Genomic DNA, 144,179 nt, shown 5'->3' with positions numbered 1-144,179 from the left:
GGAATCGTTCGATTTTATCGATACTCGAAAAAGGAAAACAAAACAGGCCATAACAAACAGATAGGTCATAACACATGAAAAAGGCCACAAGACAATATGATTAATTACAACACAAAAACTTCCAGCCACAGCACGAATGCAAAAGCCAAAAGACAAACAAAACAAAGAAAGACGACACAACACAATAACTAAGCCGCAACTCAACTTTAAGCCACAAGCGACGTGACAGCGGCGATAGTTATGGTGACGCACCGACTTCCAGAACGGAACAGCACAACATGAAGCGAACAACTGTCAGCCAAGGAAAAGTTGTTTCATCAGAAGCAAATAAAATACAACAGATAGATGAAGGAGGCTATGGAAATTAGGAAGCGAGGGGCAAACACCATCAACAGGGGCATACATGTTTCCGCACACATGGGATACCGTCCATCATCTGCGACACGAGGGCAGAGAACCGATACTGTATAACCGAGTCAGCAGGTAAATCTACTGTTAAAATGTTGGTTAGTGTACTTTTATTAAAAGTTACTTGAATATTGAAAATGTGAGCAGAAAAGGTATCCTCTTGTTAATCCAACCTATAGTATTTGTTGCACTTTAATCAAATAAGATGTGAATGCATTGGCCATTAATTGTTGTTTACTTGCTTATTTGTATCCATAATTAATTTGTACATAATTTCCTTAAAGGAATAACAGGAATATAGGAAACTTCACCTGCAGCGTCCAGTAGCCACTGTCTATTTCACATTCACACAGGTCGAATGTTGTTTGCTAAAACGTTAGTTAATCGATTTTAACTCACTGATACGTTTATGATCGTGACATTATACGGTCCCTGAATCGTATCGCCAACCACTAAATATAAATCGAATCGATACGAATTGTTACACCCCGACCAACCACTGCTGCTGACGACAAAAAATGGGATAGAGTTCCATGTACCGTATTTTTCGGACTATAAGGCGCACGTAAAATCCTTTCATTTTCTAAAAACTCGACAGTGCGCCTTATAACCCTAATGTACGGAATAATTCTGGTTGTGCTTACCAACCTCGAATCTATTTTATTTGGTACACGGTGAAATGATAAATGTGACCAGCAGATGGCAGTCACACATAAGAGATACGTGCAGACTGCAATATAAAGGCAGTCACGCATAAGAGATACATGTAGACTGCATTATGATGGCAATATGACTCAAGTAAACAACACCAACATTTTATATCCTCCATTGAAAATATTGAACATTACACACGGCGCTCAAAAATCTATCAACATTTTTTAGTACGACTTTGGTAAGCTATGAAGCCGCACCACTTGATGGATTGTACTGTGCTTCAACATACGAGTATTATTATGGTGTGTGTGTATAAAATAAGACATATTATCTGGCGTTTTGATTCGTATTATTATGCAAAAGCAACTTTTCTTACCTTCTGGTACCTGCTGATCTGTATTTTGGATCTGCATAAGTCCTGAAAATGTGTGCGAGTGCGCCCTTGTAGTCTGTGCCGACACCGTAGTCTATAGGCTTCTTCTTTTTCTTTATCTTCTTGTTATGGGACATTCATCCTCCGCTGTTGCCATTTCTAATATAAAGTAGTGGAAAGTTCTTACTTATATCTGTCAGTAAACTCGCCATGAAAGCGCTAAAACATACCGGTGTAGTGAGTTTACATTATTCACCCAAGGAACTTTAGTTATTAGAGAGTTCCGGTCGGACGGTTTTTCACGGGACACATTTCCGGCGTTGTTGTTGTTGCACTAGTGAGCCACGGATGAGGAGATGCTGCTCCGTTATTGATTGAAGTAAAGTCTGAATGTCATTAAAACAGTTAGCGCCATCTTTTGACACTTCTTCCACGCTACACCGCTACAACAAAGATGACGGGGGAGAAGACGCTGCCGAAGGTGAGCCACGTATATAAGACCGCCCACAAAATGTCGCATCCTAAAGCGACTGACGATCTGTATAACATAATCTATGCAACATTTTGACCAAAGAACCACCATCACAGGTTATGTAGACCACAAGGAAGTGTTTTCCATTTAGAACAAAAATAAAATATGACCCCTTTAATGCGCCTTTTGTATGAAAATAGACCTGACTAGACCCGCTCATCAGCACTGCGCCTTATGGTCCGGAAAATACGGTAATTTAATAAGACATATTTTGTCCGTGTTTTTAGAGAGACTTATAATGAAGGTCACAGTAGACATGTATAATAGATACAATTGTGCGTATTTCAGAAGAAATAATAGACAAGTTATGACTCAAAGCAAACGACCCGCATGCTTCAGATACTTTCCATGGAAGTGTTAAGTGTTCGTGGAAGTCGCATTTTGCTGGTTCAGCATGCTAATACTTGTTTGTGCAAGGAAAGCCTGCAAGCTAATGGGAGGATCAGTACAGGGAGACTAACCACTAACCAGGCTGGAACACACAGTAACAACTAGAACTCTAGGTTGACACAATGTAGAATTACCGTCATGCTCCAGGGCCTGTCAGAAACTTTGGAGAAGCGTCAAAACAAGAGACGTTAGGCAGCTTTTAAGCGGGTATATATTACTACTATGTAAAATATAGATCGTTGATAGCCTATACACATGTATTTATATAGCATGGTTTCAGAGTTTAATCAGTCAGCCACAAACAAAAATATCATTTGGTCACACGGCACAGGCGTAGGGTTCCACAATTTGTTTTGTTTAATCTAAAGCAGGGTGTATCAAACCTAAGGCCCGCGGGCCGGATCAGGCCCGCGAACAGGTTTTATCCGAACCGCGGGATGAGTTTGCTAAGTATAAAAATGAGCCGGAATTTCTAAATGAAACTGCTATTGTAAATGTGTCCAGTAGATGTCGCAATAGCAATTTTTTGTATCTATGTAGATTTTGCTACATATGTAAAAAAAAATGATAATAATAAACCACATGATCTTAGTACATCAGTCGAGGAAAATGAGCAAACTACATAAATAACATCCTGTAATTTGATTTTGATATCATTTTTTTATCTTGATAGATTGAAAATGAACACCAATGAGTTGACTGATGAACATTATCACATAATTTATTCAGAAAGTATAAATAAGGACAAATAAAGAGAGAATACTATTAACCGCAACACGTAAGTGTAAAAATAAAATAACATTATGATTTGTACATTTTCAGAATGTGCCTGTTCTATTTTTAAACAAAAAAAAAAATCTGAAGTTGTCTTTATTTTTAAGTTATTGTGCCGGGATTTTACCAGTCCGGCCCACTTGGGAGTAGATTTTTCTCCATGTGGCCCCCCATCTAAAATGAGTTTGACACCCCTGCTCTACAGTGTCAAATTGTATACAATTTTGGAAGTTGATTAACTGCATCTCATGTGCACTGAACATTTTGGAAGTCGATTAACTGCATCTCATGTGCACTGAACATTTTGGAAGTCGATTAACTGCATCTCATGTGCACTGAAAATTTTGGAAATCGATTAACTGCATCTCATGTGCACTGAAAATGTTAAAAGTTGATGAACTGCATCTCATGTGCACTGATAATGTTGAAAGTCGATTCACTGCATCTCATGTGCACTGAGAATTTTGGAAGTTGATTAACTGTATCTGATGTCCACTGAAAATTTTGGAAGTTGAATGAAAATTTTGAAAGTCGATTAACTGCATCTCATGTGCACTGAAAATGTTGAAAGTTGATTAACTGCATCGCATGTGCACTGAAAATGTTGAAAGTCGATTAACTGCATCTCATGTGCACTGAACATTTTGGAAGTCGATTAATTGCATCTCATGTGCACTGAACATTTTGGAAGTCGATTAACTGCATCTCATGTGCACTGAACATTTTGGAAGTTGATTAACTGCATCTCATGTGCACTGAACATTTTGGAAGTCGATTAACTGCATCTCATGTGCACTGAAAATTTTGGAAGTCGATTAACTGCATCTCATGTGCACTGAACATTTTGGAAGTTGATTAACTGCATCTCATGTGTACTGAAAATTTTGGAAACCGATTAACTGCATCTCATGTGCACTGAAAATTTTGGAAGTTGATTAACTGCATCTCATGTACACTGAAAATGTTGGAAGTTGATGAACTGCATCTCATGTGCACTGAAAATGTTGACAGTTGATTAACTGCATCTGATGTCCACTGAAAATTTTGGAAGTTGAATTACAATTTTGGAAGTCGATTAACTGCATCTCATGTGCACTGAAAATTTTGGAAGTTGATGAACTGCATCTCATGTGCACTGAGAATTTTGGAAGTTGATTAACTGCATCTCATGTGCACTGAACATTTTCGAAGTCGATTAACTGCATCTCATGTGCACTGAAAATGTTGAAAGTTGATTAACTGCATCTTATGTGCACTGAACATTTTGGAAGTCGATTAACTGCATCTCATGTGCACTGAAAATTTTGGAAGTTGATGAACTGCATCTCATGTGCACTGAGAATTTTGGAAGTTGATTAACTGCAACTCACGTGCACTGAACATTTTGGAAGTCGATTAACTGCATCTGATGTCCCCTGAAAATTTGGGAAGTTGAATTAAAATTTTGGAAGTCGATTAAATGCATCTGATGTCCACTGAAAATGTTGAAAGTTGATTAACTGCATCTCATGTGCACTGAAAATGTTGGAAGTTGATGAACTGCATCTCATGTGCACTGAAAATGTTGAAAGTTGATTATGTGCATCTGATGTCCACTGAAAATTTGGGAAGTTGAGTAAAAATTTTGGAAGTCGATTAACTGCATCTCATGTGCACTGAACAAAATATTTTGGAAGTCGATTAACTGCATCTCATGTGCACTGAAAATGTTGAAAGTTGATTAACTGCATCTCATGTGCACTGAAAATTTTGGAAGTCGATTAACTGCATCTCATGTGCATTTAAAATGTTGAAAGTCGATTCACTGCATCTCATGTGCACTGACAATGTTGAAAGTCGATTCACTGCATCTCATGTGCACTGAACATTTTGGAAGTCGATTCACTGCATCTCATGTGCACTGAAAAATTTGGAAGTTGATTAACTGCATCTCATGTTCACTGAACATTTTGGAAGTCGATTAACTGCATCTCATGTGCACTGAAAATGTTGAAAGATGATTAACTGCATGTCATGTGCACTGACAATTTTGGAAGTCGATTAACTGCATCTCATGTGCACGGAAAATGTTGAAAGTTGATTAACTGCATCTCAGGTGCACTGAAAATTTTGGAAGTTGATGTACTGCATCTCATGTGCACTGAGAATTTTGGAAGTTGATTAACTGCTTCTCATGTGCACTGAACATTTTGGAATTTGATTAACTGCATCATGTGCACTGAAAATGTTGAAAGTTGATTAACTGCATCTCATGTGCACTGAAAATTTTGGAAGTTGATGAACTGCATCTCATGTGCACTGAGAATTTTGGAAGTTGATTAACTGCATCTCATGTGCACTGGACATTTTGGAAGTTGATTAACTGCATCTCATGTGCACTGGACATTTTGGAAGTTGATGAACTGCATCTCATGTGCACTGGACATTTTGGAAGTTGATGAACTACATCGCATGTGCACTGAACATTTTGGAAGTTGATTAACTGCATCTCATGTGCACTGAACATTTTGGAAGTTGATGAACTGCATCTCATGTGCACCGAAGGTCGGCTGACGAGCCAAGTGTTACATAACTGTGCTGCTAGCACACCGCAAGCTAGCAACTTTCAACATCGCTGTTAAGTTGTCAACAGTAGACAGGACGTATCTCACCAGTTGCGTACGCGGGTATTCTTTGGAGACGGGGGCCGTCGGGATGTTGGTCGTCGCTGCTGGAAAAGGTTATCCGAGTGAAGTCGCCATTCTTGTCCGAAGTCCGGGAGATGAGCTCTAGCCTCGCTGTGCTAGCCAGCCATGTCGCCGCTTAGATGATCTAGCAGCTAACCATAGGTGTAATATTATTCCGATGGGAGCGGGCAGGGTGTAAATTACACGCGGAGTGTCTGACTGCGGTCACTTAAACGCCGCTTTGACGGTGGAAAGTGAAGATGAGAGGAGGACCAATGTCGGTTTTCCAGTTCCAGTCTCCTCCTCCTTTCTCAGCCCTGTATGTGACGTCATTTCTCCGCCCATTGACGTAAGCAGATATGCCCCAAATACGTTGCTTCCCGATGCTTTTGCGCATGCGCCAAAAGTCAGCGACTTCCGTTTCCTTCTTGAATGCAGTTTTTTTTCTACAAAATATAGGCGCTTGACTATTTGTTTTTGGAATGTGGAATGGGAGAGGAAGAGATCACATTTGGTATTATTATAAACGACTGCAACATAGAAATGTTTGTCAACATTATTATGCTCCAGGCAAAATATTTTCTACATAAATGTCGATTTATGAGAGTAAGGCCTACATTTTCTAATTGGCTTAATGGTTTACAATTATCAATCAAATCTTGGAGGATGATTAAGAGTACAAAAGCCCTTAAATTGATATATTTGTTAAAAACATTTCAAGTGATTTAGGTAGCCCTTTTTGTCTTTTTTTTCTTTTAAATATGTTTTAGTATTATTTATTAATATTTAATACTCGGTCTGAATTTGCTTTTGTTTTATTTCCTTGTTGTGGAAAGTGCCTTGACTGTTGTGTGAATTATAAATGTATGTTTGTTGTTCAATAAAAAAAATTAAAATAAATAAATAAATAAAAAGACAAAAAAAACGTTGGTTCCGATGCGTTTGCGCCAAAAGTCAGCGACTTCTGTTTCGTTCTTGAATGTAGTTTTTTTTCCAAAATATAGGCACTTGACTATTTGTTTTTGAAAAAAACGTATCAACTAATAATCTTAAATAATTGACAAAATACACTCTAAATATCTAAAAAAAAAACATTTTTATCCATCCACATCGTTCATTATTCAAAATTTTTGCTGCCATTTTCATCTTAGCTCACCCCAATGATTTCCAATGCAGGAAGTTTATTTGTTATTGTTTTTATTTTTATTGAACAAAAAACATACATTTATAATTCACACAATAGTCAAGGCACTTTCCACAACAAGGAAAGAAAACAAAATAAAATACAGATAGAGTATTAAATATTAATAAATAATAATACAAATTTAAAAAAAAAAATTAAAAGACAAAAAGGGCTACCTAAATCACTTGAAATGTTTTTAACAAAGATATCAATTTAAGGGCTTTTGTACTCTTAATCATTCTCCAAGATTTGATTGCTAATTGTAACCCATTAAGCCAATTAGAAAATGTAGGCCTTACTTTCATAAATCGACATTTATGTAGAAAAATGTTGCCTGGAGCATAATAATGTTGACAAACATTTCTACGTTACGGTCAATTACAAAAATACCAAATGTGATCTCTTCTATAGAGAATGGGGACATCTCCACACCCTTGTCTCTCAGCCAATCTCTGATCTCCTCCCAAAACACATGTGCACTCTCACATTCCACAAACAGATGATTGACATCCTCGACACCAGTGGTCCCCAACCACCGGTCCGTGAAGCATTTGCTACCGGGTCGCAGAAAAACATTAAATAATTTATAAAGGACTGCATTTTCTCCGACTTAACGTTGGCCTGTCTCACTAGACCAGGTGTGTCAAACTTGTTTTCATTGAGGGCCACACCGCAGTCGTGGCTGCCAATAGAGGGCCGCTTGTAACAGTAAATAATTAATGAATTTGCCTATGAATTTAAATATTTAACTTTTTTTTAACGTAAAGAGTACAAACAAATCTGTGGATTTGACCACTGTGTTTTACAGAAAAAATCTGGCAGCTTAGTTGCCAGAATTTTACTGTAAAATATATGGTGTTATTTTATTATTATTATTTTTACAACATATTACTGTAAATAAAATGGTCATGTGGTGACATCAACTATGGTATTTTAAGCCACCTGCTGCTGTTTTGCACGCACCAATACTCCAAAATTATCTTTTTAGTAAAGATTTTAGTTAATGCACCTTTTAACTCATTATATATTCTTTTTATGATGTTGCCCCTGTTGTTTTACTTCACCTAAGTTTTGTACAGCATTTTGTGATTTTATCTGTGAAAAACGCTTTATAAATAAAATGTACTTACTTACTTATACAAAATATGGCGCTATTATGGAATACAGCCTTTCAGGATATCAATCATATTTTGTTCATGAGCACTTTGTGTTTACAGTCTTAAAAACAATGAACCAATGACCCACCTCACCTCATCACCCGACACATGCGCAAATACATATATTGCTACACCATCTCAATTATTTGTTTCTCTTAGTTAGAAGATGGACACACCCGGACAGCAAATGAACAAAATTGTCCTGACAAAGTGTACACACGTGAGTTACACGACGGAGGAAACTAATTTTGTCCGCTGGTACCTGTGATCGTGTCCTTTCGGTCATAACCCAAAGCTCACGACCATAGGTGAGGATGTAGGGACGTAGATCGACTGGTAAATTGAGAGTTTCTTAGTACATTCTTTAGTGTTCTCATAAGACGTGTAGAAACACCGACTCAACACCAAGCCAAACCGGAGTCAATGAAGAGAACGTTGTTGTAAGCTTAACCATTTACCGTAATTTCCGGACTATAAGCCGCTACTTTTTCCCCTCGTTCTGGTCCCTGCGGCTTATACAAGGGTGCGGCTTATTTACGGCCTGTTCTTCTCAGACACCGACGAAGAGGATTTCTGTGGTTTTAGTACGCAGGAGGAAGACGATGACACAATGATTAAAGACTGACTTTTCATATACCGGTAGGCTGGTTATTTTGATAACGTACAGGCGAGCACTTTGTATTACTTTGCACCGTTGTATTATTTGTACTCTGCACGAATGCTGTTCGCCATGTCAAAGATGTGAAAGTTTGATTGAATGATTGAAACATTTATTGTTAATAAATGGGACGCTTTGCGTTCCCAAACAGTCATCTCTGTCCCGACAATCCCCTCTGTGGTAGCAGGAACCCCTATATACTACGGTAATTACACATCAAAACCCTGCGGCTTATAGTCGGGTGCGGCTTATATATGGAGCAATCCGTATTTTCCCCTAAATTTAGCTGGTGCGGCTTATAGTCAGGTGCGGCTTATAGTCCGGAAATTACGGTACTTGTGACATTTCGTCATAGACATGACAGTGAAAAACTGAAAAAATAAAGAGATAAAAAAAATACTTATTGCCTCTGTACATACACTATATTGCCAAAAGTATTTGGCCACCTGCCTTGACTCACATATGAACTTGAAGTGCCATCCCATTCCTAACCCATAGGGTTCAATATGATGTCGGTCCACCTTTTGCAGCTATTACAGCTTCCACTCTTCTGGGAAGGCTGTCCACAAGGTTGCGGAGTGTGTTTACAGGAATTTTCTACCATTCTTCCAAAAGCGCATTGGTGAGGTCACACACTGATGTTGGTCGAGAAGGCCTGGCTCTCAGTCTCCGTTCTAATTCATCCCAAAGGTGATCTATCGGTTTAAGGTCAGGACTCTGTGCAGGCCAGTCAAGTTCATCCACACCAGACTCTGTCATTCAATCCTTAATGGACCTTGCTTTGTGCACTGGTGCACAGTCATGTTGGAAGAGGAAGGGGCCCGCTCCAAACTGTTCCCACAAGGTTGGGAACATGGAATTGTCCAAAATGTTTTGGTATCCTGGAGCATTCAAAGTTCCTTTCACTGGAACTAAGAGGCCAACTCCTGAAAAACAACCCCACACCATAATTCCTCCTCCACCAAATTTCACACTCGGCACAATGCAGTCCGAAATGTACCATTTTCCCGGCAACCTCCAAAACCAGACTCGTCCATCAGATTACCAGATAGAAAAGCGTGATTCGACACTCCAGAAAAGGCGTCTCCACTGCTCTAGAGTCCAGTGGCGACATGATTTACACCACTGTATCCCACGCTTTGCATTGGACTTGGTGATGTATGGCTTAGATGCAGCTGCTCGGCCATGGAACCCCATTCCAGTAAGCTCTCTGCATACTGTACATGGGCTAATTGGAAGGTCACATGAAGTTTGGAGCTCTGTAGCAACTGACGGTGCAGAAAGTTGGCGATCTTTTTGTAGTATGCGCTTCAGCATCCGCTGACCCCTCTCTGTCAGTTTACAGCCTACCACTTGGTGGCTGAGTTGCTGTTGTTCCCAAACTCTTCCATTTTCTTATAACAAAGCCGACAGTTGATGGAATATTTAGGAGGGAGGGAATTTCACGATTGGATTTCTTGCACAGGTGGCATCCTATGACAGTTCCACGCTGGAAATCACTGAGAGCGGCCCATTCTTTCACAAATGTTTGTAGAAACAGTCTCCATGCCTAAGTGCTTGATTTTATACACCTGTGGCCGGACCAAGTGATTAGGACACCTGATTCTGATCATTTAGATGGGTGGCCAAATACTTTTGGCAATATAGTGTATTTGTCTACAATGACATAGAAAATGTAACTGTAATGTCCCAAAATGTCCAGCAGAGGGAGGCCCCCGTCTGCCTGAATGGCTTGAACACGTTGTAATTAATTCGACATATCGGCACTATTACACTTTCTTTTAACATGTCTTACATGTTCTTAACTTGTGAAAGACAACTTACAGCATTGCTTCTACGCTGCTTTGTGTAGGATGGCAACATTCAGACGAATACCGGAAGTCAACCAACAGGAAGTAACTGAGCGGACGTGACATCACCCAACTGCTGTTTACCGTTTATGGTGTACTATGATTAAATACAACTTTGGCTCCAAATTAAAGCATTGCAGTCACTATATATGTCTTTGCACTTTGTATAAACAAAACAAAAGTATTATCAAGTAATTATGTAAAGAATATTAACAAGTGACTTCAGGGCAACACACCTTCTTCACCACGACGAATCTGTGCTTCTTCCTTGGCCTTGAAGCTAGTGATTAAAATGTCAATTAATTGATTTTGTCATACTTTACTTTCTTCATTGTATGTAATGTAAGAAACTATTTTAAAGGAATGCATGGTACACACATTTCATTTTAGACAGCTACATTATTTATGACACTACAGTGAATATCTATAGATATTAGATGTTCAGAGTGTCCCTAAAGTTTGTAAATATTGGCAAAAATGCGTACGTTACACAGTTATAAAAAACTAACATTAACATTTTTTTCATGTGTCATATATAACCATGGTCCCCAACCTTTTTGTAGCTGCGGACCGGTCAACGCTTGAAGACCGGGGGGGAGAGGGAATTTTATTTAAATTTTTTTTGTCATAAAGAAATACAATTATGTGTGCTTACGGACTGTATCCCTGCAGACTGTATTGATCTATATTGATATATAATGTATGTATTGTGTTTTTTATGTTGATTTAATAAAAAAATAATATATATATATATATATATATATATATATATATATATATATATATATATATATATATATATATATATATATATATATATATATATATATATATATATATATATATATATATATATATATATATTTATATATATATATATATATATATTTATTTCTTGTGCGGCCCGGTACCAATCGGTCCACGGACCGGTACCGGGCCGCAGCTCGGTGGTTGGGGACCACTGATATATAATGATATCTGAAACAATAAATACATGGTATACATAAACATCTTATTTTAAATTACATGTATAATGTAATATTTTTTTATATATTATTGTACGTTTTTTTGTTTTTTATTTTGGTAAAATAATTTCATCCCACAATATTTTTTAATAATTAATTAATTAATTATTTATTGCATTGTATGTGTATCAATTATGAATTAAAATAAACTCTATGTATATACACGTCTAGGCTTTAGTGACTCCCTGTAAAATGAAAGGTTTTGAGTGTCATTCGTAACAACAGATGTGAAATATAGTTTTGAACACAGGAAGTGGTTGCCAGAGTCTAACTAATGAATGCACAGGATGTGCCTCGCTTTGACAGGAAACTACACTCACCTGTCAATAGAGCCTATCTATAGTCCTGTCAAACTTCAGTGCTTTACAATTTGTGCGGCCTGATTTAGCGCCCATCAAAAGACAATGAAAAAGAAGTACTAACCCAATAATATATGATAACTTGGGAGATGAGAAAGTTTGTTAATTTTCTAAAATGTTTTTAGTGATTGTTTGTCGTAAAGATGTTTAAGGACCGGTAGAGTGGAAAAACAAGTTGCCTCTTTATTGAAGCTATTATCATATATATATATATATATATATATATATATATATATATATATATATATATATATATATATATATATATATATATATATATATATATATATATATATATATATATATATATATGATTTATGACACTTAAAGACTTCCAAAGCTTGCAAATAAATACAAACCCCAAAACCAGTGAAGTTGGCACGTTGTGTAAATGGTAAATAAAAAGAGAATACAATGATTTGCAAATCCTTTTCAACTTACCGGTATATTCAATTGAATAGACTGCAAAGACAAGATATTTAACGTTCAAACTGGAAAACTTTGTTATTTTTTGCAAATATTAGCTCATTTGGAATTTGATGCCTGCAACATGTTTCAAAAAAGCTGGCACAGGTGGCAAAAAAGACTGGGAAAGTTGAGGAATGCTCATCAAACACTTATTTGGAACATCCCACAGGTGAACAGGCTAATTGGGAACAGGTGGGTGCCATGATGGGGTATAAAAGCAGCTTCCATGAAATGCTCAGTCATTCACCAACAAGGATGGGGCGAGGGTCACCACTTTGTCAACAAATGCATGAGCAAATTGTCGAACAGTTTAAGAACAACATTTCTCAACCAGCTATTGCAAGGAATTTGGGGATTTCACCATCTACGGTCCGTAATATCATCAAAAGGTTCAGAGAATCTGGAGAAATCACTGCACATAAGCGAGCATATTATGGACCTTCGATCCATCAGGCATCAAAAAGCGACATCAGTGTGTAGAGGATATCACCACATGGACTCAAGAACACTTCAGAAAACCACTGTGGGTAACTACAGTTGGTCGCTACATCTGTAAGTGCTAGTTAAAACTCTACTGTGCAAAGCGAAATCCATTTATCAACAACACCCAGAAACACCGCCGGCTTTGTGTCAGTGAGGGACAGGAGGACACTGGACAAACTGCTGGCCATCATGGACAATCCTGCCCACCCACTCCACCAGACAATTGAGGGACAGCGGAGCTCACAGTGTTCGACTCAAGAACTCCTTCATTCCGCACTCAGTATATATCAGTATATATTATACGCTGTATATATAATATGTAAATATTACATATATGTTATATTTCCCATTGCTACTATCATACATTTTTAGTTTACTTTATTCCAGCATTATCCTTTCCATCCTTACCCATGCCATCCTTTGTAACTGCACTACCGTGTGGAACAATTTCCCTTGTGGATCATTAAAGTTTGTCCAAGTCTAAGTCTAGGACAAAAGTTAGAACTCTAAACTACTTATTATAAACCAGTGGTTCTTAACCTGGGTTCGATCGAACCCTAGTGGTTCGGTGAGTCGGGCTCAGGGGTTCGGCGGAGGTCAAAACACACCCGACTCATCGTGTAAATAAAAACTTCTCCCTATCGGCGTATTACGGTTACGGCAACAGCAGAAGTCAGACTGATTTGCAGGTGTGTAATTTGTTGTGAGTTTATGCACTGTGTTGGTTTTGTTCTTTGAACAAGGTGATGTTCATGCACGGTTCTTTTTATGCACCAGTAATAAAACATGGTGACACTTTAGTACGGGGAACATATTCACCATTAATTAGTTGCTTATTAACATGCAAATTAGTAACATATTGGCTCTTAACTAGTCATTATTAAGTACTTATTAATGCCTTATTCGGCATGGCCTTATTATAACCCTAACCCTCTAACCCTGACCCTAACCCTCTAGCCCTAACCCTAACCAAATAACTCTAAATTAAGTCTTTGTTACTTAGAATATGTTCCCCATACTAAAGTGTTACCAAAAACATATAACTTTGTCTTGAATTTGAAAAAAATTTTTTTTTTTTTTTTTCACTAAAGAAGGGTTCGGTGAATGCGCATGAAACTGGTGGGGTTCGGTACCTCCAACAAGGTTAAGAACCACTGTTACAAACGGTAACAAAGGAGGATTTTAACATCCATGTGCATGTACAAGACAGTCTGCCCCACAACAAAGAAGGAACTTTTTGACTACCGTACGTAGGGATGATACTCGAAACCGGTTTTCCCCGGTTGTTTGATAAGAAATGAACCGAGTCCTCGGACTCGAATCCCTTTTTGAGAACCGGTACCCGTTATCGAGACCACTATAGTAAAGAAAAAGAGTTGGTTCTTTATTCGAATCCCTCGGAACGAATCCCGTCCCGACCAGAAATGCTCCGCGGGACATCACAAGAAATGGCGTCACGTAGCTCAGTCATTAGGCGCGGATAGCGAAAGCAGGAAAACAATGGACGGGAAAAAGCGCTCCAAGGTGTAATAAAGTTCAAAACAAAAAGGTATAATCCAATGAATAACTTTACTGAGAGATTTGAGCAGGGTAAAAACACATGAACACTCACAACCTGAAACATAGCAACCAGGCTAGCAACGCACGTCCTTTACGGCAGCTGTCGCAACGTTCTTAAAGCAACCGCAGCACATACATATATACAACATATCTCCCTTTTTTAACTTTTGTTTTTCTTTACTTGCAAACAAAACAAAATCACACTGTATATGTGTTGTCTGTCTAATTATAAATAATGCAGACGAGGCGTGTTGGCTGAGTTCTTGACGTTTACATTCACAGCGTGCTCATAACCTCATTCTTAGCTGCCGGGTGACGACATGCAACAACACTTTTCGGGGCTACCGCGCATGCTCGTCACTCCCGTTGCATGATGGGTAGTGTAGTTGTTATATTCCTAGCTCATAACATCTTCCCCCCTATGAAGAAATAATGTTAACTCAATAAAGTGTATTTATTTTTTTAACTTTAACTTTTCATTTTTTAGCACTGTAACCACATTTGCAAAGAACCTTTCTCTTCATAGAATTTTCTTTCAATAAAGAAATAAAGTGCAAAAATGTCAAAGCATCATAACAAACAGTTATGTCAAATAGCAGCAGAATTGCACTTTTTGGAGAGCTGTATTATTTTCAGTTTTGTGCCCAAGGGACTGATTTTATTTAACACTATATTATTATTTATACATCTATAGTGATCACAGAGACAGGTTGTTTTTGTGTTACTGTATATATTAGTTTTTTTTTGAAAAATCCCACTTAATATACTTTGGGTAACAACAGTCAATATTTATTTTTTTTATTTTATTTTTTTAGAGGGGTAACAGTCAATATTTATTTATTTATTAGATTAAATTGTTTTCTTACATAATAAAAGTGAGCTTTTGTTAAACCAAATATTGTGTGTTTTTTTCCATATACAACAACCTATCTGGACTCGATAAGAGAATCGATAAGGAATCGGTTCGATAAGAGGATTCGATAATAGGCTCAAACTCGATAATTTATTATCAAACATCATCCCTAACCGTACGACAGTGGACGACAACTTACGGACTCTCGCAAAACTCTTCTTTGTTGTGATATTACAGAGCCCTATGTTTACGGTGAAATGGAGGTAATTGCTGTGAAATATAAGAATATCCTAATGTTTACAGTAATTTGTTGTAATGTTACTGTAAATGTTGATTGTAATATTTTACTGTAAAAAATGTTCATTTTTTTTAGCCTGCTGACAAAATGTAAAATCTCAAAAATGGCCAGCAGCTCACACTAAAAAAATGTTAGGTTAAAAAAAAAAAAAAAATTTTAACCCATAAACACCCATTAAAAAAGTAACCAATTTGTAACCCAACTGCTGGCTCAGAAAAGGACAAACCCCTTATTTGAGTTATTTTAACTCAACATTTTGGGTTAATTTTTTTCAACCCAACTTTTGCGGTGAATTATTTAACCAAAACGTTGAGTTATGATAACTTAATGTTGGGTTATTCCCAACCAAATTATTGGGTTGAATTATTCAACCCAAAAGTTGAGTTATGATAACTTAATGTTGGGTTATTCCAAACCAAATGATTGGGTTGAATTATTTAACCCAAAAGTTGAGTTATGATAACTCAAGGTTGGTTGATTCATAACCCAACTATTGGGTTGAATTTATTTCACACAATAGCTGAGTTATGCTCACTACAATGTTCGGTTATTCCAAACCCAACTATTGGGTTGCGCAATTTAGCGCTCCTTGACCCAATAGTTGATTAAAAATTATAAATGTTACTGCTGGTTTGTCAAAATGATTTTTAATCCATTAAAACATACTCAAAAGCAAGATATGAGTGACGGTTTTTTTCATAGTAGTCCTATACAGCATGCTCAAATATTTTCATGTACATACACTATATTGCCAAAAGTATTTGGCCACCCATCCAAATGATCAGAATCAGGTGTCCTAATCACTTGGCCCGGCCACAGGTGTATAAAATCAAGCACTTAGGCATGGGGACTGTTTCTACAAACATTTGTGAAAGAATGGGCCGCTCTCAGTGATTTCCAGCGTGGAACTGTCATAGGATGCCACCTGTGCAACAAACCCAGTCGTGAAACAAAGCAAGATCCATAAAGACATAGATGACAGAGTCTGGTGTGGATTAACTTGACTGGCCCGCACAGAGTCCTGACCTGAATCCGATAGAACACCTTTGGGATGAATTAGAACGGAGACTGAGAGCCAACATTAGTGTGTGACCTCAACAATGCGCTTTTGGAAGAATGGTGGAAAATTCCTGTAAACACACTCCGCAACCTTGTGGACAGCCTTCCCAGAAGAGTTGAAGCTGTAATAGCTGCAAAAGGTGGACAGACATCATATTGAACCCTATGGGTTAGGAATGGGATGGCACTTCAAGTTCACATGTGAGTCAAGGCAGGTGGCCAAATACTTGGCAGTATAGTGTAAGACAGGGGTGTCCAAAGTGCGGCCCGGGGGTCATTTGCGGCCCGCAGCTAATTGTTTACCGGCTCGCCCCACATTCTGGAAATGCTATTAAAAAAATTAAAAACACATTAAAAAAGTGGAATGAGGTGAAATCTAACTAGAAAAAGTTGCAATGTTGACACAAAGCTGCCATGCAGGCTGTCTATCTTTATTTTCCTTTTTTTGCCAATGCTCAAAGGAAAAAAAAAAGGAAAAAAATCAATGTTATAATGAATTTTTGACCTATTCAAGGCTCCAATTACTTCAAATATTTCACATTAAAATGTTTTATGTGGAAAAAAATATTGCATATATTGTGTGGTTGCCATATAAAAACATCAACGTTTTCTTTGACAAAAGAGCATAAAACTAACAAAATAAGAGTTCAAACGTAAAATCGACAGAAATATCTGAAGTTGATCTCGTAACTTAAGTCTTGAAAGTAAGACAAATAATAATAAATATGTATCACTTTATGAGCGGGGGACCTTTTGGATCCCAAAATATTTAGTGGGGATTTTATTTATCTTTTCACTATGATTAATCAAAAACAATAATGACAATAAAATCAATGGTGTCCTGCATTATTGATATTTTCAGGGCTCCAATTACTTCACAATTTTCCAAATACTGCATATTTCAGTTTTACTATAAAAAAACAAAGTTGTGTTTGACAGAAAAGGCATAAGGCATTTTTTTTAATTACTTTATATCAAGTTGATATACAGATTTATTGTAAGCGTTAAATAAAAAATTAAAAAAATAATAATTTCACTTGTTTTTAACATTTTAATGTTATGTTATGTTATTTTAATTTATTATGCGCCCCCCAACCAACTGTTACATCCGCGACTGAGACCCTTTATGGGCCCCAGGAGCCCTAAAGGTAAAAAAAAAAAAAATCTATATATTTTGTTATGGTTTGAAAATAAAAAATATCAAAATGGCCACGGCATGCTTTAATTTTTCAGTGGAAAAAGTTTGGACACCCCTGGTGTAAGATGTGTGATTGTAAATAATGTTAATGAGATTAACCCATAATAAAGTTCCCGACAAGAAAAATTTACCTTTTTAATAAAAAAAATAATTTTACCCAAAAATGCGTTACTCATTGAAAAACAACCCAAAAATGGTTCATAGTATTGAAAACACAGAAATTGGGTTCAAATTAGAGATGTCCGATAATTATCGGTATCGGTTTTTTTATTATCGGTATCGTTTTTTTATTTTTTATTTTATTAAATCAACATAAAAAATACAAGAGACACTTACAATTAGTGCACCAACCCAAAAAACCTCCCTCCCCCATTTACACTCATTCACACAAAAGGGTTGTTTCTTTCTGTTATTAATATTCTGGTTCCTACATTATATATCAATATATATCAATACAGTCTGCAAGGGATACAGTCCGTAAGCACACATGATTGTGCGTGCTGCTGCTCCACTAATACTAACCTTTAACAGTTAATGTTACTCATTTTCATTAATTACTAGTTTCTATGTAACTGTATTTATATTGTTGTACTTTCTTTTTTATTCAAGAAAATGTTTTTAATTTATTTATCTTATTTTACTAATTTTTTTAAAAAGTACCTTATGTTCACCATACCTGGTTGTCCAAATTAGGCATAATAATGTGTTAATTCCACGACTGCATATTTCGGTTGATATCGGTATCGGTAATTAAAGAGTTGGACAATATCGGAATATCGGATATCGGCAAAAAGCCATTATCGGACATTCCTAGTTCAAATAATACCCATATAACCCCAAAAAAATGGATTGCTCTTCATAAAAATAACTCCAAAATTTAACCCAACACTCGCAACTCATAAATTGGGTTATCAAAATAACCCAGCCTTTTTTAGCGTGCATCATCTGATTTTTGGAATATTCAGAATGAGCTTTATTGGCCAGTTAAAGTTTAAACAAAAGGACGCCAGACAAAAAAAAAGTCTTTGACTTATTGAGGAAGTTTGTTTGAGACAATGTGGGTGCTGCAGCTGCAATGCCACCACAGACAGACCTCTAAAGGGTTTCAGGTTGTGCCGACCAACGTTTTTACGCAAGACAGGAAATGCTGAAAGTCATCAGCAGAGTAGACTTCAGCTAACTCGTCCTTGATACACTTACCTTCTCTGAAGGTATTCAGTGTGCAAGGATTTGATTTTTGATTTTGTTTCATGCACTTTTGCAAAGACAGAAGAACATTTCTTACACTCTGCAAGATCAAAAAATGGGTTCGGAGGAAAAATCAGTGGAGCCTGCAGATCGTCCATCTCAAAAAGAAGAGGGATCACCAGAGAAGGAAAGAACCGAGCACCTTGAGGAGGAAGCACCCCGGTCCACGGACCTGCTAAGCACATATAAATGGCAAACTGGCTCCAAGGGGTCCCTACATGAGTTGTTGGAAGATGGAACATGTTCACCTGAGAAGTCTCCGAGAGGCAACAAGTGGAGCAAGAAGCAAACATGGCGCAAGGCCTTGAGTGAGGACCCCGAAGACAAAGAAACCAAGATGAACTCCGCGCGAAAGAACCCTTTCAGAAGGGCCTTCTCAATGCCCACCGCCTCCTTTTTTGCCACCTTGACGCAATCCACCTGCAGCCCTGCCGGTTCATCAGAGGCGGACTGCGACTCATCTGCTGACCCTCAGCAAGAAGGCGGAGGGGCCCGCTTCAAAAAGTACTGGAGGTCCGTGTCTCAGAAGCTGAAAAGGCCCAGACTGCACAGCCGGAACAGCACCCCCGCATTGTTACCAGGTGAGTTGTCTGGGTTTTAAAATCCGCTACACCTCCCTGATACCGAAGTACATGTCAAACTACTTCCTTAACGTAAATGACCGCCATAACCACAACACCAGGGGGAGCTCCACTAACCACGTTAAACCCAGATTCCTATCTAACAAAGGTCTTAACTCATTCTCCTTCTATGCCACGTCAATGTGGAATGCACTCCCAACAGGTGTAAAAGAAAGGGCATCTCTATCCTCCTTCAAAACCGCAATAAAAGTACACCTCCAGGCAACTTCAACCCTAAACTAACACCCTCCCCGGATTGTTAATAATCAAATGTAGATACCTTTTCTTATGCTTTCTGATATCTCTCTCTCTCTATGTCCACTTGTAAATAATGTAAATAATGTAAATAATTCAATGTATATACTCTGATGATTATCTTGTGTGATGACTGTATTATGATGATAGTATACACTACCGTTCAAAAGTTTGGGGTCACATTGAAATGTCCTTATTTTTGAAGTAAAAGCACTGTACTTTTCAATGAAGATAACTTTAAACTAGTCTTAACTTTAAAGAAATACACTCTATACATTGCTAATGTGGTAAATGACTATTCTAGCTGCAAATGTCTGGTTTTTGGTGCAATATCTACATAGGTGTATAGAGGCCCATTTCCAGCAACTATCACTCCAGTGTTCTAATGGTACAATGTGTTTGCTCATTGGCTCAGAAGGCTAACTGATGATTAGAAAACCCTTGTGCAATCATGTTCACACATCTGAAAACAGTTTAGCTCGTTACAGAAGCTACAAAACTGACCTTCCTTTGAGCAGATTGAGTTTCTGGAGCATCACATTTGTGGGGTCAATTAAACGCTCAAAATGGCCAGAAAAAGAGAACTTTCATCTGAAACTCGACAGTCTATTCTTGTTCTTAGAAATGAAGGCTATTCCACTAAATTGTTTGGGTGACCCCAAACTTTTGAACGGTAGCGTATACTCCGAAAAATACGGTACTAAAGAACACACTTTCCTTTCAGAATGTACTCCTGACCATATGTCCTTATTTTTCAATGAAGATAACTTTAAACTAGTCTTAACTTTAAAGAAGTACACTCTATACATTGCTAATGTGGTAAATGACTATTCTAGCTGCAAATGTCTGGTTTTTGGTGCAATATCTACATAGGTGTATAGAGGCCCATTTCCAGCAACTATCACTCCAGTGTTCTAATGGTACAATGTGTTTGCTCATTGGCTCAGAAGGCTAACTGATGATTAGAAAACCCTTGTGCAATCATGTCCACACATCTGAAAACAGTTTAGCTCGTTACAGAAGCTACAAAACTGACCTTCCTTTGAGCAGATTGAGTTTCTGGAGCATCACATTTGTGGGGTCAATTAAACGCTCAAAATGGCCAGAAAAAGAGAACTTTCATCTGAAACTCAACAGTCTATTCTTGTTCTTAGAAATGAAGGCTATTCCACAAAATTGTTTGGATGACCCCAAACTTTTGAACGGTAGTGTATATTTGATAGTATATACACAATATGTTAAATATGTAAAAATAAAATAAAAATATAACATATGCAGACATTTCTTATTCAGCATGGGTCTGAAATTGACACTAGGCAAATTACAGTGATTCGACAAAAAAATGTATTCTAAAAACAAAATGTGTCAAGTTCTTATTAAACTTTTTGAAAGTTCAGAAAGCCACAAAGCAGAGTAGGACAAGACAGACAATGTGATAAAAATGAGCCACCAAACATGTTCATGTAGTGGACGTCACTTTAAAAAAAACAACCATACGAGTTGGGGTAAACACTGTCTGGATTGAAGGCCTCGTGCACACTAAATTGCCACTCCCGTTTGCAAAGTTGCAAGTGATGCTATCTCTCTTTCCGTACCGCTGCTCACATCCTGTGAGCTTTCCTTCCACTTCTAGTACCTCACGGGCAATGTTCACTCTAGTTTTTTATGTGTCTGAGCAAACGCACAAAATCCCTGAGCGTTTAGTGAGCAACATCAGACGTGCACACTGTGGCCATACCAGCAGCACACCTGTCCCAAATAATAATAATATAAATATTACATATATGTTATATTTAATAATGCGACTATGGTACATTTTTTGTCTACTTTATACCTTTTGTTTTTGCCCTCTTTTTGTGCTATTGTGTGCATTATCCTTTCCATCCCTATCCTTTCCATCCTTTGTAACTGAGCTACTGTGTGGAACAATTTCCTTTGTGGATCATTAAAGTTTGTCTAAGTCTAAGTCTAAGTCTAACCTGACATCATAACAAGTTAAATGTCTTATTATAACCATGATAGCAGTCATTTCCATTAGAATATTTTCTAGAAAATTATTTTCGAGATAATTTTTTTTCATGAGCTATGTACCGGTGTTGTATGTCCGGGTGGGTCTCCTGCTTTGGAAATAATTTGTACCACTGTCAGAGATCACATTTAAATCCCCTTTAAAACCTTCACACGTTGCACAATGCTGTAGCACAGGGGTGTCCAAACTTTTTCCACTGAGGGCCGCACACAGAAAAATTAAAGCATGTGGGGGCCATTTTGATATTTTTCATTTTCAAACCATAACAAAATATATGCATTTTTTATTTATTTTACCTTTAGGGGTCCCGGGGGACCATAAAGGGTCTCAGTCATTAAAATGTTAAAAATAAGTCAGATTATCATTTTTTTTAAATTATTTAACGCTTAAAGTAAATCTCTATATCAACTTCAAGTTGATATAAAGTAATGCAAATTAAAAAACATATTTTATGGCTTTTCTGTCAAAAACAACTTAGTTTTTTTAATAGTAAAACTGAAATATGCAGTATTTAGTAATTTGAGCCCTAAAAGATCAATAATGCAGGACACCATTGATTTTAATTCTTTCATATTTTTGAGTAATGACAGTGAAAAAATAAATTAAAAAATCACTAAATATATTTGGGATCCAAAAGGTGCCCGACTCATAAAGTGATACATTTTTATTAGGTTTTTCTTTTACTTTCAACACTTAAGTTACGAGATCAACTTCAGATATATCTGTCGATTTTATGCTGGAACTAGGGATGTCCAATAATGGCTTTTTGCCGATATCCGATATTCCGATATTGTCCAACTCTTTAATTACCGATACCGATATCAACCGATACCGATACTGATATATACAGTTGTGGAATTAACACATTATTATGCCTAATTTGGACAACCAGGTATGGTGAAGATAAGGTCCTTTTTTTTTTTTAAATTAATAAAATAAAATAAGATAAATAAATTAAAAACATTTTCTTGAATAAAAAAGAAAGTAAAACAATATAAAATCAGTTACATAGAAACTAGTAATTAATGAAAATTAGTAAAATTAACTGTTAAAGGTTAGTACTATTAGTGGACCAGCAGCACGCACAATCATGTGTGCTTACGGACTGTATCCCTTGCAGACTGTATTGATATATATTGATATATAATGTAGGAACCACAATATTAATAACAGAAGGAAACAACCCTTTTGTGTGAATGAGTGTAAATGGGGGGGGGAGATTTTTTGGGTTGGTGCACTAATTGTAAGTGTATCTTGTGTTTTTTATGTTGATTTAATAAAAAATTTTTAAAAAACCCAAAAAAACCCCGATACCGATAATAAAAAAACCGATACCGATAATTTCCGATATTAAATTTTAAAGCATTTATCGGCCGATAATATCGGCCGGCCGATGTTATCGGACATCTCTAGCTGGAACTATTATTTTGTTTGTTCTATGCTCTTTTGTCAAAGAAAACGTTGATGTTTTTATATGGCTACTACACAATATATGCAATATTTACCACATAAAACATTTTAAAGTGAACTATTTGAAGTAATTGGAGCCCTGAAAATAATTCATTATAACATGAATTTTTTGTCATTATTTTTTTTTTTTGAGCAATGGCAAAAAAAGAGAAATGAAGAAAGACAAAAGAAAAAAAAACAGCCTGCATGGCAGCTTTTGTGTCAACATTGCAACTTTTTCTCGTTAGATTTCACCTCATTCCACTTTTTTTTAATGTTCTTTTTTATTTTTACAATAGTATTTCCAGAATGTGTGGCGGGCCGGTAAACAATTAGCTGCGGGACGCAAATGGCCCCCGGGACGCACTTTGGACACCCCTGATTTATAGCAATGGCCCTTAAGCATAAAGTTAGTGTGATAATATATACATAATTATTCTAACAGTATCTTGCCTTAGTGACGTCAGCGCATATCTTCACATATGGTAGAGGTTTATCTGGAGAGCTTGGCACGAGCCAGCCAATTGTACTCAGCTGTAGCCCAAAGTTGTCGTCAACAAGATCCTTATTGTTCTTTATCCTCTTGTTGTGGGGCAGACTGGCTCGTACAGGCACACGCATGCTAAAAACCTCCGCTGTTGCCATTTCAAATAAAAAGTAGCATGTAGTTCTAACTTATATCTGTCAGTAGACTCGATATGGAAGCGCTAAAAACTACAACATGGCTGACGGGGTGGACATGCAGTCGAAGGTGGCTTGGCCAAGAGGAGAACTTCGACACATAAATACAAAACCCAAAACCAGTGAAGTTGGCACGTTGTGTAATTTGTATATAAAAATAGAATACAATGATTTGCAAATCCTTTTCAAATTATATTCAATTGAATAGACTGCAAAGACAAGATATTTAATGTTTAAACTGAGAAAACTTATTTTTTTTGTGAAAACAATCCTTAAGTTAGAATTTAATGGCAGCAACACATTGCAAAAAAGTTGGCAAAGAGGCATTTTTACCACTGTGCTACATGGCCTTTCCTTTTAACAACACTCAGTAAACGTTTGGGAACTGAGGAAACCAATTTTTGAAGCTTTTCAGGTGGAATTCTATCCCATTCTTGCTTGATGTACAGCTTAAGTTGTTCAACAGTCCGGGGTCTCCGTTGTGGTATTTTAAGCTTCATATTGTGCCACACATTTTCAATGGGAGCCAGGACTGGACTACAGGCAGGCCAGTCTAGTACCCGCACTCTTTTACTCTTTGTTGCAGAGGACACAATGTCCACAGTTTACAAAAACAATTTGAAATGTGGACTCGTCAGACCACAGAACACTTTTCTACTTTGCATCAGTCCATCTTAGATGAGCTCGGGCCCAAAGAAGCCCGCAGCGTTTCTGGGTGTTGTTGATAAATGGCTTTGGCTTTGCATAGTAGAGTTTTAACTTGCACTTACAGATGTAGCGACCAACTGTAGTTTCTGACAGTGGTTTTCTGAAGTGTTCCTGAGCCCATGTGGTGATATCCTTTACACACTGATGTCGCTTTTTGATGCACTCCCGCCTGAGGGATCGAAGGTCACAGGCATTCAATGTTGGATTTCAGCCTTGCTGTTTACGTGCAATGATTTCTCCAGATTCTCTGAATCTTTTGATGATATTACAAACCGTAGATGGTGAAATCACTAAACTCTTTGCTGGTTGAGAAATGTTGTTCTTAAACAATCTGCTCACGCATTTCTTCACAAAGTGGTGACCCTGACCCCACCCTTGTTTGTGCAATACTGAGCGTTTCATGGAAAATAACCGATCATGGGACCCACCTGTTCCCAATTAGCCTGTTCACCGTGGGATGTTTCAAATGAGTCATTTTTTGCCACTTGTGCCAGCTTTTTCGAAACATGTTGCAGGCATCAAATTCCAAATGAGCTAATATTTGCAAAAAATAACAAAGTTTTCCAGTTCGAACATTAAATATCTTGTCTTTGCAGTCTATTCAATTGAATATAAGTTGAAAAGGATTTGCAAATCATTGTATTCTGTTTTTATTTACCATTTACACAACATGCCAACTTCACTGGTTTTGGGTTTTGTACATCCACACCATTTATTCTCAGCACAAATGGCTCCTTACTTCTTATGGGTTAAAGTACAGTGTTTGTCGGTAGAAAAAAAAAGTTGTTCTACCTTTCCCAGTCCTAAATACTACACAATTGTAACTTCTAGTTCTAAAGATGCCCGCCTTTTTGTTTGTGACAGGTTTGGATGAAGGTGAGAATGAAGATCACCACAAACATCAAGAGGTTGTCCTGTGGAACATCAGCAACTGTGTTCTTGAGGAGGGAAAGATTCTCATCTCCCCAGAGGAAGAAGTAACAACACACTCATATAGTCAAAAACCCAAGTAGCAATATCACTGGAGGACGAGGAAAAGCTAAAGCTACTCATTGTAGGAAGATATGCCTACTGATTGAGTTCTCAAATGTAAACAAAGGTCGACAGGTCGATACAAATATTGACTTAACGATTCCAAGTATTATAGTATCAGGTCCACATCCCACAGGGGTTAGATCGATATTATTTTACGATCATGAAATCTTTTGTCAATTTTGTTACAGTTCACAAATTCAGGAAACAAGTCCCTAGACAAAGGAAGACTTAAAGGCCTACTGAAAGCCACTACTACCGACCACGCAGTCTGATAGTTTATATATCAATGATGAAATCTTAACATTGCAACACATGCCAATACGGCCGGGTTAACTTATAAAGTGCAATTTAAAATTTCCCGCTAAACTTCTGGTTGAAAACGTCTATGTATGATGACGTATGCGCGTGACGTCAGTCGTTGAAACGGAAGTATTCGGACACCATTGTATCCTATACAAAAAGCTCTGTTTTCATCACAAAATTCCACAGTATTCTGGACATCTGTGTTGGTGAATCTTTTGCAATTTGTTTAATGAACAATGAAGACTGCAAAGAAGAAAGTTGTAGGTGGGATCGGTGTATTAGCGGCTGGCTGCAGCAACACAACCAGGAGGACTTTGACTTGGATAGCAGACGCGCTATCCGACGCTAGCCGCCGACCACATCGATGATCGGGTGAAGTCCTTCGTCGCTCCGTCGATCGCTGGAACGCAGGTGAGCACGGGTGTTGATGAGCAGATTAGGGCTGGCTGGCATAGGTGGAGAGCTAATGTTTTTAGCATAGCTCTGTGAGGTCCCGTAGCTAAGTTAGCTTCAATGGCGTCGTTAGCAACAGCATTGTTAACTTCGCCAGGCTGGAAAGCATTAACCGTGTATTTACATGTCCATGGTTTAATAGTATTGTTGATTTTCTGTCTATCCTTCCAGTCAGGGGTTTATTTCTTTTGTTTCTATCTGCAGTTAAGCCCGATGCTATCACGTTAGCTACATAGCTAAAGTGCTTCGCCGATGTATTGTCGTGGAGATAAAAGTCACTTTGAATGTCCATTTCGCGTTCTCGATTTCATTTTCAAGAGGATATAGTATCCGAGGTGGTTTAAAATACAAATCCGTGATCCACAATAGAAAAAGGAGAAAGTGTGGAATCCAATGAGCCAGCTTGTACCTAAGTTACGGTCAGAGCGAAAAAAAGATACGTCCTGCACTGCACTCTAATCCTTCACTCTCACGTTCCTCATCCACAAATCTTTCATCCTCGCTCAAGTTAATGGGGTAATCGTCGCTTTCTCGGTCCGAATTGCTCTCGCTGCTGGTGTAAACAATGGGGAAATGTGAGGAGCCTTTCAACCTGCGACGTCACGCTACTTCCGGTACAGGCAAGGCTTTTTTTATCAGCGACCAAAAGTTGCGAACTTTATCGTCGATGTTCTCTACTAAATCCTTTCAGCAATAATATGGCAATATCGCGAAATGATCAAGTATGACACATAGAATGGATCTGCTATCCCCGTTTAAATAAAAAAAAAATCATTTCAGTAGGCCTTTAAGGGCCAAAACCAATCTTAGGATATTATTTAGATATTTAATTAATATTGTTGCATCGCCATTTTTGGTTGTTGTCTGATTATAATTGCAATCATAAAATGAATCATTCAATGATCTTGAAGGGAACTACATTTTTTTCCTCTAATTTTCTTTCACAATCCCTATATAGGACAAGAACACATATTTTTCTTGCTTGTTTGCAGTCTAATTGGTTTTATTATGTTCGTAGCTTGTATTTCTGGTTTAGCACTTAGCAATAGTGCGACTTGCTGGATCTGCTTATCACTCAGCTTCTAAAACTTGTAGCCCATCCTTCGTATATTCAGGCTCAGAAATAAATATAAGGTTCTGGATCGTCATTTGTCCCAAAGTAGTCGTTGTTGTCTCTCACAACGTCTGCTATGAATAGTAGTTGTTGTTGCTTGTCATGATGCATCTGTGAAATTAATACGCTGCCGTATGCTTAAAATGACCAAAATACTTCAATGTTACATGTTATTGTGAATGTGTTGTTACAGCATTGCATATACTTACAATGTGTATATAAAACATTAATGGAAGTTTTTGGATGTTGTAGAATTGCTTTATACTGTAGGCAGAATGGACGTAAATGACGTAATGGCTCTCCATTGTTGTGTGTTTGTCTAACATAAGGATTGTGAATGATAGACAAAATTCCAAACAAAATACAGTTCCCCTTTAAGTATCACCATTGGTAGGATAAATACTGCCCCTGTAAATATTTGGTATTGGATTTTATACCCAAATTTGTAGTACCACCCAAAGCTAATGTAAAGCATCCAAACAATACAAGAATAAGTGCTTATTACATTTCAACAAAAGTGTAGATAGAACATGTTGCAACATAAAGTAACCAAGTATTAACCGTGAATGAGCAATTATGGTATATTAATAATAGTTTTGACAAAATAATACAACTGGAAATGACGCAATATGTTGCTGCATATGTCAGCAGACAAATTAGGGCACTTGGTAACCTGTTTTGAAATGGTTTTATTATTATTTATATGCCAAATATAGACCAGATGAGGCATTTCCTGAAGGAATTGCGTGTGAATGCTCCAATGCGGAAGTTGAACTGAAATCCTGACAGAATGTAGTATGAATGTAAGAATAGTTTGTTGAATAGTAAGAATTTCCAGGAAAACCAGAGTTTGGTTTGGAACTTGGGAAACTGTTACTTTGAATGTCCAGAATGTGTTGATGTTGGAATGGTTTGAATAGGTTGAAAAATTGGGGAATTGTGGAAGTTTGAAAAATGGATAATTCATTTTCAATTGGGAAAATGTCCCTAAGAACTGGGAATTCTAGGAAATTCGGGATTTTTTTTTATAGATGTTGAAAGGGAGCACACAATTCCTGAACAGGTTGAATATTTTGAAGTTGGAACAGTTTGAATCGGATAAAAAATGTAGGAGTTGTGGAACTTAGTAAAACGTCCCATTGAAGTTTAATGGGAATTTTATGGAAATTTGGGAATTTTGGGAAAATCAGGAATTTTTTCAAATATGTAAAAAAAAAATGGTATTACGGAATTCCTGGAATTTTGGGAAAACCGGGAATTTTTCCAGTTAAAAAAACAACTTAGTTTTTTTGTCCTGATTAAGAGGAATGTTTTGACGGTGGAACAGTTGAAAATGTAGAAGGAGTAGTCGCCAGAAAAAAGGGAGGAAATAGGGCTTTGGGAAAACCAGGAACTTGGAAAAAGGGAAGTTTAAATTTTCTGGATGGTGGAATATGTTGAAGGTGGAATGGTTTGAATCGGTTGAAAAATGTGGAAATGGTGGGAGCTTGAAAAATGGCCAATTAATTTTCCATCCATCCATCCATCTTCTTCCGCTTATCCGAGGTTGGGTCGCGGGGGCAGCAGCCTAAGCAGGGAAACCCAGACTTCCCTCTCCCCAGCCACTTCGCCCAGCTCTTCCCGGGGGATCCCGAGGCGTTCCCAGGCCAGCCGGGAGACATAGTCTTCCCAACGTGTCCTGGGTCTTCCCCGTGGCCTCCTACCGGTCGGACGTGCCCTAAACACCTCCCTAGGGAGGCGTTCGGGTGGCATCCTGACCAGATCTCAGTGGCCTAGTGGTTAGAGTGTCTGCCCTGAAATCGGTAGGTTGGAGTTCAAATCCCAGCCGAGTCATACCAAAGACTATAAAAATGGGACCCATAACCTCCCTGCTTGGCACTCAGCAACAAAGGGTTGGAGTTGGGGGTTAAATCACCAAAATGATTCCCGGGCGCGGCGCCGCTGCTGCCCACTGCTCCCCAAGGGGATGGGACAAATGCAGAGGACAAATTTCACCACATCTAGTGTGTGTGTGACAATCATTAGTACTTTAATCTTTAATCTTTAACTTTAGATGCCCGAACCACCTCATCTGGCTCCTCTCGATGTGGAGGAGCAGCGGCTTTACTTTGAGCTCCCCCCGGATGACAGAGCTTCTCACCCTATCTCTAAGGGAGAGACCCGCCACCCGGCGGAGGAAACTCATTTCGGCCGCTTGTACCCGTGATCTTGTCCTTTCGGTCATAACCCAAAGCTCATGACCATAGGTGAGGATGGGAACGTAGATGGACCGGTAAATTGAGAGCTTTGCCTTCCGGCTCAGCTCCTTCTTCACCACAACGGATCGATACAGAGTCAGCATTACTGAAGACGCCGCACCGATCCGCCTGTCGATCTCACGATCCACTCTTCCCCCACTCGTGAACAAGACTCCGAGGTACTTGAACTCCTCCACTTGGGGCAGGGTCTCCTCCGCAACCCGGAGATGGCACTCCACCCTTTTCCGGGCGAGAACCATGGATTCGGACTTGGAGGTGCTGATTCCCATCCCAGTCGCTTCACACTCAGCTGCGAACCGATCCAGCGAGAGCTGAAGATCCTGGCCAGATGAAGCCATCAGGACCACATCATCTGCAAAAAGCAGAGACCTAATCCTGCAGCCACCAAACCAGATCCCCTCAACGCCTTGACTGCGCCTAGAAATTCTGTCCATAAAAGTTATGAACAGAATCGGTGACAAAGGGCAGCCTTGGCGGAGTCCAACCCTCACTGGAAACGTGTCCGACGTGTCCAATGCGGACCAAACTCTGGCACTGATCATACAGGGAGCGGACCGCCACAATCAGACAGTCCGATACCCCAGTTTGAAGTTGGAACGGTTTGAATCGGGTGAAAAATGTGGAAGGTAGAGCGCGGCAAAATCTGGAGAAGAAAAAGAATAAGTTGAAGTTGAATAAATAGATGCAATTTGCTTTGGAGCATTCACACAATAATACTTAGAGGAATTCTGGTGTAGAAATGCTTTGGAGCATTCACACAAATATGGATTTTGGGCCATATCGCCCATCCCTAATAATGTACCATGAATTGATTTACGTGGACCCCGACTTAAACAAGTTGAAAAACTTATTCGGGTGTTACCATTTAGTGGTCAATTGTACGGAATATGTACTTCACTGTGCAATCTACTAATAAAAGCTTCAATCAATCAATCAAAGTCACAAAATCCTGCTTTCAGTTTCAACAAAAAAGCACATTTAACATTTCCTGCTCCTGTATGTGTCCTCAGCCCACAATATGGACCCGGGACCGTGTCAACAGCTGCCTGTCCGTCCTCAGCATGCAGAACCTTGTGGATATGGAACCAGGTCAATAAACAAATTCACCGGCCTAAGAAGCTGAACAGATTCTGTGTTGACGTCAAGCACATCCGATGTTTAAATCCTGCAGACGGCCGCAAAGGAAATGGCAGAATGTTAATACCAGTGTGAATGTCAAATTGCTTCCTGTGTGTGTTTTTTTTTTTTTTTAGGATGATAGCATCGCTCATTTGCTTACAGGGTGCAGTGGAAGCAGAGAGCATAGTTAGCTAGTCAGAAAGCTGCATGGCGCTTGTGATCGGCGAATCGCTTTTTTGCTGCTTTCGTTGAGTCAATGAGGGAATGTTGCATAGGAAAAGATCGGAACGCAACTTGGGTACAAAATGATAGGATTCAGACGCTGGATTGTATGCGGCGGGGCGCTGGGTAAGTGTGATTAGCATGTGTCACGTCATCTTTAAACGTCAACGTGGACATTTAGATATGATAGATAGTGGAAACGTGTCAGTTTTATGACAAACTGAAGCAATGGATTGACTTCCGTATTTTTCGGACTGTAAATCGCAGTTTTTTTCATAGTTTGGCCGGGGGTGCGACTTATACTCAGGAGCGACTTATGTGTGAAGTTATTAACACATTACTGTAAAATATCAAATAATATTATTTAGCTAATTCACGTAAGAGACTAGACGTATAAGATTTCATGGGATTTAGCGATTAGGAGTGACAGATTGTTTGGTAAACGTATAGCATGTTCTATATGTTATAGTTATTTGAATGACTCTTACCATAATATGTTGCGTTAACATACCAGGCACGTTCTCAGTTGGTTATTTATGCCTCATATAATGTACACTTATTCAGCCTGTTGTTCACTATTCTTTATTTATTTTAAATTGCCTTTCAAATGTCTATTCTTGGTGTTGGCTTTTATCAAATACATTTCCCCCAAAAATGCGATTTATAATCCAGTGCGACTTATATATGTTTTTTTCCTTCTTTATTATGCACTTTCTGCCGGTGCGACTTATACTCCGGAGCGACTTACACTACCATTCAAAAGTTTGGGGTCACATTGAAATGTCCTTATTTTTGAAGGAAAGGCACTGTACTTTTCAATGAAGATAACTTTAAACTAGTCTTAACTTTAAATAAATACACTCAATACATTGCTAATGTGGTAAATGACTATTCTAGCTGCAAATGTCTGGTTTTTGGTGCAATATCTACATAGGTGTATAGAGGCCCATTTCCAGCAACTATCACTCCAGTGTTCTAATGGTACAATGTGTTTGCTCATTGGCTCAGAAGGCTAATTGATGATTAGAAAACCCTTGTGCAATCATGTTCACACATCTGAAAACAGTTTAGCTCGTTACAGAAGCTACAAAACTGACCTTCCTTTGAGCAGATTGAGTTTCTGGAGCATCACATTTGTGGGGTCAATTAAACGCTCAAAATGGCCAGAAAAAGAGAACTTTCATCTGAAACTCGACAGTCTATTCTTGTTCTTAGAAATGAAGGCTATTCTACAAAATTGTTTGGGTGACCCCAAACTTTTGAACGGTAGTGTATACTCCGAAAAATACGGTACTAAAGAACACGCTTTCCTTTCAGAATGTACTCCTGACCACTTGAGCCCTCGAAAGAAAGAAGACGGCGGTGTGAAGGTGAGTGTGGCACCTTTTGTATGGATGTTTAATGGCATTGTGGTGGGGTTTTTTTTCTTCCTGAAGGCACTGATCAAGAGACGGCTTGAGAACAAGGCAAAGAGAAATAACAACACTCAAGCGAACTCAGTGGGACTTCACAAAGGAAGCAGGTACAATACCGCAAATTACTGCTATCCCTAACATACAGTACAGGCCAAAAGTTGATCCTCATTCAATGCGTTTTCTTTATTTTCATGACTATTTACATTGTAGATTGTCACTGAAGGCATCAAAACTATGAATGAACACATGTGGAGTTATGTACTTAACAAAACCATTTGAAATGACTGAAAACATGTTTTATAATCTAGTTTCTTCAAAATAGCCACCCTTTGCTCTGATTACTGTTTTACACACTCCTGGCATTCTCTCGAGTACGTCGTGTCCTCCGGACCAAAGAGGATAAGAACCATCCGGATTGTTCTAGGCGCAAAGTTCAAAAGCCAGCATCTGTGATGGTATGGGGGTGTATTAGTGCCCAAGGCATGGGTAACTTACACATCTGTGAAGGCACCATTAATGCTGAAAGGTACATACAGGTTTTGGAGCAACATATGTTGCCATCCAAGCAACGTTATCATGGACGCCCCTGCTTATTTCAGCAAGACAATGCCAAGCCACGTGTTACAACAGCGTTGAACAGCGAAGTCTAAAATACCACAACAGAGACCCCCGGACTGTTGAACAACTTAAGCTGTACATCAAGCAAGAATGGGAAATAATTCCACCTGAAAAGCTTCAAAAATTGGTCTCCTCAGTTCCCAAACGTTTACTGAGTGTTGTTAAAAGGAAAGGCCATGTAACACAGTGGTAAAAATGCCCCTGTGCCAACTTTTTTGCAATGTGTTGCTGCCATTAAATTCTAAGTTAATGATTATTTGCACACAAAAAAATAAGTTTCTCAGTTGGAACATTAAATATCTTGTCTTTGCAGTCTATTCAATTGAATATAAGTTGAAAAGGATTTGCAAATCATTGTATTCTGTTTTTATTTACGAATTACACAACGTACCAACTTCACTGGTTTTGGGTTTTGTACATCAAGTGAGTCAAAAAGCTGAAACAGTGTTTCCTTGAGTAAATAACCCATCATGTATTACCCTCTTTTTAAGACACTACGGGTCCAAGGAGTCTGTGTCGATTCCAGTGAGTCCAGTGGGAAGTTTGGATCTAAGTGCAGATGCCAGCACTGTCATCAGGCCAGTCCACAGCTCCATCTTGGGGGAGAAGTACTGTTTTGAGGTACACTTTAACCAATACTACACTTTATATTGATTCCAGATTTCTTAAGGACAATCATTTACATGCACTACAAAAGGTAATTCTTGCAAAAAAAGCATTTTTCTAAAACACGTTAAATGTGTCAGTCTTCAAAAAGGAGACACATTCATGCAACACAAGCTATGATAAGTCATTATTTTGTCAGTATATATAAAGTAAAAACCTACCAGTTTGAAGTGGCTGTTTAAAAAAAGCATAATGTTTAAAAACATTTCAATAAAGCAAACTAATTGTCTAGTCGTGGTAAAAAAAATGTTTTATATTAATTGTCTGGGGTACACTTATTAATGATGAAAAATGATACCTATCTGAGATTTATTTTGAATTACCTATAAACAAAGTGCGCTTTGATTCGTTTGACAGCCCCAATATAAATACAACACTAACAACTATGTAACAATATGGACAACACAACAAAAACAACAATATTTGTAAAAAAAAATATATGAAACTGAAAAATAGCAACGTCACCACGATAGTATCGATACGACAATATTACTCCACTTCGTGTCGACAAAATCCATTTTTGGATTGAACTTCAAACGTTTAAATTAGAAACTATCACACAATTGAAATAAGTTTAGCATGTTATTTCATTGGCTTGCATGTTTAATATTGTGAATCTTTATTCGGTATGGTCGCTAAAAATACAGGAGATTACACTTAACTAGATGAAGCAATTCCTAAAGGAATTGCGTGTGAATGCTCCAATGCTAAAGTTGAACTTCAAAATGACTAATTGTTGAAGGAGAGCACACAATTCCTGAACATGGTTAATATTTGGAAGGTTGAACGGTTTGAATCGGATAAAAAATTTGGGAGTTGTGGAACTTTGAAAAATGTCCCATTCTTTTCAATAAGAATTACATGGAAATTTGGGAATTTCAGGAAAAGAGGGATTTAAAAAAAAAAACATTTTTTATATATATTATATATATATTTTGAATGATGTAAATGAGTTAAAATGGTTGGTGTTGGAATTTTTCAAATCGATCGAGAAATGTTGAAGTAGTAAAATTTTTAATGGAGAAATGGTATTACGGAATTCCTGGAATTACGGGAAAACGGGGACTTTTTCTAGATCAAAAAAACAACTTCAATTTTTTGTCCTGATTAAGAGGAATGTTTTGACGGTGGAACGGTTGAAGTGGATTGAAAAATGTGGAAGGAGTAATCGACAGCAAAAAAGGATGAAAAAAGGGTTTGAAAAAAATTGAATTATGGGAATTCCTGGAATTTTTTTGAACTTGGAAAAATAGTAGTTTGAATTTCCAGGGTGAGTGGAATGTGTTGAAGGTAGAATGACTTGAATCGGTTGAAAAATGTGGAAATGGTGGAAGTTTGAAAAATGGCCAATTCATTTTGAAAGGGAAACATTTCCCAGAAAACCTGGAATTCTGGGAAATCCGTGAATTTTTGGAATTTGTCAAGGAAAAGCCTGCGATTCCCAGATAAGCTGAACAGTTTGAATCGGGTGAAAAATGTGGAAAGTAGAGCGAGCCAAAATCTGGAGAAGAAGAAAAAACATGTGTAAATGCTTTGGAGCATTCACACAATTAGATGAGGCAATTCTTGAAGGAATTGTGTGTGAATGCTCCAATTCTGAAGTTAAACTGAAATCCTCAATTTTTTTTAGAATAGTTGAAGTAGAGCACATAAATCCCAAACAGAGTGAATTTTTTGAAGTTGGAACAGTTGGAATCAGATGAAAATTGTGGGACTTGTGGAACTTTGAAGACTGGCCCATTGATTTAAATGGGAATTTCCCAAAAATTTGGGAATTTCGGGAAAAGCAGGAATATTTTTGAAAATGGTAAAAAACTTGAATTGTTTGAATGAGTTGAAATGGTTGGGGTTGAAATTGTTGAAATCGTCCGAGAAATGTTGACAAGGAACATGTTGAATTGAAAACTGGCATTATGGAAATCCAAAAATTTCGGGAAAACCGGGAATTTTTCCAGTTCAAAAAACAACTTTGTTTTTTGTCCTGATTAAGAGGAATGTTTGGACGGTGGAACGGTTGAAGTGGGTTGAAAAATGTGGGAGGAGGAGTCGCCAGGAAAAAGGGTGGAAATAGGGCTTTGGAAAACTAGAAATTATGGAAAATCCTGGAATTTTTTTGAACTTGGCAAAAAAGTAGCTTACATTTCCAAGATGGTGGAATATGTTAACGGTAGAATGGTTTGAATCGGTTGAAAAATGTGGAAATGGTGGAAGTTTGAAAAATGGCCAATTCATTTTGAATGGGAAAAATGTCCCGGAAAACCTGGAATTCTGGGAAATCTGGGAATTTTAGGAATTTGTCAAGGGAAAGCCCGCGATTCCCGAGTAGGCTGAACAGTTTGAAGTTGGAACTGTTTGAACCGGGTGAAAAAATGTGGAAGGTAGAGTGCGGCAAAATCTGGAGAACAAGAAGAAGAAGATGAGGCAATTCCTGAAGGAATTGCATGTGTATGGTCCAATGCTGAAGTTGAAATGAAATGCTGACAGAATGTAGTATGAATCTTAGACTAAATTGAATGTTGGAATGGTTTGAATAGGTTAAAAAATGTGGGAAATGTGCAACTTGGAAAAATAACCCTTTTCTTTCAATGTGAACTTCCTGGAAATTTGGGAATTTTGGAAAAAGCCAGATTTTTTGGGAAATGATTAGGAGGATGAATGTCCTGAATGAGCTAAGTTGGTTGGTGTTGGAATCGTTTAAATCGGTCAAGAAATGTTGAAGTAGTAAATGGTATAAGAGATTTCAGGAGATAGAAATAAAAAACATTAAAAAAAGGTTAAAAAAAACTTGAATGGTCTGAATGAGGTAAAATGATTGGTGTTGGAATTTTTCAAATCGGTCGAGAAATGTTGAAGTAGTAACATGTTGAATTGAGAAATAGTATTACGGAATTCCTGGAATTTCGGGAAAACCGGGAAATTTTCCAGTTCAAAAAACAAGTAAGAGTAATGTTTTGACGGTGAATAGTCGACAGAAAAAATGGTGGAAATAGAGCTTTGGAAAACCAGAAATTCTGAAAAAAATCCAGGAATTTTTTTTAACTCGGAAAAAGGGTAGTTTGAATTTCCAGAATGGTGGAATGTGTTGAAGGTGGAATGGTTTGAATCGGTTGAAAAATGTGGAAATGGTGGAAGTTTGAAAAATGGCCAATTCATTTTGAATGGGAAAAATGTCCCGGAAAACCTAGAATTCTGGGAAATCTGGGAATTTTTGGAATTGGTCAAAGAAAAGCCCGCGATTTCCCAATAGGTTGAACAGTTTGAAGTTGGAACGGTTTGAATCGGGTGAAAAATGTGGAAGGTAGAGTGCGCCAAAATCTGGAGAAGAAGAAGAAGAATTGGAGCATTCACACAATAACTGTAACCTCAACCCTTGAATTGAAATAATTTCCGGTTACTGCCATATTTGCGATGCATTCTATATTCTCTCAAATGTTGTACTTGTAATTATAGGTCATCAACTCTGAGAGCACACATTGCTTTGGCTGCTCCTCAGCTGCAGAACGCGATCGATGGATTGAAGACCTGAGACGGGCCGCCCAGCCTAATAAGGTAAGAAATCAGACCAAAAGGAACTAAATCTAGTATTGCATCATCAAACATGGCGCCAATGAAAATGTTTCGCCTGTCCCAGGATAACGTCGAGCGCACAGAGAGCTCCCTCAGTCTGTGGGTGAAGGAAGCGAAGGACCTGCCACCCAAACGCAGTTATTACTGTGAGCTCCACCTGGACGGGATTCTGTTCGCACGTTCAACCAGCAAGGTGTCTAGTCGCTCCAGTCTGGCTGGGGACGGCTCGACTGGCTCCTCCGGACACCTGAGTGGGAGTGGAGCCGGGACCAACGGCTTCCAGTTATTCTGGGGGGAGTTCTTTGAGCTCGACAATCTTCCCTGCATCTCCCAAATCACCTTACACCTTTTCTGCGGAGAGGACCTTAAAAAGAAGCGGCATTCCCGAGAGGAGTTCCGCCCGCATCTGCTCGGCAGCGTGGATATACGCTTGGCGGAGATCCGAGGAAGAGCCTACCAGGAAAAGTGGTACCGCATCGTTCCTTACAAAGTCTCCGCCACGGCATGCGGCAAAGACCTTCTGGGGCCGCAGGCTTCTCTCCGCATCAAAGCTCGGTTTAGGAACCTGCAGGTTTTGCCTATGGAGAAATATAAGCGGTTTGCCGAGTATCTGACCGTGGATTATGTGGAAATGTGCAAAAGCTTGGAGCCACTTCTGAACGTCAAGGAAAAGGAGGAGCTGGCAGGAGCTCTTGTGCACGTGCTGCAGAGTATCGGCAAAGCAAAGGTAAAAACATGCAGAGGGTTCATATTCACTATTAGTTTAGTTTAGTCTCTATTTGAAGGGACAATGCACGGAAACATTAAGCTCAAAGATGGATATGTTCTGTACCAGATTATAGCTAAATAGCTCATTTCCATCTGCAGTCCTTGGCTACCTAAATTAAAGGGATACAAAAATCACGCAATAAAATTATGACAATAAAATCATACACAAGTAAGAAAGAAGTCATAAAATGCCCTTTCATGGACACATACTTAATATACCGTAATTTTCGGAGCATAAGTCGTTTGAGTTTGAGTTTGAGTTTATTTCGAACATGCAAGCATACAACATGATACATCACAATTTCCAGTTTCTCTTTTCAACATGTTCGAAAAGGAGTAGGAAGAAGCAGAGCTTATTTAATCCTACCCCTTTTCTTTACATAACAGTTGCAAAACTTTTTGTTCACTTCCTGTTCACAATTTTTTCACAATAAACTCCATAAGTAATCACAATAAAAATAAATAAATAAATAATAGTAAGAATTTAATAATAATAATTGGTTAAGTAAATCATATTTCATATGATGAGATAAGTAAGATTTCTTTAAGAATGAATGAATGGACGGATGAAATAAATTGAGAATGTTTGTCATGGTTCTTCTTCTTTGTACTTTGTAAACACTTTAAGTTTGAAGAGTTTCTTGAAGTGGATCATATTAGTACATTGTTTGATTGCTTTGCTTAATCCATTCCATAATTTAATTCCACATACTGATATACTGAAGGTCTTAAGTGTTGTACGTGCAAACAAATGTTTTAAATTACGTTTTTCTCTAAGATTATATTTCTCCTCTTTTTTTGAGAAGAATTGTTGTATATTTTTGGGTAGCAGGTTATAGTTTGCTTTGTGCATAATTTTAGCTGTTTGCAAATTCACTATGTCGTGGAATTTCAGTATTTTTGATTCAATAAATAAAGGGTTTGTATGTTCTCTATATCCAACATTATGTATTATTCTAACTGACCTTTTTTGTAACACCGTTAATGAATGAAGTGTACTTTTGTAATTATTTCCCCATATTTCTACACAGTAGCTCAGATATGGTACACTCGCTCCGGAGTATAAATCGCACCGGCCGAAAATGCATAATAAAGAAGGAAAAAAACATATAAATCGCACTGGAGTATAAGTCGCGTTTTTTGGGGAAATTTATTTGATAAAACCCAACACCAAGAATAGACATTTGAAAGGCAATTTAAAATAAATAAGGAACAGTGAACAACAGGCTGAATAAGTGTACGTTATATGAGGCATAAATAACCAACTGAGAACGTGCCTGGTATGTTAACGTAACATATTATGGTAAGAGTCATTCAAATAACTATAACATATAGAACATGCTATACGTTTACCAAACAATCTGTCACTCCTAATCGCTGAAATCTTATACGTCTAGTCTCTTACGTGAATGAGCTAAATAATATTATTTGATATTTTACGGTAATGTGTTAGTAATTTCACACATAAGTCGCTCCTGAGTATAAGTCGCACCCCCAGTCAAACTATGAAAAAAACTGCGACTTATAGTCCGAAAAATACGGTACAATACAACCACACCTCATTTACATCATCGCACAAAGACAATACATGCTCTTGTTCACATTTGTCATCATTTGTAAAAACAACCGTGATTTTAACAGACACACCTCACAATTTACAACAAAAATGCTCTCTTGGATAAATATAATACACATTAAGTTGACATGTCAAACAAGGTGCCCACCTTAGTGACCGTGTGAGCAGCTTTGATTGCTCCAAAGCCACTTTTTTTAACTTCAATTGTGAATGAAGAGTAATCTGTTAGACTTTTCAAGTTTGTTGTGAGGTCGTTCCATTCCTTTATGGCTTTATATGAAACATATGACCACATATGTTTTGAAAATGCATATTTTTGTATGCTTTTGGACCTTTAGTCCACACCAAACTTAGGTTTTTGTCCTTGGAAAACTTCAGCCAGGTTGAACAATTTCAAAAAACTAATACATTATATTTCGGATGGGAAAAAGTAAGGTTTTTGGCTTGTGCTATTAAAAAAACCTCTCACATTATCTTGTGTATTTAAAGGGGTCCCATTATGCAAAACAAACTTTTCTTACTTGTTTTGATGTATTTGGGATCCCCCGAAAATGTGAAATAGCAGAGATCTTTAAAAAAATCTTGCCTTTCTTCCAAACTTCCGTTAGTTACGTTAGTGCAAAGGTGTCAGTCGTTTTCACTAAGGGCCACATCGCAGTTATGTTTGGCCACCGAGGGTTGCTTCTAACAGTGAATACTATTATTACACGATTTTTTGATATATTTTATTAGTAGATTTTTTTTTAACTAAAATGTCAAAAAAATATGGTAAGTTGCAATAATTTAACCTCAAAATGTAGTGTATATTACTGTAAATGGAAAAACAGTACTGCTGATTTTATGGTAAAAAAAAAAAAAAAAAAGACAGCTCAGTTGCCAGAATTTTACTGTAAAATTTACATTGTTTTTTTTACGGTAAATAAAAAAAACCTGCAATTTTACAGTAACATTTTGACACCTGAGCTGACAGTTTTTTTTGTTTTTTTTACCACAAATCAACAACTGTAGATTTTTCGGTGTATTACTGTAAATGCCAAAATGGCACCACAGTTTATTACAGTAAAAAAAGTACTGTTTTTTTTCATTTAGAGAAAAATGCTGTAAAAACCACAGTAAATTTTACAATTTTACCATGAAATCTATTTGTTACTTTTACATTGCACAATTTGATGGATAACTTGCTTTGAAATCATTATTATTAGTATTTATTTCTATTTAAAAAATGGTTTGAATGTTTGATAATATATTTTTGCATAATTAGACAATATTTAAGTTAACATTATTTGCGATTACATGGAGTAGATTTTTTTTTCTCTCCCAAAATAGAAAGAAAGAATACATTTAGTAAGAAAAGTTACATTACTTTATTGATACATATTATTTCCAGGCTTTCGAGGGCCAATTAAAATGAAGTGGCGGGCCACATCTGGTACCCGGGCCTTGAGTTTGACACCTGTGCAATAGTGGATATCTTCATATATGATAGAGGTTTTCCCAAAGAGCTTTGCTTTAGTCCCACACTTTTTTTCACTTTTAGTCAATAACTTCCTTATTTTTCTCTATCCTCTTGTTGTGGGTCACATGCATGCTGATGCCACTTCTAATAAAAAGTAGCGTATAGTTCTAACTTATATCTGTCATTAGACTCGACGGATGCTCTAAAAACCACAAAACCCAAAACCAGTGAAGTTGGCACAAAACAATTTTCCACTTTGCATCAGTCCATCTTAGATGAGCTCGGGCCCAGCGAAGCCGTCAGCGTTTCTGGGTGTTGTTGATAAATGGCTTTCGCTTTGCATAGTAAAGTTTTAACTTGCACTTACAGATGTAGCGACCAACTGTAGTTACTGACAGTGGTTTTCTGAAGTGTTCCTGAGCCCATGTGGTGATATCCTTTACACACTGATGTCACTTTTTGATGCAGTACCGCCTGAGGGATCGAAGGTCACGGGCATTCAATGTTACGTGCAGTGATTTCTCCAGATTCTCTGAACCTTTTGATGATATTACAGACCGTAGATGGTGAAATCTCTAAATTCTTTGCAATAGCTCGTAGAGAAATGTTGTTCTTAACTGTTCGACAATTTGCTCACGCATTTGTCGACAAAGTGGTGACCCTCGCCCCATCCTTGTTTGTGAATGACTGAGCGTTTCATGGAAGCTGCTTTTATACCCAATCATGACACCCACCTGTTCCCAATTAGCCTGTTCACCTGTGGGATGTTCCAAATAAGTGTCAATACGATTTACACAACGTGCCAATTTCACTGGTTTTGGGTTTTGTAGCTTTTTCGAAGTTCTGCTTGAACAAAATGAACATTGCAGCCAGTTATATCATGGATATTTTACACCAAACATTAAAACTTTTTTAAAGATATCCGTTTTCGTATGGCCCGAGTGAAAACCTTTAAGATCCAGATCCAACCATACACAGTATTTTCCAATTTTTTTTTCGTGATGTGATGCAACTAAGCTTTCGCTGTTTGTTAAACGTATTTAGTTATACTAGTAGTGCTCCTCAAGGTCTCACTTTAGGTCCTCTCTTTGTCATCATTTGGGCATTTCAACTAGTGGCCGACAAGTTTAGTTCAAAAAACTTGTGAGAGACTCACACTTTTGCAGAAGATTTTTAAAAACATGAGTGCTGTCATACAGATGGTCTTTGACTAGCTTTTTTGCAGAAGGTCCTTAAAAACAGCAGCATGCTCTGTCAAAATAAACTCTTGACAAAAACAAATGGCCTAAAATCAAATGTCTACTGCAGAATAACGCTAAGAATAATAGTTAAGGGAGAAGTCCGGCCCTTTGGTCCTTAGCTGATGAGAAATGTGGCCTAGAAAGAGAATAATACAACTACAGAGAGCTACGACATTGACCATACACATACGGAAATTTAAAATGACGCAAGCAACCTGTAATCTGTTATAAAATGGTTGTATTACCATTTATATGCCAAAGAATATATCGTAATATAATATTGCAATAGGGTGTTATATTTATTGTTATATGGATTTTGTGGCATATCGCCCATCCCTGTTCACATCCCTTCCATATGTAACCAAAAATGTATTCAAATTAAGCTCTGTTTTAAAGTAATTCATGTCAAATATGTGTTAGTTATTATTAGTATTGTTAGTTATTGTTTTTATTTCAAAATAACACACTTTAAGTGTAGCACCACAACCTTTGGTTGTAACACTGAAAAACAATCTGATATCTTTCACAGAGTATACACAGTCGTGGTCAAAAGTTTACATACACTTGTAAAGAACATAATGTCATGGCTGTCTTGAGTTTCTAATAATTTCTACAACTCTTATTTTTTTTTGTGATAGAGTGATTGGAGCACATACTTGTTTGTCACAAAAAACATTCATGAAGTTTGGTTCTTTTATGAATTTATTATTATTGCTGGGTCAAAAGTATACATACAGCAATGTTAATATTTGGTTACATGTCCCTTGGCAAGTTTCACTGCAATAAGGCGCTTTTGGTAGCCATCCACAAGCTTCTGGCAAGCTTCTGGTTGAATTTTTGACCACTCCTCTTGACAAAATTGGTGCAGTTCAGCTAAATGTGTTGGTTTTCTGACATGGACTTGTTTCTTCAGCATTCAGGACTTTGGGAAGGCCATTCTAAAACCTTAATTCTAGCCTGATTTAGCCATTCCTTTACCACTTTCGACATGTGTTTGGGGTCATTGTCCTGTTGGAACACCCAACTGCACCCAAGACCCAACCTCCGGGCTGATGATTTTAGGTTGTCCTGAAGAATTTGGAGGTAATCCTCCTTTTTCATTGTCCCATTTACTCTCTGTAAAGTACCAGTTCTATTAGCAGAAAAACAGGCCCAGAGCATAATACTACCACTACCATGCTTGACGGTATGAATGGTGTTCCTGGGATTAAAGGCCTTTTCTCTTCCAAACATATTGCTGGGTATTGTGGCCAAAAAGCTCAATTTTTGTTTCATCTGACATCACATGGACAAAGATAAGACCTTCTGGAGGAAAGTTCTGTGGTCACTTTTGACCACGACTGGTTGTTAATGTGTTTCAGGAGTTTCTCGCCGATTTGGCCAGCGCCGAGGTTGAACGTCTAGGTGAGAAGGAAGCACTTATCTTCAGAGAGAACAGCCTTGCCACTAAAGCCATAGATGAATACATGAAGCTGGTCGGACAGAAGTACCTCATCGACACACTCGGTAAGGGAGGTAGATCATTGCTGGCTGGCTTCTGACGATTACAAACTCACCTTGCTCTCTTTCTGTTTTATCTTTAGGGGACGTTATTACATGTCTCTATGGGACAAGGGACAACTGTGAAGTAGACCCTCGCAAATGTCATCCCTCCGAACTGTCAAGCAACCAGAAGCACTTGAGAGAAGTGTGTGACGAGGCAGTGCGGAAAATTTTAGACCTACACGGGTGAGAAAGCTAAAATTCGAACAATATTGAATCGTTGATATTAGCATTCAACTGAAATAACTGTTTTGACGTTTTTAGACACTTTCCTGAAGAGTTGAACACAATTTTCTCAAGCTGGACAGAGATGTGTAAAAACCAGGGAAAACCAGAGATCGGTCAACGTCTCATCTCAGCTTCGCTCTTCCTTCGCTTCTTATGTCCGGCCGTCCTCAGTCCTTCCCTTTTTGGTTTGACACAATCGTACCCGGAGTCGAACACACTGCGCACCCTCACTTTAACTGCAAAAGTCATCCAGAACCTGGCAAACTTCACCTTGTGAGTAGCTTTGTTTGTAAATGTCGAAGTCAGCTTTGACCATAGAGTGGTACTTCAACTTACGAGTATCTCACCTCACCAGCTTTGACCATAGAGTGGCACCTCAAGTTACGACTATCTCACCTCACCAGTACCTTAACTTGCGAGTAATTTGAGATACAAGCTGTTTCTCAGCTTTTTGTTATGCTCTACGTTGCCAACATATCTTGAGTTACAAGTTTTCACCGCTAGTGGAAGTCCATATTATACACACACACCATGGTAATACATGTATCTCTGCCAACGGTAGCCGCAATGGGCCGACAATCGCTCAAACGGTGCGGCTTCAAAGTCATACTAAAAAATTTTGACAGATTTTTTAGTGCCGTGTGTAATGTTCTTTATTTTCAATGGAACATTTAAAGTTTTGGTGTTGTTTACTGGTGTCATATTGCAGTCTACACGTATCTCTTATGTATGACTGCCATCTACTGGTCACACTTATTACACCATGTACCAAATAAAATTGCTTCGAGGTCGGTAAGCACAACCAGAATTATTCCGTACATTAGGCGCACCGGGTTATAAGGCGTATTGTCGATTTTTGCGAAAATTAAAGGATTCTAAGTGCGCCTTATGGTCCGAAAAATATGTTAAATGGATTTCAATTCATTTCACTGGGCAGGGCTGCTTTTTAGATGCAAGATGCAAGATGAGTTTTGAGCTTGGTCGTGGAACGCAATGTGCTTTAAGTTGAGGTACCATTGTAAACAGTACATCGTGAAAAAGTAGAGTGAAACGCTTTGGGTTTTTTGTTGTGTTTTTTTTAATGCAGATTTGGTGAGAAGGAGGAGTACATGCTGTTCATGAATGACTTCTTACAGCAGCATTGGGACAGAATGAGAGGCTTTCTGCAAACCGTGTCCAATCCTTACACTGAGATCCCGATGAGCTCATTTGACGGCTATGTGGATCTACCTTTGCGACTTGCCGTGTTGCATGGTCTACTGGTGGATATCATCCATCAGAGGGCACAGGTAGGTTATTAGTAGGGCAGTCATAACCTACAGTGAATGTCAGGTGTAAATCCACCCTTGGCATTTCTTTACATTGAGGAGCGCTAGCTTGCTGTTAGCGGTGAGCTATTGTATCCTCCTACGGTGTGTAGTGAAGCATGTTTAGCTATTCCTCGTCCTGCAGGGATGATACTTGTAAGAAACTTACTTTATTTGTCGCCACGGAGGCGAGGATTATTCATTTAGAAGTAGCTAAAACACTGCCGACTGCGGATGGATGTTAGCTGCTAGCTAGGTAGCCATGTCTTAAAGCACCTCTTCCTGAAGGCGTTTCAGTGTTATAACTTCACCTTTATTGTTAGTTTTCAAGCCAAAATGCGTCCGTTCTCCCTTTTCTGTCTACACACTGTGTCTGCTTGTAAGTACTCCGTGTGCGCGCGCTGCCGAACACGCTCTTCTGCTCGTAAAACCAGCAATGTCATGACGTGCCGACGCACCGTCATGCCCATTAGAAAAAAATATATATATGGGAAACCGCTACTTTTCAAACAGAGTATTGTACCGTTTTTGATTCATTAGTACCGCGATACTATACTAGTACCGGTATACCGTACAACCCTACAGTGGGCACACACTTTTTAGAGTTGTATTCAACATTAACTCACACTTCAGTTGGGCAAACCCGACGAAGGTGAACAAAAAGGGTCTGGATAAGAGGCACAAACAATTGGCTGGCAACATGATCATTTTAGAAGCATCGCTCTGGATATCAAACACATGGCATAGAAAGCTAAACATGAGAGAAAAGTCGAGAAAAGGGTCTAGAACGATTTTGGATATTACATTCCCCAACTAAAGTGGCGCTTAAAAGAGAAACTAGTCATCAGTCGCCATCGCTCAGTACTAATATATGAAAACCGGTAAACAGAAACAAAATACAAGGGAAAAACCAAATCCATAATAAAATACAGAAACTTTTTCTTTTTTAGGAAACAATAGAGAAGTTGCACCCTCTACCTTGGATTCTAAACCAGATAACAGAGTCATTGAGCCCTGAGATACCTCGGATCCCAATAGACAGGTACGGAGACTTTGTGATCACTTATATATTCTTATTGTATTTTAGTGACACTGGTTCTTCCTTGCAGTCCAAGTACACAAGTTAAGCCAATGTATGTTCCTCCTAAAGACCTGAGCAAGTACAGCCCTCACCACTCATCTCTCCAGCAGCTTCCTCAGGACCCCAAGTGTCTAACAGAGGGGTAGGTTCATCTTTAACATCTGTGAGTAGATACAGTATTTCCAAGGTTCATCTTTAACATCTGTGATTAGATCCAGTATTTCCAAAAAGTGAGTACAACCCTCACATTGCCACAAACATGTTCAACCCCAGGGCTGTAGAAATGAAACTTGGATATAACTTAGGTCATTTAATGGTGGTCACAGGATCTAACCAAAGCGGAGTCATAATTCTCACAAAATAAGAGTTAAAAATAAGCCTTAAAAGGTGCCATATGTAGTAATGTGGCCAGAAATGGTACTGCAATCACGGTCAAAATTCTGTAGTCCCCTCCCAAAATAACAACGTTTACCAGTTCGAACGTTAAGTATCTTGTCTTTGCAGTCTATTCAATTGAATATAGGTTGAAAAGGATTTGCAAATCATTGTAAGGGACAAGCGTTAGAATGTGGATGGATGGATGGATGAATTCTGTTTTTATTTATGACTTACACAACGTGCCAACTTCACTGGTTTTGGGTTTTGTAAATTTTGCACATGCGTGGACCGGTACCGAACGTGTAGTGACAGGCCCTGCAAAGCGTTTGTAATTGTTATACTTGCTGCACATTAGGCATTTGATGATGTGCATCGTAAGGAAACAGAAAATACTGCATTTAGCATCCTTTTCAATGAACATTTCTAATATCCATATTCTTGCATCGTGTGTTTAAATGATCAGCGGATTTGACAATTGCTTACCTATGACCCCTGGAATTTGTCAAATTGACATCCTTAGCGATGGCCAAGCACGGAGGAGGAAGCCCATCACCAGAACTCAGAGTGCCCCACATAGACGTCTTGAAAAGAGAATGAAAAGGCACACAAGTACTGAAGCTCTGCCAACTTCCAACCATCAACAAGACTTGGACACAAGCCAGCCTCTTATCTCGTCACCAAAATCTGTGAGTATGAGGAAAACCCGTGTGGCTTGAACTGATGGGTCATGTGATGCTGGAGCATGTCAAACTTTAACTTCACACAGGCTCAGACTACTGTTCTTTGTCTTATATAATGTCATTAGAGATGTCCGATAATGGCTTTTTTGCCGATATCCGATATTCCGATATTGTCCAACTCTTAATTACCGATATCAACCGATACCGATATATACAGTCGTGGAGTTAACACATTATTATGCCTAATTTAGTTGTGATGCCCCGCTGAATGCATTAAACAATGTAACAAGGTTTTCCAAAATAAATCAACTCAAGTTATGGAAAAAAAAATGCCAACATGGCACTGCCATATTTATTATTGAAGTCACAAAGTGCATTCTTTTTTTAACATGCCTCAAAACAGCAGCTTGGAACTCAGGAGGTTGAGGTGGGCGGGGTTGAGGTGGGGGTTGGGTGTATATTGTAGCGTCCCGGAAGAGTTAGTGCTGCAAGGGGTTCTGGGTATTTGTTCTGTTGTGTTTATGTTGTGTTACGGTGCGGATGTTCTCCCGAAATGTGTTTGTCATTCTTGTTTGGTGTGGGTTCACAGTGTGGCGCATATTTGTAACAGTGTTTACGTTCTTTATACGGTCACCCTCAGTGTGACCTGTATGGCTGTTGACCAAGTAGATATTATGTGACTGGACCGGCATGCAAAGGAAGTGCCTTTAAGATTTATTGGCGCTCTGTATTTCTCCCTACGTCCGTGTACACAGCGGCGTTTTAAAAAGTCATACATTTTACTTTTTGAAACTGATACCGATAATTTTGAAACCGATACCGATAATTACCGATATTACATTTTAAAGCATTTATCGGCCGATAATATCGCTAAATGTCATACTTGTTGATAAACGGTCAAGAATGATTAGGTGTTGGCTTTGTGTTGTGTAACCGTTACAAAATGTCAACAGTCAGCCAAAATATACTTACACTGTAAACATTAAAATACATTTGGGATTGGATAATATGCCTCTTAACTTGAAAATTTGAGCAATTACAAAACAGTATTTTCTCTTTTAGAATGAGTCAAACAAAGCCTGTGCACCAGTTCCCTGGATTAAAGACATCCAGAGGGGGGACCCCAGTGAGATGAAACCTCAGCAGGAAGGGCTCAGTTTACTGGATCAAGTAGGTCACAATCATGATCAACCATTAGGAACTCATGATACAGAATGTATCTTTAACCTTTACCATTAATTAGCATACCCAAGAACTGTCTGAGCTACGGCTGGGAGTAGACCAGGTAACCGAGCGTGAGCTGGAAATGGCAAAGCGACTGGAGGACTTCATTGACCAAAGCCTGGACCAGAATGCAATGCTGGAGGCTGAAGTGAGAGAGCTCCGGAATTTGCTGACCGTGCGAGAGGAGCAGCTTTGCAGCACCACCTTCAGGTATAAAATGTATTTCAAATGTTCAAAACAGCACGTACCATCTTGTCCCATAAAGCTATATGATGACTACCACAGCTGTGAACAAAGGGCTCTATATAAAATAAATATAGGAAAGTAATATAAAAAAAACACGTGGTCAAAATATAAAGCAGTTATATAAACTATAATAAAACATAATAAAACCGTCAAAGTCAAATCAAATGAGTTCAAAGTCTAATTCTAACACTAGTGTGCCGCGGGAAATTATGCAACTTCACCTAATTGGTCCAAAAAATATTATTTGCAAATCAATAATTATAATATGCAAATAATGTGCCGTTGTCTAGTGTCTGTGCTGTATAGAGCTCGGCAGGGTAACCATGTAATACTCCATATCAGTAGCTGGCAGCAGGTAGTTAATTGCTTTGTAGAAGTCGGAACGCCTCGAGGATGGTTTGTCGTGATTCCAATATGCAGAGCTCAGCGGGAGACAGCGTGCAGGTAAAAAGGTATGTTACGCTTAAATCAAAAATGAACAAAAGGCAAGTGCCGCTAGGAAAAGGCACTGAATCATATAGGGATGGCTATGCAAAATGAAAGTAAAACTGAAGTGGCTACAAAGTAAACAAAAACAGAATGCTGGAAGACAGCAAAGACTTACAGTATGTGTCCGTACACGACATGACAATCAACAATATCCCCACAAAGAAGGATAGCGTCCGCACAACTGAAATAGTCTTGTTTGCCGATACAAAGCAGGTTAGGTGATAGCACTCAAAGGAAGGCGTGAAGCTGCTACAGGAAAACACCAACAAAACAGGAAAGGCCACCAAAATAACAGCGCAAGACAGGAACTAAAGCACTACACACAGGAAAACAACAACAAACTAAAAAAAGAAGACAAGGAGTTTCATTTTTTAACGTTTCTGCTGGTGGTGTGCGTTCGTATTTTTTCAATGAAAAAAATGTGCCTTGGCTCAAAAAAGGTTGAAAAACACTGATGTAGACCACAAGGAAGTGTTTTACATTTAGAAAAAAATCATAATGTGACCCCTTTAATGCGCCTTATAATCAGGGGCGCCTTTTGTATGAAAATAGACCTGAATAGACCCGCTCATCGGAAGTGCGCCTTATAATCCGGTGCGCCCTATGGTTTGGAAAATACGGTAATTATCAGATTTTTTTTTTTTTTATATAACAAAGTTGTTTGTTCCTACAAGTTTACTGTATGTACGACCGATTTATTTCATTTAAGCAACATCCCCCTGAGAACATCCACATGTTTGCATTAGTTTCGAGGATGCTGTGGTTTACATCACTATATTCTATAGCACAGACTTCAGTTGTTTCAAAAAAACTAAATAATGCATGTTTCTCTTTATTAAATGTTTTTTTTAGTCCAAACAAATCCATATAATTGTTTTTAATGACTATCAAGATATGTTTGTCTTTTATCTGCCAGTCACGATTGGGTTATGGTACTAGGTTATTGTAGTACATCACATATTTACAGTTTCACACTTAAACATGTCCGAAAAGGAGTAGGAAAAAAGCGAGCTTATTTAACTCTACCTCTTTTCTGTTTCATGACAATTGCTAACACATGTTTTCTTCCTGTGCTCAATATGGAACTAAATAAATGAGTAATCAATACATTATTTGCATAAATAAATGTAATATCATGGATTTGGGACAGCGCCACATTTTCAAAATAAGTGCACTCAGGAACTAAAGTACACAGTGGACACAATATTCCTATTAAGTGTACTGATGCAAGTACTGTATTATCTTTGAGACACAGCTCTTGACTATCTGCACCTTTTCCAGGTTGGATGTGATTGAGGAGGAGCGGGAGAATGATGAGCGGAAGATGAATGTCGCCATGGCAGCAGCTGAGCGAATGAACGTATTGGTAAGACACCAAAAAGCAAAGATGAAGTGAAGCAATAAAATAGTCCAGCACAGTGGTACCTCAACTTAAAAGTCCAACAATTTAAAAGTGTTTTGATATAAGAGCTGTCACTCGGCTAATTGTTATGCTTTAAGTTACAAACAAGAAACCTAAAACATCTGGTCTTACACGCTAGCGTTAGCTTATAGCTAGAGATCGACATAACTTTGTTTTCCAAACACGGGAAGAAAAATATACATAAAATGATTCATTAAAAATATGGAGAAGCTGCTGATGGTGTGTTTGACGGAGAAGCCGCTCGAAGGAGATATACATCGAAGGAAAAGTCCACTCTCCAACATAAAAAAATACATTATTATCACAAAAACATTATTATTACATTACTGCATAAAACTACTGTGGTTGTATTGTTTAATACAATATTTATTATCTAAAATATACAGTACAGGCCAAAAGTTTGGACACACCTTCTCATTTCAATGCGTTTTCTTTATTTTCATGACTATTTACATTGTAGATTGTCACTGAAGGCATCAAAACTATGACACCTGTGAAGTGAAAACCATTTCAGGTGACTATACCTCTTGAAGCTCATCAAGAGAATGCCAAGAGTGTGCAAAGCAGTAATCAGAGCAAAGGGTGGCTATTTTGAAGAAACTATAATATAAAACATGTTTTCAGTTATTTCACAATTTTTTTGTTAAGTACATAACTCCACGTGTTCATTCATTGTTTTGATGCCTTCAGTGACAATCTACAATGTAAATAGTCATGAAAATAAAGAAAACGCATTGAAATGAGAAGGTGTGTCCAAACTTTTGGCCTGTACTGTATTTATTGAACACAACTAAAAGTTAGTTTTTCTTTTTAAAATGCATGCTACATGTTAAAATTGTGATGTTTTATGTGCATATTAACTTGTGATCACTTTTTATTCACGATGACTTCTGTCATTTGTGTCCATACTTTTTTCCACGTGCACAGATAAATGAAGGGATACGCAGACCAAGTTGATATTTTTCCCCTTTTGTTGATTAAACACGATAATGTCGGTCAAGCTACACCAAGCAGGGTTACAAAAACTATATTATAAAGCAAAAACTACACTTTAAATTAAAATAGAGGCCTACTGTATGAGTTGGGTTTTTTTAATATCTTTGCAAATGTTGACAGTTTTAAAATTAAAAACGTGTTGATTTAGGGATGTGATTGGTATCGGCCGATTGCAGTGAAAAAGTATGTGATCGGCCATTGCTGATTTATGTCTCGTCTCGTCCGACTGATTCTATTTATTTATGTGTCTCCAGTTGGGTTGTCCCGATACCAATATTTCGGTACCGGTACTGGTACCAAAATGTATTTCAATACTTTTTTTTTTGTTTTTTTTTTTTAAAAAGGGAACCTAAAAAAAAAGGCATTATTGGCTTTATTTTAACAAAAAAATCTTAGGGTCCATTAAACATACGTTTATTATTGCAATCTAAGAACAATTTTTTCGTTAAATAAAATACTGAACATACTAGACCACTTGTCTTTTATTAGTAAGCAAGCAAACAAAGGCTCCTAAATAGTCTGCTGACATATGCAGTAACATATTGGGTCATTTTCCATTCTATTATTTTGTCAAAATTTTAAAGGACAAGCTGTAAAAATGAATTATTAATCCACTTAATCATTAACTATTAATATCTGCTTATTTTCCGTTTCAACATGTTCTATTTACATTTCTGTTAAAATGTAATAATCCCTTATTCTTCTGTTGTTTGGATACTTTACATTAGTTTTGGATGATACCACAAATTTAGGTATCGATCTGATACCAAGTAGTTACAGGGTCATACATTGGTCATATTCAAAGTCCTCATATGTCCAGGGACGTATTTCCTGAGTATATAAACATAATATGAATTTTTAAAAAAGGAAAAAAGATTTTGTGACGATAACAAATATCGATGTAGTCATAGTAGTATCGACTAGATACACTATTGTACTTGGTATCATTACAGGGGATGTCAGGTGTAGATCCACCCAAAATATTGTAAAACCAGTTTTATTTCTTCACGAGTTCATTTCTGCCATATTTGATTTCAGCACAGATTCAGGTTGCATGAGTGAGTGAGCTGTGAATTTTTAACTATCCTGTTGATTTGTCTCCGATATGTTCTCACAGGAGGAGCAGTTTGGAGACTTGTTGAAGTACATCCGTCGGCTCGATGAGGCCTTCAACAAAAACCTGCAAGCTGATGGAAATCAACTTATTTAGATTTCATAGCTATGCTTTCTCGACAATGTTGAGCATGTCCAGTTTGGTTAGATAGATTTGTGTAAAAGATTATACTTGAGTAAAAATGAAGATTAGGCTCAATCCCATATGGATTAAATACAGCCACTGTGCCTGTACACTTAATGTGTGGTGAGGTTAATGACTTGTTTCTTACATTCTAAATTCTTGTTCTCTAAAGTTGTTCAAAGAGAGGATAATAAGAAGAATACTTATGTTTTCAAATACTTCCTAATTCCATTAAAAAACTGTCAATGCGTGGACTATGGGGTGTTTTGTTTTCCCGGAATGCAAAGGGAAGTTGGAGCGGGCAAAGCGTGAAGGTAAGGACATATTTATTTTAACACTATCAAAAGGAACAAACGAAAAGCGCACACAAGGGCGGAAGTACAAACTTGGCTATGAACAAAATTAACACAAACAGACTAAGGACATGAAACAAAACTTACTTGGTCAAGCATGGAAAGATCATAGAACTATGGCATGGACGCGTAATCATGGAGGTATCAGAGTTAATGTCGCCAGGTTGACTTCCTGGCAACAATGGGCTTAAATAATACAGACATGATTTGTGACAGGTGCGCGAGTGCAAAACGTGAGACAGGTGAAACTAATGAGTAGTCATGGTGACAAGGCAAGGGAGTGAAAGCAGGAACTAAAAAGTGTCCAAAAACCAAGCAGAACATAACTAAACAAAAACATGATCAACAGACATGACAAAAACAATATTATAAAACTAAAAACTATTTGTGGTCTCACTTTTATTTGTATACAAAAAGCCATCCGCCCAGTGCTGGCGTGTCACATCCAGAAGGAATTCACAGAGCTTCACTTTTTCCACATTTTGTTATGTTACAGATTTATTCCAAAATGGAATAAGTTAATTGTTGTCCTCCTTATACAGACAAAACACTGTAATGACAATGTGAATTTTTTATTTTTATTTTTGTGCATATAATTTAAAACTAAAAAATGAGATTTTCAGACCCTTTGCTCAATATTTTGTTGATACACCTCTGGCAGGAATTACCACCTCAAGTATTTTTGAATACGATGCCACAAGCTTGGAAGACCTATCTTTGGGCAGTTTCGCCGATTCCTCTTAACCTGGGTTCGATCGAACCCTAAGGGTTCGGTGAGTCGGGCTCAGGGGTTCGGCGGAGGATAAAACACACCCGACTCATCGTGTAAATAAAAACTTCCCTATCGGCGTATTACGGATACGGCAACAGCAGAAGTCACACTGATTTGCAGGTGTGTAATTTGTTGTGAGTTTATGCACTGTGTTGGTTTTGTTCTTTGAACAAGGTGATGTTCATACATGGTTCATTTTGTGCACCAGTAAAAAAACATGGTAACACTTTAGTATGGGGAACATATTCACCATTAATTAGTTGCTTATTAACATGCAAATTAGTAACACGTTGGCGCTTAACTATTCATTATTAAGTACTTATTAATGCCTTATTCTGCATGGCCTTATTATAACCCAAACCCTCTAACCCTGGCCCTAACCCTCTAACCCTAACCAAATAACTCTAAATTAAGTCTTTGTTACTTAGAATATGTTCCCCTAGTGTCCAAAAAACTCTAGTTTAAGTCTTTGTTACTTAGAATATGTTCCCCATACTAAAGAGTTACCAAAAACATATAACTTTGTCTTGAATTTGAAAAAACCCGACATTTTATTTTTCACTACAGAAGGGTTCGGTGAATGTGAATATGAAACTGGTGGGGTTCGGTACCTCCAACAAGGTTAAGAACCACTGTCTTAGCAGCACCTGTCAAACTCCATCAGGTTGGATGGAAAGCATTGTTTTTTATCCAAGATGTTTCTGTGCATTGCTGCATTCGTCTTAGTCTAGTCAGGGAGGTGACCAAGAACTCGATGGTCACTCTGTCAGAGCTACAGCATTCCTCTTTGGAGAGAGGAGAACCTTCCAGAAGGACAACCATCTCTGCAGCAATCCACCAATCAGGCCTGTATGGCATGGTGGCCAGACGGAAGCTGTTTCTTCGTAAAATGTTTGCCAAAATGCACATGAAAGGCTTCAGACCATGAGAAACAAAATTCTCTGGTCTGATGAGATAAAGATTTTAAGTCTTTGATGTGACTCCGAGGGATCATGTTTGGAGTAAACCAGGCACCGCTCATCACCAGGTCAATACCATCCCTACAGTGAAGTGATATAAGTGGACCCCGACTTAAACAAGTTCAAAAACGTATTCGGGTGTTACCATTTAGTGGTCAATTGTACGGAATATGTACTGTACTGTGCAATCAACTAATAAAAGTCTCAATCAATCAATCAATCAATCAATCAACCAATCAAAGCATGGTGGTGGCAGCATCATGGTGTGGGGATGTTTTTCAGCGGCAGGAACTGAGAGAGTAGTTGGGATAGAGGGAAAGATGAATGCAGTAATGTACAGAGACATCGTGGATGAAAACCTGCTCCAAAGTGGTCTTGAACTCAGACTGGGGCAACGGTTCAACTTTCAGCAGGACAACGACTCTAAGCACACAGCCAGGATATCAAAGGAATGGCTCAGGACTACTCTGTAAATGTCCTTAAGTGGGCCAGCCAGAGCCCAGACTTTATTCCCATTGAACATCTTTGGAGAGATCTGAAAATGGCTGCACACCGACACTTCCCATCCAACCTGATGGAGCTTGAGAGGCGATGCAAAGAGGAATGGGCGAAACTGCCCAAAGATACCATGAATTGATTAACGTGGACCCCGACTTAAACAAGTTGAAAAACTTATTCGGGTGTTACCATTTAGTGGTCAATTTTACGGAATATGTACCGAACTGTGCAATCTACTAATAAAAGTTTCAATCAATCAATCAATGCCAAGCTTGTGGCATTGTACTCAAAAAGACATAAGGCTGTAATTGCTGCCAGGGTGCATCAAAGGCTGTGAATACTTATGTAAATGTGTTTAGTTTTTTTGTTTTTTTTAATAAATCTGCAAAAAATAAAACCAAACTTTTTCAAATTGTCATTATGGGTTATTGTCTGTAAAATTTTGAAGACAAAAATGTGGAAAAAGTGAAGTGCTGTGAATACTTTCTGGATGCACTATATACAAGTCATTTAAAAGAAAAAGTGTAATATTTAATCATAATTTCTCAAGTTTTAATAGCATTTTAGTGTCTAATTTGCTGAGCATATTACAATGTAAGACAATTTAAATAATGTAGTCTTTCATGCAAGGTGTTCTCTTTGACATTTGCATACATGAATATATATTTGTAGGTAATAAAATGTTTATATTTCATATTATATTAACTGTCTTTATAATATCCAAATCAAACGTTTTTCCTCCCACTGTCACTACACTACACGATCTGTTCTAAGAAGGTGCGTGGCCTTAATCAGTGTTTCTTAACCATAGGGGGTTGCTGGGCTGTGAGCGCCCCATAGGGGGGCGTCAAAGCTGTGGTCCATTTGGATCAGTTAAAAAAATATATTTGCCACCACTTGTGGCTCAAACATTCTTTATTACTGTTTATTACAGTTTTATAAGTTTAATTTTGTAATCAACCTGACCTTAGCCTTATTTGGCATTTTGTTGTATGTGCTATTACGACTGCCTCGGGTGTTGTTGGTCTGGACCCCAGAGACAGCAGGCGAAGTCCAGGTAAAATGTTTTTATTAACAAAAATAAGGGTGATGAAAAGGTAAAGAATACAGGATTAGTATGTTGGATATAGAGAACGCTCAAACCCTTCATTCATTAAATCAAATTCAATGACTTGATGCTTTTTCAAAAAGCTAAAATTATGTACAAAGCTAACACTTACACTTTTACTCTAGAGAATCCCAAAAGTACCAGGGAGGCAAATATACAAAAAGAGTCCAATTAATTTCACCAAAAAGCAAATGATAAAAGATGATGATCCAGGCCGGACGGGCCAGGATTATAAAGGCCTGCAAACTATGCTCCCTGTAGGCTAGGAAGGGGGAAAACAAAGACAAAAAGTACAAATAAAACAAGTAACAAACACAAATAGACCACAAGGCGAAAACGGGAGGACTGAGCACTCAAAAGGCAAAACTTACAGAATAGAGAAGTCACAAAATTAAACTCGGCAAGCAGGAAGTCTGGAAGCGGTTGGAGTACCTACCGTGTAGGAACAACGTGGAAAGAAGGTGCATGAGATCAGACTAAATAGGCAGAGGGTGATTGAAAACAAGTGTGCTTGTCACTCCCACTTTCCCCTGGTAAGCATGGCAACTGAAAGAAAACTGAAAAGGCACAGGGCAGACAACGCCAGCAGGAGGCACCAGAACACAGATATGTAACAACCACCACCTGCTACCTAAGAATGTACAACAATTATTTTCAACAAAAAAAAGACAATCATAACCTTAAATAAAAGATGTATTTAAAACATTTATATGCACGTACGACACCTAAAACCTTTAGCTTATCAATATGTGGAATTGAATTATGGATTAGATTAATAAGCAAGGAAGTCAAACAAAGTGATCCAGTGGAAGAAACTGTTTAAACAAAGTGTGCACAGGGAAGAAGAATCTTGACAAACATCTTGAACACTTAAAAAAAAGAAAGAAGATAATAATCATATTAATAACAATAATAATAATATTACATTTGACATATAAGACACCTTTCTATGCACTCAAGGACACCAAAGAAAAACAAAACAATAATTCAACTGGATCAAAACAACAATAAAGATAGATCAAATTGACAGTAAATGGTTATACTTGTATAGCGCTTTTCTACCTTTTTAAGGAACTCAAAGCGCTTTGACACAGACCCATCTCAAAATTACCATTGCTGTCTAAACTGTTAGAAAAGGCCGTCCTCAGCCAGCTGCAGCCCTATCTCCAACACAACAACATAATGGCGAAATTTCAGTCCGGATTTAGGGCCGGCCACAGCACTGAGTCCGCCCTCTTGAAGGTGTTAAACAACCTTCTCCTCATCACTGACTCTGGGAAATGTGCTCAAGTTTGACAAGCAAGTGAAATCTGTGGTGAAATCCTGTTTTTTCCAACTGCGCACAATAGCCAAGATCAAGTCTTTCCTCTCCCCCAGTGACCTACGGAGGGTCGTGTTGATGCTCATCTTCTCCAGACTGGACTATTGCAATGCTCTCTATGCTGGGGTCACCGACAAGACCATCCATAGCATGCAGCTAGTACAAAATGCAGCTGCCAGGCTGGTGACAGGCACAAAAATGAGGGAACATATTTCTCCCATCCTCTCCTCCCTTCACTGGCTCCCAGTGAAGCGCAGAGTGAAATTTAAGATCCTCACGTATGTATTCAAAGCGCTCAATGGTCACACCCCAGCTTATATCAAAGATCTCCTGGACCAACCCACCAGCTCCAGGCTTGGTCTTTGCATTAGATCGGACAACCAGATGACCCTGAAGGTCCCACGGTCAAACCTAGTGACAAAGGGAGACTGTGCTTTCTCAGTGATGGCACATAGGCTATGGAATAAGCTCCCTCTGAATGTCAAGTCCGCCACCACTCTGGACTCTTTTAGAGCACAGCTTAAAACTCCCCTCTTTACCGCAGATGACTTTTGAGTCATGTGTTCATTGTGTGTCTTAAATGTTTATTTTAGATTCCATTGTGTGTCTCAGTCTCTGTTTTTTTTGTTTCTCTACTCGGGCTGATGTAACAGTTGGTTGGGGGGCGCATAATAAATGAAAATAACATAACATAACATAGTTTTTTCAAACAGAGTATAGTACCGCTTTTGATTAATTAGTACCGTGATACTATACTAGTACCGGTATACCATGTGACCCTACAACAATCACAAAAAAGCCTCCTAAATCCTGAAGGATAACCACTCAATAGAAAAATATTTTAAGCCTTTTTTTTTTTTCCATGATGGCCTCAAGCACATTAACAGCCCATACTTTAGAAAACAACAAATATTGATCGCATCACGCTATTTTTGATCCGATACGACCCTGATTATGATAATATCCGTCTTTGGATTGATTCGCCGACCTTTAACAGTAAGCCAATGTGTGCACTGTTGATACTGTCTAACTGCAGAGCACGTATATCAATCACTAACAGCTTTATTATTATTTGTTCTGACACGTTCGACTTCTAGTCCTGCATTTTTGTTCTCTACCACAATTTCCTATACACACAACAAAAAAATCAGGTGTAAATAAAGACGGGCATAGGATCGAGAAACACCGGCCTTCACATAAATAATAAAGTAGAGTACAAACATAAAAAAGACTTAAGTACGTTAACTGTACAATTCATGTGACCGTGTTTATTACGTAGGTTAGTTGGTATGCTCTTATTGTGTTGGTGACGTGTTCACAAACATGTTTTGATTATTTTGGCCAGCTGGTTAAGTTACAGGGTAAGGTTGACAAAGGGTGGGGCAAAAACACAGTTGGGAGTCATGACTCTTGTGTAATAATGTAAGCAAGGTTAAAAATGTAATATTGTACAGCACTTCATTTGAAAACCTTTATTAAAATAGGGTCCTGTCGGGTTTATTGTCAAACTAAACAGTGTAATTGTCTTCATCACATGCATTAAATGTATTATGTCGCTCATTTGAAGATATAAATAAACATGTGGTTCTCTGTTAAATGTGCACATTCCCCGGGTAGATACCTTTTATGCACAGTTTGGGAAATAAGTATTTGATCCCGAGCTGATTATGTAACCCGTTGCAAAAACAATAAGCCAGTCCATAAGTTTAATGCTAAGCAAATTTGAAGAGAGACAGAAATAAAATAAAAATAACACAGTGACAAACTGGTTATGTGTGTATGACGCACACAAATGAGTCATGTCCTTAAAGAAACGTTAGTACCTGTTTTCTACAAAAACTAGCCAGCAGCTTGTTAAAGGCCTACTGAAATGATTTTTTTTTATTTAAACGGGGATAGCAGATCCATTCTATGTGTCATACTTGATCATTTCGCGATATTGCCATATTTTTGCTGAAAGGATTTAGTAGAGAACAATGACGATAAAGGTCGCAACTTTTGGTCGCTGATAAAAAAAAGCCTTGCCTATACTGGAAGTAGCGTGACGTCACAGGAGGAAGGACTCCTCACATTTTCCCATTGTTTACAATGCAGCGAGAGAGATTCGGACCGAGAAAGCGACGATTACCCCATTAATTTGAGCGAGGATGAAAGATTTGTGGATGAGGAAAGTGAGAGGCAGTGCAGGACGTATCTTTTTTCGCTCTGACCGTAACTTAGGTACAAGGGTTCATTGGATTCCACACTTTCTCCTTTTTCTATTGTGGATCACGGATTTGTATTTTAAACCACCTCGGATACTATATCCTCTTGAAAATGAGAGTCGAGAACGCAAAATGGACATTCACAGTGACTTTTATCTCCACGACAATACATCGGCGAAGCTCTTTAGCTACTGAGCTAACGTGATAGCATCGGGCTCAAATGCAGATAGAAACAAAATAAATAAACCCCTGACTGGAAGGATAGACAGAAGATCAACAATACTATTAAACCATGGACATGTAAATACACGGTTAATAATTTCCAGCTTGGCGAAGCTTAACAATGCTGTTGCTAACGACACCATTGAAGCTAACTTAGACTGTCTCATTCTAGTGTCAGTGGAGCCAACGTGTACAACTATGTTCACGTAGCTGGTGGTGCGATTAGCCTGTTGTACGTGTTTACTAGGTCTGTTGCGAGTTAGCTCCCTAAGATTAGCTTCAATGTCAGGTGCTGTGGCCCCGGGAATACACTTAATTATGGCTGGTTTGCTAAACTGTATGTTTCGGGTGATGGAGTCCCCTATGACTAAAGTGTGGTGCCCTGTAGACTGGGGTGCAGGACTAGCTAAAGGGCTACATTTATTATGCGTCTCAACCGGTTCACCGTGGCTTGTAGGACGCTTAGGGCTGCTACAAGCTGGGCTAGTCCGCTCGCTACAGCTAACGCTAGCAAATGTGTCCGCAGCGTCTAAAGTTGGTCGACACGGTCCTCTAGTAGGGCCAACTTATCCATGAGAACGGTGCACAAAGAGCAGGGAGACATACTCACGTTGTTTTTTTTCACCGAGTCGAGTTCTTGCTGTCTTCGTGGAAGTTGCCGCAACGTGTGGGAGCAGATTCCTGCAGATTCGCCGCGCTTAGCTTCGTTAGCTTAGCGGCTAGCTGGCTGAGAAAGGGGCGGTGAGACAGAGTGGGTGGTTTGCAAGTTTTTTGAGACTACTTAATATGTTTGGGAAGGAATAAAGAAATCTGTAATACAATTGGAAGCACACAGATAGAAAGATAATACTTAGCATTTTCCGCAACAACAACAAGCAGTCACTCACGGCGAAACAGGAAACAGAAACCGAGGCATTATGCAGATACTAGTATTGGTGACTTATACAAAGAATGTGCACAGTCGTCATCTGGTCAAACCAAATCACATGACTTTGGCCTTAAGTAAATGAGGCAGGCACACAGACAACGGTGACATGGATATATCTGAGGATTTCAGTTATCTTTTTCTCAAAAATAACTCCGTATTCTAAATGAATTTACAAGGGCACTTTGTAGCACATTCTACCACTCTCCAGAACATTGTCAAGGAGATGCAAAACATTTATGAATTCGGTCAAACAATTTGAAGGGGAAAAAGTCTGATTTGAAAAATGCAAACAGTAATTTACTTAGAATTTTTGTACATGCAGAGTTTCGATCTTATGTTTTTGTTGTAGCAGCTTTTGAGCGAATTTGGTGACATACGTTTAACAGTTCGTATATTCGTTTTAATCATCATTTAAACAAGAATAGCAACTGACTGTTTTCGACAGAACACCTTAAGCAGAAAATAGTACACACAGCTTTAACTTACAGTCTGTAGATTTCACAATCGATGGCTCGCCTGCTGATGTGTCCTCTTCACGTTATCCCAGTTGTTCACATAGTATGATGTAGAACACGTTGCATCCACACTTTTTTTGTTTTGGCGCTTCTTCTTCTTCTTGTTCTTCGTTGTTGTTTTACGGTGGTTGTAGACCGAGCTAGTGCCTTCCTGCCACCCTCTGAATATGAATGATCTTTTACTAATTAAAGTTAAAGTACCATTGATTGTCACACACCGACTCGGTGTGGCGAAATTATTCTCTGCATTTGACCCATCACCCTTGATCATACAATTTAAGTGTCTATGCCATTATACATTATTTTAAAATAAATAAATATGTCACTATTATATATATAGGTTTGAGATTTAACACATATCTTCTTCTCTCCCCCTTTTTGAGTTTTTCGTATACTTACTCACAGGTGATGCCTTTTATATCTAAATATCGCGCTGCACTTTTCACCCCAATTCCTGTTTTCCCAGACTCATGCTTAGCTTGAAATGTACAGTTGATCACTTCAGCTGTGAAACATATGTTTTCTTTTTTAACAATTAGCAAGTCCAGCTGGATTCTACAAGACATGTCTACTCTTTCCACAAATGTTTTTCCTCCAACTTTTTAATAACTATAGTATTTTATCCCCCGTTCTTATTTTTTTGTATTTCAGCTGCCCTTTTTCTTGCCTCACAGTCTGTGTGGTTAACGCTCCGCTACATGTCCGCTGAGGTGGTGGTACAAACAACCTCACTTTATACCTCATGTACCCTATAAACAGGCCTGGCCCTAACCAATCTGGCGCCCTAGGCAAGATTTTAGGTGGCGCCCCCCCACATCGGCAGTGAAGTGTATATACTCACAAGAAACCGAATAGCTTTGTCTTTCACCTTTTTTTTTTACTTAAAGAAAGCAAATTAACATATTATATGAGAATGTTATGTTATGATTATCTTTAACCGAATCACAGCAGTGCTCAAATTAAAAAACAGCATTCCCTCTCATGTGATATTGCTTAATTAACATTAATGATGTGCACTTTAACAACTAGGCTTACAACTATACCTAATATATATATAAAGGGGTGGAAAAGTGACTATTACCTGCAGGTCAAACATTAGCTAACCAGAAGGCAATAACAATGTAAACAAAAAACACCTGCTTAAAAGATCTAATACAAATGTCCCTGAGGAATGTAAGGTGGGAGTACTGTAATTACCTAACGTTACATTATTATTTTCCATAACAATTTGGCCTCCTCCACAATATTAACCCGACGTTAAAACAGAACTAGCTATTTATTGATTAGCAATTGCCGAATCATGTAACATTAGCTTAATGCTAAAAACCCAGGTTACTATCACATTCTGTAACAGACAAATAATTTCATGTAGGCTAACGTTACCTACCTGCTACCTCTGTCTTTTTCTCGTTTCTCCTCCTCTTCTTTTCTATTTTTTCTTCCCTGGGCACCTGACAGTTTTGGCCGTTTTGACATCTTGTGTTGAATTGTAGATGTGGTGACGTCCAAAAAGAGTCATCATACGGGAAGGGAGGGGGCGCACTGTGCGGGGGGAGGTAATGTTGTAACAAATAATATTTATATTAAATAGGCTTTACTTTGCATTTTAATTAACTAGGGATTATTTTTTGTATTTAGAAATAATAGTACCAACTTTTTTTTTTTTTTTTCCTCCAACATTTGTGGCACTGGCGTGGCGCCCCCTGATGGGTGGCGCCCTTAGCATTTGCCTATGCCACGGGCCGGCCCTGCCTATAAATACAAATTTAGGAAGAATTTCCTCTTGAAAGTCCATAAATATTGACAGGCTATCCACTTTTCTCCTCCTCCCCATGCTTTTAATCTCCTTATGTTGAATAACGTATTTTACGGACCATAGGACGCACCGGATTATAAGGCGCACTGCCGATGGTCTATTTTTTAATCTTTTTTCATATATAAGGCGCACCGGATTATAAGGCGCATTAAAGGAGTCATATTATTATAACATTTTTTCTAAATGTAAAACACTTCCTTGTGGTCTACATAACATGTGATGGTGGTTCTTTGGTCAAAATGTTGCACGGATGATGTTTTACAGATCATCTTCAAGCCGCTTTCTGACAGTCGCTTCCGGATGCGCTGTTTTGTGGGCGGTCTTATTTACGTGGCTCACCTTCGACAGCGTCTTTTCCCCGTCATCTTTGTTGTAGCGGTGTAGCGTGCAAGGACGGGGGTGGAAGAAGTGTCAAAAGATGGAGCTAACTGTTTTAATGGCATTCAGACTTTACTTCAATCAATAACGGAGCAGCATCTCCTCATCCGGAAACAACACCAAAAATGTGTCTCGTGAAAAAACGTCTGACCGGAACTCTCTAATAACTAAAGTTCCTTGGGTGAATAATGTAAACTCACTACACCGGTATGTTTTAGTGCTTTCATGGCGAGTTTATTGACAGATATAAGTAAGAACTTTACACTACTTTATATTAGAAATGGCAACAGTGGAGTATAAATATCCCATAAGAAGATAGAAAAAAGAAGAAGCTTATCGACTACAATGGCATGGTCTACAAAAGCGGACGCGCGCGCATTTTCAGGACTTGCGCAGATCCCAAATACAGATCAGCAGGTACCAGAAGGTAAGAAAAGTTGCTTTTGCATAATATTGCGAAACAGAACGTCAGATAATGTCTTACCTTATACACACACCATAATAATACTCGTATGTTGAAGCACAGTACAATCCATCAAGCGGTGCGGCTTCATAGCTTACCACAGTCGTAGGAAAACATTTGGATAGATTTTTGAGCGCCGTGTGTAATGTTCTATACTTTCAACAGAACATATAAAATGTTGGTGTGGTTTACTTGACTCACGTTGCCATCATAGTGCAGTCCACACGTATCTCTTATGTTTGACTGCCATCTACTGGTCACACTTGTCATTACGCCATGAACCAAATAAAATTGCTTCGAGGTGGGTAAGCAAAACCAGAATGAATCCGTACATTAAGCGCACCAGGTTATAAGGCGGAAAAATTATTTTAAGTGTGCCTTATAGTCCGGAAAATACGGTACTTTCCCGCCTTTAATGATCCCCTTTCTTTTAGTCTACTGGAATACCATACGTTGCTCTCCTATATTCTACCTTTCTCCCCTCTGCAACTTATTTTTTTACAAAGACGTTTAAGTTTTAATGCCCCCGACTCTTACACACTATCATTATGTCACCTATGTTTTCACAGAGGAACCAAGTAATTGCACTTGGTCCTACTTTTTTAATATACTCCCCTTTCTTGAATTTTAGTATTACTTTGAAATCTTCCTCCCCGTCTTCTTTCGCATAACTCTATTTTTCTCGCTGCTATTTGATGAACTACTCCTTTTTGACCTTGCCTTAGTAATCGATCATTCACCCTCCGACCATCTCAACTACATTTTCCTCTCTTTGGCGGGCTTATTTGTTCTCGGTGCTGCCGGTGAAACGTCGAACTTGAACTTCCGCATCTCGGAAGGAAACCCATCTGATTGGCCCACCTTCTTCGCTCACTCCCGCCCCCTGTCACATTGTACGCTATTAAAGAACGGTGATTGGATGTATTCTGACCTTGTCCCACCCATTTACGTGACGTGTTTAAATATGATTGGATTTTGTTTCTGACAACTTTTATTCTCGTTTTTAATTCGTCAACACTGGTTCACTGATGTCTGAGGGGAAGGATGTGTTTGCGTGTGTATGCGCGCGCAGGTGGTGGAGAAAAAAAGAGGGAAGATGACATCATAGGAGTGTTGTAGCCATGGCCGTAACTACCTTTGAGGACACCGAGGTCATGTCCTCTGTATTTTTATTTTTTTGAAGAAGAAGAAGCTGATGTGACTGTGTGGGACATCGTGTGCGCTGTACATCACAATGTGGTAGATCACCAGTGTCAAACTCGTAAAATAATATGTATCAATGAATAAAGTACAGTGTTTTTTTTACTAAATGTATTCTTTATTTCTATTTTGGGAGAAAAAAATACATATGTACTCCATGTAATCGCAAATGATGTTAACTTAAATATTGTCTAATTATGCAAAAATATATAATCAAACATTCAAAGCATTTTTTTTAAATAGAAATAAATACTAATGATAATGATTTTCAAAGCAAGTTATCCATCAAATTGTGCAATGTAAAAGTAGCAATAGATTTCATGGTAAAATTGTGAAATTTACTGTGGTTTTTAGCAGCATTTTTCTCTAAATGAAAAAAAAAACAGTACTTTTTTTACTGTCATAAACTGTGGTGCCGTTTTGGCATTTACAGTAATACACTGAAAAATCTACAGTTGTTGATTTGCGGTAAAAAAAAAAACCCACAAAAAACAAACAAACTTTTTACTGTAAAATTGCAGTTTTTTATATTTACAGCAAAAAAAACAAATACAAATGTTATTACAGTAAAATTGCATTTTTTTAATTTACAGTAAAAAAAAACCCAAATACAAATTGTATTACAGTAAAATTCTGTCAACTGAGCTGCCTTTTTTTATCATAAAAACAGCAGTATTGTTTTTCCATTTACAGTAATATACACAAAATTTTTAGGTAAAATTATTGCAACTTACCATATTTTTTTTACATTTTAGTTTAAAAAAATAAAAATAATAAAATGCATTAAAAAATAGTGTAATAATAGTATTCACTGTAAAAGTGGCCCTCTGGGGCCAAACATAACTGCGATGTGGCCCTCAGTGAAAATGATTTTGACACCTCTGTGGTAGATCATCCTATCCCAATATACGATCTTTGGTAATGGACAGCTGAACCTGCTACAACATCGCTAGATTCTTAAAAATAATTATTTGAAGAATAAATGTTTTGCGTTGCTTTGATAGTTTTTCTAACTAGGACATCAATTTTGGTGGTTAAAATTATTACATATAATCTTTTTTAAAGTGCAGCATCAACATTTTGTAATAACCTTTGCAATATGCAACAATGTATTATAAAACCCATAACCAGTGAAGTTGGCATGTTGTGTAAATGGTAAATAGAAACAAAATACAATAATTTGCAAATCCTTTTCAACTTATATTCAATTGAATAGACTGCAAAGACAAGATGCTTTTAATGTTCAAACCGGAAAACTTTATTTTTTGCAAATATTAGCTCATTTGGAATTTGATGCCTGCAACATGTTTCAAAAAAGCTGGCACAAGTGGCAAAAAAGACTGAGAAAGTTGAGGAATGCTCATCAAACACTTATTTGGAACATTCCACAGGTGAACAGGCTAATTGGGAACAGGTGGGTGCCATGATTGGGTATAAAAGCAGCTTCCATGAAATGCTCAGTCATTCACAAACAAGGATGGGGCGAGGGTCACCACTTTGTGAAAAAATGCATGGGTAAATTGTCGAACAGTTTAAGAACAAGAATTCTCAACCAGTTATTGTAAGGAATTTAGGGATTTCACCATCTACGGTCCGTAATATCATCAAAAGGTTCAGAGAATCTGGAGAAATCACTGCACGTAAGTGATGATATTACGGACCTCCGATCCCTCAGGCGGTACTGTATCAAAAAGCGACAGCAGTGTGTAAAGGATATCACCACATGGGCTCAGGAACACTTCCGAAAACCACTGTCAGTAACTACAGTTTGTTGCTACATCTGTCAGTGCAAGTTAAAACTCTACTAAGGAAAGCCAAAGCCATTTATCAACAACACCCAGAAATGCCGCCGGCTTCACAGGGCCCGAGCTCATCTAAGATGGACTGATGCAAAGTGGAAAAGTGTTCTGTGGTCTGACGAGTCCACATTTCAAATTGTTTTTGGAAACTGTGGACGTTGCGTCCTCCGGACCAAAGAGGAAAAGAACCTTCCGGATTACTATAGGCACAAAGTTCAAAAGCCAGCATCTGTGATGGTATGGGGGTGTATTAGTGCCCAAGGCATGGGTAACCTACACATCTGTGAAGGCACCATTAATGCTGAAAGGTACATACAGGTTTTGGAGCCACATACGTTGCCATCCAAGCAATGTTATCATGGACGCCCCTGCTTATTTCAGCAAGACAATGCCAAGCCACGTGTTACAACAGCGTGGCTTCATAATAAAAGAGTGTGGGTACTAGACTGGCCTGCCTGTAGTCCAGACCTGTCTCCCATTAAAAATGTGTGGCGCATTATGAAGCCTAAAATACCACACCGGAGACCCCGGACTGTTGAACAACTTAAGCTGTACATCAAGCAAGAATGGGAAATAATTCCACCTGAAAAGCTTCAAAAATTGGTCTCCTCAGTTCCCAAATGATTACAGAGTGTTGTTAAAAGGAAAGGCCATGTAACACAGTGGTAAAAATGCCCCTGTGCCAACTTTTTTGCAATGTGTTGCTGCCATTAAATTCTAAGTTAATGATTATTTGCAGAAAAAAATTAAGTGTCTCAGTTCCAACATTAAGGATCTTGTCTTTGCAGTCTATTCAATTGAATATAAGTTGAAAAGGATTTGCAAATCATTGTATTCTGTTTTTATTTTACGAATTACACAATGGGCCAACTTCACTGAAATTATGTCACGTTATCGATTAGAAAATGCATTTTTAGACAATATGATTTGCCTGAGCGGCTAGGAGACGCCGAGAGTAACAAGCGGTAGAAAATGGTTTAGAAAGGACAGATTTAATAAAAGTAATGATTAAAATAAATAAATATTTTTTTTATTTAGTTTGGGAACCCTTGTTGTTGTCAATATATTTTTTTTACTGACCATGTTAAACTCTTATGTTTTAGTTTTTGTTATTCTCCAGTTTGGGCGCCTCAAAGATTCTTCCTCAGTGCCATGCCATCTATCCATCCATTTTTTACCGCTTGTCCCATGTTTCATTATTGTCAATAGTGCTATGTGTACGTGTGTTTGTGTTTGTTCTCTTCTTTTTTAAAAGTTTTTATGTAAAGCACTTTTTGTTGCCACTTGTTTGTGCATGAAATGTGCAATATAAATAAAGTTTGACTGACTGATTGATTAACAATGTAAAAAAAACTTGCAAAAAAAAAAGGAAATTTGTAAGAGAGAACTTTATTTAATATACAAAACATCACACACAAAACAAACAGTAGGGCCTATTCCAATTGCACTCAGGCGGAAAGCAGGGCACACCCAGGACAAGGTCACGTGACAAATGGGCATGAACGATTCTACTCACCGCGTCGCTGAGGTCAGGTAACAAATAGGAAAGAATATTTTCCGGGCACAGTTCATAGACAATATATACTGAAGGAGTTTCCAAAAGTTGAGCTAAGGAAAATAAGGACAAGACATATTACATACCCGATTCTTCCCAAAATTAAATAAATACAATTTAAAAGTATTAATGGAATATACCCTTCACAGGAGTTTTTTAAACTTAAATTGAACATGGAGGTTGATGGCTGTTTTATCTGTGGAGCTGTAGAGGATGTCAATCATCTGTTTGTGGAATGGGAGAGTGTACATGTGTTTTGGGAGGAGATCAGAGATTGGCTGAGACACAAGGGTGTGGAGATGTCCCCATTCTCTATAGAAGAGATCACATTTGGTATTATTATAAACGACTGTAGCATAGAAATGTTTGTCAACATTATTAAGCTCCAGGCAAAATATTTTCTACATAAATGTCGATTTATGAAAGTAAGGCCTACATTTTCTAATTGGCTTAATGGTTTACAATTATCAATCAAATATTGGAGAATGATTAAGAGTACAAAAGCCCTTAAATTGATCCATCCATCCATCCATTTTCTTCCGCTTATTTGCGGTCGGGTCGCGGGGGCAGCAGCCTAAGCAGAGAAGCCTTGACATCCCTCTCCCCAGCCACTTTGCCCAGCTCCTCCCGGGGGATCCCGAGGCGTTCCCAGGCCAGCCGGGAGACATTGTCTTCCCAACGTGTCCTGGGTCTTCCCCGTGGCCTCTTACCAAGGGAGGCGTCCGGGTCTCATCCTGACCAGATGCCCGAACCACCTCATCTGGCTCCTCTCAATGTCGAGGAGCAGCGGCTTTACTTTGAGCTCCTCCCAGTTAATTGCTTTATTTCTTAAAAAAAAACATTTAAAGTGATTTAGGTAGCCCTTTTTGTCTTTTACTTTACCAACCGAGCTAGCGTGGCCGTGCCAGCAACTTGAGGGTTCCAGGTTCGATTCCCGCTTTCGCCATCCTGGTCACTGCCGTTGTGTCCTTGGGCGAGACACTTTGCCCACCTGCTCCCAGTGCCACCCACCTAGATATTGGGTTTCACTAGGTGAAGCGCTTTGAGTCACTAGAGAAAAGTGCTATATAAATATAAAGGCCCTCCATGGGTTCAATCCCGGGCTCGGGATCTTTCTGTGTGGAGTTTTCATGTTCTCCCTGTGACTGCGTGGGTTCCCTCCGGGTACTCCGGCTTCCTCCCACCTCCAAAGACATGCACCTGGGGATAGGTTGATTGGCAACACTAAAATTGTCCCTAGTGTGTGAATGTGAGTGTGAATGTTGTCTGTCTATCTGTGTTGGCCCTGCGATGAGGTGGCGACTTGTCCAGGGTGTACCCCGCCTTCCGCCCGATTGTAGCTGAGATGGGCTCCAGCAACCCCGAAAGAGATAAGCGGTAGAAAATGGATGGATAGACTTCACTTTTTATTTATTTTTTTCATATTTTTTAGTATTATTACTCTATCTGTATTCATACTTGCCAACCCTCCCGATTTTCCCGGGAGAGTCCCGAATTCCAGTGCCCCTCCCGAAAATCTCCCGGGGCAACAATTCTCACGAATTTCTCCCGATTTCCACCCGGACAACAATATTGGGGGCGTGCTTTTAGCGTCCTCTCTCACCTGAAACCTTCACCCTTTAACGGCCGCATGCTGTCCTCAGTCACATCCGCTTTTCCTCCATATAAACAGCGTGCCGGCCGGGTCACATAACATCTATGGCTTTTGGAACTCAGTGCACACACAACAACCTATCTGGATTCGATAAGGAACCGGTTCGATAAGAGGATTCGCTAATGGCATCGACATTGTTAATTTCTTGACAAACATCATCCATATCCTCCTTTTTTTTATTATTATTATTATTATATATATATATATATATATATATATATATATATATATATATATATATATATAATAAAATAAATACTTGAATTTGAAGGTGCTCAGGCAGATGCAGCAGGTCAGCTCGCTCTCGAGACAAAGCAGGGAGAAGTCCGCTTCTTCCATGTTGACGCCGCAATGTTAGCGCCGAGTCCGTGGAAGGAAACTTAAAGGCGCTTGAACAGAAACGAAACTTAAACGCCTATTTGTCACGTGACCTTGACGACACCGCGAGGAATATCGGTCACGCCCATTTGTTACGTGGCCTTGTACAGGGTGTGCCCTGCCTTCCGCCTGAGTGCAACTGTTATACTTATATAATAAAATAATAAATGGGAGTCATTAGAGCAGGTCCGGTCTCCACCACTTCTTTAATGTTATCTTCACACACCTTCTTCAACAACCCAAACTTATAGACCTCTTACGTCACAGCCCTTCGGCAACTCTGGAGGGACAAAACTCCTCCTCCTTACCTCACACTCTCTGGTAACTTGGGACACCCTGAACTGTTTGTTACATATATATATATATACATATATATATATATATATATATACATATACATATATATATATATACATATACATATACATATATATATATATATATATATATATATATATATATATATATATATATATATATATATATATATATATATATATATATATCCCCAGTGGGCCTTTTGAATATCTCCCTAATTCTGAGGTCTCAAGGTTGGCAAGTAGAGATGTCCGATAGTATCAGCCTGGCGATATTATCGGCCGATAAATGCTTTAAAATGTTATATCGGAAATGATCGGTATAGTTTTTTTTTTATTATCGGTATTGTTTTTTTTAATTAAATCTACATAAAAAAAACACAATATACACTTACAATTAGTACACCAACCCAAAAAACCTCCCTCCCCCATTTACACTCATTCACACAAAAGGGTTGTTTCTTTCTGTTATTAATATTCTGGTTCCTACATAATATATCAATATATATCAATACAGTCTGCAAGGGATACAGTCCGTAAGCACACATGATTGTGCGTGCTGCTGGTCCACTAATAGTACTAACCTTTAACAGTTAATTGTACTCATTTTCATTAATTACTAGTTTCTATGTAACGGTTTTTATATTGTTTTACTTTCTTTTTTATTCGAGAAAATGTTTTTAATTTATTTATCTTATTTTATTATTATTTTTTTTTTTAAAGGACCTTATCTTCACCATACCTGGTTGTCCAAATTCGGCATAATAATGTGTTAATTACACGACTGTATATATCGGTATCGGTTGATATCGGTATCGGCTGGTATCGGTAGTTAAGAATTGGACAATATCGGAATATCGGCAAAAAAGCCATTATCGGACATCCCTAATGTATGTATATATGTATATGTATATATATATATATCCCCAGCAGGCCTTTTGAATACCTCCCTAATTCTGAGGTCTCAAGGTTGGCAAGTAGAGCTGTCCGATATTATCGGCCGATAAATGCTTTAAAATGTAATATCGGAAATGATCGGTATCTGGTTTTTTATTATCGGTATCGTTTTTTTTGTGTTTTTTTTTAAATTAAATCTACATAAAAAACACAAGATGCACTTACAATTAGTACACCAACCCAAAAAACCTCCCTCCCCCATTTACACTCATTCACACAAAAGGGTTGTTTATTTCTGTTATTAATATTCGGGTTCCTACATTATACATCAATATATATCAATACAGTCTGCAAGGGATACAGTCCGTAAGCATACATGATTGTGCGTGCTGCTGGTCCACTAATAGTACTAACCTTTATCAGTTAATTGTACTCATTTTCATTAATTACTAGTTTCTATGTAACTGTTTTTATATTGTTTTACTTTATTTTTTATTCGAGAAAATGTTTTTAATTTATTTATCTTATTTTATTAATTAAAAAAAAAAAAGTACCTTATCTTCACCATACCTGGTTGTCCAAATTCGGCATAATAATGTGTTAATTACACGACTGTATATAGCGGGCGGGCCTTTTGAATATCTCCCTAATTCTGAGGTCTCAAGGTTGGCGTATGTCTGTATTTGCTTTTCTTTTCTTTTCTTGAGGTTGAAAGTGCCTTGACTTTTGTGTGAATTATAAATGTATGTTTGTTGTTTAATTAACAAAAATAATATAAAAACCAAAAACAAACAACAACAACAGTTTCACTCAGGCGGAAAGCAGGACACACCCTGGACAAGGTCACGTGACAAATAGGCTTTTTAAGTTTCGTTTCTGTCAAGCGCCTTTAAAGTTCCCCTCCGCGGACTCGGCGCTCACATTGCGGCGTCAACATGGAAGAAGCGGACTTCTCCCTGCTGAGTCTGGAGAACGACCTGGCCTGCTGCATCTGCCTGAGCACCTTCGACTGTCCGGTCACCATCCCCTGCGGACACAACTTCTGCCAGGCGTGTCTCCTCAAAACCTGGACGGACACGTACGACTGTCCGCAGTGTCGGACGCACTACGCAGACAAGCCGCAGCTGAAGAAGAACACCGTCCTCAGCACCGTGGTGGAGGCTTTTAAAGAGCGCTCGAAGAATAGCGACGTCTCCAAAGAAGACGGCAGCGAAGCGGGAGTCAACGAAAAGGCGGAAGTCAACAAAAAGGCGGAGGTCAACAAAAAGGCGGACGAAAGCAACAAGGCGGCCGCACACGATGGAGTCTGTTGTGATACCTGCATGGAGGCAAAGGCGAGCAAAACCTGCCTCACCTGCATGGCGTCTTTCTGCGCGGAGCACCTGCGGCCGCACCTGGACAACCCGGTGTTCCGCGTCCACCAGCTGACGGAGCCGGTGGGTGATCTGACGGAGCGCATCTGCAAGCAGCACAACAAGCCCATGGAGCTCTACTGCCCTCAACATGGCCGCCTCGTCTGCGTCCTCTGCCTCAACCAAATGCACAAACAATGCACACTCGTCTCTCCCGACCAGCAGCTCATCAAGAAAAAGGTAATGTTGTCCATGAAATATCTGGTACTCCCTCCCGCGGGAGCGCGCATAGGGGCGGAGCTTTGTACGTGGCTTGTTCAGACAGCGTCAGCACTTCCGTGTTATTAGCGATGTCAATATTTATAAATATTATCTATCCCCGACTAACTTTTTTTTTAATCATTAATAACATGAGTCCGAATTTCACAAGTTTTGTTGATGATGGTAAGTATCTACAGAATAAAACGCATGATGTTAGAATCAGAATCAGCTTTATAGGCGAGGGCGGACCTACGTCACTTCCGCCTACCAATCCCCTAGCAACCGGTCGCCATATTGAATTCGTTGAAAACAAACCAGCTCACAGCGAACACAGCATTGACAGGTTTCACTGCATTTTAAACTGTTCTAAATGGGGTATGATTATGTAAATAGTCTTCCCAGTGAGGCTAGGTTAAGATACGAGTTAAAATGTTCTGTAGTTGATTAAATGGCAACATGAAAATTATAGGGTTTATTGGTTTTTAAAAACCCAACTGTTAAGTGCAAATTTAAACAAAACCGGTTTTCGAAAATAGCCTATAGACCAGGGGTCGGCAACCCGCGGCTCCGGAGCCGCATGCGGCTCCTTGACCACTCTGATGCGGCTCAGCTACATACATGCCGATCCCCCGATTTTCCCAGGAGATTTATGGATGTCAGTGTCTCTCATAAATTACTCCCAGGGAAAAAATAATCCTATTTACACTCTAATTACTAAATAAAGGGCGTGCCCCAATTACACTGCAGTAATTGTCCTCTATAGCATTTACATACAGTTTGCCAGTCCAACCACATGTTGCATGTTGTTATTACTTGTACACACAGGAGACAGCAAAGCATACTTACTCATCAGCCACACAGCTTACACTGACGGTAGCCGTATCAAACAACTTTAACATTGTTACGTTACAAATATGCGCCACACTGTGAACGCACACCAAAAAAGAATGAAAAACACATTTCTGGAGAACATCCCACCGTAACACAACATAAACACAACACAACCATTACCCAGAATCCCATGCAGCCCTAACTCTTCCGGTCTACATTATACACCCCCGCTACCACCAAATCCCCCCACACATCAACCCCCCCCCCCTCTCCGTGCGTTGGTTGAGCGGAAGAGTTAGGGCTGCATGGGATTCTGGGTATTGGTACCGTCAGTGTAAGATGTGTGGCTGCTGAGTTAGTACGCCTTGCTGTCACTTACGTGAGCAAGCTGAAATTGCATTCTACGTGTGGTCGAGCAGGTACACTGTTAGGGCTGACTGTAGAGGGCGCCAAATGCAGTGTCATCACGCTCTGATATTCGGGAGTCTCCCGGGAAAAGTGAGAGGGTTGGCAAGTATGACGCTATCAAGTGCCATTAGTTCAAAACTCGCGGGCTGCACTAACATCAAATTCCCACATTAAAGTGCGTGCCGGTGCGTGTGTCGGAGACCCCTGGTTAACATAGCACAAAGCATTTAAGCTTTGTATGCAGTGTTTTTCATTTTACTTTTTTTTTTGTGGCTCCCATTACTTTCTTTAATTTGTGAAACTTGCCAAAATGGCTCTTTGAGTGGTAAAGGTTGCCGACCCCTGCTATAGACTATATAGTATATACCGCATGTTATTTTTGTACAACAACAACTTCAGCTGTCGAACGTTATAAGGTACAAATTCAACAAGTACAACATTAGCACGGACGGTATAGCCAAGTTGTGGTTAAGAAGGTGGATTTTTGTTCCTTATATTTACCAGAAACGAAGTGATCCGAACACACGACCCAGGACTTTGGGGGACTCCAGTGAGAACCGTCCTCATTTTCCCGGTGTAAAGCTGCGAGCCATTTGTCTCGTCTCTGTGGGCTTTTATCACGCTTTGGCAGAACAAAATACGACCTTTGTTTTCCCTGTTTCCAGTTGTGGTTAGCACAACCAAAAACAACACAGTTTTTCGGCATTTTGGAGGCAGAATGACGGGTTTAATCAGCGTAGGTCGACAGGTTAAAGAGTAATGGCAACGGTTTGTTTTCAACGCCAGTCTGGTTGCTATGGCTCGAAGAACCCGTATGTAGCTCAGTTGCCCGGATGTCGACCCTCACCTATTGTCATTACGCAGGGTAACGAGATTGAGGAAATAGAGGGGGGACACATTTTATGGCAGCACAGAAATATGCTGAAATATTATTTATCCCCGACTATCTTTTTTTTAATCATTAATAACATGAGTCCAAATTCACAAGTTTTGTTGATGATGGTAAGTATCTACAGAATAAAACGCATGATGTTAGTACATCAATTGAGGAAATAGAGGGGGGGACACATTTTATGGCAGCACAGAAATATGTTGAAATATTATTTATCCCCTACTAACTTTTTTTGTGATTAATAAAATAAGTCCAAATTCACAAGTTTTGTTGCTGATGATGCTAAGTATCTATAGAATAAAATGCATGATGTTAGTAAATCAATTGAGGAAATAGAGGAGGGACACATTTTATGGCAGCATAGAAATATGCTGAAATATTATGTATCCCCTACTAACCTTTTTTTGTGATTAATAACATGAGTCCAAATTCACAAGTTTTGTTGTTGATGATGCTAAGTATCTACAGAATAAAAACGCATGATGTTAGTGCATCAATTGAGGAATTGGGGGGGGGGAGACACATTTTATGGCAGCACAGAAATATGCTGAAATATTATGTGTAAAATATAATTTATTACAGTTTATCGTTGCATCGCTAGTTACAATGTTACGTGGTGACACCATCGGACATCGCTGATTCTCTGAACAACTTTGTGTGAGCTCTATGCATGGTTGAAATAGTGCGTAGGAATACACATTATTTTCTGCATATCATTTTTCTATAAATAATATTTGTGGTGACAGTTGAGGACATACTTCATTTGTGTGCAGCAAACATTGATAAATGAGGCCCCAGGTAGCCTCAGATGTGCTAAGAAGCAGAGTTACAATGCCATCTACAGTGCAGAATTGGTACAACAAGTTACATTAACATTCAGTTACATTATAATGTGGGATTGGGAGTTAGGGGCCAAGAGAGCCACATCTATTTGGGGCTGTCACAAATAAATGAATATACGGGAAATACTCATATTTATTTTGATGCAACATACTTAACAGGCTTTTTGTTTCTTTTGCAGTCTGACATGAAACAAATGTTGGCTTTGTTGGATAGGAAGATTGGACAAAATGAATCTGTGATAGCTAAAGTCACAGATAGGCAGCACAACCTAAAGGTAAGCACAAGCATGAAATAAAAGCATGCCCAATCAGGGGAAATTGAGCATTGTGATTTTTTTGTATGCACTCACTGTACTATTGTTTGAGTAGAAGTATTGTTGTTGTTGTCTTAATTATGAAAGCTTTTTTTGACACTGAATTTATGTAACTGAATGTTTTGCATTTGAATTTTGTGAACTGAATTTGTTACATCAAATTATGCTGACAATTTCATTTAAAAAAATCAGTGTTTTCAAATTCAGTGTAAAAAAAATTCTGTGCTGAAAAATTCAGTGTCAAAAAAGTTGCTGCTTCAAAAAGCAAGTCTCACTTCCGCTAAATTAAGACTGAAGCAATCGATCCCGTCTCAGAACTGGCCAATGATGGGTATAATACAACATAATGAACATTTCAATGCAGCCTGCAGGATGTTTTCAAACTAGAGAAATTATTCCAATGGTTAAAATCTGCACTTTTCAGCTAAACTGACTGTGATACACAATGTGACCAGCAGATGGTGCTGGAAAATGATGTTCAGGTAAACATAGGAGGAAGACATGTTTGGATTCATAGAGGAAGGAATACATGTTCACAAGACAAAGTTTGGTCATTAATAGATGGACAGCACACTCCGGTGACCATAGGAACGGTAATATTATACTGAATAAGTGGATGTTTAAAAAAAAAAAAAAAATTTCGCCGTGTTTGTTACATTGTTGTTGCTCTTGCTTGATTATAAAATATGTTGATCAAGGAGGTGGTCTGGGAAGTAGAGGAGCAACGTTAATGTATTTTAAATATTCAGTGTTTTATTGTTCTTAGTTAATATTATACATCCCACATTCCGTATGTTCATGTACATTCAAGTGTCTTTTTCAGGAAAAAAAACTAAACAGACTATCTCAAAACCCCAAACTTTAATTATGTTACTGAATTATATGACAGTCAGAATGTACATAAAATATAGAATGTGGGATTTACAATATTAATTAATAAAACACTGGATATTGAGATTATGCGTTGCGCTCCTGCAGACCACTGCCTTGATAGACATCTTTTGTAATCGAGCAAGAGCAACAAAGATGCAAGAACACGGCGAAACATAAACGCAAAGAGTAAAAAACATCCACATATTCAATACAATATCACTGTTGTGCAAAACCTTGCTGTAGAATTCTGCCTCCCTCTGACACTCGCTGTGGCTTTTTTGCTCTGTAAACAAGCCCCGCCCATCCTGCCTCACTTTATTTGTTTTCAGAGCTTTGTCGTATGTGACTCAAAAGTGCAGATTCTAACCACTAGAATCATTTCTATGGTTTGAAAATTTCCAATGTTAATGTTGTTGTATTATGCCCAGGTATCCCAGTTAACCGTCTTTTTATATGCCGTTTTGCAAGACCTGTGTCACATGACTTCAAACTTGATACCTCATTGGCTGGTTCTGAGACAGGATCAATCGTTCCAGTCTTAACTAAGTGGAAGTGAGTCTTGCATTTTGAAGAAGCAAATTTTTCGACACTGAACGACTTGTCCAAGGTGTACCCCGCCTTCCGCCCGAGTGCAGCTGGTGTAGGCTCCAGCACCCACCGTGACCCCGAGGGGAACAAGCGGTAGAAAATGGATGGATTTTTAAACACTGATTTGTTTTATACACTGAAATTTTACACACTGAATTTGTATACATTAAATATTTTTAAACATAATTTTTATACATGAAATTTAATTGTCAGCATAATTTGATGTAAAACAGTTCAGTTTGCAAAATTCAAACGCAAAAAATTCAGTTTCATAAATTCAGCCTTCGGAATAAAGACACAAATTAACCTCCATATAGAAGCAAAACATTTTTAAACTTTTTTTTTTGCAGGGGCCGTGGCGTGTCAATGACTTCATCATATAATTTGCATAATCAGCGATTATGCATATATTTTCTTTAAGGTTAAAGAAAAAGTTATACATATACTGTATTTAAAAACAAATTGTGCTTATTATTGGTATTAAATATATTTTTATCTTATATAGTTTTGCTGTTTAGTTTATTATATTTGTTACCGCTTATTTTATCAGTACAGTGTAACACAGGCTGCACTTTGTACACTCCTGGTTTATTGACATTTTATTCTGCCCTCCCTAAATGTTGGAATTTAGTTTGCCAAAGATGTAAACAGTCTTTTAAACGAGATATTTTTTATTTTGTTTATTGATAGTCTCCACAATTAAGTCACTGTAAAAGTAAACACACAAGGGAAAGTACATTAATATACATATGAAGGGCTCATGCATGTAGGAATCATGTTAAATCAACAATACAGTTTGGTATAAACTGGAAAAAAGCAATTCAATATAATAATTAAAGCTGCAAGCAGCGATGGACGGGACCGACTTTGACGGCACATAAAAGCCAAACCGGAGCAGTAATTAAAACTCTTTCATCAACTTTTAATCAAAAGGGTTCAATCTCTCTCCTGTGCTAGTTTGAAGCCGACACGACAAACGCACTCAGAGGAGATAATGTTTGAAAAAAGGTGAACGGTTTTTACAAAACTTTTGTTTTGAAGGGGGGATTGCAAACTTCCTGTTTATTTTTGCTGGGGGTTGTCAGTGAATGAAATGTAGGTCTAAGTGAGACCTACATTTCTTTACCAGATCTCTATGCTCTAATATTGGTTTCCAAATCAAAATATCGATGCATTTCATACTTTATTTATTTGATATAATGTACATCATTAACAGGCACACAGTGTAAAGTAACTAAATCATTGAGTCAAAATAAAATGCGATTGGTGGGAACTACTTTTTCTTCCGCCTCAGCAAATACGTAATGTGTAAGCGTCGTGTTTTGCTCAGTCATTCAGTTTGTCATTTGACTAATTAGGAAAATGACTAGCAATTATTATGAGTCATTCAGTGTTATAAAACAGCACGTGTATGTGCCCTTTTTATTAGAGGCTACTTGGAGACTCAACATACAGAGTTCAATATAAACAGTGCAGAACAATGCAATCATTAGTTTAACCATTTGATTTTTTATATTATTTCAGGATGATTCCCCAAGAGCAGAAACACTTAAATTACACTACTTTTTAAATTTTATCACACACGAGGTAATTGCACAAAGATCGACGATACCAGCTGGAATTTTACTCGGTATTGGATGGAATAAAATCAGTGGTATGTCACATTGTGTGCGTGCTGACTAACTATGGAAGCATGTTGCTCAAACTTCAAACCCTTACTTTTTAAAACAAATAACAGAGTCAATGTTTTGTGGAACATGATTGCAGGAGATGGAAGCACATAAATCAAGGTGAAGTGTTACTTCCTGTATCGCACAATCGTTTAAAAAATACATGTATATTTTCAATGTCTACTCTATATGTGTCTTACCGTATTTTTCGGACTATAAGGCGCACTAAAAATTATTTTTGTTCTCAAAACCCGACAGTGCGCCTTATAACCCGGTACGCTTAATGTAAGGAATCATTCTGGTTTTGCTTACCGACCTCGAAGCTATTTTATTTGGTACATGGTGTAATGATAAGTGAGACCAGTAAATGGCAGTCAGACCTAAGAGATATGTGTAGACTGCAATATGACTCAAGTAAACAACACCAACATTTAATATGTTCCATTGAAAATATAGAACATTACACACGGCGCTCAAAAATCTATCAAAATGTTTTAGTACGACTTTGGTAAGCTATGAAGCCGCACCGCTTGATGGATTGTACTGTGCTTCAACATACGGGTGTTATTATGGTGTGTGTATACAGTAAGACATTATCTAGCGTTTGGTTACCTTACCTTCTGGTACCTGCTGATCTGTATTTGGGATCTGCGTAAGTCCTGAAAAATTGAGCGCGTCCGCCTTTGTAGTCCGTGCTGACGCCGTAGTAAGATAAGCTTCTTCTTTTTCGCTATCTTCTTGTTATGGGACATTCATCCTCCGCTGTTGCCATTTCTCATATAAAGTAGTGTAGAGTTCTTACTTATATGTGTCATGAAAGCGCTAAAACATACCGGTGTAGTGAGTTTACATCATTCACCCAAGGAACTTTAGTTATTAGAGAGTTAGAGAGCCACGTAAATAAGACATTCTGAAGCAACTGTCAGAAAGCGACTTGAAGATGATCTGTAAAACTTAACCTATGCAACATTTTGACCAAATAACCACCATCACATGTTATGTAGACCACAAGGAAGTGTTTTACTTTTAGAAAAAAATAATATGACTCCTTTAATGCGCCCTATAATCTGGTGTGCCTTATATGTGACAAAAGATCGAAAATAGACCATTCATTGGCAGTGCACCTTATAATCCGGTGCGCCCTATGGTCCGGAAAATACAGTACTCAATGTTAGATATATTTAGTATAAAATGTTGCTTTCCTAAGCCCTCATCCTATTTGTTAGAATTAATAATTATTTGTTAATTTGGCCATTGATCGGTTGATCAGATAGATAGAAAATGCAAGACTTCTATTTAGACCTTGTGTTCAGTTGCATTGACTACCTGTTCATGGATCTTCTATTCTAGGACAATGCCGACTTCATTAAGTCGAACATGGCGCTTGAGTATCAACAGATCAAAGACATGCTGGCCAATGATGAACGTGAGGCTTTTGGCCTATTGGACCAAGAGCTGCTGTCTGCTCAGAAAAAGCTCAGCAATCTGATGAAGTTGTTTAAAGACAATGTCAAGAGCTTAAGCAAATCCAAAGAGGCGATCAAGAGTCTGCTACAGCAGCCACAAACAATGGTCGTTCTGCAGGTGAGACAATGATGATTCCTATTCTAATTTCTTTGATGGTATCGATGATCAAACTCTTTCCACAACAGGTTGCGTACAGAAAAAAATTGAAATTTGCTATTATTCTGAAACCAATCCAATGTAGGTCAATATATGCAAAGCTATCTGAACAAAATAACGACATCTTAGCTTCAAGTAAAAAGTTAAAAAATGTCATGTGTTAATGCAGTGTCTCTCAAAGAGTGGGTCGGGACCCCCTGGGGGTTACGGTGATTTGCGTCTATATTTCAGTATTCATGTTAGAACGATACATAAGCCTGCATCAGCCACAGTGGCAGCAGTGCTTAATCTAACCAACAGACTCCCTGTTCTACCCAGTAGAAGTAGTAAGTACACAGAAACACGTGTACTGATTTAACAGGCAAAGAGGTAGAGAAGTTTGTGACGGGAATGAAGACAAAAAAAAGAGTCATCAGCAACAAGGAGAACAGGTGACAATAACTAGAATAAAAAGACCTGAAAGTACAAAGTATAAAGTCTTTGGATTCACCATAACGACAGTTGAAAATGTGGAAAGACCGGTGTGTGTTTTATGCTTTCTACTCCCAATTGCAACATCCCATCTCTGTGAGATGGTTTCTTCTCCTATTGCTGCAATGTAAACAAGGGATTTAACTAGAAATGGTATGTATAATCTATATAGTCTCAGTGTCCGCCTTGAAACTTGAAGGTTGTGAGTTCAAACCCCGGCCGAGTCATACCAAAGACTATGGGACCCATTGCTTCCCTGCTTGGCACTCAGCATCAAGGGGTTGGAATTGGGGGTTAAAAATCACCAAATGATTTTCGAGCGTGGCCACCGCTGCTGCTCACTGCTCCCCTCACCTCACAGGGGGTGAACATGGGGATGGGTCAAATGCAGAGGGTAATTTCACGACACCTAGTTTGTGTGTGTGACTATCGTTGGGACTTTACTTTAACTTTAATAGAAGGGTTAAATACACTTCAGAGATGTATTATAGTCTTACTAAAATTTTAGGTTTTTGGGTGAAAGTTTAGGTCAAAGTTTTAAGACACTATATCAAAATTAAAATAATAATAACCGAGGCAAGAGCACAGATGTTCTGGTACCTAAAACTGTACACAAATACAAACGCCGTCTAAGAGAAGCAACAAACAATTTGCAGTCATGTTGTTGTTATGATAGAATATACATTTAATGGCAGCTAACACTAGCTATCCAAATTGCTTTTATTAGCTAACATAATTGCGTCTCTGCGTCGTAAGATGGCGGGATATACTGCTTAAATACATTGGAAAGTCAGCGCCCTCTAGGTAGCTGTGTAAATGTTGTAAACAGCTTTAAGATTTTGTTTATCTTCTTCTTTTGCTTTTGACAGTGTTAATATAATTTCTTTCTGCTAAAAAAAATACAGTGATTAGTAGTATTTAATAAAATGTTGTGACATACTAGGAAACAAAATACAGCAGCACATTTAGAATATTTAATATGATGAAAGGAAAACATTCACAAAAAGTTTAGAACACGGTGAATGAAATAATAATAATAATACTAATAGATTAGCGTTTCACAGAGAAGTGGGAACCCATCATTCATTCACTCCACATTCACACCTGGTGTGTAAAACACTTTGAGTCACTTGAGAAAAGTGCTTTATAAATATAATTCACTTCAAAACAAAATGAATAATAAAAAAAAAACATAAGAATTTAACATAATCAGTAAAAAGCCTGATTTTCAACGGTCTCTGCAGTCCTGAGGCTCTCTGGCAAGCAGTTCCACAGTGGCTAAAAAGCACTTTGAGTCTGCCTTGTGTATGAAAAGCGCTATACAAATAAAGTTGCCTTGCCTTGCCTAAATGCCGCCTCACCGTGGGTTTTTGTTCTGGTATTTGGTAAAGATAAAAGGCCAGTGCCAGAGGACCTCAGGATCCGCGAAGGTTGATACGGTAATGGTTGATACGGTAAAAGTAGGCGCAAAACCATTTAGACATTTGAAAATGAATAATATAACTTTAAAATCGACCCTGAAGTGGACGGGGAGCAAATGCAGCGACTTTAAAACTGGTGTAATGTGCTCGCGCCCTCCGGTCCTCGTCAGCAATTATCTCAAAACACTCTTGAGTCGAGGTACCACAAATGTGCTTGTTATTGGTGTGAAATACACACGCTTAAAGGGTTAATTTTTGAGGTGAGACATTTTTACGTGTTTCAAAAACTCTTGCTAAGTCAACATTTCTGGTTCTTCTGTTAGGATAAGCTGTACATTTAATGATAGCCAACATTGGTAGCTAAACTTTGCCAAATCCCCTTTGACTGACAACACAAAAGCTAATTCGTGTGCGAGGGGCGTAGTTTACCTGCTCAACGTCTGAAAAGGGCAAGATATACAGTCGTGGTCAAAAGTTTACATTCACTTGTAAAGAACACAATGTCATGGCTGTCTTGAGTTTCCAATCATTTCTACAACTTAGAACTTTCCTCCAGAAGGTCTTATCTTTGTCCATGTGATGTCAAATGAAACAAAAATTGAGCTGTTTGGCCACAATACCCAGCAATATGTTTGGAGGAGAAAAGGTGAGGCCTTTAATCCCAGGAACACCATTCCTACCGTCAAGCATGGTGGTGGTAGTATTATACTTTGGGCCTGTTTTCCTGCCAATGGAACTGGTGCTTAACAGAGAGTAAATGGGACAATAAAAAAGGAGGATTACTTCCAAACTCTTCAGGACAACCTAAAATCATCAGCCCGGAGGTTGGGTTTTGGGCGCAGTTGGGTGTTCCAACAGGACAATGACCCCAAACACATGTCAAAAGTGGTAAAGGAAGGGCTAAATCCGGTTAGAATTAAGGCTTTAGAATGGCCTTCCCAAAGTCCTGACTTAAACGTGTGGACAATGCTAAAGAAACAAGTCCATGTCAGAAAACCAACAAATTTACCTGAACTGCACCAATTTTGTCAAGAGGAGTGGTCAACAATTCAAGCAGAAGCTTTTGGATGGCTACCAAAAGCGCCTTATTGCAGTGAAACTTGCCAAGGGACATGTAAGCAAATATTAACATTGCTGTATGTATACTTTTGACCCAGCAGATTTGGTGACATTTTCAGTAGACTCATAATAAATTCATAAAAGAACCAAACTTCATGAATGTTTTTTGTGACCAACAAGTATGTGCTCCAATCACTCTATCACAAACAAATAAGAGTTGTAGAAATGGTTGGAAACTCAAGACAGCCATGACATTATGTTCTTTACAAGTGTATGTCAACTTTTAACCACAACTGTAACGCTTGCATCACTTTGGAAAGTTAGCGCCCTCTAGAAAGCCGCGTAAAGGCTGCTAATGTCCCCTGTAAGTCGACTGTAACCGATTTTTTACAGCATACTATTTCACCTATTCAATCGTGTCTCTGTCCTCACAGGCTTCAGTTGACCTGCCCAAAGCTGCAACTATTGATGTTTACGCCCCACAATGCAACTTGGATTCCCAAAAGCTGAAAGCAGCCCAAGAGTTTGCTGTTCAACTGAAAGAAGAAATGAGTCAGATCTTTCATCAGCCACTTGAAAACAGAACAGCACTGATTAAAAAAAGAGGTATCAGTGTCACACTATAATCAACACATAGTATAGGACATAAAGCATCTATAGATTTTCATACATTTGTATATCTTATATGTTCACATTTTGAGTACTTGCCAAAGAAAAAACATGTTTGATAACTTTGTGTTTTAGAACCCAGACCTTTTTGTCATTTTTAAGTCAAAAAGATATCGCACATACCCAGTGAAACACATCAAAGACCTTTGGGATATTATTCTAAAATACTACTGATTGGCAACACTAAATTGGCCCTAGAGTGTGAATGTGAGTGTGAATGTTGTCTGTCTATCTGTGTTGGCCCTGCGATGAGGTGGCGACTTGTCCAGGGTGTACCCCGCCTTCCGCCCGATTGTAGCTGATAGGCTCCAGCACCCCCTGCGACCCCGAAAGGGATAAGCGGTAGAAAATGGATGGATGGACGGACTACTAATTCATTCCAAAGGTGTATGATGTTACATACTGAATGTTTAACAAGCCATATTATGCAAAACCACCTGATGGTAACTGCTTATGTATATTTGGGATCTGGATACATCCCGAAAATTTGAAGTCAAACCGCGGAGGCACTGCGGAGATATTTGTTAAACAGTCTTGCCTTTCTTTATACTTCCTCCCAACGGTTTGTTTGGAATTTGCCCCAAGTGCGACGTCAGCGGATTATCCATAAATGGTAGAAATGTACTCAAACATCCTTTCGCGAGTCAGCCATTTTTAATTTATGTAAGATTGTTTGAACCTCAACATTTCCACGATGAAACCAAATGAAGAAAATGCTTTTTTGTTGGTTGCTTTAAGTCACTAGAACTGTCAGCCTCATCTGAAGTAAAAAGTGCCTTACTTATAACTTAAAAGGGAACTGCACTTTTTATTTTTAATGTTGTCTATTGTTCACAATCATTATAAAAAACATGACGGATGGATTTTTGTTTTTTTATTGCATTCTAAATATTAAATAAATGCTTTAAAAAGTCGCTTACAATGGAGCCTATGGTAGCCGTTTAATTCTGCCTATAGAGCCCATAAAAAACGTCCAAACACCGTTAGGGTTTTATATACCGTATTTTTCGGACTATAACTCGCAGTTTTTTTCATAGTTTGGCTGGGGGTGCGACTTATACTCAGGAGCGACTTATGTGTGAAATTATTAACACATTACCGTAAAATATCAAATATTATTTAGCTCGTTCACGTAAGAGACTAGACGTATAAGATTTCATGGGATTTAGCGATTAGGAGTGACAGATTGTTTGGTAAACGTATAGCATGTTCTATATGTTATAGTTATTTGAATGACTCTTACCATAATATGTTACGTTAATATACCAGGCACGTTCTCAGTTGGTTATTTATGCCTCATATAACGTACACTTATTCAGCCTGTTGTTCACTATTCTTTATTTATTTTAAATTGCCTTTCAAATGTCTATTCTTGGTGTTGGGTTTTATCAAATAAATTTCCCCAAAAAATGCGACTTATATATGTTTTTTTCTTCTTTATTATGCATTTTCGGCAGGTGCGACTTATATTCCGAAAAATACGGTACATGATGTAAGTATATATGTAATGTAGTAACGGGCAGTTTTATAATAACAGTTAAAGATGCCATATGTAGTAATGTGGCCAGAAATGGTACTGCAATCACGGTCAAAATTCTGTAGTCCCCTCCCACTCTCCATGACTGAGGTTGCCAGATACGCGTCCGAATCCGAATCCCACTCCAAGGAACTTCAAATGGCAATCGACGAGTCTTTGGTACCAGTACCAAAATATTGGTATCGGGACAACCCTAGTGCCTACTGTGTTTGGCAGTGGACCAGTTAGTATTATAATCCGTTATTACGTTAGCAATTTAACATAGTTAACTGTATAGCCTCTATTTTTTACAAGGGTTTGAAGCAGTGCAGTAAAAGTCTTAACATGATATACATGACCGTTCCAAACCCCGAGAGGGACAGGTGGTATAAAAATGGATGGATGGATGACTGTACCATGTGTGTGGGAATGACCTCATCCATGTGGTGATCAGTTGGTATTGTGATATAAATGTGTCCATCTGTTTCTTTATTTCCATGTTCATGATGTCAATTGTGTTTGCCGTCGTCCTTATGCGCTCTCTGATGAGGGCCTTCTTGGCTTAATTGATTATGTTTTTTTGCATTTTTAGTTGCTTCTGATGTTTAAACTTGCTGGTGTTATATTTTCTAGGGGTGTAACGGTATGTGTATTTGTATTGAACCGTTTCGGTACGGGGGTGTCGGTTCGGAGGTGTACCGAACGAGTTTCCACACGGACATATTAAGTAGCGTAACGCACGTTGTGTAAACAATTCACACCAAGGCACAACACACGGCATGCTAGCAGCTAACGGGCTAGGATAGACTGACCATTCGTCCTCTTTTCACCGGACATGTCCTCTTTTGCGGAGCTGTCAGGGCGGAATTTCTTAAATGCCTCAAATGTCCGGCATTTTGAGTTAGGGTTGCGTGTATTTTCAATGTACGTTCAGGGTTAAGAAGGGGTTAAAAACAAAACAAATTGTGCGCGCAGCAGCATTGGTGAGGGAGGGGCAGAGACAGAGAGAGCGAGAGAGTTATGATAAACGCGCATGCGTCGCCAGGCTCTGCTTTTTATCCATAGATTTATCAGATTTAATTTTTTATTATCTATAGCAGGGGTGTCAAAAGTGTGCCATTTGCGGCCCACAGCTAATGTTTTAAAGGCCCATGGCACATTCTAAAAATACTATTAAAATAAACAAAAACATAACAAAAGTGAAATAAAAAAGCTTAAAGGTTAAATGTAATTTAGAAAAAGTTGCAATGTTGACCAATAAAACAAAGCTGTTTTTTTTTTTCTTTCAAACTGTCATTGCTCAAAACAGAATATTGAATCAAAATCAATGTTATTATGAATTATTGACCTATCCAAGGTTCCGATTACTTCACATCAAATATTCCACTAAGAAAAATATTTTTGGTGGAAGATTTTGCAAATTTGGTTAATAAATAACCCAAAAATATATATTTTGTTGTTTTCTTATTGTACCGAAAAGAACCGAACCGTGACCTCCAAACCGAGGTACGTATCGAACCGAAGTTTTTGTGTACCGTTACACCCCTAATATTTTCTTAAAATAATTTTAAGAAAATGTTGACTCCGTTTGCACAGTGTTCTGCAGTGTGAACGTAGCCTTATTAGCATTGTTACATCACATTGTTTCGTATGTTAAATTGTAATATTTAATAATAATAATACGTTTTATTTATAAGGCGCCTTTCTGGGCACTCAAGGACACCGTACAAAATCACAACAATAAAATCAAATTGGATAAAAAAAAACCAAAAAAAATAAAATAAAAAAAATGTATGTTAAATTGTAATATTTGACACCGTTTTAAGTATTAGAATTGTCGAAAGGCTTTAAAATGAGCTTTCATTAAAAAAAAAATGTTTGACGCCTATCATAAACAATGATGAACAATATTCTTTGTGATTTTTCGACACCATATGACCTCAGAAGAAGACACCAAGGACACACCTAAAAGAGGGCCGCCAAACACCCCCCTTCAAGTCAGGACACACCAAAGTAAGAAACAATTTGATTTTCTGTCAATGATCTGAAAGTCACACTTGTTATCTAATGCTGTCAATTGTTTTTTTTCTTTTAGAAAAAAAGCTTACTTCAATGCCGAAAAGTGGCAAGGATCAATTACAAAAAAAATTTCGTTCAATGGAGAATCTCTTGGAGGTTGATGGGAAAGCAAAACTGAGCGCCCATGTTTCTGGACCGCCCCTAAAAACAGGTAGACCTTTACCAAAATACGAGGGGGTCTTTTTTCTGTGGAACCTTCATATAACCTACATCAGGGGTGTCCAAACTTTTTCCACTGAGGGCCACACGCGGAAAAATTAAAGCATGTTGGGGCCATTTTGATATTTTTCATTTTCAAAACATAACAAAATATATGAATTTTTTATTCATTTTACCTTTAGGGGTCTTGGGGACCATAAAGGGTCTCAGTCATTAAAATGTTAAAAATAAGTCAGATTATTATTATTTTTTAATTATTTAACGCTTACAGTACATCTCTATATCAACTTCAAGTTGATATAAAGTAATACAAATTTAAAAATTTTTTTTATGGCTTTTCTGTCAAAAACAACTTAGTTTTTTTTATAGTAAAACTGAAATATGCAGTATTTAGTAATTAGAGCCCTAAAAGATCAATAATGCAGGACACCATTGATTTGAATTATTTCATATTTTTGAGTAATCACAGTGAAAAGATAAATAAAAAATCACTAAATATATTTGGGATCCAAAAGGTGCCCCACTCATAAAGAGATACATTTTTATTAGTTTTTTCTTTTGCTTTCAACACTTAAGTTACGAGATCAACTTCAGATATATCTGTCGATTTTATGGTGGAGCTATTATTTTGTTTGTTTTATGCGCTTTTGTCAAAGAAAACGTTAATGTTTTTGTATGGCTACTACACAATATATGCAATATTTACCACAAAACATTTTAAAGTGAAATATTTGAAGTAATTGGAGCCCTGAAAATAATTCATTATAACATGGATTTTTTGTCATTATTTCTTTTTTTTGAGCAATGGCAAAAAAAGAAAAAAAAACAGCCTGCATGGCAGCTTTTGTGTGAACATTGCAACTTTTTCTCGTTAGATTTCACCTCATTCCACTTTTTTTAATGTTCTTTTTTATTTTTACAATAGTATTTCCAGAATGTGTGGCGGGCCGGTAAACAATTAGCTGCGGGCCGCAAATGGCCCCCGGGACGCACTTTGGACACCCCTGACCTACATCATCTCATACAAAATAGTTGCGCAATGTTCTCATGGAAAGCAGTGGGAAACTACGTGCAATGTGTCAGAACTTAAGCGGTGAACAAGCACTATAAACAAACATCCAGAAAGTATTCACAGCACTTCACTTTTTCCACATTTTGTTAGCCTTATTACAAAATGGAATAAATTATTTCTGTCCTCAAAATTCTACACACAATACCCCATAATGACAATGTGAAAACGTTTTGGGGGAAATTCAAACGCATTAAAAATGATGAAAAGCACATGTACATAAGTATTCACCCCTAAGCTCCATCAGGTTGGATGGGAAGCGTTGGTTTTCATCCAGAATGTCTCTGTACGTTGCTGCATTCGTCTTAGTCTAGTCAGGGAGGTGACCAAGAACCCGATGGTCACTCTGTCAGAGCTACAGCATTCCTCTGTGGAGAGAGGAGAACTTTCCAGAAGGACAACCATCTCTGCAGCAATCCACCAATCAGGTCTGCATGGTAAGAGTTGCCAGACGGAAGCCATTTCTGAGTGAAAAGTTTGCCAAAATGCACCTGAAAGACTCTCAGACCATGAGAGAGAAAAATGATCTGGTCTGATCATACAAAGATTGTACTCTTTGGCGGAAACCAGGCACCACTCATCACCAGGTCAATACCATCCCTACAGTAAAGCATGGTGGTGGTAGCATCATGCTATGGGGAGGTTTTTCAGCGGCAGGAACTAGAAGACGAGTCAGGATAGAGAGAAAGATGAATGCAGCAATGTACAGAAACATCCTGGATAAAAACCAACGCTTCTTATCCAACCTGATGGAGCTTGAGAGGTGCTGCAAAGAGGAATGGGCGAAACTGCCCAAAGATAGGTGGACATCGTATTCAAAAAGACTCGAGGCTGTAATTGCTGCCAAAGGTGCATCAACAAAGTGTTGAGCAAAGGCTGTGAATACTTATGTACACGTGATTTTTTTGTTTTTTTATTTTTCATTAATTTGCAAAATAAAAAACAACACTTTTCACATTGTCATTATGGGTTATTGTCTGTAGAATGTTGAGGATAAAATAAATGTATTCCATTATGGAAAAAAGCTGTACAATAACAACATGTGTAGAAAGTAATGTACTGTATCACAGAGAATGTCTGCTACTTGTGAATGACAGAACATGGAAGTACGGGAGAATTTGGTGGAATTTGTTTTGCAAACTAAGCACACATTTGTAAGAATTTGGTCATGTGTCAGAATGACAGTAGATTAACACGCCGTATTCAAATAGTCGATACACTAAAACAATGCTAAAATGTCAAATAATGAGGTTCATATCTTTTTCTTTCATTTAAAAAAAAAAAAGTGGGGTCGCATTGACATCAATGTGTGCAGGACTTGCTTATACGGGCATGTCCATGTAAATTATTTTTTAGTCTGCCAGCTCCGCTTGGGAAGTTCTGTGTGCGGCTCTGCTGTCTACAAAACCAGTGAAGTTGGCACGTTGTGTAAATGGTAAATAAAAACAGAATACAATGATTTGCAAATCCTTTTCAACTTATATTCAATTGAATAGACTGCAAAGACAAGATATTTAATGTTAAAACTGAGAAACATTCTTTTGTTGTTGCAAATAATCATTAACTTAGAATTTAATGGCAGCAACACATTGCAAAAAAGTTGTCACGGGCATTTTTACCACTGTGTTACATGGCCTTTCCTTTTAACAACACTCTAACAGCTTAAGTTGTTCAACAGTCCGGGGTCTCCGTTGTGGTATTTTAGGCTTTATAATGCGCCACACATTTTCAATGGAAGACAGGTCTGGACTACAGGCAGGCCAGTCTTATTTACTACGAAGCCACAGTGTTGTAACATGTGCAGAATGTGGCTTGGCATTGTCTTACTGAAATAAGCAGGGGCGTCTATGAAAAAGATGTTGCTTGGATTGCAACATACTGTATGTTGCTCCAAAACCTGTATGTACCTTTCAGCATTAATGGTGCCTTCACAGATGTGTAAGTTACCCATGTCTTGAGCACTAATACACCTCCATACCATCACAGATGCTGACTTTTTAACTTTGCGCCGATAACAGTCCAAATGGTTATTTTCCTCTTTGGTCCGGAGAACACGACGTCCACAGTTTCCAAAAACAATTTGAAATGTGGACTCGTCAGACCACAGAACACTTTTCCACTTTGCATCAGTCCATCTTAGATGAGCTTGGCCCAGCGAAGCCGGCGAATGTTTCTGGGTGTTGTTGATAAATGGCTTTCGCTTTGCATAGTAGAGTTTTAACTTGCACTTACAGATGTAGCGACCAACCGTAGTTACTGAAAGTGGTTTTCTGAGGTGTTCCTGAGCCCATGTGGTGATATCCTTTACACACTGATGTCGCTTTTTGATGCAGTACCGCCTGAGGGATCAAAGGTCACGGGCATTCAATGTCGGTTTTTGGCCTTTTCTGCTTACGTGCAGTGCTTTCTCTAGATTCTCTGAACCTTTTGATGATACTACGGACCGTAGATGGTGAAATAGCTCGTTGAGAAATGTTGTTCTTAAACCGTTGAACAAGATGTTGCCCGACTCAACAGAGTGCTATCACTGTTGCAGGCAGCCCACAGTCCATCGTCGAGTGTGCCAAGCAGATCGGTGTCGTCAAGCTTGAGTCTCCTCCAAAGGGAGTGACCATCCCATACCGACCCAAACCCTTATGCTCTCCTGTCATTTTGGCAGGTGGTCTGGCATACGCTGTCCAAGGGCAGCACCCCATTCCTCAGCCTCATCTCACCAAACTTCACCAGCTGGCCACGCAGCAGAGCCCCTTCCCGATTGCACAAAGCAACCGGGTCTTCCAGGCTGGGATGGGCGCATCTGCACAAACTGTCTCTCTTGCGCTCACAGTTTCAAACAAACTCCTGGGTTGCATCATTGGCCGTCAGGGTGCAAGGATCAACGAGATCCGCCAGATGTCAGGTGCCCAGATTAAGATTTTGGATCCTGTGGAGGGTTCCACTGGCACACAGGTCACCATCACTGGTTCCCAGGCCAGCATCATCCTTGCAAAGCACCTTATCAATGCCCGGCTCTCTTCTGAAACCACTGGACTTGCAGCCAACTGACATGAAGAATGCATTTCTTCACAAAGTGGTGACCCTCGCCCCATCCTTGTTTGTGAATGACTTGAGCATTTCATGGAAGCTGCTTTTATACCCAATCATGGCACCCACCTGTTCCCAATTAGCCTGTTCACCTGTGGGATGTGTTTGATGAGCATTCCTCAACTTTCTCAGTCTTTTTTTGCCACTTGTGCCAGCTTTTTTGAAACATGTTGCAGGCACCAAATTCCAAATGAGCAAATATTTGCCAAAAATAAAGTTGACCAGTTCCAACATTAAATATCTTGTGTTTGCAGTCTGTTCAATTGAATATACGTTGAAAAGGATTTGCAAAAAATGTGCCAACTTCACTGGTTTTGGGTTTTGTAGAAAGAATAAAGGTCATTAGAAAAAAATCTTGTTTATTTCAGCTATTATCTCTAAAATACGCATGGACGCTAGAAAGTTTCTTATTGGAGTACTCAATTGGACAAATGAATAAATTACATGAGTTTTAAACAAATTGATAGCTGCAGGAAATACAAAGGAGTGATGCAGATCTACAAAGCTTTCTGTGAGGGTAATCACGTAAAGCTGAGTCCAAAATACAATCCAAAGGACCAAGAATGCATTTAATTGGTCAAATTTAGAAATGAGGTACACTACCGTTCAAAAGTTTGGGGTCACCCAAACAATTTTGTGGAATAGCCTTCATTTCTAAGAACAAGAATAGACTGTCGAGTTTCAGAGGAAAGTTCTCTTTTTCTGGCCATTTTGAGCGTTTAATTGACCCCACAAATGTGATGCTCCAGAAACTCAATCTGCTCAAAGGAAGGTCAGTTTTGTAGCTTCTGTAACGAGCTAAACTGTTTTCAGATGTGTGAACATGATTGCACAAAGGTTTTCTAATCATCAATTAGCCTTCTGAGCCAATAAGCAAACACATTGTACCATTAGAACACTGGAGTGATAGTTGCTGGAAATGGGTCTCTATACACCTATGTAGATATTGCACCAAAAACCAGACATTTGCAGCTAGAATAGTCATTTACCACATTAGCAATGTATAGAGTGTATTTCTTTAAAGTTAAGACTAGTTAAAGTTATCTTCATTGAAAAGTACAGTGCTTTTCCTTCAAAATAAGGACATTTCAATGTGACCCCAAACTTTTGAACGGTAGTGTGTGTACCAAAGCATATTTATTGTGTACTGTTACACCCCTGAGTAAAACAGTAGTGCAATATTGTAAAAAGGCACAAATAGGTGTGAGATTGAAGTCAACACTTCCATGTCATTTTGTAGGAGAAGTGACGGACCTTCCAACAAGTATGACATCTGTGGAGAAAAGACACAACCTTCTGAAGTGTAAGTTTTTGAGTCTTTGCACACTCTTAAAGGGGAACTGCCCTTTTTTATGAAAGACATGACGACGTTTTTTTTTTTTTTTGCATTCTAAATATTAAATAGCTGCCCTTAAAAAAACATCCAAACACCTTCATGAAGGTTTAATAAACATGATGTACGTTGTACAGTACAGGCCAAAAATTTGGACACACCTTCTCATTTAATGCATTTTCTTTATTTTCATGACTATTTACATTGTAGATTGTCACTGAAGGCATTAAAACTATGAATGAACACATGTGGAGTTATGTACTTAACAAAAAAAGGTGAAAACCGAAAACATGTTTTATTCTATTTTCTTAAAAATAGCCACCCTTTGCTCTGATTACCGCTTTGCACACTCTTGGCATTCTCTCGATGAGCTTAAAGCACACCTGTGAAGTGAAAACCATTTGAAGCTCATCGAGAGAATGCCAAGAGTGTGCGAAAAAGTAATCAGAGCATAGGGTGGCTATTTTGAAGAAACTAGAATTTAAAACCATTTTTTCAGATCTTTCACATGTTTTTGTTAAGTACATAACTCCACATGTGCTCATTCATAGTTTTGATGCCTTCAGTGACAATCTACAATGTAAATATGAAAATAAAGAAAACGCATTAAATGAGAAGGTGTGTCCAAACTTTTGGCCTGTACTGTATATAATGTAGTAATGGGTACATTTATAATAACATTTAATATTTCCGTATTTTGATCATATTGAGGTTTTATAAACATGATGTAAGTATATATGTCGGGCACATTTATAACAACAGTTAATAATTGGGGGGTAGTAAAAAAAAAATATATATATAATTTTTTTTTTGTCATAAACAAATACAATCATGTGTGCTTACGGACTGTATCACTGCAGACTGTATTGATTTATATTGATATATAATATATATATATTGTGTTTTTTATGTTGATTTAATTAAAAAAAATGTTTTTTTATTTTTTAAATTTTTTTTAATTTCTTGTGCGGCCGCGGTCCACGGACCAGTACCGGGCCGCGGCCTGGTGGTTGGGGACCACTGTCTTACGTGAATGAGCTAAATAATATTATTTGATATTTTACGGTAATGTGTTAATAATTTCCCACATAAGTCGCTCCTGAGTATAAGTCGCACTGCCATACCAAACTATGTAAAAAAACTGCAACTTATGGTCCGAAAAATACGGTATTTATTGGATTTTATCGGTGAAATAGTGGAACTCCCATTGGTAAGTGGACTTTCATTGACATTTAATATTTAGAATGCATTCAAAAAAATCAATCCTTCATGTCTTTCATAATGATTGTGGAAAAAAAGGCAAAATTCCCCCAAAAAAGTGCAGTTGCCATTTTAAGTTGTCTTTCTCCTGTACTTCCAGACGGCAGGGAACTCACGTTTAATTCCCAGACGGCCCACAAACGTCTCATCCTAACCGAGGGCTTCACCGTGGTGTCCGTGTCCAACCAGCCTGAACCTGGAAAGATCCGCGACAACCCTCAGCGCTTCGCCATGTGCTCCCAGGTGCTCGCTATGCAGAGCTTCACCACCGGGCGCCACTACTGGGAGGTCCGAATCGTTAACAGCAACTTCACCGCCATCGGGTTGGCTTATAACAGCATCAACCGCAAGGGTCCCTCCAGTCGACTGGGCCGCAACGGTCAGTCCTGGTGCGTGGAATGGTTTGACGTCAAACTGTCGGCTTGGCACGACGGCAACGAGGTCGTTCTTTCTAACCCTAATCCCAAACGCGTCGGGGTGTTGCTGGATCTGGACGCGGGCTCGGCTACGTTCTACAACGTGACGGATAGAGCGTACCCCTTCTACTCCTTCGTGTTCCCCTTCCGCGGCCCGCTGTTTCCGGCCTTCTGGATTTTCTCCTGTGAATCGTCGATTTCACTGTGCAAGGTGCAGAATTAGCGATTGATCGGCAATCGCTAATTGTTCTCTTCAAAGCCAGGAATCAGGCCCTGAATTTGTAGCAAAAATTAGCATGCAAACTTTTTCTCGCCACTATAAAGTCTTACAAATGGTTCTTCGAATTCGTAATGACAAATGTTTATTGTAATTCACGCAGCTGAGATGACAACGATGCTAGGCTAATTAACGCTTGCGTCCGCGTTATCTAGCTACCGTGCTACAGACGAGCTACTTTCAAATCAAATCAACTTTATTTATAAAGCACATTTAAAATGTACCACAGGGGTAGCCAAAGTGCTGTAGAATGGGCAGGTTAAAAGATAATACGAGTACTGAGCAAACACAACACAACACAAACAGAACACGATAAAAAAAAATTAAATAAAATAAAATAAATAAAACATAAAAACAGGTTCACAGCAGGTGTATTATGGGACGCCATTGCAGGATGGATATCACTCAGTGTTAAAAGCCATGGAATAAAAGTATGTTTTTAAGAGAGATTTAAAAACAGGAAGAGAGGAGGCCTGGCTAACACTCAGAGGTAGGTCGTTCCAGAGCTTGGGAGCAGCAGCGGCGAAAGCTCTGTCACCTCTAAGCTTCAGTCTTGTGTCAGGGACCGTTAGTAGCAGCTGATCGGCTGATCTTAGGGATCAAGGGGGGGGGCAGTAAGGCTGAAGGAGGTCGGAGAGATATGTTAGCGCGAGGTTCGAATCGTATCGAAGTCATGATGGATGCGTAACCTTCCTGTTTACGAAAAGGATCGTTATTTCCGGCTATGGCGAATTCACGGAAAGTTGACTCACTGGGAAGACTTACAGAGCAAACAGTCTCACCTGTGGTACCAACTTAATAAACGGCAAGTTAACACGTCACTTAATTGAAGTACAACTACTATGACTACTACATATAAGCACCAACAACAACAGTATTTACAAATTACAAAACCCAAAACCAGTCAAGTTGGCACGTTGTGTAAATGGTAAATAAAAACTAAATACAATGATTTGCTAATCCTTTTCAACTTATATTCAATTGAATAGACTGCAAAGACAAGATATTTAATGTTCCAACTGAGAAACTTTTTTTTTTTTTTCAAATAATCATTAACTTAGAATTTAATGGCAGCAACACATTGCAAAAAAGTTGTCACAGGGGCATTTTTACCACTGTGTTACATGGCCTTTCCTTTTAACAACACTCAGTAAACGTTTGGGAACTGAGGAGACCAATTTTTGAAGCTTTTCAGGTGGAATTCTTTCCCATTCTTGCTTTATGTACAGCTTAAGTTGTTCAACAGTCCGGGGGTCTCTGTTGTGGTATTTTAGGCTTCATAATGCGCCACACATTTTCAATGGGAGACAGGTCTGGACTACAGGCAGGCCAGTCTAGTACCTGCACTCTTTTACTACAAAGCCACGCTGTTGTAACACGTGGCTTGGCATTGTCTTGCTGAAATAAGCAGGGGCGTCCATGATAACGTTGCTTGGATGGCAACATATGTTGCTCCAAAACCTGTATGTACCTTTCAGCATTAATGGTGCCTTCACAGATGTGTAAGTTACCCATGCCTTGGGCACTAATACACCCCCATACCATCACAGATGCCGGCTTTTCAACTTTGCGCCTAGAACAGTCCGGACGGTTCTTTTCCTCTTTGTTCCGGAGGACACGACGTCCACAGTTTCCAAAAACAATTTGAAATCAGACCACAGAACACTTTTCCACTTTGCATCAGTCCATCTTGGATGAGCTCGGGCCCAGCGGAGCTGGCTGCGTTTCCGGGTGTTGTTGATAAATGCATAGTAGAGTTTTAACTTGCACTTACAGACGTAGCGACAAACTGTAGTTACTGACAGTGGTTTTCTGAAGTGTTCCTGAGCCCATGTGGTGATATCCTTTACACACTGATGTCGCTTTTTGATGCAGTACCGCCTGAGGGATCGAAGGTCACGAGCATTCAATGTTGGTTTTCGGCCTTGCCGCTTACGTGCAGTGATTTCTCCCGATTCTCCGAACCTTTTGATATTACGGACCGTAGATGGTGAAATCCCTAAATTCCTTGCAATAGCTGGTTGAGAAATGTTCTTAAACTGTTCGACAATTTGTTGACAAAGTGGTGACCCTCGCCCCCATCCTTGTTTGTGAATGACTGAGCATTTCACGGAAGCTGCTTTTATACCCAATCATGGCACCCACCTGTTCCCAATTAGCCTGTTCACCTGTGGGATGTTCCAAATAAGTGTTTGATGATCATTTCTCAACTTTCTCAGTCTTTTTTGCCACTTGTGCCAGCTTTTTTGAAACATGTTGCAGGCATCAAATTCCACATGAGCTAATATTTGCAAAAAATAACAAAGTTTACCAGTTTGAACATTAAATATCTTGTCTTTGCAGTCTATTCAATTGAATATAAGTTGTAAAGGATTTGCAAATCATTTTATTCTCTTTTTATTTACCATTTACACAACGTGCCAACTTCACTGCTTTTGGGGTTTGTAGACTGTAGAAAGCTAAGAACGTTACGTTATTTGCTGTCTTCCTCCCACAGTAGTACTGTAGTAATACTGTAGTAATACTGTATTAGTGGCTTATGTGTTGAACCTGCCTGTTCATATTGCAAGTACACACGTTTCATGACTTGTTGGGTTTTGTCGACAAGTTCTTTGCCAGCTACTTTTTGGCCCAAATGTGTGAAAAAGCCCACAAGTGATGGGCATAAGCACTCGTTTTCTTTGTGAAAATGTCCGACCAAAATATTTTTATTTTACTGTCAGCACAGTTAGATGATTATTATTTTTGTTTTAATGTTAATTAATCACACTTTTTTTTTAAATTTGGAGCAATCGTGATTAATCACAGGTTATTTGAATTAACTTTAAAAAAAAAAAAAAGGGTCCAATACTTGGACACAAATGCAGTTTTACTGTCCGAATGTCACACAGGAATATTTAGAAATGTTTGACTTGACTACACGTCATTGATTTGTTCAAACTGTTCTATCCAAAGTCCAGTCGGTGTATTTAATAAGTAACCTGATCACTGACCGGATAACACCCGCCTTTCAGGTAACCATCCGCCGTCACAGTAAACAGTGTGATGAATGTGTATGTGTACATAATTAATGCCATAATTGTTGGTGATTAATCACATGCGGAAAACCCGTTAATTTTTACAGCCCTACTCGCTGTAATCTACTTATCCATTTGCACTTTTATCTCTGATTTGAAAATCAAAGACTTGTTGAAATATTACTCAGTGACTTAAACTTAAGTTGAAAATTATTTCAGGTCATTTTATTCATCTTGATAATCAGTGATCGCACGCAGGATGTAAAAATACCAGAAGAAAATCAGCTTCTTCATAGTTGTTGTGTTGAGTGTGTTCACTAGTTGACCAATGACGGGAAATAATTAAGAACCAACATTTTTACTTAACTGTATATCCGATCCATTGTGGATGTGGTCGACCATTTTGGTCTGAAGGCTTCCTTTTGGGGAGGATTTTGATCCGTTTTTTGTGTAATGTTCTAATGTTCATTTCATCAGAACGCCACACACCTGCCTTAAAGGTTCCTGCTGGACTTGGATCAGATTGTTTGAACTTGATTGGTGAAAAAGTACCATGTTTTCTGGACCGGATCATAAGGCGCACTGCCGATGAGCGGGTTTAGTCAGGTCTATTTTCATACAAAAGGCGCACCGGATTATAAGGCACATTAAAGGGGTCATATTATATATATTTTTTTCTAAATGTAAAACACTTCCTTGTGGTCTACATAACATGTGATGGTGGTTCTTTGGTCAAAATGTTGCATAGATGATGTTTTACAGATCATCTTCAAGTCGCCGTTTTCTTATTTACGTGGCTCACCTTCGGCAGCGTCTTCTCCCCGTCATCTTTGTTGTAGCGGTGTAGCGTGCAAGTACGGGAGTGGAAAAAGTGTCAAAAGATGGCGCTAACTGTTTTAATGACATTCAGACTTTACGTCAATCAATAACGGAGCAGCATCTCCTCATAAGTGAAAAAACATCCGACCGGAACTCTCTAATAACTAAAGTTCCTTGGGTGAATAATGTAAACTCACTACACCGGTATGTTTTTAGCATTTTGATAGCGAGTTTACTGACGGATAAAAGTAAGAACTTTACACTACTTTATATTAGAAATGGCAACAGCGGAGGATGAATGTCCCATAGCAAGAAGATAAAGAAAAAGAAAAAGCTTATCGACTATGGTGTCGGAACGGACTACAATGGCGGATGCGCAAAAATTTTCAGGACTTATGCAGATCCCAAATAGAGATCAGCAGGTACCAGAAGATAAGAAACGGTGGCTTTGCATAATATTGTGAAACAAAACGCCAGATAATGCTTGCTAATAGGTGCCATTTTTTGGTTCTTATACACACACCATAATAATACTCGTATGTTTAATGCGCCGACAATCCATCAAGCGGTGTGGCTTCATAGCTTACCGAAGTCGTATTAAAAACATTTTGACAGATTTTTGAGCGCCGTGTGTAATGTTCTATATCAGGGGTCACCAACCTTTTTGAAACCGAGAGCTACTTCTTGGGTACTGATTAATGCGAAGGGCTACCACTTTGATACACACTTAAATAAATTGCCAGAAATAGCCAATTTGCTCAATTTACCTTTAACTCTATGTTATTATTAATAATCAATGATATTTACACTTAATTGAACGGTTTAAAAGAGGAGAAAAAACGAAAAAAATGACAATTAAATTTTGAAACATAGTTTATCTTCAATTTCGACTCTTTAAAATTCAAAATTCAACCGAAAAAAAGAAGAGAAAAACTTAAAAAAAGAATTTATGGAACATCATTAGTAATTTTTCCTGATTAAGATTAATTTTAGAATTTTGATTAAATAGGTTAAAATCCAATTTACACTTTGTTAGAATATATAACAAATTGGACCAAGCTATATTTCTAACAAAGACAAATCATTATTTCTTCTAGATTTTCCAGAACAAAAATTTTAAAAGAAATTCAAAAGACTTTGAAATAAGATTTAAATTTGATTCTACAGATTTTCTAGATTTGCCAGAATAATTTTTTTGAATTTTAATCATAATAAGTTGGAAGAAATATTTCACAAATATTCTTCGTCGAAAAAACAGAAGCTAAAATGAAGAATTAAATTAAAATTGATTTATTATTCTTTACAATAAAAAAAATACATTTACTTGAACATTGATTTAAATTGTCAGGAAAGAAGAGGAAGGAATTTAAAAGGTAAAAAGGTATATGTGTTTAAAAATCCTAAAATCATTTTTAAGGTTGTATTTTTTCTCTAAAATTGTCTTTCTGAAAGTTATAAGAAGCAAAGTAAAAAAATAAATGAATTTATTTAAAGTGAAGACCAAGTCTTTAAAATATTTTCTTGGATTTTCAAATTTTATTTGAGTTTTGTCTCTCTTAGAATTAAAAATGTCGGGCACAGCGAGACCAGCTTGCTAGTAAATAAATAAAATTAAAAAAAATAGAGGCAGCTCACTGGTAAGTGCTGCTATTTGAGCTATTTTTAGAACAGGCCAGCGGGCTACTCATCTGGTCCTTACGGGCTACCTGGTGCCCGCGGGCACCGCGTTGGTGACCCCTGTTCTATATTCTCAATGGAACATTTAAAGTTTTGGTGTTGTTTACTGGCGTATCTTTTATGTGTGACTGCCGTCTACTGGTCACACTTATCATTACACCATGTACCAAATAAAATAGCTTCGAGGTCGGTAAGCACAACCAGAATTATGCCCTACATAAGGCGCACTGTCGAGTTTTGAGAAAATGAAAAGATTTTAAGTGCGCCTTATAGTCCGAAAAATACAGTAAGTAGAAATTTTCTCGTGTCCAAAAATCCAGTTTAGGACTGCAATGTCATTTTAAATGTTGTCACGGTGGTGCAGTGGTTGGCACTGCTGCCGCAAGACAGGAAGGTCCTGACTTCAATCACCTCGTAGCACTTTTTTTGCGCGGAGTTCGCTTGTTCTCTGAGCGCTGGGGTTTTCCTCACAACTTAGAAAAAAAAAACGTGTGAAGTATTTTTGTGTTTCAGGTATGGTAACCATCTGTCGTCATATCCACGTTGTCGTCATGGTGGGTGATGTCACGGATAATGTTAAAGGTTCCAGTACGATGTTGTTGGGTAATGGGATTTATAAGACATACTTTTATGTCAAGTCGACAGTTTTCGTCAGGTGTGTCAAAGTCATTTTAGCTCAGGGGCCGCATGGAGGAAAATCTCTTGCCAAGTGGGCGGGAATGGTAAAATCATGGCATGATAACTTCAAAACAAAGACAACTCCAGGTTGTTTTCTTTGGCCAAAAGTAGAACAAGCACATTGTGAAAACGTACACATCACAACTAATCCTCTGGACAAAACACTTCAAGTTTGTTGACAGTTCTGAGGAAATTGGTGCAGTTTCAAGAACACAATGAGTCTAGACTTGGTCTCAGTGTGTCTACAAAGCCAGGATTAAACTTTAAGTCAGTCTTTCTGGGATTGAACAAAAAACACGACATGTAAACTCTTCGAGGTGTCAAATACCTCCTTTGTCATGTCCACGTATCAATCCAGTGCTAACTCAACAAACCCTAAAAAACTGAGGTAGAAACTATTCAAAAGGTTTACGTTCTCTCGTTTTTGACATGGGAGGGGGTAAGTGTCAGAAATTTTTTATTTAAATTATCAAAAAAACTTTCCGTTCTGAGTTCCCAATGAACAGACAAGAGGCTGTCTTTGTTACACCAAGCAAAGGCTTGGAAAATTCCATTGTGTACGATGGGATGAGACGGGAGGGGGTTATCTATTGTCATCAAAGACCTGCCCAGGCTGAATCCAGGACTAACCCAAGCCCGAGGCATCTTCTTCTTTTGTTTTCAATGTGACCAAAAACAAGAGCTGTTTACATACCCCCCATTCCTTTGGAAGCAGATGTTGGGAGTGTCCAAATAAAGGAGACGTAAATCTTTTTTGTCGGAGCGTGGTGCAAGACTGTCCAGGGAGTACAGTTGCCGCGTCTCTCCTCAAAATTGAGTCCAAATTTAATTCTGTCTCTGTTTGATTCTTTGCTTCTTGTCTTGTTTAATAGATGTCATCAGTGTTTGAACCTGACAGTAAGGGTTCCAAATAACGATGTGTTCGAAGCAGAAGACATAAAACGGCAGGTTTTAAGTTTCATTTGGGTGGAGGGACAGGAGCCGGAGCCACGCTTGACTTTGTACCTCTTGCAAGTCTTAACAGAATTGCTATTGTGACATCCAGTGGACACATTTAGAACAGCACTTTCTTTCATTCCAAAAAAAATGCAGCTCATTTGAATACTTGGCAAACTCGGGCCACAGTCTTATGTTTGTGTTGTTCACCATTTTGTTTGACCTTTTATTGCACTTCTCACCTGGTGATGGGGGCCAAAGTGCACACTTGCGTGTCACGTTTGAAACTCTGCTGATCTGTGGTGTGAAATGAAACCTAAGATCATCTTCAATATTTTGCATTTTACTGTTTTTGTTGATTGAAATTGTGCTCTATGTGTGCTTTGAAACTACTCAAATTAAAGTCCAGATTGGGTGTTGACAATGTGATGATTTCTTTCTTATGTTGTAATGTGTCGCTACAAACGGGGCCAAAGGTCATCTCTGCTAAAAGTGCTGTATTTAAAACAAGAGGTGACATTAAAGATGCTCACAAAGGACTTTAATATGAAAATATTTATGTAATACCTTAAAAGCCATGAACTTGTCCAACTTACATTCAGTTCAGTCGAAGTCTTGACATCCAAAGTTGCACAAAACCACACAACATTTGAACATTTCTGTCATTTAGCAACAATCTAACACAATATTTACATTCCTACTCAAAATGGCTTTCTAGAACGAGTCAGTGCTTACGGTTCGGATGTTAAAAGGGAACTGCACATTTCTTTAAAATGTTGCCTATCATTCACCATCCTTTTTAATGACATGACAGACGTTTGTTTTTTAAAGCATTCTAACTCGGTAATAAACGTAAATAAAAGTCCGCTTATAGCAAAGCCAGTTAAAGGTCCTCGATTCCGCCAATAAAATCCAATAAATAACTATTCAAAAAGCTCCATTTACATTTCGTGACTTGAATATTAACCAAGTATTAGTGATATTGTTATTATAAGTGCTAACGCAGACAAACTATTTCTAGTGGCGGCGTGATCACAAGCTTATGTTGACATAATCGAGTAGTCAGCAGCTTTCTCACTTCCCTGCTCGTGGAAGTTTACAGTACATTTTAAATAATGCCTCTTCTCGGGGACGTATTCTGACAAGTTGGTACACTTTGACAGCCAATTTAGACCCGGATACGGCGATAACGACACGAAAAGATGCTCTGTTTCACACCCCCCCACCCCCCCTTTTTTCTTCACGAGGGTGTGACTCATTCTACATCTAAATGACAATATGACAAGAGTCCGTCAGTCGGCATCCTAATGACAGCAGACATTGTACAGTAAGTGATGTTTTATTATGTTCGTTGGCACTCACAAAGTCTTGTTGCGATGCAATTTAGAAATGAATGCGCCACGTATGCTTAAAATGATCAAAATATGTAAATATTAAATGTTATTATAAATGTTACTACATTACATATATACTTATATCATGTACCGTATTTTCCGCACTATAAGGCGCACCTAAAAACCTCCAATTTTCTCAAAAGCTGACAGTGCGCCTTATAATCCGGTGCGCCTTGTATATGGACCAATATTGAGCCACAACAGGTCTCGCAACTACGGGATGCATAACGTGACCCCAGCCTCTACTGTAGCGTCTATTCTATGCGCCTTATATTGCGGTGCGCCTTATACAGTGTTTCCCACACATTCCTTTATTTGTGGCGGCCCGCCACAAAAGAATTACGTCCACCACAAATTTTAAAAAAAAATATATATATATATATATATATATATATATATATATATATATATATATATATATATATATATATATATATATATATATATATTTTTTGTCCTGTCCAGCTTCTCAGGCAAATCATATAGTTGATGTAGATGCCCATATAGGCTGTTCAGATTTACTTTACAAAAGAGAAGTGTAGGATACTTCTCTTGTTGCCTTATTTGTATTTGACCACTACTGTTTTCTGTTTATTTGTTACTGACTGTGGCAGGACACCTCAGCCTCTGTTTCACTTTATGTTGCTGGTAAATAATATGGTTGTAGTAGTAGGCTAAAGTTAAATTATTTAGTATGCACTAATTAAAGGGGCAGAGCTTTAAGAGACATTTTAGCTTTTATATTTTATAAGATATATTTTTTGTAAGAACCACAATTAATACATATATTTCAGTGAATAACTCCTTGTTAAAATCTGTATATAAATATGTACATAAAGTGTTGTAATTATATTGTAAAATGGATGGATGGATGGACGTTTAAAACAAAACTGTTATTAATTAGTAAGTATACATTTTTTGAGCCTTTTTAGAGAAAATCATATCATTGTAGTTAAATTATGCAAATTACTCGATGATGTGGGTGACCACGCCCATAGCCACGCCTTCACCACCACAGGTATCTTGGCAGTTTATGGGAAACACTGTTATATATATATATATATATGTATATATATGAACAAAGTTTTAAAATAGGCCAGTCATTGAAGGTGCGCCTTATAATTTGGTGCGCCTTATAGTGCGGAAAATACGGTATATAAAACCTTAATGGAGGTGTTTTTTAAGGGCTTTACAGGCAGAATAGAGTGACTCCTATAGGCTCCATTGTAAGCGGACTTTTAATCGCATTTATTTACTGTTTAGAATGCACTAAAAAAGAAAAACATGTGTTCTTCTCTTACATAAGGATTGTGAATGTTAGGCAATATTCCCAAAAAAGTGCAGTTCCCCTTCAAGACAATGGGAATGAGTATACTTGTACATGTGTAGTGCACACTACTGTACTCACACAAAGTTTGGCATATTCAGTTTTTAAGTGACATTTCAGGATGAGGCCTAATGAGCGTTAAGGGGACCCACCATGAATTTCGTCTTTTCTGACTTATGAAAGTTGCTACAATGTTGGATAATCGTGTTAAACAGTGCACAGCATCAAGTCGGGAGGTTCATTCATTTTGCCGTGAGCTCCCACAGTTTTGGATGCCTCAGGGTTTTCCAGTCTGGCTACGTTTGTGACATCACAGCGAGGTGGAAGTCCTTATTTGGACATGAAGCATAAAAGCAAAGCTACGACAATGAGGAAACAACAAAGGTAAGGTAAAGTGATATTTTCATCTAATCTTGGCAGGTGCATAATAACCATGTGCAACATGCAGGGACATAAATGCTGCTAGAAGCAACTTTTTCTAAATGAATCGATCTGTGAGTGTGCAGGTGTACCTAATTATGTGACCTAGTGAATCTATATAATGTTTACTTTTGATCGTGTTCTCATTCAATGCGTTTTCTTTATTTTCATGACTATTTACATTGTAGATTGTCACTGAAGGCATCAAAACTATGAATGAACACATGTGGAGTTATGTACTTAACAAAAAAAAGGTGAAGTAACTGAAAAAATGTTTTATATTCTAGTTTCTTCAAAATAGCCACCCTTTGCTCTGATTATTGCTTTGCACACTCTTGGCATTCTCTCGATGAGCTTCAAGACTTTTGGAAAACCCTTTCAGGTGACCTCTTGGAGCTCATTAAGAGTGTGCAAAGGGTGGCTATTTTGAAGAAACTAGAATATAAAACATTTTTTCCAGTTCTTTCACATGTTTTTGTTAAGTACATAACTCCACATGTGTTCATTCATAGTTGTGATGCCTTCAGTGACAATCTACAATGTAAATAGTCATGAAAATAAAGAAAGTGCATTGAATGAGAAGGTGTGTCCAAACTTTTGGCCTGTACTGTACATAACCCAGTGTACCTTTTCAAAAGATAAATGATACTTTTGGAAACACCTCCACAATCCATTATGTTGCAGACAGACTCCAAAAAACAGGTTACATAAGTGACTGTGGAGCAAAACTTCCACCAGAGCATATCCAACACATACAGTCGTGGTCGAAAGTTTACATACACTTGTCATGTCGTGGCTGTCTTGAGCTTCCAATAAATCGAGCAAATCAGGCCTAAAGCAGAATACTACCACCACCATGCTTGACGGTAGACATGGTGTTCCTAGCCATCAGTGTGTGAATGCGTGTGTGTGAATGGGTGAATGTGGAAATAGTGTCAAAGCGCTTTGAGTTCCTTAAAAAAAAAAAAAGGTAGAAAAGTGCTATACAAGTACAACCCATTTACCATTTCCCATTTCCTGGGATTAAAGGCCTCACCTTTTCTCCTCCACACATATTGCTGGGTATTGTGGCCAAGCAGCTCCATTTTTGTTTCATCTGACCACAGAACTCTCCTCCAGAAGGTCTTATCTTTGTCCATGTGATGTCAGATGAAACAAAAATGGAGCTGTTTGTGCCACAATACCCAGCAATATGTTTGGAGGAGAAAAAGTGAGGCCTTTAATCCCAGGAACACCATGCCTACCGTCAAGCATGGTGGTGGTAGTATTATGCTCTGGGTCTGTTTTGCTGCCAATGGAACTGGTGCTTTACAGAGAGTAAATGGGACAATGAAAAAGGAGGATTACCTCCAAATTCTTCAGGACAACCTAAAATCATCAGCCCGGAGGTTGGGTCTTGGGCGCAGTTGGGTGTTCCAACAGGAAAATGACCCCAAACACACGTCAAAAGTGGTAAAGGAATGGCTAAATCAGGCTAGAATGAAGGTTTTAGAATGGCCTTCCTAAAGTGTGGACAATGCTGAAGAAACAAGTCCATGTCAGAAAACCAACAAATTTAGCTGTACTGCACCAATTTTGTCAAAAGGAGTGGTCAAAAATTCAACCAGAAGCTCGCCAGAAGCTTGTGGATGGCTACCAAAAGCGCCTTATTGCAATGAAACTTGCCAAGGGACATGTAAGCAAATATTAACATTGCTGTATGTATACTTTTGACCCAGCAGATTTGCTCACATTTTCAGTAGACTCATAATAAATTCATAAAAAGAACCAAACTTCACAAATGTTTTTTGTGACCAACAAGTATGTGCTCCAATCACTTTATCACACAAAAAATAAGAGTTGTAGAAAGTATTGGAAACTCAAGACAGCCATGACATTATGTTCTTTACAAGTGTATGTCAACTTTTGACCACGACTGTATTATCTAGCCCTGAAGGAAGTGTTTTACATGAAGATTAGAATCATCAGAGATCCCCTTTAACCTACACAGGTGAACTTCATTTGACAGCAAGTTGTGTACAAATTAGGGATGTCAGATAATATCGGCGTTAAAATGTAATATCGGAAATTATCGGTATCGTTTTTTTATTATCTGTATAGTTTAAAAAAAAAAACAATTGTTTTTTATTTTTTTATTAAATCAACATAAAAAACACAAGATACACTTACAATTAGTGCACCAACCCAAAAAACCTCCCTCCCCCCATTTCTTTCTGTTATCAATATTCTGGTTCCTACATTATATATCAATATATATCAATACAGTCTGCAAGGGATACAGTCCGTAAGCACACATGATTGTGCGTGCTGCTGCTCCACTAATAGTACTAACCTTTAACAGTTAATGTTACTCATTTTCATTAATTACTAGTTTCTATGTAACTGTTTTTATATTGTTTTACTTTCTTTTTTATTCAAGAAAATGTTTTTAATTTAGTTATCTTATTTTTTTTTTATTTTTTTAAAAGTACCTTATCTTCACCATACATGGTTGTCTAAATTAGGCATAATAATGTGTTAATTCCACAACTGCATATATCGGTTGATATCGGTATCGGTAATTATAGAGTTGGACAATATCGGATATCGGCAAAAAGCCATTATCGGACATCCCTAGTACAAATGTGTAAAACATTCAAAAGTTTATTGAAGGTCAAATGAAGTTGAAAGGTTATTTCCGCTTCATTCTGAAATGTCAGCCAAAAACGAAACATACTGATTTTTTTGGTGTGCAAAAAAAAACAACTAATTAAGCAACTTTACTTAGTGGTTTCCCGCACACAACATGGAGGTAAGTTAGTCCGCTCGATACAGTGTCTCATACAGGTGTCACATGACTAAATACTGTCACATGGTAATGCGTGCAAGCAGTCTTATTTTGGAGAGACTTCTTTTTGTGAGGCGTCGGCGGCATGTGCGCACATAAAATGGCAGTTGAATTGCGTTGAAATGTGTCGTCAACAATACGAAGCCCTGTCTTCTCACCTCCAAGTTGAACTCGAGAGGCTGACTGATGACATAAGGTCACAAGTTTTCCATCCGTTGAAGTGCTTTCGGTCTGAATTGGTCCTAAATTGCTTCGCCTCAGCGCTAAGCCGACATTCTTCTGGTGACGTGGACGTGTATTGTAGTGGTTACCGTAGCAACGGGGGAGGTGATAATAATAAAACAATCAGGGATGACTCACGCACGGCGGCCCGGGCGAGTCGTTAGGGGCGGGGCTCTCGGGCTCCGAGGCGCTGGTGGAGGAGTCGTCGTCGTCGTCGTCCGTCTGCTCGGCGCTGTGGTACAACATGAGGCACTGCGTCTTGTGGGTGATGGTGACGGTGCACGGGCCCTGCGCCCACGGCTCCCCGTCCACCTGCATGGGCATGGTGGAGCTCTTCAGAACCAGCTGGTGAGGCAAAGGCTGCGGTTAATTCGGGGAGAGCATCCTCAAGGTCACATTCGACATGCAAGTACAAAATGTTGCATTTCCTGCCTTTCCTTCAAGTCAAACAGCTTTTTATTTTTTAAATAAAATAAAATACATCTGAATCTTTTTCTAAAGATGAGGCATGTAACAGTAAATGTATTATTTCCTCTTAGTACAGTGTTTCCCATAAACTGCCAAGATACCTGTGGCGGTGGGGGCGTGGCTACGGGCGTGGTCACTATGACATCATCGAGTAATTTGCATAATTTACTACAATGATATGATTTTCTCTAAAAAGGCTCAAAAAATGTATACTTACTAATTAATAATAACAGTTTCTTTTAAACGTCCATCCATCCACTTTTACAATATAATTACAACACTTTATGTACATATTTATATACAGATTTGAACAATAAGTTATTCACTGAAATATATTTATTAATTGTGGTTCTAACAAAAAATATATCTTATAAAAACATAAAAGCTAAAATGTCTCTTAAAGCTCTGCCCCTTTAATTAGTGCATACTAAATAATTTAACTTTAACTCATATTATTTACCAGCAACATAAAGTGAAACAGAGGCAGAGGTGTCCTGCCACAGTCAGTAACAAATAAACAGAAAACAGTAGTGGTGGTAGATAGACACAAAGCTTCATCAAACATCTGATCCACTGAACAAAGAGCTCCAAAAATCTTGATCCTACACTTCTCTTTTGTACAGCCCTTTGAGACACTTGTGATTTAGGGCTATATAAATAAATTCATTGATTGATTGATTGATAAAGTAAATCTGAACAGCCGATATGGGCATCTACATCAACTATATGATTTGCCTGAGAAGCTGGACAGGACAAAAAAAATTTAAATTTTTTTTAAAAAATGTATTAGTGGCGGCCTTAATTCTTTCGTGGCGGGCCGCCACAAATAAATGAATGTGTGGGAAACACTGTAGTACAGCTGCTGAACACGTTAAAGTGAGGACACGTTTTTTGGAATGTTGCCTATCGTTCACAATCATTATGATGGATGGATTTTTATTTATTTATGCATTCTAAGTCTTAAATAAATGCACCGTATTTTCCGCACTATAAGGCGCACCGGATTATAAGGCGCACCTTCAACGAATGGCATATCTCAAAACTTTGTTCATATATGAGGCGCACCGGATTATAAGGCGCACCTATGTATCCATTAGATGGAGCTGCGCTAAAGGGAATGTCAACAAAACAGTCAGATAGGTCAGTGGTTCTCAAATGGGGGTACGCGTACCCCTGGGGGTACTTGAAGGTATGCCAAAGGGGACGTGAGATTTTTTTTTAATATTCTAAAAATAGCAACAATTCAAAAATCCTTTATAAATATAAATACAAACCTATCTTTTTTTCCAAATAGTTCAAGAAAGACCACAACAAATGAGCAATATTTTGCACTGTTATAATTTAATAAATCAGAAACTGATGAGATAGTGTTGTATTTTACTTCTTTATCTCTTTTTTTCAACCAAAAATGCTTTGCTCTGATTAGGGGGTACTTGAATTAAAAAAATAAATCACAGGGGGTACATCACTGAAAAAAGGTTGAGAACCACTAAGATAGGTCATTCAAACTTTATTAATAGATTACAAACCAGACAACTCTGTTCACTCCCAAAATGAATTAACATCTGTTTTATTATTTTCCCCGAGGTAAAGTCAGTGACGTGGTGTTTTGTTTATCTTTTAACAACAGCAAGGCCAAAATTAATTAAACAAATAAAATATGTATATAGACTAGGGATGTCCGATAATGGCTTTTTGCCGATATCCGATATTCCGATATTGTCCAACTCTTTAATTACCGATACCGATATCAACCGATATATACAGTCGTGGAATTAACACATTATTATGTCTAATTTGGACAACCAGGTATGGTGAAGATAAGGTACTTTTTAAAAAAAATTATACAATAAAATAAGATAAATAAATGAAAAACATTTTCTTGAATAAAAAAGAAAGTAAAACAATATAAAAACAGTTACATAGAAACTAGTAATTAATGAAAATGAGTAACATTAACTGTTAAAGGTTAGTACTATTAGTGGACCAGCAGCACGCACAATCATGTGTGCTTACGGACTGTATCCCTTGCAGACTGTATTGATGTATATTGATGTATAATGTAGGAACCAGAATATTAATAACAGAAAGAAACAACCCTTTTGTGTGAATGAGGAGGGAGGTTTTTTGGGTTGGTGCATTAATTGTAAGTTTATCTTGTGTTTTTTATGTTGATTTAATTTAAAAAAAAAACAAAAAACGATACCGATAATAAAAAAAACGATACCGATAATTTCCGATATTACATTTTAACGCATTTATCGGCCGATAATATCAGCAGGCCAATATTATCGGACATCCCTAATATAGACACATAAAGTAATAACTTGAAGTAAATAATGAAGATTAAAAACCAATAACAAACAAAAAATAAAAATTAATTAACTAAAGTAGTCTTTCTCACAATGTGTCGACTTTTTTCCTCATAAAATTGGGAACAATTACTCCTCTTCTTTCTGTTTCTGTAATATTGCAATATTTTCTCGTTAAATTATTTCCTTTCTTTACGTAAAATTATAAATTTTTAATGCAAAGTGGTGACATTTGTCATATAACATTCTGACTTTCATCACAATATTGCCAATGTTTTTGTTCTTGTAAAATAGTGACATTTTTTGAGTAAAATTATGACTTTTGTAAAAGTAAAATTCCGATTATTATTATATTGCCAAAATGTTAAAAGTTTTCTTATAAAATTGTGACTTTTGTCGAGTAAAATTACAAATCTTTTCATAAAATTGCCCACATTTTAAGCTTTTCTTGTAAAATTGCGACTGTTATTGAGTAAAATTCCAACTTTTATCATAATATTGCACAAATGTTCAGTTTTTCTTGTAAAATTTTGACTTGCGTTGAGTAAAATTACAACTCTTATTATAATACTGCCAAAATTCAAAGTTTTTCTTGTGAAATTGTGACTTTTTTCTTGTGAAATTCCAACTCATTTTTCACAACAAGCTTTTTTATATTTACGTAGTATGTATATATTATTAATGTTGTAAATACAAATCTTTATACATCTAGAAAGAGTGGTCCTAAAGAGGGAGGCATTTTTCGGAGGTCTCAAGAAGGTAACAAATACAAGAGTGTGTGCGTGTGTCTGTTAGTGCGTGTGTGTGTGTGTGTGTGTGTGCTCACCCTGACTGTGTGAGCCTGTCCCAGTCGTACTGGGTTCGCCATCTTGACTTGGATCTGAGCACAGTGGAAGGAACCAAACACTCCCACCACCTCCAGCAGACCGTCGTCCAACCTGCCGGAGAGATGGCAGACCTCTCGTTACCATGGTGACCTCCTCGGTCAAGTAAAGGAGAAGTGATGGCGAGCCTAATTAAACTTTCACTTTGTCACAATCCTTGGTAAACAAACCCCCAGTCTGCTTTGCAGGAAAGCCTCATCTTTTCCAAAGTGCTGGAACATTGTACAGTGGAACCTCCATTTACAAACTCCTCATTCATTATATTAACTTTTCCATTTACAAACTCCCGCGCGAATAAAAATACAGGAAAACCTCGATTTTTTTAAATTATTTTTTTTGTCCAAATCATATTGTTGATGTACAAAACCAAAAACCAGTGGAGTTGGCACGTTGTGTAAATGGTAAATAAAAACAGAATACAATGATTTGCAAATCATTTTCAACTTATATTCAATTGATTAGACTGCAAAGACAAGATATTTAATGTTCGAACTGAGAAACGTAATTTTTTTTGCAAATAATCATTAACTTAGAATTTAATGGAAGCAACACATTGCAAAAAAGTTGGCACAGGGGCATTTTTACCACTGTGTTACATGATGTGTAAGTTACCCATGCCTAGGGCACTAATACACCCCCATACCATCACAGATGCTGGCTTTTCAACTTTGCGCCTAGAACAATCCGGATGGTTCTTTTCCTCTTTGTTCTGGAGGACACAACGTCCACAGTTTCCAAAAACAATTTGAAATGTGGACTCGTCAGACCACAGAACACTTTTCCACTTTGCATCAGTCCATCTTCGATGAGCTCGGGCCCAGCAAAGCCGGCGGCGGCGTTTTTATATATATGTGTTTGTGTGTGTGTGTGTGTGTGTGTGTAAAAATAAGTATTTGATCAATTACAAGAGTTCAACTCAATATTTTGTAACATAACATTTGTTGGCAATGTTAGAGGTCAAACATTTTCTGTCGGTCTTCACCAGGTTTGCACAAACTGTAGCTGCTATTCTGGCCCTTTCTTCAATCAATCAATCAAAGTTTACTTAAATCATGAGTGTCTCAAAGGGCTGCACTTCCATGCAGATCTCTTCTAGAGCAGTGATGAATTTGGGGGCTGTCGCTAAGCAACACAGACTTTTAACTCTGTCCGCAGATTTTGTATTGGGATTGAGGTCTGGAGACTGGCTAGGCCACTTCAGGAGCTTCTTCTTTGCCCGGGCGGTGTGTTTGGGATTACTGTCATAAGGCTCTCGCTGATAGAAGGAGGGTTTTGCCCCAAATCTCACGATACATGGCCCCATTCATTTTTCCTCAGAACTGATCAGTCGTCCGGTCCCCTTAGCAGAAAAACAGCCCCCAAAGCATGAGGTTTCCACAACCATGCTTCACAGTAGGTATGGTATACTTGGGACTCCTCATTCTTCTTCCTTCAGACATGACTAATTGTTTTTTTTAACCAACATTTTTTATTTTGGTCTCATCTGATCACATGACATTCTCCTTTGGATCATACACAGGTCACGGGCAGAGGGACACGTCTGACACTGCAGAATGGGATTCCCTGTCAGCATGGTGTGTTACTGATAGTAACCTTTGTTACTGCGGTCCCAGCTCTCCGCAGGTCATTCACCACGTCCCCCCTGTGGTTCTGGGAATTTTGATCAGCGCTATTATAATCAGTTTGACCCAAAAGGATAAGATCTTGCGTGGAGACCCAGATCGATGAAGATTACCAAAGGTCCATTCCATTTTCTAATAATTGTTCCCACGGTTGACTTATTCACACCAAGCTGCTTACCTATTGTATATGCAATCCTCCCAGCCTGGTGCAGGTCTACAAGTTTGTTCCTGGTGTCCTTTGATAGCTCTTTGGTCTTGGCCATGGTGGAGTTTGGAGTCTGTTTGAGGCTTTGGTCACGTGTCAAAGGGTGCCATTAATACAGGTGACGAGTGGAGAACAGAAGAGCTTCTTCAAGAAGAAGTTACAGGTTTGTGAGAGCCAGAAATCTTGATGTCTGTAGGGTCCCAAATACTTATTTTCCACCATGATTTGCACACTCTGGAAGTGTCGGAGTTGTAAATGAGCAGTGGCTTCACCTAGTCAACACTAGCATTAGCACACACTAGCAGTGCGAGGCGATCCTTCATCGAATGTGTCCAGGTAGGGCCTTCTCCTTTGTTAAAAGTTAAAGTTAAAGTACAAATGATAGTCACACACACACACTAGGTGTGGTGAAATTTGTCCTCTGCATTTGACCCATCCCCTTGTTCACCCCCTGGGAGGTGAGGGGAGCAGTGGGCAGCAGCGGTGGCCGCGCCCGGGAATCATTTTTGGTGATTTAACCCCCAATTCCAACCCTTGATGCTGAGTGCCAAGCAGGGAGGTAACGGCTCCCATATTTATAGTCTTTGGTATGACTCGGCCGGGGTTTGAACTCACAACCTACCGATGCTGTAACAAAGGAACGCTGTGGCATCTTTTCAGGTCTCACCAAAATTAAAGACATGCTGCGGAACAAAGCCCGCTTTGATGATAAAATCCTCGAACTGAAGGGGCCGCAAACCGGGGGCTAACCAGCGAAAATGCTAGCTCAAAGCAGTTGTCTCGCAACCCAAAGCTATACAGCAAGACCGTGAGAGTTTGGGCGTCTTTAAAGCAATTCTGATCACACAATGTGATCTCTAGGATGAGCTGACACAGCTCTGACCAGCGCAAGGTGCAACAATGGTGGAAATAAAGTCGTCAGAAGTGCCACTCGCCGTTGATGGCTACCATGCAAGAATGAAGCTCTTGCTCCAGAAGCGACACCTTAAGGCTCGTCTAAAGTTTGCTGCTGAACACATGGAGGAAAGTGCTGTGGTCAGATGAAACACAAATTGAGCGGTTTGGCCACAATACCCAGCAATATGTTTGGAGGAGAAAAGGTGAGGCCTTTAATCCCAGGAACACCAATTCCTACCGTCAATCATGGTGGTGGTAGTATTATGCTCTGGGCCTGTTTTACTGCCAAAGGAACTGGTGCTTTACAGAGAGTAAATGGGACAATGAAAAAGGAGGATTACCTCCAAATTCTTCAGGACAATCTAAAATCATCAGCCCGGAGGTTGGGTCTTGGGCGCAGTTGGGTGTTCCAACAGGACAATGACCCCAAACACACGTCAAAAGTGGTAAAGGAATGGCTAAATCAGGCTAGAATTAAGGTTTTAGAATGGCCCTCCCAAAGGGACAATGCTGAAGAAACAAGTCCATGTCAGAAAACCAATTTTAGCTGAACTGCACCAATTTTGTCAAGAGGAGTGGTCAAAAATTCTACCAGAAACTTGTGGATGGCTACACAAAAGCGCCTTATTGCCGGTGTGCACAGGATGTAAACAGGATGTGACGTAAGGGGACCTGCTTCTTCAAAATGGCCATTCCCGCATATACAGAAACTGTTGTCATCAATGGCAGCCCCCGATTGCTTCAAGGGGCATGACGGCGTGGCGAAGTTGGTAGAGTGGCTGTGTCAGCAATCGGAGGGTTGCTGGTTACTGGGGTTCAATCCCCACCTTCTACCATCCTAGTCACGTCCGTTGTGTCCTTGGGCAAGACACTTCACCCTTGCTCCTGATGGCTGCTGGTTAGCGCCTTGCATGGCAGCTCCCGCCATCAGTGTGTGAATGTGTGTGTGAATGGGTGAATGTGGAAATACTGTCAAAGCGCTTTGAGTACCTTGAAGGTAGAAAAGCGCTATACAAGTATAACCCATTTATCATTTATCAAAGTGAATGAAGCGTTACACAGAGGTATATTTGGCGCAATGTAAAGGTTCGTAAACGGAAAAGGACGCAAATAGAGGCGCTTGTAAATCAAAGTCCCACTGTATACTTTGGTGTACGTACAGGACAGCCATTTTATGCCCGGCAGCACATTCATTGTGGGCGTGCTGATCGACTTCTGTGATCATTCAGTCAGCAGAGCAGTGCTGTCGTTAGCTACTGTGCTAATTGCTACTTTGTGTAGTTGTTAGCCTTTTTTTCTTGTTTTGCTAGTCAATTTGAGTCCAAAGAAAACAGTTGGACAAGCAATGTGTGCGGTTGGAACATTCAGGAAGTATCCACAATGTTGTCAACACTGCCCCATTCCTCCAGCTGCAAACAAATGTAAAGGTAAATAGGATTTAACATTGTATACCTAATCATTGTGCGACCTGGCTGTTAAAGTTAAGGATTTTTGTGATTTCAAACTGTGAGTGCACCACAGGGCTAGTGACAAGTGTGTGTGTCGGCTGGGCGGCCTCATACGAGGAGGACAGTTCGAGTTGTTGTTGTTTATCCCTTCTTATAAAGCTTTTATTTGTCCATGTTCATTAATGTTCATGTCAGTCTTACCGTGTGGGAGGGCAGGGTTCATCTCCCACTCCCTCCCAGAGTCTGCAGCCGCCCCCCCAGTAGCCAATGTTGCAAACAATGATGCCCTCCAGGCTGGGCAGCGCCACCCTCTCGCCATCAAGCTCCAGCTGTGGTAGAAGCACACACACATACACACATGTAAAAACAATGCTCAGATCTAGGAAAATAATAATATTACAGATATACAGTATGAAGCTGCCACCAAGTGCTATCTTAAAAATTAACATGATAACTTATAAGAAATCATGTCTAATATTTGTTAAGAGTTCAAAAAGTAAAATACTGGTACATAATATTGCAGTTGGTGTTTTCCTTTTAAAAAGTGTATTATTTTGATTGTAGTTTGCAGTAAAGGGTCAAGTCTGGACACACATGTACTAATGTATAAATATATGAGTGTGTATATCCATCCATCCATTTTCTGCCGCTTGTCCCTTTTGGTGTCGGGGTTCTTTCTTTCCTATAACATAACATAACATAGCTCAAAAAGTTATAGGAAGATTATTATTAACTTTCAGGAAATATCATAAATGATTTTTTCAAAGGATTCTTTAGTACCTGGAGATAGAGCCTGGCAGAGGTATTTCTGCGCTCTTTTAGTGATGTGTTGCTTGTTTACAAAATTAAAAGAAAAAAATATATATTGCTATTTCTATCAACTAATCACATGCACAAGGATCAAAACATGTACATGTAATGGCCAAAAAATTAAGATGGCCAAGAATTAAAAATAATAGCGGATAACCTGCATATAGTGGCCACATGTCTATGGTATATAGCAGTGATTCTCAAACTGTGGTATGTTTATGTGTCACAATGTGGAAGGCAATTTAGCGACGCGACCCCAAGATGCAGCAGACGTAAAATAATATGATTTAATAAACAAAAGAAAATGCACTCACAAGGGTGTGGGAGAGCAGAACAAAAGAAGGCGAGTGCACAAGACACACAGCTTCTTTCAGACTGGGAATAACACGTGTACATCAAGCAAGCAGCGGAACAGAGACAGCACAATAGGCAATGATTCAGAGCTTTATTTGTCCATTCTTAACATGTACAAGACACATAAGAACTGAAATTACATTTTCGGCACAATCCCGCTAAGAGCAGACATACGTTACAGGGAGACAAGACGGGACCGCCAACGGATCAGCCACTTAGGGCGCTCCTTAAAAAGGTCTTTTTCTGTCTTGCCTCTTGGTGAGGGTGGTCGCATTTTTCCCTGCTCCTCCTCCTTCCCGCTTGCTTTCTTGTGTCCTTGTCTTTGTCCGAACTTTTTGAAGCCTCTTTTCTTGAGCTGTCCTCAAATCTAAACATCAAAATGAATTTGATCAACTGGACTCTCGACGCAATTGACACAGTCTTTTCGACAAGGAAAAGAGGTTCGGGGGAGCCTGGCTGCCCTGATGGAACCATTGCTGCGGGGTACGTGAGAGATTCCTGGAATACTTGGAGAATCATGTGCCTCTCAGTCCTTTCCATCGAGGACGTGGAAGACATCTACCTATTTGGAGCTGTGATCGCAGGGCATTTGATGATTGGGCTGGGCATTGCTCTGGTGTATCGTCAAATTCGGAAGACGATGGCAGCCACTCAAGGGGCCAACAGGCTGTTCAACGCAATGGAAGGATGGGTCGTGCTGTGGGATCACAGACTGGAGCGATTGCTGATTTGAATCGCAAGGTAGATTCCATCTTGATGAAGTTAGAGAAAGAATAAATTGGAATTGTCAGAGCCAGCATACAGAGCAGGAATGTCATTGTTTTGACTGCTCGAAGAAAAAACAACATCTTAATCTACGATTTGACTCCCTCGAATGGCCTTGAGGAACAGGCTGTTTGAAAACACTCCCCTGAGGACTCCTCAAAGATGGACGCTTTTGACCTTTCCCTTTTTTTTTCAAAAGCACCTGGGTCGGACTCTTGAACTCTTGGGGCCGGCCTCGGCCCATAAAGACAATTCCAACATCTCACCCAAGTTAATTGGGCATACATGCACGCACACACCCCTCCCCAAATCAACGCCTTCACCACTGCTTAATTCCTCCGGGGTTGTGGGGGCTGAGTAGCGCTCAACAGCAGCTGCCGGCCTCCAAAGTCCTGTTGGATGACTCTGTTGCGAGTTGTTGTGATTACATGTACCATGTTTATGTGTGCCATGGCTATGTGAGGGTTTTTTCCTCGGACTCAGTCTGGACCATTCCTGAGGGTCCAGCCTCAGACTGAATATTTTTTTTTACTCTCCCCCCTTCCCCAATGTCACCTTTTTCCCACCTTTCTGAAGATACGGACTTAAACACTTATATATATATATATATATATATATATATATATATATAATATATAATATATATAATATATATATATATATTATATAATATATATATATATATATATATATATATATATATATATATATATATATATATTAGGGCTGCAACAACTAATCGATTAAATCGATTAAAATCGATTATAAAAATAGTTGCCGATTAATTTAGTCATCGATTCGTTGGATATATGCTTTGCGCAACTTTTAAAAAATTTTAACCTTTATTTATAAACTGCAACATTTACAAACAGCTGAGAAACAATAATCAAAATAAGTATGGTGCCAGTATGGTGTCAGTATGCTGTTTTTTTCCCAATAAAATACTGGAAAGGATAGAAATGTAGTTTGTCTCTTTTATCTGATTATTAATTGATTAATAATCGGCAGATTAATCGATTATTAAATTAGTTGTTAGTTGCAGCCCTAATATATATATATATATCACACACACACATATATATGTAAATATGTAAGTGGGCGTGTGTGTGTGTGTGTCTTCAAAGTGTGCAGTTGTGTTGTTTTTTTTTACTAAAATAGGGACTTTGAGGCTAGAACTAATTATTTATGTTTACATTGATTATTTTGGGAACTCTGCTTCACTATATGAACTTTTATATTTATGAAACACGCTCAAAGATCGAGGTTCCGCTGTATATTTATTTTTATTTCAAAAATAATTTAACTGTATTTATTTTTCTAAATAATTGTTGAACTATTTGTCCATGAAATATTTATATTGACTTTTTTTCTACAATCATAAGTTATGTCTGAAGCAACCAAACATCAAAACTGAACATAATTATCTTTGTGAAGGCAGAATATTTCATATTGTTTTTGTGTTGGCTGAAAGGATTTTGCAGGTGTGGGGTACCTAATGATGTAGACATTAGTTATCAATCACATATCATTCATAAAAAAAATGTCAAGTCAAACCGCAGTGATCATATTTTGCTGTTTTGTACCTGAATCTTCTTATCCAGGTCTTTGCATTCCTGCACTAAACAATCTTTGGTGCCATACAGGAAATACACCGCCTAAAGGAAGGGGAATATAAAAAAGTGCAAAGAAAACATGTTTTACAGACATATTCAATGGAGTTCTTGATCAATGGAAGCTGCCCTTACCTTGTTGTGTTTTCTCACGATGTGTGTGGAAATTCAGCGCCATCAGAGCATCAGGACCCACAGAGAAGTAGTTGTTCATTGCCAAAACCTGAAGAGGTCAGGCAGTCTTAGTAAATCGCATGCAACGCGCTCATTTATAGTACACAGTATTTCATAGATTGCTCACTCTTTTTATCGCATGCTTTTTGGATCTTAGTAAATCAGGCCTTATACTTTCCAATGAATAAACGTGCATTTTTTTTGTCGAGTGGAGCATCAAAGGGTTTGACATATCATACGGTACATCAAAATGACAAACTCACCTTCGGTTTGCGAATAGAGAGGCCTTTGAAGAGACCTGCACTTTCCATCTGAAAATAGTTCAAGTCAGGAATCAGTGAGACAAATCATGTCCAACTGGTGTGTTGTTTAGAATTGGAGGGGCAAACTTTTGGTCTATTGCTACGGGCTGCGATGTAAGAACCATCCACTGCGGTCTATCTATTGCTGCCTCTTTTCAAGAAATGCAATTTCTATTGTTACTGTAGTAAACTACTGATAGAGTGCAGTTAATATAGCCTCAAACAAGAAGGTTTTCAGAAAGCACTTAATAGGAGACATTGGGCAAATTGCTGCAAGTAAAATAAGACAGAAAAAGCCATTGAAAACTGTAGTGATGCCTTACACCCACTAGATGGCAACACATACTTCTTTACGCCTTCATTTTTAAATCCATCCTGTTGCAAAAGCCAAATCTTGCAGTACAATATAGGTCAGGGACATACTTGCCAACCTTGAGACCTCCAATATCGGGAGGCGTGGGGGGCGTGGCTAAGGGCGTGGTTAAGAGGAGAGTATATTTACAGCTAGAATTCACCAAATCAAGTATTTCATATACCGTAATTTCCGGACTATAAGCCGCTACTTTTCCCCTCGTTCTGGTCCCTGCGGCTTATACAAGGGTGCGGCTTATTTACGGCCTGTTCTTCTCCGACACAGACGAAGAGGATTTTGGTGGTTTTAGTACGCAGGAGGAAGACGATGACACAATGATTAAAAACTTAATTTTCATATACCGGTAGGCTGGTTATTTTGATAACGTACAGGCGAGCACTTTGTATTACTTTGCACCGTTGTATTATTTGTACTCTGCACGAATGCTGTTCGCCATGTCAAAGATGTGAAAGTTTGATTGAATGATTGAAAGATTTATTGTTAATAAATGGGACGCTTTGTGGTAGCAGGAACCCCTATATACTACGGTAATTACACATCAAAACCTGCGGCTTATAGTCGGGTGCGGCTTATATATGGAGCAATCTGTTTAGCTGGTGCGGCTTATAGTCAGGTGCAGCTTATAGTCCGGAAATTACGGTGTATATATATATATATATATATATATGTATGAAATACTTGACTTCAGTGAATTCTAGCTATATATATTTTTTATTTTATTTTATTATACATATAAATAAAAGACATACTTGAATTTCAGTGTTCTGCAGGCTATCCAGTAGATGGCAGTATTGTCCTGTTTAAGAGTGTCACAACATTGCTGTTTACGGCAGAAGAACTGCTTTACGGTAGACTAAACGTGACTGCTGTTGTTGTGTGTTGTTACCGCGCTGGAGGACGTTAATGAAACTGCCTAACAATAAACCCACATGAGAAACCAAGAACTCTCTCTCCTTGTTGTGCACTCTAATCTCTAAAAGCCGTAGATGTTATGACGTCATTGGGCAGGCAAGCTGCTGGGAAAGCGGACGTGAGAACGGCTGTCCCCACTCAGGTCCGCATTGAGCTGGAGGGGGCGTGGCCTCCAGCTCCGGCTGAATACCGGGAGTTTGTCGGGAGATATTCTCTGCCGGGAGGTTGTCGGGAGAGGCGCTGAATACCGGGATTCTCCCGCTAAAAACGGGAGGGTTGGCAAGTATGGTCAGGGATGTCCAAACTTTTGACTGGGGGACGTATTGGGCTTAAAAAAATGTGGCCGGACTGCTTGCAAAGTAACTATACATATACATATATATACTGTATATGTACAACTGTACATATTATTATAATAATATGATGCATATATAATGAACAATTATTATAATTGGTTATTAATAGTGAAAGTTCAACTCCTACCTTGTTTACTTCCGTGACAACCTCCTTGAGGTTTTTTAAAGAATCAGAAATATCAAGCAGCTAAAATGCCCCATGCGTGGATAAGTGTGGGGAGTGTTTTGCATTTCTCCCATCATCAATTGTAATGGATTTAAATGGGTGTCACATTGATTTTTTTAATGTAGATTGGATGTTTTTCTTTAATATCCACAAAGTTCAATGAGCAGGTTGTGTTATGCGCGTCCATGTTTGTTGAATTTTTGTACTTTTCTGCTCTGTGACAAGGGAAGGTATTTTGGAGTGGTCCATAGACCATGTAGATCAGGGGTCACCAACGCGGTGCCCGCGGGCACCAGGTCGCCCGTAAGGACCAGATGAGTAGCCCGCTGGCCTGTTCTAAAAATAGCTCAAATAGCAGCACTTACCAGTGAGCTGCCTCTATTTTTTAAATTTTATTTATTTACTAGCAAGCTTGTCTCGCTTTGCTCGACATTTTTAATTCTAAGAGAGACAAAACTCAAATAGAATTTGAAAATCCAAGAAAATATTTTAAAGACTTGGTCTTCACTAACTGACAAAGAAACAGATAACAGATTTGGTGTCCAGTTCAAAGTGTGACATGATTTATTTCAAAATTTGAGAGTTCACTTTTGTATTTTACATGAGTTATTATTTGTACAAACATGGTGCAAAGTAATTCATGATTTGTTAAAAAAAACGTTAGTGGCTAGCTAGTTAAAATGGGATATTGTGATACCACAAGACTGTCTTAGAAGTGATCATTTGAAAATGTTCAATTTTAAAAATGTGCACTTAGATACAACATATAAAAATAAAGTGTTGCATATTGATATTTATCTGTTTCTATATATATTTATTGTGAGAAATCATTAAGATGATCAGTGTTTCCACAAAGATAAATATAATTAATTATTAATAATAACATAGAGTTAAAGGTAAATTGAGCAAATTGGCTATTTCTGGCAATTTATTTAAGTGTGTATCAAACTGGTAGCCCTTCACATTATTTAGTACCCAAGAAGTAGCTCTTGGTTTCAAAAAGGTTGGTGACCCCTGATGTAGATTGTGCTTCTTTATCTTGAAAGTACAATTAATGGCAGAGTTACTTTCATTGGCCACAAGATGGCGACAAAATGGTAGCAATCAGACCACTCAATATTAATAACTACCGGTAATATGGATAGACCACTCCGGTCAAATTGTCTTGCCGCCTCGCAGGAAAATTGAGGACCTCTGCGGGCACCTCTGGTATAGGTGGACCATGTTCTTTTTACCTGAACATTTACTATACAAGAGTCTGGTTTGCTCCTCCTGTCTTAAGTTGTATTGCAGTTTTATCAGGGTAAATTGGGGCCCTAAGCAGAATTTTATCTGGAGCCCCTCCCGCCACAAGGTTTTTTTTAATACTTTTTTTATTTATGTGAAATTATTTTTATACCGTTTTATTCAAACTTGGCATCTTTTGTACCTAAATAAATCAATGTAAAATAAATGAATTACATTTTTTTGTGCAAAAAAACTTTCAATATCATTAAAACATAACATTGATGAACTGGCCTAAATCAATCCTAACCACAAACCCAGTACCTCTGATTACATTCCTGTCAGTGACGGAGCAGGAAGCGGCTAGGAATACATTTGTGGTCCAAATTTCATATGAAGTGCCTGTCATTCATTAATTGATATTTTATATGCGCTTCATCGCACAAAACGTGGCTCCCCACAGATCACAGGGCCTTATGGACAGCACGTGGTCTTGTCAATAGGGCAGGGCAGCCTTAAGTTATATTCTTTCTTTTTTTTTGGACTCGAGTAAGTACGCCCTAAGACTAGAAACACTAAAAAGGTGCCATATGCAACAATTTCATGTCAAGTCATCATTTAACGACCCTGATATGTCAAAGGGCATATGTTCATTTCAAAATTAGATTTACAGCCCCTAAATATTGTTATTGTTTTCATTTCGATGCCCCACACTCCACTGTTTAATTAATTAGAAAGTCAGTGAGTGTCACATCCAGGTTGCCAGTTACGCACCACCACCTTCGTCTAGCTACTGCCACTGGTAAAGTTACTAAACATGTCAGACCTTAGTAAATCAAAAAGGCCTCGTTACGATTCTCAACGTATTCATGACAAAGCCAGGAACAAAACAAAGATTTGTATCAGGGATGCCTTTGAAAGATGGAGACGATTGAAGGCGGAGAAGATTTTTCCATCTGATGCCAAACTTGCTAATTTACTCCTTGATAGGTAAGTAAGGCATTTACCTTTTCTTATTACCTTTAATAAATGGAAATGGACATTTTGTATGTAAACTATATTGTCCAATACAGTCTATGATCTTGTCTAACAACGCTCGTATGTTCCTGCAACGAATGCTTAGGAGCGAAGCACCATCCCAGTAGTGCAATGCTTATTAGCATGCTAGCCCGGTCAATGACACATCGACATACGGGGGAAATATATGCCAGTTAGCATGTATGTCGATGTGTCATCCAACTGACAGGGCAACATATATTTTCGACAAATAAAACCTGTGTGGATATGGGTAGTGTCAGGGCCTATTTCCTTCTCAATATGCTGATACGCTGAGGATTAAATGGGTTCCAACATTAGCACGGCTAATTGCGGTTTCTGGTACTGTATGTGCATCAAACACATATGAGGTGGTATTTGCTTGGCACAATATAATGCATCACATGTAATAATGTTCTACTTTGTGTATTGACATGGTAGTAGGCTATATGATTTATGCGTAACGTGGGTTGGGATGGTGATGTGCGTCCATGGAAGAGAATGCAGTGTGACAGGTTGGATGCAACATGGGGCTATGCTGAATGAAATGTGGCGATAATTTTACTGTTGGCCTTGGCTTGCCATCAAAGTAGGCCTGTGCGGTATACAATATATTATATATAATTATTTCGATGGTGGTCCGTGCGGTCAAACTAGACATTTTAGCATGGTAATGCCAACAATCTGTCCCGACTCCCAACAAAATTATTGCTGTATAACTTTACAAATACATTTGGCTAATCAACATTAGTAAAATGTGGCATAATTACTTAGTAAACCATCTTGCAAGAAGCATAAACAAGAGAAACCTACAGCGTAGGACTCGTCGATTGCCATTTGAAGTTCCTTGGAGTAGGATTCAGATTCGACTGCGTATCTGGCAACCTCAGTCATGAGGAGTGGGAGGGGACTACAGAATTTTGACAGTAATTGCAGTAACATTTCTGGCCACATTATTACATATGGCACTTTTGACTAATTATGCAGTAAGATGCTATATAGTGGTGATGTTAGTGAATAAATACATCACCTGTCCATTTTCACCACCTCTGCATCCAAGATGTTGCGAAGAACCTGTTCCACGGGGATCTCTCCAGCATACCCCGACCCCCAGCCCAAAGTATTGGAGAGGTCATTTCCTGTACCCAGTGGGAGGATAGTCACCCTTGGGATAAATTGGTCTTGACCCTGAACGGAGAGATGCGGTGGCATATTGGTAAAAAATAAAATTCTACAACACAATTCTGTTAAATTCTAATGCATGTCCTGTAAGGGCGGATATGCTAAATTAACGTTGCAATTTCTCCTTTCTGAGCTGCCACCTTATCGTGGTAGAGGAGTTTGCGTGTCCCAATGATCCTAGGAGCTATGTTGTTCGGGGGCTTCTATGCCCCCTGGTAGGGTCTCCCAAGACAAACAAGTCCTGGGTGAGGGATCAGACAAAGAGCAGCTCGAAGACCTTAATGAAAAAGACAAAACGACTCACGTTGCACGGACGCGGGTCACCAGGGCCCCTCTCTGGAGCCAGGCCCGGAGGTGGGGCACGATGGCGAGCGCCTGTCCCCATGGACAGCCCGAAGAGGCAACGTGGGTCCCCCCTCCAATGGGCTCACCACTCAAGGGAGGGACCATAGAGGTCGGGTGCAATGTGAGCTGGGCGGAAACCAAAGACAGGGCACTTGGCGGTCCGATACTCGGCTACATAAGCTAGCTCTTGGGACTAGTGAACGTCACCTCGCTGGGGGGGAAAGGAGCCTGAGCAGTTGCGCGATGTGGAGAAGTCCCGGCTAGATATAGTCGACGCACGGCAAGGGCTCTGGAACCAGTTCCCTCGAGAGGGGCTGGACTCTCTTCCACTCTGGCGTTGTACGCATTGAGTGGCGACTCAAAGCCTGCACATTGGAGTTCAACTCAGTAGAAAAGAGGGTAGCTTCCCTCCGCCTTCAGGTGGGAAGACGGGTCCTGACTGTTGTTTGTGCTTACGCACCAAACAGCAGTTCAGAGTACCCACCCTTTTTGGATTCCCTCGAGGGAATACTGGAGAGCGCTCCTCCGGGTGATTCCCTTGTTCTGCTGGGTGACTTCAACTCTCATATTGGCAGCGACAGTGAAACCTGGAGAGGCGTGATTGAGAAGAATGGCCGCCCGGATCTGAACCCGAGTGGTGTTTTGTTATTGGACTTTTGTGCTCGTCACGGATTGTCCATAACGAACACAATGTTCAAACATAAGGGAGTCCATATGTGCACTTGGCAGCAGGATACCCTAAGCCGCAGTTCCATGATCGACTTTGTAGTTGTGTCATCGGATTTGCGGTCTCATGTTTTGGACACTAGGGTGAAGAGGAGTGGTCACAAATTCAAGCAGAAGCTTGCCAGAAGCTTGTGGATGGCTACCAAAAGCGCCTTATTGCAGTGAAACTTGCCAAGGGACATGTAAGCAAATATTAACATTGCTGTGTGTATACTTTTGACCCAGCAGATTTGCTCACATTTTCAGTAGACCCATAATAAATTCATAAAATAACCAAACTTCATGAATGTTTTTTGTGACCAACAAGTATGTGCTCCAATCACTCTATCACAAAAAAATAAGAGTTGTAGAAATGATTGGAAACTCAAGACAGCCACGACATTATGTCCTTTACAAGTGTATGTAAACATTTGACCACGACTGTACGTAATGTAGTAACAGACACATTCATAATAAAATGTAATTTTTACTCATTTTAAGCATACGGCGGTGTAATAATTTCACAGACGGATAACAATGTTCGAGTTTCCCTTTGACGACTACTCATGACAGACTTCAGGAGAACCGAAAAAAACGATGACTTTGGGACAAATGATGATCTGGATCCACATGTTTTTGAACATGAACAAATGGGAGTTGAGCTACAAGTTTTAGAAGCTGTGTGCTAAACAGATCCAGCTCTGGTTAAACACCAAGAATAATGTATCACTATTGCTGAGTGCTAAACAAGAAATAAAAACTACTAACATAATTACTGTACAGTGGCTGCTCTCACTGGGATGCCGACATGGGATGTTCATATCTTCCCGTTTAGATGAAGAATTAATTAAAATCCTCACAAATATATATATATATATTTTTTTTTTTAAAGTGCCGCAAACGAGTGCCTTTGCGTCTTTTTTCGTCATCTTTGGGTCTAAGCTGAATGTCAATGTTGACCAACTTCTTCTACTATCCAGGTGAGAGGCATGATTAATCATTCAGAATTACATTTTAACAGCTCACGGGCGATGGCTTATTATGTCAATATAGCAGCATAAGTTACGGTAGTTAGCGCTCTGTGATCACGCCACCACTAAAAATAGTTAGTCTGTGTTTGCACTTATAATAACAATATGGCTAATACTTGGTTATGTGTTCTGGTCTTACATAATGATTGTGAATGATAGGCAATATTTTAAAATAAAGTGCAATTCCCCTTTAAAGTTGCAACAATCACAAAAAAGCCAGCAAAATCCTGGAAGGACTGACTTATTAAAAACAGAATGAAGGTTATGGTTATAAAGTGTGTTTTATCCAATTACAAACTACAAAACACAAAAACCAGTGTAGTTGGAACATTGTGTAAATGGTAAATAAAAACAGAATACAATGATTTGCAAATCCTTTTCCACCTATATTCAATTGAATAGACTGCAAAGACAAGATACATAACAGTCAAACTGTTATTTTTTGCAAATATTAGCTCAGAACGTTGAGGAATGCTCATCAAACACCTTTTTGTAACATCCCACAGGTGAACAGGCTAATTGGGAACAGGTGGGTGCCATAATTGGCTTCCATGAAATGCTCAGTCATTCACAAACAAGGATGGGGCGAGGGTCACCACTTTGTGAACAAATGCGTGAGCAAATTCAACAGTTTAAGAACTGTCCGCCCTGAGATCGGTAGGTTGGAGTTCAAATCCCAGCCGAGTCATACCAAAGACTATAAAAATGGGACCCATTACCTCCCTGCTTGGCACTCAGCATCAAGGGTTGGAATTGGGGGTTAAATCACCAAAATGATTCCCGGGCGCGGCGCCGCTGCTGCCCACTGCTCCCCAAGGGGATGGGTCAAATGCAGAGGACAAATTTCACCACACCTAGTGTGTGTGTGACAATCATTGGTACTTTAACTTTAACATTTCTCAATGAGCTTATTGCAAGGAATTTAGGGAGTTCACCATCTACGGTCCGTAATATCATTAAAAGGTTCAGAGAATCTGGAGAAATCACTGCATGTAAGCAGCAAGCCTGAAAACCGACATTGAATTTCCGATCCCTCAGGCGGTACTGCATCAAAAAGCGACATCAGTGTGAAAAGGATATCACCACATGGGCTCCGGAATACTTCAGAAAACCACTGTCAGTAACTACAGTTTGTCGCTACATCTGTAAGTGCAAGTTAAAACTCTACTATGCAAAGTCAAAGCCATTTATCAACAACACCCAGGAACGCCGCCGGCTTCCCTGGGCCCGAGCTCATCTAAGATGGACTGATGCAAAGTGGAAAAGTGTTCTGTGGTCTGACCAGTCAACATTTCAAATTGTTTTTGGAAACTGTGGACGTCACGTCCTCTGGAACAAAGAGGAAAAGAACCATCCGGATTGTTATAGGCGCAAAGTTCAAAATCCAGCGTCTGTGATGGTATGGGGGTGTGTTAGTGCCCAAGGCATGGGTAACTTACACACTGTGAGCACCATTAATGCTGAAAATGGGTTATACTTGTATAGCGCTTTTCTACCTTAAAGGTACTCAAAGCGCTTTGACACTATTTCCACATTCACCATTCACACACACATTCACACACTGATGGTGGGAGCTGCCATGCAAGACCCTAACCACAACCCATCAGGAGCAAGGGTGAAGTGTCTTGCTCAAGGACACAACGGATGTGACGAGGTTGGTAGAAGGTGGGGATTGAACCAGGAACCCTCAGGTTGCTGGCACAGCCACTCTCCCAACTGCGCCACGCCGTCCCCAGGTAAAGGGTACATACAGGTTTTGGCGCAACACATGTTGCCATCCAAGCAACGTTATCATGGACGCCCCTGCTTATTTCAGCAAGACAATGCCAAGCCACGTGTTACAACAGCGTGGCTTCATAGTAAAAGAGTGCGGGTACTAGACTGGCTTGCCTGTAGTCCAGACCTGTCTCCCATTGAAAATGTGTGGCGCATTATGAAGCCTAAAATACCACAACGGAGTGCAAACTTTTTTGCAATGATTTGCTGCTATTAGACTCTAAGTTAATGATTATTTGCAAAAAAAAAGTTTTTCAGTTCGAACTATAAATATCTTGTCTTTGCAGTCTATTCAATTGAATATAAGTTGAAAAGGATTTGCAAATCATTGTATTCTGTTTTGCCAACTTCACTGGTTTTGGGTTTTGTACTTAGCAGATTACTCGATTACTAAAATAGTCAATAGCTACAGCCCTATCTCATCTCACCTTCAGTCTCATTGTGTCAATGGAATCCAGCACCCATCCCACAGTGCCGTCCCCTCCACACACCAGCACCCTCACACACCCAGGGGGCAAAAGGGTGCACAGCTGCAGGGCCTTGGAGGGTGAAAGCTGCGACAGGTCAAACACCTTAAGTGGAGAAAAGAGAGGAGTGGGTTTAAAAAAAAACAGCTCGAAGGAGAACTGTAATGTTTTCAAAATTCTACCCATCATTCACAATACAATCCCTATGTAAGACAAGCACACACTTTTTTTGAATGCATTCTAACTCGTAAATAAACGTTAGCATAAGTAATCTAACAATGTATTCAATGGGAATCGCTCCATTCCGCCTATAAAGCACTCTTAAAAAAAACCATGAAGGTTTTATACAGAGTCATGGTCAAAAGTTTACATACACTTGTAAATAACATAATGTCATGGCTGTCTTGAGTTTCCAATAATTTCTTCAACTCTTATTTTTTTGTGATAGGGTGATTGGAGCACATACTTGTTGATCACAAAAAACATTCATGAAGTTTGGTTCTTTTATGAATTTATTATGAGTCTACTGAAAATGTGAGCAAATGTGCTGGGTCAAAAGTATACATTCAGCAATGTTAATATTTGCTTACATGTCCCTTGGCAAGTTTCACTGCAATAAGGCGCTTTTGGTAGCCATCCACAAGCTTCTGGCAAGCGTCTGGTTGAATTTTTGACCATTCCTCTTGACAAAATCGGTGTAGTTCAGCTAAATTTGTTGGTTTTCTGACATGGACTTGTTTCTTCAGCCATTGTGTTTCATCTGACCACAGAACTTTCCTCCAGAAGGGCTTATCTTTGTCCGTGTGGTGTCAGATGATACAAAAAATTGAGCTGTTTGGCCACAATACCAAGCAATATGTTTGGAGGAGAAAAGGTGAGGCCTTTAATCCCAGCATGGTGGTGGTAGTATTATGCTCTGGGCCTGTTTTGCTGCCAATGGAACTGGTGCTTTACAGAGAGTAAATGGGACAATGAAAAAGGAGGATTACCTCCAAATTCTTCAGGACAACCTAAAATCATCAGCCCGGAGGTTGGGTCTTGGGTGCAGTTGGGTGTTCCAACAGGACAACGACCCCAAACACACGTCAAAAGTGGTAAAGGAAGGGCTAAATCAGGCTAGAATTAAGGTTTTAGAATGGCCTTCCAAAGTCCTGACTTAAACGTGTGGGCAATGCTAAAGAAACAAGTTAATGTCAGAAAACCAACATATTTAGCTGAACTCAGTGTTTCCCACACATTCATTTATTTGTGGCGGCCCGCCACGAAAGAATTAAGGCTGCCACAAATAGATTTTTTTTTTTTTTTTGTCCTGTTCAGCTTCTCAGGCAAATCATATAGTTGATGTAGATGCCCATATCGGCTGTTCAGATTTACTTTACAAAAGAGAAGTGTAGGATCAAGATTTTTGGAGCTCTTTGTTCAGCTGGATCAGATGTTTGATGAAGCTCTGTGTCTATCTACCACCACTACTGTTTTCTGTTTATTTATTACTGACTGTGGCAGGACACCTCTGCCTCTGTTTCACTTTATGTTGCTGGTAAATAATACGGTTGTAGTAGTAGGCTAAAGTTAAATTATTTAGTATGCACTAATTAAAGGGGCAGAGCTTTAAGAGACATTTTAGCTTTATATTTTTATAAGATATATTTTTTGTAAGAACCACAATTAATAAATATATTTCAGTGAATAACTTATTGTTCAAATCTGTACATAAAAATGTACATAAAGTGTTGTAATTATATTGTAAAATGGATGTATGGATGGATGGACGTTTAAAACAAAACTGTTATTATTAATTAGTAAGTATACATTTTTTAAGCCTTTTTAGAGAAAAGCATATCATTGTAGTCAATTATGCAAATTACTCGATGTCATGGTGACCACGCCCATAGCCACGCCCCCACCGCCACAGGTATCTTGGCAGTTTATGGGAAACATTGTGAACTGCACCAATTTTGTCAAGAGGAGTGGTCACAAATTCAAGCAGAACTTGCCAGAAGCTTGTGGATGGCTACCTAAAGCGCCTTATTGCAGTGAAACTTGCCAAGGGACATGTAAGCAAATATTAACATTGCTGTATGTATACTTTTGACCCAGCAGATTTGCTCACACTTTCAGTAGACCCATAATAAATTCATAAAAGAACCAAACTTCATGAATGTTTTTTGTGACCAACAAGTATGTGCTCCAATCACTTTATCACAAAAAATAAGAGTTGTAGAAATTATTGGAAACTCAAGACAGCCATGACATTATGTTCTTTACAAGTGTATGTAAACTTTTGACCACGACTGTACATGATGTAAGTATATATGGAATGTAGTAACAGGCACAATTATAACAACATGTAATATTTACATACTTTGCTAATTTTTTTGCATACGGCGGCACATTAATTTCATAGACGCATCACAACGTTCGCTATTTCCTTCCAACAACACTGACTACATTTTACTGGAGATTTTGTGAGAATAAACAAACATAATAAAATAATCACTTACTCTACACTGTCCACTCCCACTGAAACAGTGGTTCTTAACCTGGGTTCGATCGAATCCTAGGGGTTCGGTGAGTCGGGCTCAGGGGTTCGGCGGAGGTCAAGACACACCCCAACCCATCGTGTAAATACAAACTTCTCCCTATCGGCGTATTACGGATACGGCAACAGGTGACTGATTTGCAGGTGTGTAATTTGTTGTGAGTTTATGCACTGTGTTGGTTTTGTTGTTTGAACAAGGTGATGTTCATGCACGGTTCATTTTGTGCACCAGTAATAAAACATGGTAACGCTCTAGTATGGGGAAAATATTCACCATTAATTAGTTGCTTATTAACATGCAAATTAGCAACATATTGGCTCTTAACTAGTCCTTAAGAACTTATTAATGCCTTATTCGGCATGGCCTTATTATAACCCTAACCCTCTAACCCTGGCCCTAACCAAATAACTCTAAATTAAGTTTTTGTTACTTAGTATATGTTCCCCATACTAAAGTGTTACCAAAAACATAACTTTGTCTTGAATTTAAATTTATTTATTATTTTTTTCACTAAAGAAGGGTTCGGTGAATGCGCATATGAAACTGGTGGGGTTCGGTACCTCTAACAAGGTTAAGAACCACTGCACTGGAATGATGACTGAGCAGATGATAATACATTGTTGTTTAGATGAATAATCAATCATAATTCTCGCAAAGAATAAAAAAAAAACAAGCATCTTTTTGTGTCTTTCTCGCTATATCCGGTTATAAGTTGGCTGTCAAAGTTGACCAACTTCTTGTTTATGTCCACATCCTTCTACTATCCAGGTGAGAGGCATGATTTATAATCTAGAAACACTTTCACCAGCTCAGAGGCGAGAGAGCCGCTCACCAGCTGATGATGGCAATATAGCATAACAGTGTTTCCCATAAACTGCCAAGATACCTGTGCGGTGGGGGCGTGGTTATAGGCGTAGCTATGGGCGTGGTCACCATGACATCATCGAGTAATTTGCATAATTTACTACAATGATATGATTTTCTCTAAAAAGGCTCAAAAAATGTACACTTACTAATTAATAATAACAGTTTTGTTTTAAACGTCCATCCATCCATCCATTTTACAATATAATTACAACACTTTATGTACATATTTATATACAGATTTGAATAATAAGTTATTCACTGAAATATATTATTAATTGTGGTTCTTACAAAAAATATATCTTATAAAATATAAAAGCTAAAATTTCTCTTAAAGCTCTGCCCCTTTAATTAGTGCATACTAAATAATTTAACTTTAGCCTACTACTACAACCATATTATTTACAGCAACATAAAGTGAAACAGAGGCAGAGGTGTCCTGCCACAGTCAGTAACAAATAAACAGAAAACAGTAGTGGTCAAATACAAATAAGGCAACAAGAGAAGTATCCTATACTTCTCTTTTGTAAAGTAAATCTGAACAGCCTATATGGGCATCTACATCAACTATATGATTTGCCTGAGAAGCTGGACAGGACAAAAAAAAAAAAAAGAAGAAAATTTAAAATTAAAAAAAAAAAAAATCTATTTGTGGCGGACGTAATTCTTTCATGGCGGGCCGCCACAAATAAATGAAATGTGTGGGAAACACTGCATAAGCTAGTTAGCCATCTGAAATCAATGTGCCGCTAAAGTAGGTCCTTAACGTTAGCGTTTATAATAACAATATCGCTAATGCTTGGCTAATATTCAGGTCATGAAATGTAAATGGAGTATCGATGGCTGTTTTAGTGGGTTTTATATGTGCAATAAACGCAATGACGTCATTACTTCCAAGTGCAGTTCCCTTTTAACTGGAAAAGTGTCGCTGACTTTCAAAAGCTGCTGCCTGACCTGCACAGGGTTGAGGAGGATGCGAAATTCCCCCAGGAGAGCCTCCCCCATGTTGTTTCCACTGCGCCTGTTGGCCAAGACCAATACAGGAGTCCAAGTGCTGTCACACGAGGACGCCAGCTGCAAGCATTTCACACAAATGCGACTTTAGATTTGGGGCGTTGTGCGAAACTGCTGCCATGAGCGACAAACTCTACGCACCTTTGTGTACTCATCAGGGTGTCCGCGGCGGAGCTTGTTGACTTGGTAGAGATAGTGCGGAGGGATGATGAGGTTGCGAAACTCGCCCAGGTTACACTCGAACGTATCCGCTAGGCTGCCCATGCACTCGTCATGTACTGTGGTCTGACACCACACACACCTGGAAATTGTTAAAGCAACATACACATTCGAAATAAGTAGTTCATCCCCTGCTGATTTTGTAAGACATCTAGAACATTTAAAAGTAAATATATTGAAATGTACAGTACAGGCCAAAAGTTTGGACACACCTTCTCATTCTATGCGTTTTCTTTATTTTCATGACTATTTACATTGTAGATTGTCACTGAAGGCATCAAAACTATGAATGAACACATGTGGAGTTATGTACTTAACAAAAAAAAAGTGAAACAACTGAAAACATGTTTTATATTCTAGTTTCTTCAAAATAGCCACCCTATGCTCTGATTACTTTTTCGCACACTCTTGGCATTCCTCTCGATGACCTTCAAGAGGTATGAAATGGTTTTCACTTCACAGGTGTGCTTGAAGCTCATCGAGAGAATGCCAAGAGTGTGCAAAGCAGTAATCAGAGCAAATGGTGCTCCATTATTGATTGAAGTAAAGTCTGAATGTCGTTAAAACAGTTAGCTCCATCTTTTGACACTTCTTCCACTCCCATCCTTGCACGCTACACCGCTACAACAAAGATGACGGGGAGAAGACGCTGTCGAAGGTGAGCCACGTAAATAAGACCGCCCACAAAACGGCGCACCCTGAAGCGACTGTCAGAAAGCGACTTAAAGATGATCTGTAAAACATCATCTATGCAACATTTTGCCCAAAGAACCACCATCACATGTTATGTAGACCACAATGAAGTGCTTAGCATTTACAAAAAAATAATAAAATAACATGACTCCTTTAACGCGCCCTATAATTCCGTGCACCTTATATATGAAAGAAGATCGAAAACAGACCATTCATCGGCAGTGCGCCTTATAATCCGGTGCGCCCCATGGTCCGGAAAATACGGTAAGTGTTGTTGTGTGCCGGGGGAAGCACGGAGACGGAAGTGTTTGCACAGGATGTAAAACCTGTTGGAATTGGGCTGGTTTTTAGCACATGATTGGCAATAAAAGTTAAAAATAGCGAGCGCCCAATTTTTGACTTTTTCAGGAGACTAGAATACATTATCCATCCATCCATCCATTTTCTACTGCTTGTCCCTTGTGGGGATTTTTTGTTTTTTCAAACAGACCGTAGTGCTTTGCAGCGCTAATCTTTTCTTTTGGACCTCTGTCCGTTCCCTATTCCTATGTACGGTAACAACAGGTAGGAGCTCAAGTACAGGACTGTATAAATAAAATAAAAATAAAAATATAACAAATCTCAATGGGACATTCCTGGTTAAATAAAGGTTAAATAAAAAAATCCATCCATGTTCTACCGCTTGTCCCTAACCGACCAAATTAAATGTTAGACAGCCGATGGTTCACACTATGCACTATTTTTTGTTAATTAAGTATTTCTTACATATTCCTTATTTTATCACCTGCATTTAAAGAGGTTAGTAAGTGTTTATTGTGATTTTAGATTTTTGTTTACATTGATTTTTTTCTGTGTTTTCCATGGTTGAGTTGACATTTTCTTTCCTCTCCCTTATCTCTCCAGCTTGCTTCTTTGTCTTGTCTTAACTTTTTTGTTGCCTCTTTTTGCACTGCTCTCCAAATCTAAACATTGGAACTAATTAACTGGACTCATCGAAATTGACAAGATCTTGGGTTTGGGGGAACCTGCTTGTTGTGACGTAGCGGTTGTTGCTGGACCCACGACGGACTCTTGGGAGAAGAAGGACCTTTTCAGTCGAGGATGTGAAGATATCTACCTATTCGGAATTATGACCACAGGACATCTGCTGATTGGAGTAAGCGTTGCTCTGGTTTGTCCACAAATTTGAAAGTTGCTGGCAGGCTTCAAAGTATCCCAAAGCTGCCACAAATGATTGGAGGATGGGGGAAGAACTGCGGACGCTCTTGTGATTTGGATAACATCGGACTGTCTGCCCCGCAGGATGAATTTGAGGACCAGTCATAGACTAAGCTAATTTTATTTTAACTTGCATACAAAACATTCTCACTTGGATTGTTTCCCTGGCTTCGAGACTCTCCCGAAGTACAGTGCGGCCAAGACACAACAAACTCTTCTTGTCTCTCATGGGCACACACCTGTTGTTGTTGACTTTGGACTGACTAGCGACTGCACGACATCAAGGCCGCGGAATAGAGACACACGGCTGGCCTACACACACACATGCATCCACAAAAATATACGCCAAACACACATACCCCACCCCACCCCACCCCCCCATCCAACGCCCTTGACACGAATCCCTTAGGGGTGATGGACGGATGGGCAGCGCCTGAAGAGCTGCAGCCTGCCACCGTGGCTCCCACTCCCTCCCCTCTATTGCAAGTCTCGAGATGTATGTTGTAATATATATATGTGCTTTGCTATGGAGTTTTTTTTCCCGCACTCCAGACTGGGCCCCCTTAGGAGCCCGGTCTAGATTGTATTTTTTTTACTCATCCTCCCCCAGCATTGACCTTTCCCCCATCTTGTGGCGACCCATCAGCGTTCCTGTTCTGTAACCCTGTACACTGTTTGTTTGTCTAATCTTGAACGGGTTTGTGCTGAAAACAAAGTTTTGTTGTACTTGTGCAACGACAATAAAGACCTACCTACTACTCAGTGGCCTAGTGGTTAGAGTGTCCGCCTTGAGATCGGTAGGTTGTGAGTTCAAACCCCGGCCGAGTCGTACCAAAGACTAAAAAAAATGGGACCCATTACCTCCCTGCTTGGCACTCAGCATCAAGAGTTGGAATTGGGGGTTAAATCACCAAAAATGATTCCCGGGCGCGGCCACTGCTGCTGCCCACTGCTCCCCTTACCTCCCAGGGGGTGAACAAGGGGATGGGTCAAATGCAGAGGACACATTTCACCACACCTAGTGTGTGTGTGACAATCATCGGTACTTTAACTTTTTAACTTTCATTTCTGCCTCGACAGCTGGGGGCGTAATAATCAGACAAAGATTTGAAGTGAAGTGAATTATATTTATATAGCGCTTTTCTCTAGTGAGTCAAAGCGCTTTTACATAGTGAAACCCCGATATCTAAGTTACATTTAAACCAGTGTGGGTGGTACTGGGAGCAGGTGGGTAAAGTGTCTTGCCCAAGGACACGACGGCAGTGACTAGGATGGCGGAAGCGGGGATCGAACCTGGAACCTTCAAGTTGCTGGCTCTACCAATCGAGCTATACCATATGTATTTTTATTTCATTTGAAATAAAAATGTTAACGTTGTTCTCCCAGCCCAAAATGTTCATAAGTAGTAAAATTATCAATTATGATTAATATAAAATGCTTTACTCGAGAAACAGTTTTCAGTAATGTCGCCCAGGCCTAGATGAAACATATTAAAGAACATTACTATGACGGATGTCAAGTAATCTCCTCTGACGACGCTTTGAGTTCATCCACAGTTATGCAACGGGTATTAAAAATGATTACACAACGGAAAAGTGCATTTTTCATGGGATTATTCTGACTGTACCTGAAGTCGCAGAGCTTCGGCTGCGTGCCACACTGTTGCTTGCACGCCGCACAGTAGCTGGCCAGCGGCACGTTGCCCCGCACCCAGCGGTGCTCCGCTCCGCCGTCCTCCCGGGAAGGAGCCATGATCTCCTTGCACTGAAGCTCCCGGTCCGCCCGGCGCAGGCAGCGCTCGTCGGCGCACACGCCGCAGCAGTCGCAGAAGGCGCCGCGGAGGATGTGCTGGGAGCACACGCAGCAGTAGGTGGGCTTGTTGAACAGATCCGTGCAGTGCCAGCCGTGGCGGCTCTGGCGGAAGAACTCCGTCATGTGGCTCCTCCGCTTGGAGCGCCGCACGCTGCACCAGAGAGTGACGATCACCGGCACCGCCACCGCCAGGGAGGTCCACACAAACAGCGACCACTCCTCCCGGAAGCCGCGCTCCTCCGGCGGCCCGGCGGCCTTCTCCTCGTACATCTCGACTGGAGGAGTCAGGGGAGAGAGTTGGGTGAACAACAAGCAGGCTGAGCGGGGACGACGCGCGTCTTCTGCGCGGCGCTCATGTTGATGGGCAGCGGCAGGCGAGCAGAACCGGACGTCAGCAGCAGGCTAAAACAATTCTCATTTCCCGGAAATGCGTGTGACGACGTGCTCACGGGATCCTGCTCCGCCCATTGACAAAGAGCGTTCCGCCGTCAAGAGAGTTCCCACACGCGCTACACTTTGACGTTAACGGACTTCCGTAAAAACGTCGGATCAAGTGGAAAGCGGCAGGCAAAGGAACAATTTTTTATTTTTTATTTATTTATTCATTTGATAGGGAAATCATAATACAGGTACTAGAATATAATAGAAAGTACTTTATTGATCCATGGGGGAAATTCAGCACCACAGTTCGCTCACAATAAACAAACACTTTGGTATTTTTTACATGTTAGTAATATAAATAGTCTATTATACAGCATTATTCACATGTGAATAACATAAATACAGTCTATTATACATCATTATACACATGTGAATAACAAAAATACAGTCTATTATACAGCATTATTCACATGTGAATAACATAAATACAATCTATTATACAGCATTATTCACATGTGAATAACATAAATACAGTCTATTATACATCATTATACACATGTGAATAACATAAATACAGTCTATTATACAGCATTATTCACATGTGAATAACATAAATACAATATATTATACAGCATTATTCACATGTGAATAAGTCTATTATACAGCATTATTCACATGTGAAAAATATAAATGCAGTCTATTATACAGCATTATTCACATGTGAATAACATAAATACAGTCTATTAGACGGCATTATTCACATGTGAATAATATAAATACAGTCTATTATACAGCATTATTCACATGTGAATAACAAATACAGTCTATTATACAGCATTATTCACATGTAAATAATAAATACAGTCTATTATACAGCATTATTGACATGTGAATAATATAAATAGTCTAGTATACAGCATTATTCCCATGTGAATAACATAAATAGTCTATTATACAGCATTATTCATATGTGAATAACATAAATACCGTCTATTATACAGCATTATTCACATGTGAATAACATAAGTACAGTCTATTATACAGCATTATTCACATGTGAATAACATAAGTACAGTCTATTATACAGCATTATTCCCATGTGAATAACATAAATACAGTCTATTTGCAGCATTATTCACATGTGAATAACATAAATACAGTCTATTATGCAGAATTATTCACATGTGAATAATATAAATACAGTCTATTATACAGCATTATTCACGTGTGAATAACATAAATACAGTCTATTATACAGCATTATTCACATGTGAATAACATAAGTACAGTCTATTTTACAACATTATTCACATGTGAATAACAGTCTATTATACAGCATTATTCACATGTGAATAACATAAATAGTCTATTATACAGCATTATTCCCATGTGAATAACATAAATACAGTCTATTATACAGCATTATTCCCATGTGAATAACATAAATACAGTCTATTTGCAGCATTATTCACATGTGAATAACATAAATACAGTCTATTATGCAGCATTATTCACATCAATCAATCAATCAATGTTTATTTATATAGCCCTAAATCACAAGTGTCTCAAAGGGCTGTACAAGCCACAAATGTGAATAATATAAATACAGTCTATTATACAGCATTATTCACATGTAAATAATATAAATACAGTCTATTATACAGCATTATTGACATGTGAATAATATAAATAGTCTAGTATACAGCATTATTCCCATGTGAATAACATAAATAGTCTATTATACAGCATTATTCATATGTGAATAACATAAATACAGTCTATTATACAGCATTATTCACATGTGAATAACATAAGTACAGTCTATTATACAGCATTATTCACATGTGAATAACATAAGTACAGTCTATTATACAGCATTATTCCCATGTGAATAACATAAATACAGTCTATTTGCAGCATTATTCACATGTGAATAACATAAATACAGTCTATTATGCAGAATTATTCACATGTGAATAATATAAATACAGTCTATTATACAGCATTATTCACGTGTGAATAATATAAATACAGTCTATTATACAGCATTATTCACATGTGAATAACATAAGTACAGTCTATTTTACAACATTATTCACATGTGAATAACAGTCTATTATACAGCATTATTCCATGTGAATAACATAAATACAGTCTATTTGCAGCATTATTCACATGTGAATAACATAAATACAGTCTATTATGCAGAATTATTCACATGTGAATAATATAAATACAGTCTATTATACAGCATTATTCACGTGTGAATAACATAAATACAGTCTATTATACAGCATTATTCACATGTGAATAACATAAGTACAGTCTATTTTACAACATTATTCACATGTGAATAACAGTCTATTATACAGCATTATTCACATGTGAATAACATAAATAGTCTATTATACAGCATTATTCCCATGTGAATAACATAAATACAGTCTATTATACAGCATTATTCCCATGTGAATAACATAAATACAGTCTATTTGCAGCATTATTCACATGTGAATAACATAAGTACAGTCTATTATGCAGCATTATTCACATCAATCAATCAATCAATGTTTATTTATATAGCCCTAATTCACAAGTGTCTCAAAGGGCTGTACAAGCTACAAATGTGAATAATATAAATACAGTCTATTATACAGCATTATTCACATGTAAATAGTATAAATACAGTCTATTATACAGCATTATTGACATGTGAATAATATAAATAGTTTAGTATACAGCATTATTCCCATGTGAATAACATAAATAGTCTATTATACAGCATTATTCATATGTGAATAACATAAATACAGTCTATTATACAGCATTATTCACATGTGAATAACATAAGTACAGTCTATTATACAGCATTATTCACATGTGAATAACATAAGTACAGTCTATTATACAGCATTATTCCCATGTGAATAACATAAATACAGTCTATTTGCAGCATTATTCACATGTGAATAACATAAATACAGTCTATTATGCAGAATTATTCACATGTGAATAATATAAATACAGTCTATTATACAGCATTATTCACGTGTGAATAATATAAATACAGTCTATTATACAGCATTATTCACATGTGAATAACATAAGTACAGTCTATTTTACAACATTATTCACATGTGAATACAGTCTATTATACAGCATTATTCACATGTGAATAACATAAATAGTCTATTATACAGCATTATTCACATGTGAATAACATAAATACAGTCTATTATGCAGCATTATTCCATGTGAATAACATAAATACAGTCTATTATGCAGCATTATTCACATGTGAATAAATAAAAATA

At 38.6% G+C, this 144,179-nt stretch overlaps 4 protein-coding genes across 11 annotated transcripts in view; 2 read left to right on the top strand and 2 right to left on the bottom strand.

Moving 5' to 3' along the window:
* Positions 1-47,784, bottom strand: part of si:dkey-237i9.1 (SEC14-like protein 1) — a 102,110-nt gene extending 54,326 nt beyond the window's left edge. For 2 of the 4 annotated variants that reach the window (XM_062032643.1, XM_062032644.1), the window contains exons 1-2: positions 5,783-6,134; positions 2,492-2,517 (exon numbers count right to left, since the gene is read on the bottom strand). In XM_062032643.1, the coding sequence (XP_061888627.1) occupies positions 2,492-2,497 (6 nt within the window). In that variant the 5' untranslated portion in view covers positions 2,498-2,517; positions 5,783-6,134. Of the gene's footprint in view, positions 1-2,491; positions 2,518-5,782; positions 6,135-47,768 lie in introns of those variants that run through there. The other 2 variants (XM_062032646.1, XM_062032645.1) reach the window with 2 other exon arrangements.
* rasal3 (RAS protein activator like 3) lies at positions 19,181-53,822 on the top strand. 2 transcript variants are annotated; one of them, XM_062032641.1, is made up of 19 exons: positions 19,181-19,777; positions 25,803-25,915; positions 31,112-31,190; positions 32,760-32,812; positions 32,879-32,964; positions 33,967-34,096; positions 37,592-37,690; positions 37,773-38,435; positions 44,111-44,255; positions 44,333-44,477; positions 44,556-44,792; positions 45,607-45,808; positions 46,777-46,868; positions 46,936-47,049; positions 47,806-47,971; positions 49,028-49,135; positions 49,209-49,399; positions 51,206-51,290; positions 53,461-53,822. In XM_062032641.1, exons 1-19 carry the CDS (start codon positions 19,252-19,254, stop codon positions 53,551-53,553), a joined length of 3,327 nt encoding a protein of 1,108 aa, XP_061888625.1. In that variant the 5' UTR covers positions 19,181-19,251; the 3' UTR covers positions 53,554-53,822. The 2 variants fall into 2 exon arrangements, with proteins under 2 accessions (XP_061888625.1, XP_061888626.1); XM_062032642.1 differs by lacking the exons at positions 19,181-19,777; positions 25,803-25,915; positions 31,112-31,190 and adding an exon at positions 31,301-31,568.
* A 19,920-nt stretch (positions 53,823-73,742) lies between these two features.
* On the top strand, positions 73,743-97,388 carry LOC133639495 (E3 ubiquitin/ISG15 ligase TRIM25-like). 4 transcript variants are annotated; one of them, XM_062032825.1, is made up of 8 exons: positions 73,743-74,509; positions 77,683-77,778; positions 82,299-82,532; positions 85,957-86,128; positions 89,655-89,720; positions 89,803-89,937; positions 95,339-95,401; positions 96,792-97,388. In XM_062032825.1, the coding sequence occupies exons 1-8, from the start codon at positions 73,853-73,855 to the stop codon at positions 97,328-97,330; spliced, it is 1,962 nt and encodes a 653-aa protein (XP_061888809.1). In that variant the 5' UTR covers positions 73,743-73,852; the 3' UTR covers positions 97,331-97,388. The 4 variants fall into 4 exon arrangements, with proteins under 4 accessions (XP_061888809.1, XP_061888808.1, XP_061888811.1 ...); XM_062032824.1 differs by having other exon boundaries at positions 73,745-74,509; positions 89,652-89,720; XM_062032827.1 differs by lacking the exons at positions 95,339-95,401; positions 96,792-97,388 and adding an exon at positions 93,674-94,324 and having other exon boundaries at positions 73,747-74,509; positions 89,652-89,720.
* An 11,517-nt stretch (positions 97,389-108,905) lies between these two features.
* On the bottom strand, positions 108,906-140,983 carry dgke (diacylglycerol kinase, epsilon). The gene is given in 12 exon segments (XM_062032536.1): positions 108,906-111,046; positions 114,308-114,419; positions 118,739-118,866; positions 122,050-122,121; positions 122,159-122,299; positions 122,514-122,542; positions 122,545-122,561; positions 127,649-127,806; positions 132,086-132,229; positions 136,483-136,602; positions 136,684-136,843; positions 140,300-140,983. Coding segments are annotated over 12 exon segments (1,758 nt in total). The 5' UTR covers positions 140,755-140,983; the 3' UTR covers positions 108,906-110,824.
* Between the last annotated feature and the right edge of the window lie 3,196 nt (positions 140,984-144,179).

Source organism: Entelurus aequoreus, linkage group LG22 (genome assembly GCF_033978785.1).
Source record: "Entelurus aequoreus isolate RoL-2023_Sb linkage group LG22, RoL_Eaeq_v1.1, whole genome shotgun sequence".
Taxonomy (NCBI): Eukaryota; Metazoa; Chordata; class Actinopteri; order Syngnathiformes; family Syngnathidae; genus Entelurus; species Entelurus aequoreus.
This window is presented reverse-complemented; position numbering and strand designations above follow the sequence as displayed.

Coding starts and splice junctions, on each gene's coding strand:
- rasal3 (XM_062032641.1), top strand. CDS start 19,252: ATGGGTTCGGAGGAAAAATCAGTGGAGCCTGCAGATCGTCCATCTCAA. Junction 47,972..49,027: donor TTATCTCGTCACCAAAATCT/GTGAGTATGAGG, acceptor TTTCTCTTTTAG/AATGAGTCAAACAAAGCCTG. Junction 49,136..49,208: donor GGCTCAGTTTACTGGATCAA/GTAGGTCACAAT, acceptor ACCATTAATTAG/CATACCCAAGAACTGTCTGA.
- LOC133639495 (XM_062032824.1), top strand. CDS start 73,853: ATGGAAGAAGCGGACTTCTCCCTGCTGAGTCTGGAGAACGACCTGGCC. Junction 74,510..77,682: donor AGCAGCTCATCAAGAAAAAG/GTAATGTTGTCC, acceptor TTTCTTTTGCAG/TCTGACATGAAACAAATGTT. Junction 77,779..82,298: donor ATAGGCAGCACAACCTAAAG/GTAAGCACAAGC, acceptor CTTCTATTCTAG/GACAATGCCGACTTCATTAA.